This window comes from Lagenorhynchus albirostris, chromosome 1 (genome assembly GCF_949774975.1).
Source record: "Lagenorhynchus albirostris chromosome 1, mLagAlb1.1, whole genome shotgun sequence".
NCBI classification, from domain to species: Eukaryota; Metazoa; Chordata; class Mammalia; order Artiodactyla; family Delphinidae; genus Lagenorhynchus; species Lagenorhynchus albirostris.
Genome location: NC_083095.1, coordinates 16068743 through 16212921, shown reverse-complemented (window position 1 = coordinate 16212921; position 144179 = coordinate 16068743).

Genomic DNA, 144179 nt, shown 5'->3' with positions numbered 1-144179 from the left:
TTGTGGCCTCTCCCGTTGCGGAGCCCAGGCTCTGGACACGCAGGCCCAGCAGCCATGACTCACGGGCCTAGCTGCTCCGCAGCATGTGGGATCTTCCTGGACCGGGTCACGAACCCGTGTTCCCTGCATCGGCAGGCAGACTCTCAACCACTTCCCACCAGGGAAGCCTGGCATCTCTATCTTTTAATAGGTTAATATAGATAAATGATGAATAACCTACTACTGATAATCACCATCTATGTTACAGGAAAAGATTATAGAATTTCCATAGCATAGGATTTAGTGGAGGCACAATCTGTCTTGATGTGAAAGTGTAATTATGGAAGAGCTAATATTCCGCAAATAAAAATTGCATTATTACATCTGGATTTGCATTTAAGAGTACAAGAAGGGAAAAAGGGTCCATGAAAAAGCCAAATTTGTAGAAACAGAGCAGAATGATGGTTACCAACATCTGAAGTACGGGAGAAATGGTGAAATGTTGGCCAGAAATTACAAAATTCCAGTTAGAGGATGACAAAGTTCTGGGACTCTAATGCACAGCATTCGGATCATAGATAAAAGCACTTCTCCAAATACTTAAAAGTTGCTTAGAGAGTAGATCTTAAATGTTCTCACTACAAAAAAAAAAAAAAAAGTTAAATATTTGACATGATGGAGGTGTTAGCTAACACTCTGATGGTAATCATAGTGTATCAAACCCACAATTTGTACACTTTAAAGTTACACAATGTCATATGTCAGTTATATCTCAATAAAGCTGAAACAAAAAGAAGAGTCCATGAAAGAAGAAACTTTGGAAGTAAAGACTAATATATCCCTTAAGCATGGGAACAGTTGTGCCAGATTTGAAGGAAAGACAGGCCAGTCATTAAAGGGTCCCACACCACCTCAGATCCTGAAACTTTTGTTCCAGGGCAATTTGAAAGCAGATGTTACTCCAAGGATAAGTCCATTAGGAAGAGATGGCCAAAAATATCCTAATGAAAGATGATGTCATGGGGAGAAATTGTCTAAGACCTCAGACCAGGTGTCCACAATCACATCTCACCATGCACAGTCCAGTGCTAGGTTAGTGCCATTACCTTTCTTCCGTTCTAGGTTCTTTGCCTGGTCTAATAATTAAATCAACATAAGACAAAGTCAGAAGAAAGATAAATTTAATTTCATACCTATGGGAGCCCATAAAAAATATGAGACTCAAAGAAGTGACCAAAGCAGGCAGCTTTTGTACCTTTTAGATAAGGAAACAATAAATTTGTGAAGAATTGAAAAGACAAAGAGGTTGATACCTAGAAGCGACTTGCTGGGTTTCATGATAAATATATGTTTATCTTTTTAATAAACTGACAAACCGTTATCCAAAGTGATTGTACCATTTTTTTTCCCAACAGCAATGCATGAGGGTTCCAACTTCTCCAAATAATTACCAAAACATGATATTTTCAGTCTTTGGAAAGATATTATACCCATTATAGAGGGTATGTAAGTGTATGGCTCAGTAGTTTTAATGTGCATTTCCCCAATTTCTAACGATATTGAATATCTTTTCATGTGCTTATTAGAAATTTTTATATCTTTATATCATCTTTATCAAATATTTTGCCCAATTTTTAATTGGCTGTTAGTCTTCTTATTAGTGAGTTGTAAGAGTTTTTAATATATTCCAAATACAAATTGTTTTTCAAATATGCAATTTTCAAATATCTTCTGCCCATCTGTGGCTTGTCTTTTCATTTTATTAGTGGAGTCTTTTGAAAAGAAAAGGTGTTAATTTTGGTAATAAAGTTAAATTATCAAATTCTATTTCATGGGCATTTTATCTAAGAATTTTTGCCTAACCAAGGTCAGAAATGTTTCGTCCTATGTTTTATTCTAGGCATTTTATAGTTGTAGCTCTTACATATAGATTTGTATTCCATTTTGAGTTAATTTTAATAGGGTGTGATTTACAGAGATTCGTGTTTTTGCATATGAATTTCTAATCATTCCTATCCAGCACTATCCAGCACTATTACTATTTTATCATAAATATTGTATTTTGTGAAATGCTTTTTCTTCATCTATTGAGAAGATCATGTCATTTTTATCATTTGTTTTCTTAATGTGATGCATCACATTGATTGATTTGCAGATATTGAACCATCTTTGTATCCCTGGAATAAATCCTATTTGATCAGGTTGCATGATCTTTTTAATGTACTGTTGAATTTGGTTTGCTAATATTTTGTTGAGGATTTTTGCATCTATGTTCATGAGAGATATTGGCCTGTAATTTTCTTTTCTTGTGGTGTTCTTCTCTGTTTTTGTATTGGGGTAATGCTAGCCTCATAAGAATGAGTTTGGGAACATTCCCTACTCTACACTTTTTTCAAAGGATTTGAGAAGGATAGGTATTAAATCTTCTTTGAATGTTTGGTCAAATTCACCAGTGAAGCTATGTGGTCCTAGACTTTTGTTTGTTGGGATATTTTTGGTGACGGATGCAATCTCCTTATTACTAATCAATGTATTCAGATTTTCTATTTCTTCATGATGCAGTCTTGGGTACTGTATGTTTCTAGGAATTTATCCATTTCTTCTAGGTTGTCCAATGTGCTGGCATATAATTGTTCATAGTAGTCTCTTATGATCCTTTTAATTTCTTTGGTATTAATTTTAATTTCTGCTCTTTCAGTTCTATTTTATTTATATGAGTGCTCTCTTTTTTTTCTTAGTGACTCTAGCTAAAATTTTGTTAATTTTGTTTATCTTTCAAAGAACCAGCTCTTCATTTCATTGATCTTTTCTATTGTCCTTTTAGTCTCTATTTCATTTATTTTCACTCAGATCTTTATTATTTCCTTCCTTCCACTAACTTTGGACTTCTTTTGTTCTTCTCTTTCTAGTTCCTTTAGGTATAAAGTTAGGTTGTTTATTTGAGATTTTTTTGTTGTTTCTTGAGGTAGGCCTGTATCACTGTAAACTTTCCTCTTAGAACTGCTTTTGCTGTATCTCATAGATTTTGGTATGCTGTACTTCCATTTTCATTTCTCCCAGGGTGTTTCTTTCTTTCCCCTTTGAATTCTTTGTTGACCAATTTGTTTTTCAGAAGCATGTTGTTTAATCTTCATATATTTGTGATTTTACCAGTTTTCTTCTTGTAATTGATTTTTAGTTTCATACCACTATGGTTAGATAAAAGATGAGGTTTACATACATCATCATTGTTGTATGTTACATACATACAACATATATATATATATATATATATATACACACACACACACACACAGTCTAATTTAAGTTGATAGCAAGTTAAGTTTGAACACATTCTGAAACTCTATATTTTTACTACCCCCAATGTTTTATGTTTTTGATATAACATTGTACATCTCTTTTTGCTTATCCCTTAATTAATTATAATGACTATAGTTATTTTACTACTTTTGTCTTTTAATCTTTATACCAGCTTTATAAGTGATTAATCCATGACATTTACTATATATTTACCTTTACCAGTGAAATGTTTATTTTCATATGTTTTTTGTCACTAATTAGTGTTCTTTCTTTTCAACTTAAAGAATTCCCTTTAACATTTTTTGTAGGGCCAGTTTAGTATTGATGAGCTCCTTTAGCTTTTGTTTGTCTGGAAAGCTCTTTATCTCACTTTCAATTCTTGATAACCTTGCAAGGTAGCACATTCTTGGTTTGAACTTTTTTTCTTTCATCACTTTGAATATATCATGCCATTTCCTTCTGGACTGCAAGGTTTCTGCTGAGAAATCTGCTTATAGTTTTATGGGGGTTCCATTGTATTTAACAAGTTAGTTTTCTCTTGCTGTTTTTAAGATTCTCTCTTTATCAACTTTAGACATTTTAATTATAATGTGTCTTGGTGTGGGTCTTTTAATGTTCATCTTATTTGTAACTCCCTGGGGTTCCTGAATCGGGATGTCTGTTTCCTTCCCTAAGTTAGGAACACTTTTAGCCATTGTCCCCTCAAAGAAATTGTCTGCCCCTTTCTCTCTCTCTTCTTTTTCTAGAACCCCTATAATGCAAATGTTATTCTGCTTGCTGTTGTCCCATAGGTCCCTTACTCCATCTTCACTTTTTTTTAATACTATTTTTTTCTTTTTGCTGCTTTGTTTGGGTGAGTTTTACTGCCTGGTCTTACAGATCACTGATTCTTTCTTCTCCTTCATCTATTCTGCTGACAAACTCCTCTAGTGTATGTTTCACTTCAGTTTTTGTGTTCTTCGGCTCTGGGACTTCTGCTTATTACTTTTGAATATTCTCTATCTTTTTGTTTAAGTCCCACTGTATTCATCCATTCTTCTGAGTTCCATGAGCATGTTTATGACCATTACTTTAAACTCCTTATCAGTTAAATTACTTATTTCCATTTCATTAAGGGTCTCCCCCACCCTCCCCAGGATTTTATTTTGTTTTCTTGTTTGGAACATATTTCTCTGCTTCCTCATCTTTCTTGACTCTCTATGTTTTTGTTTCTATGTATTAGGTGAAACAACTCTCTCTCCCAGTCTTGAAGTAGTGGCCTTGTGAATGAGATAAACCTTATCATTTAACCTTGTCCTAGCTGTTGGTTATCTCTCAAACTTTTGGGATTGTGCCTTAGTAGCCTGATTTATTCTTGATAGAACCCAGTTGTTGAAGGTGTCCCAAGACCTGTGAATGTTCCAGAGAGAGGGATCTCAGTTAGCCCTTAGTTTCAGGCTGATGGGAAGTGAAAATCTCAGGCAGTAGTTTTAAGATGTACAACAATATACAGTCCTGTTGGATCACAATTATAAACCTTCCTGGCCTCTAGGTCAGGCAATCTGGAGATGTCTCCTTTGTAACACTTCCTGAAATTAAGGCCCCATACAAGTGTTTGGGCTCCTTTCTGGGAGTTACCAGTGAGCTGAAGCAAAGTCAAAAGAGAGTACAAAAATAGCATCCCCTGACCTACATTGCCTGAGAGCACTCCATAGTCTGTAGATGTATGGAAACCTGAAGTGTGCCCCTAGGCAGAAATAAATAAGCCTGTTTCACAGGAAGATAGGGAGTGTCTTAGTCTATCTGTGCAGTGCTATAGGAGTGGTAGCCTGAAAAGAACTATCTCTCCAATTGTTTTAGATCCAATGGGCCACCAGAGCCAAGTGCTTCAGAGACATTCTCTCTGTGAGTTTTGCACACCCGCTGGCTTTGGTGGAACTGTGTGAGTGGTAGAGGAGCAGGGTACTTGCTTGCTGGCTTTGGAAGGGCTACAGGGGTAGCATGGGGTCATACTGCTCACCCAATAGCTTTGGAGGGGCCACTGGAGTGGTGCAGCAGTGGGTGTTTCCAGTGGTGCTAGTCAGTTAGAGGGAAAGTGCAAAAATGGTGCCCACTAGCACCAGCAAGGTAGAGGGAAAAGGCAAAAATGGTGTCTGCCAATGTTTCCAATTCCAGAAAGAGTCCCAACAGATTCCTACTCCTCCAGCATATGCTTTAATAGCTGCAAATGAATCTCCTTCACATATGGTCTGGGTACTTTTCAAACTGCTGCTTTTGCACTGAGTTCTGGGGCAAATGAGTGCACACAGGGGCCCTTTAAGAGCAGGTTCTCTAATCCCTATATCTCTATGGTTCTCTTGGATATAAGCCCCATTAGCTTTCAAAGTCAAAGTGTTGGGGAGCTCATTTCATGATTGCAGGTCCCAAGGGTTGCCTGATGTGGACAACAGGGAAAAAACTGCATATTTGTGAGATCCCTCCTAATTCTGGGTAACTGCACTAGGGTGGAGTTTTTGACTAGAATGTCTCTGCCTCTCCTACCTGTCTTAAGGTTGCCCTTTTATCCTTTGTTGTGGAGGAGCTATTCGGCTAGTTTTCAGGTCTTTTTCACAGGGAATTTTTGCATATGTAGCTGTAAATATGTTGTGTCTCTGAAGAGATAAATTCAGGATCTTCCCGTGCCACCATCTTGAACTGCCTCCTCTGAGCAGTCTTGATCTAACTTTTTGTGAGTATATGTATACATTTCTGTGGGCATATTCTTATATATGGAATTTCTGAATCATAAGATATACGTATGATCAGCTTCAGTGTATACTGCTAAAAAGTTGCCCAAAGTGACTGATGCTAATTTATACTCACATCAGCCATGTATGAGTATTTCAACACTTAGTATTGTCAGATTTTTTGATTTAGCTTTTATCTGGTGCCTAGATATACAATATCATTTTGATTTTTATTTCCTCTATGATAAATAACGTTGAGAACATCTTCATATGTTTATTGGCCATTTGGATATTCCTTGTTGTAGGTTATTTTTCTTTTTTTATTGAATTTTTCAACCCTTTATAAATTCTAACAAATATTTATGTATTCCAAGGTTATGAATATATTTGCTTATGTTATTTTCTAGAAGCTCTATTGTTTTCATGTTATATTTTGATCTATAATCTACTTGGAATTGAATTTTATGTATTTTTTAATTCAATTTCATATGTATTTATATGAAAGCATTTAGCAAAAAAACTGATATAACAAATAAATAATAGTTAAATGTGAGATAAATGTAAGAAATTTATGTTAGTATAAACCTAACTCTATGAGGGTGGATAGAATAAACATAGAGATAAAACTCAAACTTTCAAAAAAAAATAATCCTCTGCATTTTTCTCATCTATAAAAGGAGAAACATCATTCACTAACTGAACAAAAAATAGGAACATTAAATTATAATGACAAAAGATTATATTATATAATCTTGATGTGGTGTCATGATTTATCCAAATCCCAAACCTATGGGAAGATGATTATTATCTATCAATATATCCTCAATCAACTTAAAATATAGCATGATCACTGTGCCTGGGAATCTGCCTTTTCCTTTTATCTCTTTTTTTTAGCTATCATTTGTATTTTTTATAATAAACATACTTTAGGGCATTGTCAATTCTTAACAAGTCACAAAAAATACAGTTTCTAGGCTCAGTAAAATATTTATTCTAAGGAAGACTTAGTTTCAAATTACAAAAAAAAAAATCAATACTTAGCTACAGTAAAACAAAGGGAGCTTAGCTTTGAAAATATAATCAAACTACTCTATCACATACAGAGAAGTCTCTTTTAAAAATAAACTGGATTCTTAGTAAATGATGTAATACAAAGAGTAGAACTCTTTTCCTTAAAAAGGAATAAAAAGAGAAACTTCCAATTAGCAGACTAAAATGTGAAGCTGGAAAAAGAAAACAAACTCAACATTTAGCCTCCTGGGAAAAGAAATGATAAACAAACAAGAAAGTTTAGAAAGATGTATTTAGCCTTTGCCTTTTAAATAATGCCTTGGTATTACACTGCATTTAGTTCTCACTGTAAAAACTTATCTAACCCAAGCTAATTACATTTCCAATGATAGTTGTTAGAGCAATTGCCAAGATTTACTACATAAATGACATATAAATTTAGTTGCAGAATAATTAAGTCAGAATTTGAGTCCATACATTAAGCAATGGAAGCGTAATTACATTCTTATGGATGCTAAAAACTTCACTTGCAATTCTTTAAAAGTGGATTCAACACAGATTCAGACTGCCTTCACTTTCATTTATGACTTCTTTTCTTTCAATTATAATAGGAAGAAAACAACAACTGTAATTTGAGTAGTGCTTTCTAGGCTATGCCACATTTTTTTTAATATATTGGGACATCTTTGTGCATTACATGCTAATGGCAGTACCAAGGGCTTGCTTTGGAGACTGGTGTAGGAGCTGGTAGGAGACTGGGGTAGGCTTGGCCACTTAGCGAGCTCCATCAGTGACTCTTCCTCTTTGCCTTCCCAAAAACCTTTTTATTTTAAAAATATGTCCTTGTCATGTTCATGTGGTTTGAAGACAAATGTCTTGAATTTCCCACCAGATTTTTGCTCTGAAATTCCACCTTCATAAATGAACATTCAGGAGTCACCTCTGGAATCAAGATCCCAATTAAGTCTATGACCTTTCATTTCCTCTCTGATCTACCCAGTTTAAAGCTTGACCCACTTTACTTTTTAAATTTTACATTTGCTACTATTATTATTATTGTTGTTATTTTCCAGATAGTAATATCCATTTTATATTCACCATTTTGATCCTGGAACAAGTAACTGAACAGTTTACATTCTGTTATCTCTGGTGTTTCATCTTTTACAGCTTCCTGGTCCCACAAGATAGTACAAGAAACAGAGGTTTCTCACCCAGAGGAGGAAATTTTAGAGTATTGGTTGGTAACCAACTGTTCTTTCATCGAAAAAAAAAATCTGCAGCTATTTAATTAGTGTATAGCAAGATTGATTAAGCAATGCAGTGTCAACTAACACATTTAATGTGGAAGAAGATGATATCTAACACTTAACTGATATCCTGTTTTTCTTAAAAGTTATATGATGAATAGGAATAAAGCTAGCTAATAATCTACTTTTCTGTTCTTTTCACTTGACTAACTAATAGCTAAATTTTCTATCTATTCTCAGTGTGAAGTCCCTTCTACTGTTTCTTCTAACAACTAATTTATACTTAATCATGTACAAAATCAGACTTATAGAGGGAAAAACTTAATGGTGATATCTGAATCACAAGGTAGGAAGACACAAAGCCCAAGACTAAATTGATGTGCTTGTTACATGTAGAACTGAGCGAATATTTGGGACTAAAATTACTCTAGCTTTCTTATTGAGAGTTGTGCCAATCCTTTTATCCATGCAAGATTCTTGTAATTTTAAGAGTGGCCTCAATCCAGCAGTACAGACATCACTTCAGAGCTTGTTAGAAATGCAAATTCTAAGACCACACCCCAGACTTACTAAAATATGGACTTTGACAAGGTCTCCAAGTGATTCAAATGTCCCTTCAATTTTTCTTAATTGAAAGAAAAGTGTTTAATAATCTATTCCTACAAATATATCATTTAAATTTAGAATTAATAAATTATATTTCAAGTTTCCAACCTCAAAAGCATTAACTAGATATGGAAAAATATGAATACAACAAACTTTATTTTTTTATTCTGCCCTCTGAATATTTCTTTTTCTCATATTCTAAGAACCTTTTTTCATAGTTTGACCTTAAAAGTAAGTTTTAGAGTGATGGCCAAGAAGAAAATAAGGTATACTTTTAATCAGACTTAAGTGTAATATTTAAAATAACTGCTGTAAACTAGAAGGAGCTACTTGAAAATTTCACTAATGTTGAATTATTTAATGATTCTAGGAAAAACATGTTATATATATTACATAAAGATATATAGATAGGTATACATTTTTCAGTTCCTTTGGCTATTACAGGGTCATAGACTGGTATACTATGCTATGCGATGCTACGTTATGTTACATTTTGTTGTATTATGGGAGAAAGCTTATCCTTAAAATGAATAGAATTCTAGTGGCTATTAGCTTTCCAACCATAGTATAAATACAACTGTCATGCTATAATGTTGGCACAATTCTCTAGACTGTTGAAAACTGGTGTATCTTCCTTTCTCCCTGGGGGAATTTAACCCATTTGCAAATATGAACATGGATATCTGTCTTTTTTAACGTTGCTTTTCCCTGGGAATCCAACTTTAGGACCTGCAATTTTGAGAAGTACTCAACTCTTCATGTCATTCTAAATGCCTTATTGATGGGTCTTTCACCACTACTTAAAGAAGCAAAAAAGCGACTGCTTGGTAGTCATTTCCCCATCAGTACATAACCCACTTTGTTCCTAAGCTTCAAATCCCCAAGTACAATATTATTCCCCCCAAATTTAGTCATCACAATGTACTTATTCTTTGTTTTGACCTTCTCTTCATATAACTGAAATAATAGACATTGAAGAGATGACTAACCCTGGAACTAAAAGTCAACGTTTGTTCTTTTCCTTCTATTTTAAAATCTCTACAAAGTCACAGGATGATTCATTTCAGTTTAATTCAATGAACAGTTTGGGGCACCTACTCTGGGCCAGACCTTGTTCTAGGGGTTGGAGACCCCACCTTCTGGAGTTTACCATCTATTGTAGTAAGCAACTTCAACCACAAAGCATCAGAATTTAGTGTGATTAATTTGCCTGAGAAGGAAGAGAAGTCTTCTGGGAAGAAATGCTATCAGAGCTAGAATTATAGGAATGCATAAGAGGGCAGATTGAGAGGGCATTTCAGAGAGAAATCACAGAAGCATGAAACAACTGGAGATGTTCTGGGAACTTCAAGTGTTATCGGGGTGGGTGAAAGAGAGAGATAACTAGAAAGATAGGCAAGGCTGGTCCATGAAGATCATGCTGACGAAAGATGCTAGATGACTTTTAGACAATCCTCTAAAATTTTAATTTTTTTCCAATGTAGAGAAGACTATAGCACAGAATTAAACTCTAAGCCCTTTAGAAATGGTTCAGAAAGTCTTCTATTTGTTATTCCCAGAAACATCCATGAAATCTTGCAGTCTTGAAACAGTAGCTTCTGACTTTTTAACCACTTAGAACTATTTTTAATATTAAAAAGTCCTACATAGACATTTTAAGTAGTTAAAAATGTTTGCATATCAAAAATATTGAATTCATTAGCCAGAGCCTTTATGACCAAATGATGGATATTTGCATTGTTTGCCTAAGAATTTTGGAAATATTGACTGCTTTTGAAGACCTCCAGGTCAGGAACCATTGACACCATCCAGTGCAATCCCCATTTGGGTACAGAATGCTCTCTTCAGCTCTCTGAGCTATTAAGAGCTTCCCTCCTACCCCCTAGCTCCCTCATTTATTTCTACTGATGTCTGCATCAGTACTTAAAGATAGCTTGAACTTAAGCATGTCTAAGGGAAGGGGTTAAAGAAGACAGTCACTTAATAAAATGGAGAGAAGTCAGGCAAGCAGAGAGATCTAACAAACATCTTAGTACCTATAGCATTTTTTTTCAGTCTTTTTTTATCTGGTCAGTCTCCTCCACAACCCTCTAAGGTGCTTTAAGGAAAGGTCTCTTAAGAGAAAGAATCTATTTCAAATCCATTTCTGTATCTGGAGCACTTAGCCCAGGGCTTGACATAGTAACCACTTAGTACACTTATAGTGAGTTATTTGAATAATAAATGCCTAACCTCACAATTCACATTGCTATTTACTTCTGCTTTTACACATTATTTGCTAGGTTTAAGTTGTTTTTTTTTTTAAGTTTGTGTCAATTTCTTGTTTCTTTGTGAGAATAGGGGAGGAAGAGATGTTTTTATCCAAGTGTGTGATTAATGATAATTCTTGGAGGAGATGTTTTTAACCAACATGTAGTCAATAAATCTACTAAAGCCCTCAGGCCCCTATGTCCTAAGAGAAGATGGAGGTTGAGACAAAAGGAGAAGAGTCTTTGGTCTCTCTCAGAGACAAAGGAATGCCAGGGGTGCTTCCCTCCCACATGTAAGAGAGTGAGTCTGAGACATAAACAAGGGTCCCCCAGGTACCAGGCAGCACAGTGCTAAGAGGAGAGATGGGCCATCCTACAGGCTAAAATCATAGAGCCCAGCTAAACAGTCCTCAGGGGTACTGCTTGGAGTTTAAGAAGAAGAATTTTAGGACAGCTAAAGGGAGGCACTCCTTTACACAGCAGAAGTGAATTTTTTTGAATTGTTAAGCCCAGGAGACAGCACCGACCAAGAATATAAATAGCTCAAGGTTTAAGATAAAGTACAGTTAATAGTACTCAAACATTGCGTCATGACTCACGATCAAAATGCTTTCATGTTCTTTATCTTACTTGGATTCTAAGACTCACAGACTATCTAGAAGATGGATATTCTTATTTTCATTTTGCAGATGAGGAAACTTAAGCTCAAAAAGGGTATAGAACTTGCCCAAAGTCACATATCTTTTAAGTGGCACAGTCAGATGAAAATTTGGATTACCATTAACCAATTAGGAATGTTGAAAGAAATGGTCAAGGAGGAGGACATGGACAGATTACAGAAATGTGAAGAGAAAAGAGACATTCTCTTCCCACTTTTCATAATTAGTTTAGGGGAAGATGACCATTCTCAAGCTTCGAGCTAGCTCCCTGAAGACCACTAGTGTCCTGGGAGATATTTGGAGGCGTTTCATTGAAAAAAGAACTCCATATCAAAAATAATAATAGGGCTTCCCTGGTGGAACAGTGGTTGAGAGTCTGCCTGCCAATGCAGGGGACACGGGTTCGTGCTCCGGTCCGCGAAGATCCCACATGCCGCGGAGTGGCTGGGCCTCTGAGCCGTGGCTGCTGAGCCTGTGTGTCCGGAGCCTGTGCTCCGCAACGGGAGAGGCCACAGCAGTGAGATGCCCGCGTACCGCAAAAACAATTAATTTAAAATAATAATAATTTAAAGAAATTAAAATGATATATTTATTAAATAACCCTGAACCTTTAATATGCAAAATACATTGCATATCTCCTGGAGGCTAGATATGTCAGCTCAGCATTTTCTAAACATTTGTTTTCATGAATGGCTATAAACATCTCACTGAAACTATGAAACCAGAGGGATGGTGAGCTAGAAGAGTGATGAATCAGAGCCTGAGTATTATGATGCTAAAGACAGAAGTAGGACACTCTTCAGTGGCTTCGCCCTTCTCTGCTGGGAACAACTGGAGGCTTGCGGGAGCGACACAGCTCCAGAGTTTCCCTTTGTAATGAGCTTTACTTGGGATGGTCTATCCCTTACTCTCCAGCCCGTGGCCACCTGAGTCCTCAGCTTGTATCAGACACTATACATTTGACCTTCAGCCGAATCCCAAATTCTCCAAGGTGAGGAACCATAACCCCATCTACTTTTATGCCCCACACATATAGTTCATGAAGAAAGTAAATTATTTAACATGTATTGTACAACTACTACCTTCTGTGCCTCTGCACAGGGTGCTCTCTCAGACACAGGAATTCAAAAGTAAATGAATGGATGAATGTCACTGTGGTTAAATAAAATCCAGAATTAAGTCCTTGGCCATTTGTGATCAATCTAAAACTGCCAAAATAATTTTTCTTTCTCTTTATTTAAAAGGGCAAAAAAGTGGTCAATGATAAGAAAGTCTATCCAATAACTTCTGGCAATTTCAATTTTAGGATTTAGTCACTACTCTATAGGGTGCCCCGTTATGATTCTATTTCAGTTTAATTTATAATTATATTTCTTGTTCATGAACATGAAATAACATCTAAAGATTGAGGACTGTGGATAAAAGCAGCATTCCAATGCGTCTGAAGGAGACTCCATACTAGTGGTAATTTACTGTCATATCAAATGCTTTAAGAATGGACTATGGAATGTTCATTACTTGCACTAATACTAATATTAGTAAAGATAACAACCACAGTTATTATTGGAATAGTCACCATTTTTGAGGATGAACTAAATCCCAGTCACTGTTCTAAGCAATATACTTCTATTAACTTGTTTAATCTTCACATCAACCCCAGTGAATTAGCTATTCATCCCTTTATGGAGTGAAGGAAACTGAGGATCAGAGTGGTTAAGTAATCCCCCAAGGTCACACAGCTAGTCAATGCAGTCCACAGGCTGATGCATCCAAAAGGCCAAATGTTAGAGCACAAAAAGCACCCATTAGACTCAGGGGCTATTTGTTTTGCCTTGACTGGACATCAACTGCTCTCAGTTTCTCCATCTGCAGCACAAAGAAGCTTACAGGAGAATAAGATCCTTTAAGATCTAAAATTCAAAGCAATATAGATTGAGGGGTCAGAGTTAAAAGAGTGAAGGTGTAGGGGCCACCCTCCCCTTGAGAACTTCTGATGGGAAAAAAATGCAAATTTCCTCTGGGGCTTCATTTTTTATGGTTATTACACTTTAAGGAGGTGGAGGTTTGTTTTCTAAGTTCTTATTTTTCCAAATAAAAACAAATGACATGTCTATTGTAACAGGTGGCCCTTTGTAGGAAAATCACCAAAACAGAAGTAGCAACAGCTGCGGAAGAGAGTGTTTCAAGCCACATATTAACACAAGGCATCATTTGTTTTTATAAAGAGATGTTTATTTTGTGATAATGGATAAAATTAATAGCAACATATGCTGCAGGGTACATACCCACCGGTAATTAATGTGGCATTAATTTAGATGCGTTTAAGAAAATGGAATAAATCCACAAAAACAGCCAAGCTCCCAGACTCCTCTCCAATGTAAGCTGGCTATGTTTAATCACTGGAGTCTCAAGCTATATTCTGATGTCTCGTACCACAGACGAATTCTTCAGCCTGAACCTGATCCTAATAATGATGATGAAGAAAAGTGCTTTGTGCTACTAAATGAATAGTGTAGGCATTGTGAACAGAGATCCAGGGGAGTGAGCAGTAATTATTTAACTTAAGAACAGCTGTGAACTGACACCATTAATGTTCACCTACCTTCATTTACACTCGCAGCCATATGGATTTTTAAAGCAAAATTTAAATGAAAGAAAACTGGATTTAAATATGAAAGTAAAGATCTTCGCATGAAAAATGATACCTTAGCTGGTGACAACAGGCACATCCCAGCTGGACTAATTGGGCTTTCAAAGTGTAACTCAGAGGCAGTGGGACACAGGATAACTAAATCAGGGCTCCGCAGAGATGTGTCTTCCTGTCAGAACCAAGGACTAGAACTTGGCCTAATAGCTGTTTGGTTTTAACACCAAAAGCAATGCCTCTTCTCTCTGCTCTTTCCCATTCAAGTTTTATTTATTTGTTTGTTTGTTTGTTTCTTGAGGTACGCAGGCCCCTCTCTGTTGTGGCCTCTCCCGTTGCGGAGCACAGGCTCCGGACGCGCAGGCTCAGCGGCCATGGCCCACGGGCCCAGCTGCTCCGCGGCATGTGGGATCCTCCCAGACCGGGTCATGAACCCGTGTCCCCTGCATCGGCAGGCGGACTCTCAACCACTGCGCCACCAGGGAAGCCCACCCCAGGGTTTTGACTTGAGCAAGCGGGTAAAACGGCAGGCCATCTATGGAGGCAAGAGACTGGAGCAGGTTGAAGGCATGATGGAGACAGGTGCCAACGCGAGTGCGTGGAGTTTGAGGGGCTTTGGGAAAACATGATGGGCGTCCAGTAGACAGTCTAACATATGATTCTATAACTCAGGAGACAGGAGATCCACACTGATGTAAGAAATTGGGGGAGAGTGAGCTTATTTATAGGTGTTTTTCAAATTTTGGTGCAGGTGAAAATGTCAGAACCTCTTCACTTCTCTTTATCCCTCTTGTTCCCACCCTAGTTCACAAGTTACTGTCTTCTCATTTCAAGGATGGCTATAACAGCTTGCTCCATGGGTCTGCCAGCCTTCAATCTTAGCCTACAAGCCCACTCAAACATAGACCTGACACTGTTTATGCTCTGCTAAAGCCCCTTCCAAGGCTTCTCACTACTTGGACAAGATTTGTCTCCTACACGTGGCCCAGACGTCACTTCTCACCACATTTTCTATTTACTCCTTCATACAGTCAAATGGAATCACTTGCAGTCCCACAAAATAAACCTGGCTCCCTCTTCCCTCTGCATCCTCTCCTGGGCTGCACCCCATCCTGGCATCCTCTTCTCCCAAATCTTCACCTGGCCCAATACTTCACAATGTTCACAATTTAGCTCAACCCTCCCCTCTTATACGATCCCTTTTCTAACTCTTCCTCCCCTATCTAACTTAATTTTAACACATGTTCTTTCTGGCTTCAGCCCTTGATTCTCCAAAGCACAGCGTCAGAAGGAGACAGAATAGGTTAAAAGTGCAGGCTATGGGGTCAGACTGCCTGCCTCCAAATATTGGCTCTGCCTTTCACCAGCTATGTGAATTCAAGCAAGTTCCACCACTGCTGGGTGCCTCAGTTTCCCTATATATAAATTTAGGACAATGACAACAGTGCCCGCTTCAGAGAGTGATTGTGAGGATGGAATGAAGTCATAGACACAAAATACTCAGATTGGTGCTTGGCACACAGGAATATTATCCATTTTATTAAACTCAATGAATATTATCCATTTTATTAAACTTTTCTTTTTTATTGTTGCCTTCCTCATGAAAGCCCATGCTCTTGGAGACCTGGAACTTGAGCAGAGGGCGGGACCAGAGCCAGACCTGTTCTCATTTCTGCCCTGGAACTACTGTCTCTGTGACAGTGGACAAGTTTCTTAACTTTTCTGAACCTCAATTTCCTCAACTGTACGAGGGTGCAGAAATAGCACCTACCCCATGGACTCATGAGAATAAATTAAGTAGAGCACTTAGAGCCTCACCTGGAATTTCATAAGAGCTTAATGGAGAAAAATTAGCTGTTAGTATTGCTTTAATGGTTGTTGGTAGATTTTTATTTGTTCTTTTTTTTTGTATCCTCGATGTCTTATAAAGTACCTAATAGATGCTCACTAAAATCTACTGAATGGATATGAACAAATGAATTAGCCAACCCATGGGATTAAGTCTAAACTGGACTTACCTTTGGTAGGTTCACCTTCCTGTCTTCTCTAGTCCCATCTGAAGTGGACAGAAGCCAATTGCTGAGTCTGAAACTGTATTTCACTGCTTCAATCCACTGTGAAGCTGAGAGCACTTGTCCCTCAGGATTCAGACGTGAAGATAAAATAACTGATTCCTGGGTCCCTGGACATGGCTGGCTCCTGTGAGACCAAGGCCAGTATGTAATCCCTAATCTCCGTAAGGACACCATGTCTTACATTTTTCTTTTTAAAGAAGCATCAGCAAAGTGAATTACCACATCCACGAAGCTTTACAGTCTGACTTGTGAAAATAAGCTCAAGGAGGCCTCGAAAATCTACTTGGAAAGCTAGGAGAATGAACCCCTCCACAGGAAAATGGTGCTATCATCCACCCGGCACAGCAGCCAATTCTGTTACCAAGTCCAAGTTTATACTGCTCACCGCACATCAGGCCAATAAATAGAGAGACAGGTTGCTGGGGCAAGGAATAGTGACTTTATTCAGAAAGTCAGCAGACCCAGAAGATGGTGAACTAGTGTCCCAAAGAACCATCTTCCTCGTGTTTGGAAGCTAGTTTCTTTTATAGAATAAAGAGGGGGGAAATGAGGAGGTAAATTACAAAGGTGATAAGTTGTTGTAAATATTTCCTCATTCTGGCCAGATTCCAGAGGGAATGTGTTAATTCTTCTTTCCTGCAGCCATTCATAGGTGGGCCTTGTCAGGAGGTTTCCTGTGAGCTAAACAAAGGTATTTTAGCTTAATGGTCAGGCACGGGAGGCAGGGCAGAGTTCCTGGAGATGGGCCATTATGTGTACTCAAAGCTACAGGCAACATCCCTTTAGTGATTAGCTTGTAGCAAAAGCAATAGAATACAAAGATTCAAGTAAAAGAAACAGACCCAATATGGAGTCAGATTTGTTCTTCTCTATTACAATTCCACATGTGGTTACCTCCAAAGGAAAACTCTGGGAATTTGTCTTAACACTGCTGTGTGCGTGTGTGTGTGTGTGTGTGTGTGTGTGTGTGTGTGTGTGTTGTGAGAATGGAGAAGGAAAAGAGTCAATGGACAGTTCATTCCCAGTGGGATGTGTATTTTCTACTTTTCTACACTTTTGTTTCCTGCAATGTAAATGCGTTAAATAAGTGGGGAACATTTTCAGTTCCACTAGCGCACCAAGCTCTTTCCCACCCCGTGGTCTCTGTGGATGACATGATACTGTCTGGAAAGTTCTCACCACCCACCCATTACTTCAGAGCAGCCTGCCCAGTCTTTCCTCCTATAACTTAGCACTGTCATGTTCTTGCCTCATACCCTTCATTTGCCCTCACAAGTGGCTCACAATTTACATATAATTGTAATTGTCATTATTGCTGTGCTTACATATGTCTTCCTCACAGGACTGTAAGTTCTGAGAGGCCGGGAGCCGCCAGTTGTCTTTCCCTGTGTGTACCACAGGCCCTGCCAAAGCATCACAGTGTGTGAATGAATGAATGAACCGGCCCACGTATCTGCTGCATGTATCTTAAAGAACACAGATGTCCATTACAGGCACCGTTGGTATGGCCATCAAGACACAGAAAGCACCTGGGCCTGAGGAGGGCCAGGCAAGCCTTCATGGAAGAGGTCATATAGGAAACAGGACTGTAGATGGGTCCAGGGATTCCACAGATTGTACAGCACTAAAACTGGGGTTTGAGAGCAGTTGGCCAGTGAGAGGTAGAGTAGATTTAGCAGATAAGGTCAGTGTCCCTTACGTTGTCATTACAGTGCACGCTGCCCAACTCTCACCTGCCCAAGTACCTGCCTCTTTTTGCTTCAGGGCTCTCTCTGGGTACCAGCTCTGCCTATATACACAAGGCAGAGTATGGGAAAGTGATGCCCAACCTTCAGGCAATGGCTGATGGGAGTTGGTTGGAAATATTCCAGCCCCCTGACTCTTGGTGAGGCAAGGCTGAGACGTTTGTTCTCTACTGGTTCTCAGATTCACTCAGCAGGGCTAAACACCGGAGAGCTGCTCTCTGCCCTGATACTAAGCAGGAGCCTGTGCCTTCTCTGGGCCAAGCGTTGTCTACACTGCTGCAGGTATAGAAAAGTATAAGACACAGGCACTGCTACCGAAGAACCCCAAATTAGTCAGGGTGATGGACACATCAACAGATCATTTTAAATGTGATACAGGGTAGCAAGGGCAATGATGAAGTTGTGTCCAGAAGGCTTGAGTTCCCAGTGGGTCTCAGGAAGAATAGGATGCTGAAACATTAGGATCCTCAGACTCATGGTGGGCACTTTACACCTGGCATCCTCATTCCCAAATGCACAAATGGCCTGGTACTCTTCCCCACCGATAATGAGACTAGGATGGGGCAAGAATGCTTGGTGAGAATTTGAAAAATTGCTACTCTTAAAACCTCACAAAACTCCCTGGGGCATGAGAGGTTCTTTGCAGGAGAAGAGAAGGACACAAGTTTTATGCTATACAATGTAAAATGTCCACCGTCGCTCTCTTGTCTACCCCACTGAGACAGCTGGCAATATGCTTTCTCAGAACCAAGGCATTTGACTCGTCTTGAAATTGCAGTTCTGTGATCAGAAATCTTTAGGGTATATAAAAGGTTTTTGGAGTTCAAAAACTCAGTGACAAAATCTAATTTGATATTGAGCAAATTAAATTTCTATTGACCCGTTTTGAAAGAAAGAAATAGTATTGTAACCTACAGCTGCACACAGCATAAGTTCTCCATAAATACAACCCAAAGGGATTTTCTTCATGATTCAAACATCATGAAGTGCTTCTAAAGTTATTTCAACACGTAGTAATTATTTCTAGATTTCATTAAGTTTCTGGCCTCCAATTTTTGTTCTCCCTTTATAGGGTTTGTCACAAAATTTGAAGGAGGCTATGGACATAAGGTGGAATGGAGCATGGGAACTGTGTTAGCTGTCTAAGGCTGCTATAACAAAGTACCATAAACTGAGTGGCCTAAACAACAGAAATGTATTCTCACAGTTCTGGAGGCTAAAAGTTCAAGACTGGTGTCTGAAGGATAGGTTACTTCTGAGGCTATAAGGGAGAATCTGTTTGCTGCCTCTCCCTCAGCTTCTAGAAGTTTCCTGGCAACATTTGACATTCCTTGGTATGTAGAAGCATCACTCTGATCTCCATCTTCATGTTCAATGGGATTTCTCCCTGTTTGCACGTCTGTCTCCAAATTTCCCTTTTTATAAGGACACCAATCATATGGATTAGGGCCTACTCTAATGACCTCATTTTAACTTGATTACCTCTGTAAAGACCCTATGTCCAGGTAAGGTTACACTCTCAGGTACTGGGGTTAGGACTTCAACATATAAAGTTTAGGGAGACACGACTCAACCCATAGCAGAAGCAAACATTTATTGAGAATCTCCTCCATAGAAGACCTGGTTCTAGTTACATTACTCACTTTATTTTTGCAATACTCTTTGAAATGCATTTCATTGTAGATTGATTCCTTCATTCCTTTAACAAATATATTTTAAGCATCTGCTCATACCAGGAACTCTGTGGTTGAATGAGAGTTGTCTCTACGATTTGCAATAAATTTTCATTTTTTGTCCTTATTCCTTAATGTACACTCTTATTAGCTAAAAGAAAAAAAGGTCAAATGCAAATTGGAACATAAAACTTTTCTCAAGATTAACACCATCAAATATATAAACTGCATATCAAATCAAATATTTATATGGCACCTTAAAGGCCTCTCGCATTATAAAACACGATGATAGAGTAGATGTAATAATTATTAAACCCTATTTGACTTTTCATTTATTAGAAATAAACCTGATCTATGCTCAAAATGTGCGCACTGGGGAAGAATGCTTGCAAACAGCCACTCATATTTTTATTTAGAAATAAAACATGAAAGTTATCTATACTGTACTTGAGTTTCTTAGCATGAAATTTAATAATTCCAAATGTCAGTTGGCCAAAGCTATTTAGGTCTTTTTTGGTGCTGGAACATATAGCTCTACTTCAACAAACATTTTAACATGCATTAGTTCTAAACATAGAACAAAATGAATGTCATTTCAAAACTGAGTCATTGACAAATCACTTGTCTACAAACATAATGACCACTAACATAAACTGCATACATTATTTCTTATGTGGCAAAATGTGTTCAAGTTTTTATAAATTGATAGTTTATAATTTAGCATATAATAAACTATAATTCAATAATTATATAATATATTGTAAAGGTTTTTCTTTAAATGAATGGAATAATACAATATTAACATACTGAGCTGAAATAAGTTTTTTAGTTAAAATTACTCATCATAAATCATCCAAAATTATGGGGGGGGAACTGATGGGTAGGGTAGAGATTCAAGAGTTTTTATATCACTTTGAAACTGTTAGTGGGTCCAAAACAGTCTGGGAAATATGAAAGAAAGAAAAATGATTTTCTAAATGGTAACTGGAAAAATCAGCCTTCCTTAAAAGTTTTCACAAGTTTCCCATCCCCTACAGGTGAAGTGCAACCTCCTTGACAAGATGAGGGGACTTGGTGTTCATGATCTTTCCCAGTTTTCTCCATCTCTCACTCCTTTCCCACCACACACACACACACACACACACACACACACACACATACACACAACCTCCCATTACTTCAACCCATTTCTACTCTTTGAACTGAGCATGCTGAGCTTTTTCACACCTCTGTGTTTCATGGCAAGATATTCTCTCTATTCGAAAACCCTCATATTCCTCATCTGCCTTTGAAATACCCCAAACCCCACTTAGGCTTGACCTTCTCTGCTAAGCTTCTATGCAACCTCCCTCCTGATCCCTAGTAAATGTACACTTTCCTCCTCCTCCAGTCAAACTCTGTGCCAATCCCATAAAGGATTCTATGGATGCAGCTGCCCTCTACTGTGAGTGTGTCAACGCTTACCTCTCCCTGTTGTCTGGGACTCCTTGAGGGCAGAAACTGAAGTCATTTGCTAGCAGGTGCTTGTATGATTGACTGAATGAATGGACGCATAAATAACCAATTGAATGTGCATCAGCTCCCTCATCTGGAAGGGAGGAATATCTTCCTGTCAAACCACATGTGGCAATACCCTCCTGTGGAGGGTATTCACAGGAATGGCCACATTCTTTTTATAAAACACAGCCCCTGTCAGGCAATGATTACTTGACGTGCCTGACTACTGATGTCCAATCTGAAAGTTTTTGTAAGAAAAATTTTGTTTGCCCCAGATTTTATTCCAATCTGCAAATGTTTTGAAATTCTCACAGTGAGACTACTTCCCATGCAATCATCCATAAATGTATTAGGGGGCAATTACTATAAGCCCTAAGTATCCTGGGTGCTGGGGATACAGTGTTCCCTCCCTCACAGAGATTGTAGTCCAGATGAAGTGAAAAAAAAAAAAAACACGTCCTTACCCACAGGTTTATTTCTCTGACTTCATTTCTCAAAGTACAGTTTTTTTCTTTCTTTGTCTGTTTTTTAAGTTTCCTAATCAGAGCCTAATTATCAGTAATGTGTTGCATGGTGGGTGATTTGTAGTATATTATGAACATCTGGTATTGTGTGCTAAATCTCAAATACTTCAGATTTTACTGACCAAACACATGGTTATATAGTACTCTTTATTCTGTTCAACATTTGAGCTTCTTTGGAGAATGGCACCAACAAAATTCCAAATTAAAACATAAAATGGGACATTTAAATAGCTGATAAAGTAAAATATGCTTTTTAAATTTCTTTTCATTGGTTTTTTTATCCATTTGCGCCATGGAAATGTTAGTGGTATGAAATAAACTATATATTTTAAGAATCTCTTAAATGGGCTCTCTCACAGATTAGATATATACCAATGTCTCCAGTAGCGTTTTATATAGATATTTAATATAAATGGCTGGGTCCTCAAGGCTGATGATTTTTTCATTTGTTTCTAATGAGAAAAACGTGCTTAACATTTCACTGCATAAAGCCCAGAGTTTCACAAAATCTGATTAAATGATTCACTTACAGTGAAATAGACTAAAGGTGCAGACCAAAATCTTCTGAATCAGCCTCCAGGTATCTAATATGAGACTGGCAGATTGTTTCAGCTCAATGTGAAGACATTCCAAGTATCAGCAAGTATGTTCAATCTGTACTTGATATTATAAAGCACATGTCTAATAATTAGCCATGTGTTAAAATCCTGGGATTTTGTTTCACCAATGGAAGAGATAATTCTTACATAATATTAATCCCAGTCTCTCTGAATGAAAGGGTCTGTCAATCAAACATCTAGATAGTAAAGACAAACTGCTGGGGCAGGGAAGCAAAAATTTCCACATAAATCCATAATTAAATTGAATCTAGAAACAAGCTTCAAATTTTCTCTCCTCATATAACTGTCTACTGTTACATATATTCTAATTAGTGTCTTACTATGTCTTTAAAACTAGAGAAACAGGGAGCAAGGGTGATAGCTCATTTTTCAAATTTTGGCTATTTTTCAATAGCCTTAAATAGTTATCTAATTGGTGAGATTACTTCTGGGGATGAAAGGTAGGCTATAAACAAAAATAATGAAGACTTTGTGGTAATTACAGGGGCCTGTGTTGGTACACATTTCTTTTCCTTCTCCTGAAATACATGGTGCAATTATTTATACATGAAGTCAAAGAAATGGTTATTAAACCTTTACTAAAGAGGTTGGAGATAGGTTATTCTCCCACTAAAAAGTTTTATGGTTTTTAAACCAAACAACCTTTAAAGTGTGGTGACAAATTGGTCGACTAATGAGACTCAGTAAGATGACTAATAGGCTGGTAACAAATGGTGTGTCCCACCAGCCTCAAATGAATAACTCTTTAGATGTAAACACCTTTCATCCTGAAGAAATCATTTTTAAATGAGACTTTTATACACACATGCTTTCATTGATTGAGTTCCTATTACATGCCCAGCATGGTTACCAAGGGTGGAGAGAACGAATTATGTACTTTGTCTTTGTACTCTATACCTTGTTTGAGAAATAAAACATCATTGGTAGACTCAGTGAGGGCATGCAAACTGTGTGATAAAGCAAGAATGGTCATCAGAGAAGAGGGAAGTAAAAGTGAAGTGCTGGTGACAGCCTTGTAAGAAAAGTGATTTTTTAATCTGAAATGAAAAGATGGGTATAATCTTGGAGAAAATTAAATGCATATTCCAGATGGGGAAAGAAATGAGAAAAGCCTGTGCTCTAAATGAGTTCAGTGTGCTTGAAGAAGCCAAAGGGGAGGGGGAGATAATTCATAGGGGGAGTAGAATATAGTAGAGCTGAATAGGTATGGTGACATCAAATTGCAGAGGACTTTAAATGACAAGCCTATTTCTAATTGTTTTCTTTTCTTTCTTTCTTTTTTCTTTTTGCTTCTATTATACAATTTTCCAGGAAAAAGAAAAAGAGCCCACTGATTCAACGATTAATCTGTATGACCATGAATAAGGACTTCACTATGTCTGGGTCTCCATGTTCATTATGTACACATTGATCTACTGGCCTAAAGGCCCTTTAATATCTCTATCTTCTAGAAGAGTCTATGATCGTAAAATTCAAAGAGGCCTACTAATAAAACATGATAGTAAAAGGACATTGGGGCCAACACAATGCAGATACTCACAGATCAACTTGATCTGGAAGAAGTTACTTACAGTGCGAAGAAAGGGTGGAACTATATAGGGGTTTTACATAGTTTATTTCCCTCCCATGGCTTCATGGTTCTCTCTCACTCTCTACCGAACACTGACTCCTATTCTGTGCCAGAAATCATGCTAGTCACTTGATGTGAAGTCAATGCTATATTCATTTTTGACATAAGTAAACCAAGGCTCAGAGAGAAGAACACCAAAGCTGTGCAACTAGTGAGAGGCCAACCTGTCATTTAAACCCAAATAAATTCCATTTAAAAGCTTACTTATTACATATCCTTTAAAAATTTCTTTGGTGAAGAAGGTCTGCAGAAGTTAAACTTCTCAGGTTTATTTTTTTAAATCTAAAAATTCCTATATTGTGCCCATGTTCCTAGCAGATTTTCTGGGTCCACAATTCCAGGCCGACAGCTATTTTTTTCTTACAACTATAAGGCATTTGTATTCTTCTGGTTTTCATGTTGCTGTTAAAGAGACTGTTATCAATGGAATTTTCTGTAGTTCTGTATTTTTGTTTGATAGTCTCTGTTTTGAGTCTTCCAATGTTTCACTACATTGTATAGGCATGAATTTCTTTTTGTTTATTCTGTGTGGTTAATATCATGCTTCTGAAACATTAATGCTTCAATTATCACCTCATCCATATTCCCAATTTTCACATTCTGGAAATCTGATTTAAAGTATTATAAACTTTCTCAAGATATCCTTCATGACACTTAGCCTCTTTTTCTTATTTTTCCATTCCCTAGTCTTCCTGTGTTGCAGTCTGGATAATTTCTTTAATCATTAATATCCTCTTAATCTGTACCTAAACTGCTTCCTTCATTCACTGTTTTACACTTCAATGATTATATTTTTGATGTCTAAAATCCTAATTAATTCTCTTTCAAACCTCCTTTGTAAATTTTAAGTAGATTTTGGGTACTTTATTTCTTTATATGTAATAAATTTAAACTTATTTAGATTTTAAAATGTTATGTCTTTACAGATTTCATGCATAGTTATTTCATATATTTGAATATTTTGAAAGTTGAAATGTTATTAATTTTTTTACTTCTGTCAGCTGTACCCCATGTAGGCTGTTTCCTTATGTGTTTGGTAAATTTTGATCATAGGTTCATAATATATTGAACTTAATTTATGGAGATATATAGGGTCTAATTGGGGATGCTCTTCTCTAGAAATGGTGATATTTTCTTCTGCCAAAGGCCAAATAATGTTCATTGACCTAGGCCATATTAACTTCTTAGTTGATCCTAGTTTAATTTGGATATATGTTTTTTTTACCTGTTCTCAGACCCAAGACTTAGTCATTTGATCTTGATTACCAAAGAGATATTTCTCTGTCCCACAGACCAGTGGTGTTCATTTACTGTCTCCTCCTCTTAGAAGTTCTTTTCACCACTTTTCCCCTCCTAGACTCACCTTTTTGGAGACATTGTTGACTCCCTCACCCTCCACATTTGGTCAGCTGCCAAATGTTATCGGTATTTCCTTCATAGTAGGTTTTTCATTTGTCTTTTCCTTTCTAGAACCTGTGCCCCTCTTGCCACCCATATTTTCTTCCATAATACTCTGAACTTCCTCAAGGGAAAAGCTTCTACTTGGTTGTCTTAATGTCACTTATCCCTCTCTTTATCATCACTGACACAACACTACTAAATCACACTTCCTGAAGCACTTATTTGTGAATTTATTGCTTTAAAGCTTTTAATTTATCACAGTCAACTATAGCAGGCTTCAGCAAAGTTTTATTGGAATATAGCATCACTTTTTCATTTACATATTTTCTATGACTTCTTTCTCACTACAACAACAAAGTTGAGTGGTTACAATAGAGATTGCATGGTCCTCGAACCCTAAAATATTTATTATACTTTAAGAAAAGGTTTTCTGGTTACTGAACTACAGAATGAAATCCAAATTCTTATCTTGCTATTCAAAGATCCCAAGTACCTTTCCAATTTTCTCTCCCAGCATTCTCTTAAAAGAACCAACAGCTCAGTAAAATTACTTTTTTAACTAGGCACATTCAATTCTAGGCCTTCTATTTGGGGTGTGCTTTCTCACCCCTCTTCTACCCTATCTATTTACCTAATATGTTTATGTACTCCAGGGCCCCACTTACCTACATATCCCCCCACAAATGTTTTTCCCAAACATCTCAGCCCATAGCTTCATTAATTGAAGCTCATAAACTATTGTCTCAAAATACTAGTCTATATTGACATTTTCCTTCTGATGTACGTGTCCCACTTCTCCAACAAGACTGTAGGTTATAACCTCAAATATTTTGAATGTTCAGCACCTAGGACAGTTCCTGAAACTTGGCAGAGTAGAAACGCTGGGGGTGAGGAGAGGAGACAGAGCTGGGTTTAAAGCTATCTCTATCACGTACTGGTTTGAACAAGGTTCTTAGCCTAACAGCCTCAGCTTCCTAATCTGTAAAATATATAAAAAATCATATTGCTTTGCTTCTTCCCTTCTCATAACACTGTCTTTACTTCACTTATTCAATGCCTGTCATCCACTCAAGATACTAAGCTCAACGAAGGAGGATCCACAACTGACTTATTCACTGAAGTATCCTCAACTCTTCACACAGAACCTGGAAACATCTGTTCAATGAATGAATTAAAGTGTCCACCTTAAAAGGTTTTCAACAAATGTTTGTCCTCTTCCACTTTTCCCTTTTATTTTCCTTACAATATATAACATGAACTCAATAACCATGGTGATTTCATGCAGATTAGGATGCACAGAAACAGCTGATATACAAATTATTTGTTAGGAAATAAATTAATAAAAATATAAGGCAAAAAAAGTTGAATGCATTACATTTGTGAAGATCATGTACTTACTTCAGAGTCTACAGAAGACAGAGTAATCTTGTTTATAATTTTTTAAAGTGCCCTAACTCTGGAAGTCATGAAAAGCTGCATATTTGACCTGAAAAAATAACTGGAGTGTCATAAATTCTTAATATGTAAAGAAAAACAAACACAAAATGATGCCTAGGGCTTTCCAATCAGGTTTCCTTGGGCTATTTCCCTGTAGTCATTCTTTTCTGTGCTGGATTCTTACATAACAAAAAAGGCATGAGAATGTATTCCATGTTTACTTTCTCTTTGTTCCTATCAGACATTTGAGTGTCAAATGCAAATTATAAAATTAGGTGGGAAGACAGTTGTGCTCGCCAATACACAACAAAAAACAAATTATCCTAAAAGAGAAATTAGGAAAACAATTCCATTTACAATAGTATCAGAAAGAATAAAATACTTAGGAATAAGTTTAACCAAGAAGGTGAAAAATCTATACGACATTGATGAAAGAAGACACAAATAAATGGAAAGCTACCCTATACTCATGGATCAGAAAAATTAATATTGTTAAAATGTCCATATTATCCAAAGTGATCACAGATTCAATGCAATCCCTATAAAAATTTCAATGGCATTTTTCACAGAAATAGAAAAAATAACACTAAAATTCATATGGAACCACAAAAGACCCTGAATAGCCAAAATAATCTTGAGAAAGAAGAACAAGACTGAAGACATCACTCTTCCTGGTTTCGAATTATATTACAAAGCTATAGTAACCAAAACATTATGGTACACATAAAAAAACAGACTCATAAACCAATGGAACAGAATAGAAAGCCCAGTAATAAACCTATACATATGGTTAACTAATATTCAACAAGGGTGCCAGTAATACACAATGGGGAAAAGATAGTCTCCTCAATGAATGATGTTGGGAAAACCAGATATTCACTTGTGAAATAAGGAAATTAGATCTTTACCTTACATCATACACAAAAGTCAACTCAGAATGGATCAAAGAGTTAAATGTAAGACTTTAAACCATAAAACGCCCAGAAGAAAACAGCGAAAAAGCTTCTTGACATTGGTCTTGGCAAAAGTTTTTGGGCATGACACCAAAAACACAGACAACAAAAACAAAAACATTTAAGTGAGATTATATCAAACTAAAAAGTTTCTGCACAACAAAGGAAATAATCAACAAAATGAAGAGATTAACTATGGAATAGTAGAAAATATTTGCAAGACATATATCTGATAAGAGGTTAATATATAAGGAACTCATACAACTCAATAGCAAAAAATAAATAAATAATAACTCAATTTTTAAAATGGGCAAAAGACCTGAATTAACATTTTTTCCAAGGAAGGCATACAAATGGTCAACAAATATATGAAAAGGGGCTCAAGATCACTAATCATCAGGGAAATGCAAATCAAAATCACAGTGAGATATCACCTTATACCTGTTAGGATGGTTATTATTTAAAACCAACAACAAAAAAGATAAGTGTTGGCAAGGATGTGGAGAAAAGAGAACCCTGGTACACTGTTGGTGGAAATGTAAATTGGTACAGCCACTATGGAAAACAAAGTTTCCTCAAAAATTTTTAAATAAATCTACTATGTGATTCAACTATTCCACCTCTGGGTATTTATTCAAAGGAATTAAAGTCATGATCCTGAAGAGATTCTTGCACTCCCATATTTACTGCAACATTTTTCAAGATAACAAAGATATGGAAACAACCCAGATGTCCATCAACATATGAATGGATAAATAAAATGTGGTATATACATACAATAGAATATTATTCAGCCTTATTAAAGAAGGAAATCCTACCATTTGCAACATATGGATGAACCTAGAGGCTATTATGCTAAATTACATAAGAAACACAGAAAGACAACTATTGATTTCACTTATATGTGGAATTTAAAACAGTCTAATTCATGGAAGCAGAGAGTAGAGTTAATAGGAGCTGAGGAGAGGAGGAAATAGGGAAATGTTGATCAAGGAGTACAAATTTTCAGTTACACAAGAGGAATAAGTTCTGAAAAATCTAATCTATGGCATGGTGACTAAAGGTAACAACACTGTACTGTATACTTGAAATTTGCCAAGAAGGTAGATGCTAAGTGTTCTCACAACATACATACAAAAGCAACTATATGAGATGATGGATGTTTTGATTAACTTGATTGTAGTGATTTTTTCACAGTGTATATATATATATACATATATATATATATATATATATATATCAAATCATGAAGTTACACACCTTAAATATATAAAAACCAACAAAGAGACAAATAAATAGTAGGGCTTTAGTAGAAGTGACTGGTTAAGAGGTTCAATTCAACATTAAAGAAACATCATACCAGAGGCCAAATGCCGAGACCTCATCCTAAGCTTAGAACCTATTGGACATAACAGTGGGTTAAGTCAACTAATATCTCTGATTTCTTCACCTAATATTTTGTATGATCTCTGATGTTTCTTCTAGCACCAGACATATCCATGAGTCTTTATGAATGCCTGAGACAATTTGGATTCAAGAGTCATATTAGCCTTATTTTTCTTTCAAAAACACTTCCTTTTTCCTTCACCAAGAAGTTAGGAAACATTTTTCAGTAGAGAAAATCAAGAGTGCAAATACTTGCTTCCAGACAGATTTATTGAAGATGGAGAATCCCAAACACACAGCAGCATCAAGAAAATCAATGCAAGACACTTCTAATGGTTTTAAGAAGCAATCTTTTCCTCCTATATTTAGGTAGGAGGAATTTGTAAAAATCTGTGTGCTAATAATATTGAACAATGAAGCAAATCCCCCTTCAGGTGACTTTTTTCCCTAATTTTCTACATTTTTTACAGTCAACCAATCTGCTATGGTCATTTTATCCAATGATAAATTCTTCCCCTGACTCTTTTTTTAGCAACTTATTCCAGATTCCCAAATGTTCAATGCATTGTGGCCACAGCTGCCTTTTGTATCCCTTTTCTTGATCTGAAGCCTTGGCAGCAGTTCTTGGGCATTATTTAAAGTAAACTAAGTAATATTATTCATAAATGCCTGTAATTGCCTCCCTTCCCCCTTCCCCCACTCTTCATATGATGATATTGGAGCTGGGATGCAGAGGAAGTCAGGTGAAGTGCAAAATAATTTATTATACTTTATAATTCCTCAAAGAACATTTTATCTCAGCTTTCCTCCCACACACATTGTATACACACCACTGCCCTGTGGGTCACTTCAAACACCCGAAGCCGAGTCAGACAAAACATATATTACCCGTAAATTATCTCTGTAAACCATGTGAATCAGTTAGCACAAAGGCCAAGGACACATCCAGCGAAAAGGCTGAGCCCTGTGATTAATGAATTGGAGAAACCAGAGGCAAATAAAGTAGACAATTTTAATGAACCTCTGACCCTCCTCTAAAATGTGTGAAGAAGATGCAGGCTTTGAAGGAGAGCAGGAGCGAAGATATACAGGAAGGGAAGGCATTTTAAGGATCCAACACTCAGCAAGGTAAAGACAATTAGAAGCAAAACAAATTTTACCCTTGGAGGCATAAATTACCTAACTAAGAATTTGGAGTTCAATTACTCTAGAGGAAAGGAGTTAATAGATTGTAGCAAGTAACCATCTGACACTTACATAGGCAAATTTATTACTCTCCTTTGACAAATGAGGAAACTACAGGGGAAGAAGAGAGAAAGAGAGAGAAATGACTTGCCCAAAGTTACACAGCTAATATGCGGCAGAGCCAGGATTTGAACCTAAGAAATCTGGGTCTCTCTTTGGCATATTGGGATAAATACATTTAAATAAATGGAAAAAAGGAAAGAGAGGAGGTTGAGTGCCTTAGTAAAGAGGAGTGGGAAACCAATGGTGACTTCCTTAATTCGTGTAGCTTCAATTTAGAAGAAATATGTTAAGAGTTAAGAAAGAAAAGTCTAATTCTGAGGGTGAAAGTCACATACCCCTCTTCTTTGAAGATTCACCTGCCACATGAAAAGACCAAAGACATGGGCAAGATTAAGATTGACAAAGAAGATAGAATGCAGTCTTCAAAGTCGTTTGGTACAGAAAGAGGAGGGTATGTGGAGAGTGGCAATTTAGCATCGCTAATTATCCAATTCTCCTCAGCATTAAAAATGAGAAAACTAACTCTTAGCTGGTCCACGAGGATCTCACCTGCTTTCTCAGTGTACTAAACAGCAAACAGAAAAGCAGACGGAACAAAGAGGGCAGAAGTTTGCCTTCAAACAAACTCACCCAGCCACAATTCTAAATTCTCACACCGCTCATACTTTTTCCAAATTATGTTTATGTTTTGTAGAAATGAGAGAGCTCAAGAGACTCCTGATTCAGGAGTGTTTATCAGTTTTCATTCTTTGATCAGTGCAAGGCTTGCCACTTTTCAAGAATGCAAGCACATCAAGATGTTCAATCAAGGACGCTGGACTGTTACTCCCAGGGGTCCAGGGGGAGGTAGGGGGAGGCAGGTGTGGGGAGCACAGACTCTGTGTGGTGGTGTGAGTGCAAAGGCTGTGGGGAAGAGGCACGTGAAAGGCAGTCACAATATAACCTCTCATTTCTCTATTTACCATGCAAGTCCTCTTTATAGCTACAAAATTAAGGAGGTGTTCTCAGTGATTTCTCCTGGAAGCTAGCAAGGGCCTGATGACAGAGTTGACAGGACTGAAACAACCCTCAAGAATACAAGGGAGCCATGAAGAAGTGAACTCAGGAATTTGCACAGATTCACGGGAAGTAGTGGTCTTGTAACTTTTGCACAGTTTCCAACCAAGAGTTTCTGAACCTCTGAGGCATAGAAAATACCCAAGTGATTTGTGGATTGCGTCAGAAAGCAAAGCACAAGGTCTATACTGATAATGAACTCAGATACTTTGACACTTGGGCACTACGGTGGATTAGTTAAGTAAGTTAGTAACTGCTAGACACTGTGTTAATAATGAAGAGAGGTTACAGGAGGAAGCAGTAAGCAGATGAAAAGGAGAGGCATGGACATATATACACTACCAAACGTAAGGTAGATAGCTAGTGGGAAGCAGCCGCATAGCACAGAGAGATCAGCTCGGTGCTTTGTGACCGCCTGGAGGGGTGGGATAGGGAGGGTGGGAGAGAGGGAGACGCAAGAGGGAAAAGATATGGGAACATATGTATATATATAACTGATTCATTTTGTTGTGAAGCTGAAGCTAACATACCATTGTAAAGCAATTATACTCCAATAAAGATGTTAAAATGAAAAAAAAATTATTGTTCACAACCAATATACCAAGCTGTGTGCATCCTATATTTTCTCTCATTTAATTCTCACAACAACCCCTCTGAGGTAGGTTGCATCCCAATGCAGAAATGTTGAAACTGAAACTCAAAGGATATAAGCATCTTTCCAAGAGTCACCTTGCTTGGAATGGAGGAGCTGCATGAGGAAGAGTAAATTTTGGCTTTTGACTCAAGGTTCCAACAGATTCTTGGAAACTCTCACTTACTCTCCAAAGCCCATGGCAGTCACCAGAGGTCAGACATTCATTCCAAATGACCAAGTCTCCATAATGGCGCCATAAATCAGAACAGTAGGATCCAGCTCACTCATAAATTGTCCTGCTTCCAGCAACTCAAGAAGATTCAGTCTTCTGGCACTAAAAATTTGAAGAAGGTGCTCAAACTCAATTGATACTTACCAGATTGGCTTCCCCTGGTTCTTTCAAAAGGGAATAAAATGTCAAGGCAAAGTAAAGAGTTTAGAGCAGCTGCAGGGTTGTGGCATCAGATCATCCATGGAGTTCTTTCAGAATACACAAGATCAGACCTTCCCTGCTGGAAATGCTGATTCATTAGGCTTGCGGTAGGGCCAGGAAATACGCATTTATAAAAAGCTTCACACGGGATGTATCGTATATTTCACTGTGATTCTGATGTAAGCAACACAGTTGAGCCCTACTGTATTAGTACAAACTAAGTGGCTGGGAAAGGCATCCAAATTAATGAAAAATCAGTTTAAAATATTTGTAATAAAATTTAGCTACGTTGCCAAGGATGCAAGATTTCCTCGCTAACTGCCAATAGACCAAAGGAAGTTTTGAGAGCAATAAGTAATAGTGCTCCTTATAAGACTGTCTCAGAAGAGGGAGTGTCGGCAAATATGATTTCCTCCCTTGCTGCTAAGCTCTTAAGTCTATACTGATAATGAACTCAAGTACTTTGACACTTGGGCACTACGATGAATTAGTTAAGCAAGTTAGTAACTGATAGACACTGTGTTAATAATGAAGAGAGGTTATAGGACCAGCACTGCTCTGGCTGTGGCTCATCACCTGGAACAGCTCCTGGAGTTCATGGCTGCACAAAGACACCCCCTCCCCAGACATGTAGTCAGTGATGCTTCATGATCAGCTGGCTGGTTCTCCACTCCCATTGCCCAGCCCCATGTATGTATCCTCTTGAACTCGAAAACTACCACATCATCACACATATCTTATCTTACATGGTGATTTGATGCCAAACCTTCCACACGTATATTCCAAAACCCTGTAAAGACACATAAGAGAAACACCCATAGAAAAATTTATTTTATTATCATTATCATTAAATCGAGTGTTTACTGTACAGAAGGTAATTTAGTTGCTTTATGTCCATTAAACTCATTTAATAATCACAGTAATCTATGAGGTAAGACGACATGTAGAGAGCAGGAGGTGCCAGGTTTGCCAGGAAGGTAGAGAGACCCTAATCTTATCCCAGGGGATGGGGGAAATGCCTGCTAAAGAAGATCCCAGCTTCTTTGCCTTTGTTCATTAGTGGCACCGACTTCATGCCAAAGTGTCACTTTATGACTGGGGAATTGAGCCTTCTCTTCCCATTCATCATTTCATTTCGTCTTGCATTTTGCATAAGATATTCCTATCTAAAAGCCTAACTATAGTATCTTTAAAGGATTCTCAGGCATCATTAGCATGTAAGTAAATTATCATCTTTCAATCCTGCATCTTTGTTCAGTCAACAATTTCTGGTTAGAGAGTAAGGAGAAACACCTTCTCAGAGTTTTACCTTGGTTATTTTAAATATAAATTATTAATTATGGAGTAAGTAATATTAAAAGCACTTAGCACAGCCATAGAGATGACAAATCCAACAGACACACTCCTAAAGACAAGTTTTCTACAAACTACCAATAAACTCTGAGAATTAGCTACTTCACAACTTCTTTTCTTTCTCATGGAGGAGAAACTGCATGAGGTTAAAGATCATAAAATAAAAGGGTCAGCTGGTTCTCCTTTGAGGTAACAGACATATTTCAAATATTTTCTCTATCCTGTCTATCAATATATCATGTGGAGGAAAACCCAACTTGTCATATCAGAGGAGAAACTGAACCACTAACAGCTCACTTGAAGGATGCCTGCCCTCTATACCAATCTAGATCTGCCTCACTCTTGTTTTTTTATTTGCGGTACGCAGGCCTCTCACCGTTGTGGTCTCTCCCGTCGCGGAGCACAGGCTCTGGACGCGCAGGCTCAGCGGCCATGGCTCACGGGCCCAGCCGCTCCACGGCATGTGGGATCTTCCCGGACCGGGAAGGAAATCCAAAAAAGAGGAGATATATGTATATGTATAGCTGATTCACTTTGCTGTACAGCAGAAGCGCATCCGGAGCCTGTGCTCCGCGACGGGAGAGGCCACAACGGTAAGAGGCCCGCGTACCGCAAAAAAAAAACAAACAACAAATCAAACAAACAAACAAAAAAACTGTGGGACAAACTATGGAAGTGAGCAAATGACTCTATACTTTATTTGTGTTAAGACAGATGACCATTGTCAGGGAAGTTGACAGTATCAACTATTTAAAGCATTTTTCTGACAATACATTGAAGGGCCAATTACTCCTTGATATGACACTACTGATTTGAACTTGTCAGTTTGATGGCAAACCATTTTTTTCTGTTTGCATTTTTGCTTTCTTGACAGATAAAATCTAGTTCTGGAACTTCTGTAAACAAGGTAATGTATGAGGTAAGCACTATCTCCTTGCCATTAATACCACTCTTGTTTGTGTTTTTACTTCTTATTTTAAAGGATGAGCTCTCTGAGAGAACATTCTTCAGAAATGACTGATAATATACACTGAAAAGAGACATTAACAACCAAACATTTTTCTTACAGTGGATGAAATAAAACATAAATATCACATAACTAGACTTGCCATCTTTGTTTCCCAAGTACGTCTTTCCTGCTTTAATGTAAGTGAAAGGAGAATAAAAAGTTTGGAGAATATTGTATTTTTATTATATAAACCTATATATAAATACATATGTATGTTTCTCTATAGACACATATTTTATATAATACACACATGTATATATACATATATGTGTGTATATACACGTGTGCCTTTTTTTGTGTGTGTGTGGTTCGCGGGCCTCTCACTGTTGTGGCCTCTCCCGTTGCGGATCACAGGCTCTGGACACGCAGGCTCAGTGGCCATGGCTCACGGGCCCAGCCACTCCGCGGCATGTGGGATCTTCCCGGACTGGGGCACGAACACGTGTCCCCTGCATCGGCAGGTGGACTCTCAACCACTGTGCCACCAGGGAAGCCCTAGAGTGTTTTTTAAAGGAGAAATATATCTCTTTTTTTTAATTTTTATGGGAGAATAGTTGCTTTACAATGTGTTAGCTTCTGCTGTACAGCAAAGTGAATCAGCTATACATATACATATATCCCCTCCTTTTTGGATTTCCTTCCCGTTTAGGTCACCACAGAGCACTGAGTAGAGTTCCCTGTGTTATACAGTAGGTTCTCATTAGTTATCTATTTTATACATAGTAGCGTATCTATGTCAATCCCAATCTCCCAATTCATTCCACCCTCTCTTCCCCCCTTGGTATCCATACGTTTGTTCTCTACATCTGTGTCTCTATTTCTGCTTTGTAAATAAGTTCATCTGTACCATTTTTCTAGATTCCACATATAAGCGATATCATATGATATTTGTTTTTCTCTTTCTGACTTACTTCACTCTGTATGACCATCTCTAGGCCCATCCACGTCTCTGCACATGACACAGTTTTGTTCCTTTTTATGGCTGAATAGTATTCCATTGTATATATGTGCCACATCTTCTTTATCCATTCCTCTGTTGATGAACATTTAGGTTGCTTCCATGTTCTGGCTATTGTAAACAGTGCTGCAATGAATACTGGGGTGCATGTGTCTTTTTGAATTACGCTTTTCTCTGGGGATGTGCCCAGGAGTGGGATTATGGTCCTCCTCATCTTTATTTGATTTTTAGTCATATATATATATATATATATATATATATATATATGAAGAGATTTCTGTGTATATAGAAGATTTGTTTTAAGGAACTGGCTCATGCAATTATGGAGGCTGACATGATCCACAGGCTGAGTCAACAAGCTAGAGACCTAGGAGAACCAGTGATGTGTTTCTGTCTAAGTCTGAAAGTCAAAGTACCAGGGGACCCAATAGTATACAGCTCCAGCCCAAAGGCCAGCAGGCTTCAGACTCAGGAAGAGCTGATGTTTCAGTTCAAGTCTAAAGGCAGGAAAGTTTATGTCCCAGTTTGAAGGCAGTTAGGCAAGAGGAATTCTCTCTTCCTCTGGGGAGGGTCTTTTTGTTTTATTCAGGCCTTCACCTGATAGGATAAGGCCCACATGGGGGAGGGCGACTTGCTTTACTCAACCCATCTATTCAAATGTTAACCTCATCCAAAACTCCCTTGCAGAACACCCAAAATAACTGAATATCTGGGCACCCACTAGCCCAGCCAAGTTGACAGATAAAATTAACCATCATATTCCTAAATCTCAGTTTTTTTGTCTGTAATACAGAAATTAATATGAGTACCTACTTCATAAAGTTGCTGAGTGGGATACATTTTTTTAAAAATGTAAAACAGTTAGCCAAACGGCTGTAACATGGTAAGATCCCAATGATTGTTGGTTGGAGTCAGAGCCAAGAATAGTGATTTTCAAGGTGGGCCCTGGCATAGAGTACCCCCAGCCCCCCAGGGAAGAATCGATTCTGTCCTTTGCTGACTATGTGATATTGAGAAAGGAACTAAATCTGCCCCCGTCTCAGTTTCCTCAACTGTAAAATGCAATGATAGCACCTTCCTTACAGGGTATGGTGAGGGTTAATTAAATTGATGCTTCTCCATCAATCCAGCACAATGCTGGCACTTAGAGCAATTGCCTATTGGGTAATCATGTTATCACAAATGCAAACATACCTTACTTCTACAAAGAGATTTTAATTTCCTCCTTATCTAAATCAGGAAGGCAGCTACTTTTATTATCACAATTTTACAGAAGAAAAAACAGAATGGGAGTGACTGAGAGCCTTGCCGGGGATCGTTCGGTGCGAGAATTCCTCCCAGATCTCGCTCAATTGCTCTCTTATTCCCTCAGCAGGTTGATTTCTTCCACAGATGATTAGCAATATTCAACACAGCTGAGTCCTAAGCGTATCCTTTTTGAAAATCCAGGTATTTACTCAGGGTGATTGACTGAAAACAACGTGCTTTATAACTCTAGATTAGGGGAAATATGACAAAGATGGTGTGGATCATAACAGTCTTTTCACCCCTTACCTTTCTCTCTCTCTCTCTCTCTCACGCACACATACACACCACCCCACCTGGCAAAGGTAGCTCTTTTTCTTTACATGTTATTTAGCACTGACTACACTAGGTACTTTACTGAGCACTTTACATACATTATCTTGTTTAGTCCTCATAGCATGCTGTGATTTAGGAACTGTTATTATTCTGTCTTTAAAAATGAAGAAATGAGGTTTAGGAAATTTGTCTGAGGTCACAAGTGTAAATCCAGAAAGCGCACCCAGCCATGCTGTCCCTAGAATGCTTTTCCCAGGCAGCCAATTCATTTATTCAATTCATTCAACACAAGTTTATTGAGCACTTACTATGTTGCAGCATCAGGCCCAGTGTTGGGTGTACAGAGGGGAAAGGAAGAAGCAATTCCCTGACTGTCGTGGAGGTTACCCTGTAGTGCATGCATTCTCTACAGGGCCAGTGTCTCCCCCTATGGGTTGAAAAATGGCTCTTGGGGCAAAATAAGCAAAACCTTACTCTTTTTATGTACATAGCACACATACACATACAGTACATAAACATATGGACAGCTTATTTGTGGTGGCAGGTGATTAGGAAAAAGTGTCGACAAAGGCTTCTTAGAGGGTGATGATAAAAAACAGGTTGAGAAATGCCGTGTTAATGTGAGATACAGCTATTAAAAAATAATTACACCAATAAATATATGATTACGAACTGTCACATCACTATGAAGCAAAGGAAAAACGTATTATAAAAGTGAATTTTTTAAAAAAGAGAGATCTCATTGTGTTCAGGTCAGGGAAAGCATTTCTGCATAAATGAAATTTAAGGTGAAACCCAAAAGATGAAGAGTTTTCCAGGGTAAGAGCAGCACATGTGAAGACCTTGGGGTGTACATTAGTCAGAGTTCCCCAGAGACACAGAACTAACAAGATTAACAGGTTGTGTGTGTGTGTGTGTGTGTGTGTGTGTGTGTGTGTGTGTGTGTGTACAGAAAGAGAGAGAGAGAGAGATGGATTTTAAGGAATTGGCCCATTCAACTGTGAAGGCTTAGTGAGTCTGAGATCTGCAGGGCATTATAGCAGGCTACAGACCCAAGGAAGAATCAGTGTTGCAGCTCAAATCTGAAGGCAGCCTGCTGGCAGAATTCCTTCTTGCTAAGGGGAGGTCAGACTTTGTTCTGTTTAAGACCTTCAACTGATTGGATGAGGCCCACCCACATTATGAAGGGTAATCTCTTTTACTCAAAGTCCACTGATTGAAATGTTAATCTCATCAAGAAAATATCCAAACACAAACATCCAGAATAATATTTGACCAAATATCTAGGCACCATGGCCCAGTCAGGTTGACACAAAAAATTGATCATTACAGGGGCTTCCCTGGTGGCGCAGTGGTTGAGAGTCCGCCTGCCGATGCAGGGGACATGGGTTCATGCCCCAGTCCGGGAAGATCCCACATGCCGCGGAGTGGCTGGGCCCGTGAGCCATGGCCGCTGAGCCTGCGTGTCCGGAGCCTGTGCTCCACAACGGGAGAGGCCACAACAGTGAGAGGCCCACGTACCGCAAAAATAAATAAATAAAAAAATTGATCATTACATTCAGTCTCCACATTTTGAAGGATGGAAAGAAAGCAGTTTGGTTGAAGGAGGAGCTAGGAGGAACATGGTGCAGCATGAGGATGCAAAGGTAGCAGAGGCGATGGAGCAGGGCTCTGGAGCCATGATGAGGACTAGAACCATAGCTTACAAGTGATGAAAACCACTGAAGAATTACATGGAGCAGGGGGACCTGATTCACATTGTTGTCACAGTAACTGTTATTAAGAACCATTGATGTCAAATGACAATAGGAGATGTGAGAGAGGAGGCTGAGCCTCCAGGGCAGAATTTGTGATGATCTGGACTAGAATAATAGACTTGGTGGAGAGAAATGCTTGGATTCCATGTATATTTGGGGACAGACTTGCTGGGATTTGTTGATAGATTGGGCGTGTGAGTGAGGCAGAAAGAATCAAAGTTTATCCCCATATTCTTGGAATTCTTCAAGAATCCCTGGAACATCACTCTCTCAATAAAGCTTTCCCTGACTCCACCAACACCTAGTTATGAATCTCTTGCAACACTTGTTTGTATTTTTATATCTTTCTCCTGTCTGTCTTCCCAACTAGTTTATTACTGCCCCAGCTTATCTACCTTTGTATAATTGATTAACACTGACACAGATTCTCATTAACTGACAAATGAATATGTGACAGTGGAAAGTACACAGAATTAGGAATCCTAATGCCATCTTTAACCTTTACCAGGGACCTAGCAATCATCTAACTTTTAGCTTGCCATCACTGAGTTTCAGTTTCTTCTTTCATTGGAAAAATTATTTCTTGTTCTGTGTACCTTTTGTGGCTGCTGTATCACATAAAATAATACATGTGAAATGTGCAAAAAGTACCACTGTGTAGAAAAAAATCAACATTTCAGCATTTTAAAAATAAACCAACATTATGGATACATAACAATCTTTCATTTCCATTTGTTACATGGATAAGACATTAATTTCACATTTTACAAAGAGCATCCTGCATTGTGCATAAAAGTCACTGAGAAAAATAAGGATCAGAGTCACTGGGCTTTTCAAAGAGTTGAAATGCACATAAACATAAAAAGGAAGAAAAGCCATCAAATATGGTCTAATATTTCTGTTCTTTAGGAACTATTCTGTTTCTGTCCAAAACAGGAAAGATACTCTAAAAACACTTAAGTAGTAGATATTTTCATTCCTATATATATGTTCTCAAGGTATTTTGTCTTGTTTGATTTAAATTACATATCATGATGTGGTCAAAAACAGACATATTTCTATTTTGAATTTTGAAAGTTACAAGGGTCAAATAATTTTCAAAAAGAAAGAGGTCAATACCAGAGTCAGGACTCATAATTAACATTACTAATTCTCTATCTCAAAATTTGATCATGAATGTTATCCATTATAAAATTTGAAAAAAACTACAATTGCCTTAGGTTGTCCTATTTAAAAGTTAGATCACAAAAATGACTTGTAAAAATTGAGCATTGAGGATGCAGTGTAAGATCATTTTATTTCTTCACATTTCTGCTCTTACAAGAGTCATCTAAAGTGAGTATTTCTACAAGTCTCCGTTCTGACCAGGGCATGTATTCTGAATAATGTCTCTATACATATATCCACTATATGGTTGTATAACCTATTATTGATTTAGCATTTATTTAAATGTAAGCAATAAAGTACTTTAAATTGTTATAGACAAAAGAAAATCAATAAGTAATCACCAAAAAAAGAATATCTGTTCTACTCCCTGAAACAATATATTATCTATAAAATGTATTTATGTTCGAAATTGAAAACTTGAGATGCTCTGTCTCTTCAAAGCTTCCTGTAGAATAAATGTATTAAATTCTTACTTATATTTCCCAACACATGTGCATACTCACATACAAATGCACATACAACATACAGATGCACATACAAACATTCAATAAGTAAAGGGAAAAATCACCTAAATAATCACATAAGAAAGTTCTTTTTAAATCACTCAGAATGTGTACTATCTCTATACAGGTTTGTGATTTGTTAAAAATAGATCTAAATTCACCAAGTAAGCAAGATAACTTCATGATCAGTCTTCAGAATAGTTCTTAGAATTTACAAATTTCTTATAAATAAAATGACTTACAGATCTCTTTGTTACTCACATCATTCTGTTATTGGTCAAATCAGTAATACAATCAACTGAGTCATTCCATCATTGGATGACTTGAATAATATATATATATATATATATATATATATATATAAATATATTTTATACAGCAGGTTCTTATTAGTCATCATTATACACATCAGTGTATACATGTCAACCCAATTGCCCAATTCATAACACCATCACTCCCACCCCCACGCCACTTTCCCCCCTTGGTGTCCATATGTTTCTTCTCTACATCTGTGTCTCTATTTCTGCCCTGCAAACCAGTTCATCTGTACCATTTTTCTAGGTTCCACATATGTGCGTTAATATATGATATTTGTTTTTCTCTTTCTGACTTACTTCATTCTGTATGACAGTCTCTAGATCCATCCAAGTCTCAACAAATGACCCAATTCCGTTCCTTTTTTATGGCTGTGTAATATTCCATTGTATATATGTACCACAACTTCTTTATCCATTCATCTGTCGATGGGCATTTAGGTTGCTTCCATGACCTGGCTATTGTAAATAGTGCTGAAATGAACATTGGGGTGCATGTGTCTTTTTGAATTATGGTTTTCTCTGGGTATATGCCCAGTGGTGGGATTGCTGGATCATATGGTAATTCTATTTTTATATTTTTAAGGAATCTCCATACTGTTCTCCATAGTGGAGATTGCAGTGTAAATTGCATCAATTTACATTCCCACCAACAGTGTAAGAGGGTTCCCTTTTCCCCCACCCTCTCCAGCATTTGTTGTTTGTAGATTTTCTGATGATGCCCATTCTAACTGGTGTGAGGTGATACCTCATTGTAGTTTGGATTTGCATTTCTCTAATAATTAGTGACGTTGAGCAGTTTTTCATGTGCTTCTTGGCCATCTGTATGTCTTCTCTGGAGAAATGTCTATTTAGGTCTTCTGCCCATTTTTTGATTGGGTTGTTTGTTTTTTAAATATTGAGCTGCATGAGCTGTTTATATATTTTGGAGATTAATCCTTTGTCCATTGATTCATTTGCAAATATTTTCTCCCATTCTGAGGGTTGTCTTTTCCTCTTGTTTATGGTTTCCTTTGCTGTGCAAAAGCTTTGAAATTTCATTGGTCCCATTTGTTTGTTTTTGTTTTTATTTCCATTACTCTAGGAGGTGGATCAAAAAAGAGCTTGCTGTGATTTATGTCAAAGAGTGTTCTTCCTATGTTTTACTCTAAGAGTTTTACAGTGTCCGGTCTTATATTTAGGTCTCTGATCCATTTTGAGTTTATTTTTGTGTATGGTGTTAGGGAGTGTTCTAATTTCATTCTTTTACATGTAGCTGTCCAGTTTTCCCAGCACCACTTATTGAAGAGACTGTCTTTTCTCCATTGTATATCCTTGCCTCCTTTGTCATAGATTAGTTCACCATAGGTGCATGGGTTTATCTCTGGGCTTTCTATCTCATTCCATTGATCTATGTTTCTGTTTTTGTGCCAGTACCATATTGTCTTGATTACTGTAGCTTTATAGCATAGTCTGAAGTCAGGGAGTCTGATTCCTCTAGCTCCGTTTTTCTACCTAAAGACTGCTTTGGCTATTCGGGGTCTTTTGTGTCTCCATACAAACTTTAGGATTTTTTGTTCTAGTTCCGTAAAAAATGCCATTGGTAATTTGATAGGGATTGCATTAAATCTGTAGATTGCTTTGGATAGTATAGTCATTTTCACAATATTGATTCTTCCAATCCAAGAACATGGTATATCTCTCTGGTATATGGTATATCATGGTATATCTCATCTGTTGGTATCATCTTTAATTTCTTTCATCAGTGTCTTATAGTTTTCTGCATACAGGTCTTTTGTCTTTCTAGGTAGGTTTATTCCTAGGTATTTTATTCTTTTTGTTTCAATGGTAAATGGTAATGTTTCCTTAATTTCCCTTTCAGATTTTTCATCATTAGTGTATAGGAATGCACCAGATTTCTGTGCATTAATTTTGTATTCTGCAGCTTTACCAAATTCATTGATTGGCCCTAGTAGTTTTCTGGTGACATCTTTAGGATTCTCTATGTATAGAATCATGTCATCTGCAAACAGTGACAGCTTTACTTCTTTTCCGATTTGTATTCCTTTTATTTCTTTTTCTTCTCAGATTGCTGTAGCTAGGACTTCCAAAACTATGTTGAATAATAGCGGCGAGAGTGGACATCCTTGTCTTGTTCCTGATCTTAGAGGAAATGCTTTCAGTTTTTCACCATTGAGAATGAGGTTTGCTGTGGGTTTGTCATATATGGCCTTTATTATGTTGAGGTAGGTTCCCTCTATGCTCACTTTCTGGAGGGTTTTTATCATAAATTGGTGTTGAATTTTGTCAAAAGCTTTTTCTGCATCTGTTGAGATGATCATATGGTTTTTATTCTTCAATTTGTTAATATGGTATATCACATTGATTGATTTGCGTATATTGAAGAATCCTTGCATCCCTGAGATAAATCCCAGTTGGTCATGGTGTATGATCCTTTTAATGTGCTGTTGGATTCTGTTTGCTAGTATTTTGTTGAGGATTTTTGCATCTATATTCATCAGTGATATTGGTCTGTAATTTTCTTTTTTTGTAGTATCTTTGTCTGGTTTTGGCATCAGGGTGATGGTGGCCTCAAAGAATGAGTTTGGGAGTGTTCCTTTCTCCACAGATTTTTGGAAGAGTTTGAGAAGGATGGGTGTTAGCTCTTCTCTAAATGTTTGATAGAATTCATCTGTGAAGCCATCTGGTCCTGGACTTTTGTTTGTTGGAAGATTTTTAATCACAGTTTCAATTTCATTGCTTGTGATTGGCCTGTTCATATTTTCTATTTCTTCCTGGTTCAGTCTTGGAAGGTTATACATTTCTAAGAATTTGTCCATTTCTTCCAGGTTGTCCATTTTATTGGCATAGAGTTGCTTGTAGTAGTCTCTCAGGATGCTTTGTATTTCTGTGGTGTCTGTTGTAACTTCTCCTTTTTCATTTCTAATTTTATTGCTTTGAGCCCTCTCCCTCTTTTTCTTGATGAGTCTGGCTAATGGTTTATCAATTTTGTTTATCTTCTCAAAGAACCAGCTCTTAGCTTTATTGATTTTTGCTATTGTTTTCTTTGTTTCTATTTCATTTATTTCTGCTCTGATCTTTAAGATTTCTTTCCTTCTGCTAACGTTGGGTTTTGTTTGTTCTTCTTTCTCTAGTTCCTTTAGGTGTAAGGTTAGATTGTTTATTTGAGATTTTTCTTGTTTCTTGAGGTAGGCTTGTATAGCTATAAACCTCTCTCTTAGAACTGCTTTTGCTGCATCCCATAGGTTTTGGATCATCATGTTTTCATTATCATTTGTCTCTACGTGTTCTTTGATTTCCTTTTTGATTTCTTCAGTGATCTCTTGGTCTCTTGGTTATTTAGTAATTTATTGTTTAGCCTCCATGTGTTTGTGTTTTTTAACTTTTTTTCTCTGTAATTAATTTATTTTCTTTTTTTTTTTTTTTTTTTTTTTTTTTTTGTGGTACACGGGCCTCTCACTGCTGTGGCCTCTCCCATTGCGGAGCACAGGCTTCGGATGTGCAGGTTCAGCGGCCATGGCTCACGGGCCCAGCCACTCCGCAGCATGTGGAATCTTCCCGGACTGGGGCACGAACCTGCGTCCCCTGCATTGGCAGGCGGACTCTCAACCATCGCGCCACCAGGGAAGCCCCTGTAATTCATTTCTAATCTCATAGTGCTGTGGTCAGAAAAGATGCTTGATATGATTTCAATTTTCTTAAATTTACTGAGGCTTAATTTTTGATCCAAGATGTGATCTATCCTGGAGAATGTTCTGTGTGCACTTGAGCAGAAAGTGTGATCTGCTGTTTTTGGATGGAATGTCCTCTAAATATCAATTAAATCTATCTGGTCTATTGTGTCATTTAAAGCGTCTGTTCCCTTATTTATTTTCATTTTGGATGATCTGTCCATTGATGTAAGTGAGGTGTTAAAGTCCCCCACTATTATTGTGTTACTGTCGATTTCCTCTTTTAGAGCTGTTAGCAGTGCCTTATGTATTGAGGTGCTCCTATGTTGGGTGAATATATATTTATAATTGTTATATCTTCTTCTTGGATTGATCGCCTGATAATTTTGTAGTGTCCTTCCTTGTTTCTTGTAACATTCTTTATTATAAAGTCTATTTTATCTGAGTATTGCTACTCCAGCTTTCTTTTGATTTCCATTTGAATGGAATATCTTTTTCCATCCCCTCACTTTCAGTCTGTATGTGTCCATAGGTCTGAAGTGGATCTCTTGTAGACAGCATATATATGGGTCTTGTTTTTTTATCCATTCAACAAGCCTGTGCCTTTTGGTTGGAGCATTTAATCCATTCACATTTAGGGTAATTATCGATATGTATGCTCCTATTACCATTTTCTTAATTGTTTTGTCTTTGCTTTTGTAGGTCCTTTTCTTCTCTTGTGTTTCCCACTTAGAGAAATTCCTTTAGCATTTGTTGTGGAGCTGGTTTCATGGTGCTGAATTCTCTTAGCTTTTGCTTGTCTGTAAAGCTTTTGATTTCTCCATCGAATCTGAATGAGATCGTTGCTGGGTAGAGTAATCTTGGTTGTAGGTTCTTCCCTTCCATCAATTTAAGTATATCATGCCACTCCCTTCTGGCTTGTAGAGTTTCTGCTGGGAAATCAGCTATTAACTTAATGGGAGTTCCCTTGTATGTTTTTTGTCATTTTTCCCTTGTTGTTTTTAATAATTTTTCTGTCTTTAATTTTTGCCAATTTGATTACTATGTGTCTCAGCATGTTTTTCCTTGGGTTTATCCTGTATGGGACTCTCTGCACTTCCTGAACTTGGGTGGCTATTTCCTTTCCCATGTTAGGGAAGTTTTCAACTATAATCTCTCCAAATATTTTCTCTGGTCCTTTCTCTCTCTCTTCTCCTTCTGGGACCCCTATAATGTGAATGTTGGTGCTTTTAATGTGTCCCAGAGGTCTCTTAGGCTGTCTTCATTTCTTTTCATTCTTTTTTCTTTATTCTGTTCTGCAGCAGTGAATTCCACCATTCTGTCTTCCAGGTCACTTATCCATTCTTCTGCCTCAGTTTTCTGCTATTGATTCCTTCTAGTGTAGTTTTCATTTCAGGTATTGTATTGTTCATCTCTGTTTGTTTGTTCTTTAATTCTTCTGAGTCTTTGTGAAACATTTCTTGCATCTTCTCAATCTTTGCCTCCATTCTTTTTACAAGGTCCTGGATCATTTTCACTATCATTATTCTGAATTCTTTTTCTGGAAGGTTGTCTATCTCCGCTTCATTTAGTTGTTTTTCTGGGGTTTTATCTTGTTCCTTCATGTGGCACATAGCCCTCTGACTTTTCATCTTGTCTATCTTTCTGTGAATGTGGTTTTTGTTCCACAGGCTGCAGGATTGTAGTTCTTCTTGCTTCTGCTGTCTGCCCTCTGGTGGATGAGGCTAGTGCAAGTTTCCTGATGGGAGGGATTGGTGGTGGGTAGAGCTGACTGTTGCTCCTGTGGGCAAAACTCATTAAAACTTTAATCTGCTTGACTGCTAATGGGTGGGGCTGGCTTCCCTCCCTGTTGGTTGTTTGGCCTGAGGCAACCCAACACTGGAGCTTACCTGGGCTCTTTGGTGGGGCTAATGGCGGACTCTGGGAGGGCTCACGCCAAGGAGTACTTCCCAGAACTTCCACTGCCAGTGTCCTTGTCCCCACGGTGAGACACAGCCACCCCCCGCCTCTGCAGAAGACCTCCCAACACTAGCAGGTAGGTCTGGTCAGTCTCCCCTGGGGTCACTGCTCCTTCTCCTGGGTCCCGATGCGCACACTACTTCGTGTGTGCCCTCCAATAGTAGAGTCTCTTGTTTCCCCCAGTTCTGTTGAAGTCCTGCAATCAAATCCCACTAACCTTCAAAGTCTGCTTCTCTAGGAATTCCTCCTCCCATTGCCAGACCCCCAGGTTGGGAAGCCTGACGTGGGGCTCAGAACCTTCACTCCAGTGGGTGGACTTCTGTGGCATAAAAGTGTTCTCCAGTCTTTGAGTCACCCACCCAGCAGTTATGGGACTTGATTTTACTGTGATTGCGCCCTTCCTACCATCTCACTGTGGCTTCTCCTTTGTCCTTGGACACGGGGTATCTTTTTTGGTGAGTTCCAGTGTCCTCCTGTCAATGATTGTCCAGCAGCTAGTTGCGATCCTGGTGCTCTCGCAAGAGGAAGTGAGAGCACGTCCTTCTACTCCACCGTCTTGGTTCCAATCCCCAGAAGTAATTTTGTTTGCCCTATTTTTTATCAAAAGCACTTTATCCTTATACCCTTCTGAACTTTTTGGACAGAATGCAACAGATTCAGTGAAGTTACCCTTGTCTTAACAGGGTCTCAATTACTTTGATTCAGGACTATGAATGGGATACTTGAATAATATTTTTCGCCTGCCAACTATCCAACTGAAGAAAGCAGTTACAGGTACACATATAAGATCAAGATTATGAAACTTTCCTATTGCTGATGTTCCTCTAAGATTTCCCCCGTATTTTTCTAGCACTTTTATTTTTATACATTTAACAAACTAGGTTACATAGAAAATAACTCTGTCATTAATGAGAAGTCCAAATTACTTTTGGTCTCTTAAAATAAGGCACTCAGAATTCCACAAGGACCTGGGGGGAAAAGTTTGACATCTGATTGAAATGAACAATAATCCAGCTATCTTTCTAACTACCCAGTAGAAATTGTACCTTGTACCAAATTAGAGTTATATCTTGTCTAATGATCAAATTATGGCACACAAAAATATATATTACACATATACATATGTATTACATATTTTTAAAAAGTACTCTGAGCAACCTGGAAGAAATTTTTAAAAACTTGAAATATTTTAGGAATAAGATGTTTGATCAGTTCCTTATCAACTATATCGCTTCATTTCACTTCTGGAAGATGTGTCTTTTCTTTTCCTTTTTCAGAATCACCATGTTGAATAGGTTTGGAGACAGTAACTGATTAAAAATCTTGAATGCCATTATCAGCTCAAGGTTTTACTTCCAATTTTAGCTTACGAAGCCAGAATCAAACTTTCATTGAGCAGTAGAATTAATTAATCCTTCCCTAGTCTCCTTAAGCACAACTATAGCACTAATAGAGAAGAAAATTTTTCTGATCATTTCCTGCAGCACAGTTTTAAAATTGCTTATAATAGACATTGCACTTTTTTCTTTGTCATACTACTATCTAGGAAATTAAATATTTTGTAGGTTTCTTTTTTTTGGGGGGGGAAAGTGGGGTCATTATTGCTGTCCTCTGGTTTGCAAAACTTTATTTATTTTACTTAGTAACTTGGAAAGCTGGTCAACAAAAAATACACGAAAATTAATTACAGGCATACTTCATTGTATTGTGCTTTGCAGATATTGTGTTCTTTACAAATTGAAGGCTTGTGGCAACCCTGTGTGAAGCAAGTCTACTGGCACCATTTTTCTAACAGCATTTGTTCACTTCATGTTTCTGTGTCACATTTTGGTAGTTCTTGCAATACTTCAACCTTTTTCATTATCATTATATTTGTTATAATGATCTACGATCAGTAATCTTTGGTGTTATATTACAAAAATCTTACAACTTGCTGAAGGCTCAGATGATGGTTAGTGTTTTTTTTAGTAATAAAGAATTTGTAATTAAGGTATGTATACTGTTCTTTCAGGCATCATGCTATTGTACACTTAAGAGACTACAGTATAGTATACACATAAGTCTTATATGCACTGGGAAACAAAAAATATTGTGTGACTCACTTTATCATGATATTTGCTTTATTGTGATGGTCAGAACTGAACCTGCACAATCTCCGACGTCTGCCTGTACACGGTTATTGAAGTCATATTCGGTAAGACAACAAAGCCAGCAAGTCCTCTTGCAAGGTAGATTTGTCTCTCATTCTATGTGAACTTTGAAACCAGCCAATTAATCCCAAACCACGATTCATAAGGGAATTGTGAAAACTAAAATAAGGAGGTGTCTGACTCTGTAAACACGTAAAAATATATATCATGTGTGTTTTATATATTTTACATATATATGTATATATATATTTGTGTTCATATACACACAGAGAAACACATATTCTGTATATAGTTTTATTCATTAATTCATTTCATAAATAGCTATTGAGTGTTTGTTAAATGTTCATACATGTGTCAATAAGTTATTACCACAAAAGTGTAAACCACACAAAATGTAGTGATTCAAAGCAATAATCATTGACTATTATATAGTGTGTGTCTGTAGATCACTGGGAGGTCTACTGACTTAAGCTGGGTCAATGCCTTGCTCCTGCATCTGTGGGCTGGTTGCCACCTTCTGCATCTGTAGATAAGCCGGAGACCTGGGACAACAACAGAGATATAAGGAGAACAGAAAGATGCAAAAACCCTTTGCTCAGAACTGGCAGCCATAACCTCTGCCTCATTCCATTGGCTGAAGCAAATCACATGGTGTTGGGAAACAGATTCTACCTCTTTAGTGAGAGGAATTGCAAAACAAAAGGTATGGATACAGAGATGGATCACGAATTAGGGCCATAGATGCCATCAACCACAACTCTTAAATGTAGGAGTTCTCTTAGATGTAGAAGTCCTCAGTAGTGACCTAAAAAAGCATAATGATAACCTGGAGGGAATAACACTTTAAAATTTTTCATTAAAAATCAAATTATCAAAAGACATAGTTCCTGATCCAACACTGCTGACAAATCCTCCTGTGTTTATGGGTAACAAGAGTTTCTCTTGGGGTACAACATCAGGAGAGAAAGGAAGGAATAATTCCCCTTTCTTGCCCTACCCATGAGCTGCAGAACAGTGCAGAAGAGTAAGATGTTTGGAAACAGGCAAAACTTATGTTCAGGGGCACCTCCCCCACCTCTTACTCATTGTTTACATCCATTTAGGAGGATACAGAAATATTTGCTGAACTTCTGTCACTGTTGTTTTCTCTAAATTTGCAAAAAAAAAAAAAAAGTCTGATCCCACACAGAGAATTCTCATAGAGTGACTGCAAAGATCTTTATCCATTTTAGGAACTTGACAGCTGAAATAACAGAATGTAAATCCACATTTTTCTAGCATGAAACCCACCACACTTTAAGTCCTCATCCTCTCCTTCTGCTTAAGCTGAGCTCCTCTAGGGGAAGCCCCTGGGAACCACCAGTCCCTGACTTCTTTGCCTTAGGTCACCAACTGCCAGATGCCACCTGGGAAACTGCATTCGGCTCCTGCCATAAAGCTTTGCTTTGTGCCAACTCGATTGCAAATGAGCCATGAACCATTATTACATCCTCGAGAAGCTGAAGAACTTTAGCTCTTGGGCGGTGCACAAGCTGAACTCCTAGAAGAAATAGCAGAAGAGGCCGTAAGGGATTCAGGGCTGTGTTTATAACTTGGAAAACAACTGTCACTTTGCGTTTGGGGAATGACTTCAGAATACTCCAGAATACGAAAGCTGGATGTTAAGGTGTTGAAGAGTCAGAGGTCTTCATAAGAATAAGCAAGTTAGTTTCTGACCAGAGTGAAAATTAGTTGCAATCAATGGATACAACCCCTCTGGGTAGAAGTGTTTAATTGATGATTCAATGTTCCATTGTGAGTCTGCCCCAAATGGGTTTTCTGTTTGGTATTTCTTTGTATTTTTCCAGGGTTGTGTGTTTGATGTGTGTTTTAACATCTAAATTTAAAGATGCAAGTGACATTCACTTGCAGTAGAAAAGGCTTCCCAGATGGCCCTCCTAGCTATCGAATGGATATATGAAAATTCAGCACAGCACACGTCTGATATTTTAATTGGCATGTGTGGAAAATGAATTCTGACTGAAGTTATCATCTGCAGCTCCAACAGAAGTTGATAAAATACTTAATACGCTTTTAGTAGAGTTTCTGAGACACAGATCACGAAAAAGCAAGCCTGCCATGCAATTCATTCCCTAACTTTCCATCAGCAGTGCGAGGCTTCCAAGAAAAAGATTCATGGTGGTTTTTTCAGTGGAGTTAATTTATAGTTTGAAGGAGAGGCTCTTGCAGCCAACAGTTTTTGCTAATAGTTCCTCAGTAGAGAGGCAGGGTTCACTAGATAGAAAGAGCCACAAGGAAAAAGCAGGCAAGATGCTAAGAAGTGGCAGAGTATAGAAACCTCTTTAATGACAAAAAAATGGACTGAGTAAATCCTCTGCATTCTGCTAGAGAAAAGGGAGCAAGGTGAATTTTAATGAAAACTTGGGCCCTAAAATTAGGAATGAAAAAAAGAAATTGTCTCTACTAAATGATTGTTCTCATTGCAATAGTGTCTTTCTCAAAATGATGCAATTAACACTTTATTTCTAAAAAAATCATTTTTGATTGGACTATGAATTCATATAATCTCAAGGCTATTTTTTTTATTGGAGTATAATTGCTTTACAATGGTGTGTTAGTTTCTGCTTTACAACAAAATGAATCAGTTATATATATACATATATTCCCATATCTCTTCCCGCTTGCGTCTCCCTCTCTCCCACCCTCCCTATCCCACCCCTCCAGGTGATCACAAAGCACTGAGCTGATCTCCCTGTGCTATGCAGCTGCTTCCCACTAGCTATCTACCTTACGTTTGGTAGTGTATATATGTCCATGCCTCTCTCTCGCTTACCCTTCCCCCTCCCTATATCCTCAAGTCCATTCTCTAGTAGGTCTGTGTCTTTATTCCTGTCTTACCCCTAGGTTCTTCATGACATTTTTTTTTTCTTAAATTCCATATATATGTGTTAGCATACGGTATTTGTCTCTCTCTTTCTGACTTACTTCACTCTGTATGACAGACTCTACGTCTATCCACCTCATTACAAATAGCTCAATTTCGTTTCTTTTTATGGCTGAGTAATATTCCATTGTATATATGTGCCACATCTTCTTTATCCATTCACCTGACGATGGACACTTAGGTTGTTTCCATCTCCAGGCTACTGTAAATAGAGCTGCAATGAACATTTTGGTACATGACTCTTTTTGAATTATGGTTTTCTCAGGGTATACGCCCAGTAGTGGAATTGCTGGGTCATATGGTAGTTCTATTTGTAGTTTTTTAAGGAACCTCCATACTGTCGTCCACAGTGGCTGTATCAATTTACATTCCCACCACCAGTGCAAGAGGGTTCCCTTCTCTCCACACCCTCTCCAGCATTTATTGTTTCTAGATATTTTGATGATGGCCATTCTGACTGGTGTGAGATGATATCTCATTGTAGTTTTGATTTGCATTTCTCTAATGATTAGTGTTGTTGAGCATTCTTTCATGTGTTTGTTGGCAGTCTGTATATCTTCTTTGGAGAAATACCGCCCTGAACGTGCCTAATCTCGTCTGATCTCGGAAGTCAAGGCTATATTTTATGCTTCTGGTCGGTAGAATAACGTCCCTCTACCCCCAAAGATGTCCATTTCCTAATCCCTGGAACTTGTGAATATGTTGCTTTACATGGTAAGCAGACTTAGTAGATGTGATTAGGGTTAAGTACCTTGAGATGGGAAGATTATCCTGGATTATCCAAATGGATTATCCTAATCTAATCATACTTGTATCAGAGAACTCACCTTTACAGCAGAAAACTTTTGCTGGCTGAAGAGATGTGATGAGGGAAAAATGGTCAAAGAGGTGCTATGCTCCTGGCCTTGAAGATTGTTTTAGTGTGCTAGGGCTGCCATAACAAAATACCACAGGCTCTGTGGTTTAAACATCAGAATTTTTTTTTCAAATTCTGGAGGATGGAAGTCCAAGATAAAGGTGTTGGTTAGTTTGGTCTCTTGTGAGGCCTCTGTTCATGGCTTGCTGACAGCTGCCTCCTCTTTGTGCCCTCACATGGCCTTTTTCTGTGCACACTCACCTTGATGTCTTATCAGGACACCTCTCCTTATAAGGACACCAGTCATATTGGACATCTTGAGATGTCTTATAGGCATTTAGTGAAGATTCATTGTGCATTGAATCTTCCCTTTGGTTCTCACACCTGTATCAATTTTGGAAAAAACTGTTTTGATTCTTCTAGATATTTGTGGTTATACTGGTCTCCCAAATGAAATATCCACAAAACCTTCGATGCTTTTGAAGAACACTGAAGTAAGTCTGTTCTGTTCTTCCACACATGCATTCACCTCCTATTTCCATTTTCTGGCTGCATATCATTTGTTAAACAATTCAAGAACTGTTTAATGTTTCTTCAGGTATTCCCATCTGCAGCAATTCTAACTCTTGGTTCAACTTGTTACCTGAAGAATAAGCAGAAAGATTGGAAGGGGCCCTAATCAGTTTAGATAATTTCTTTGATTTTTTTTCAGCACATCACTAGCCATTCCATTTTAACATTATTAACCTCATACTAATATGCTAATTACATCACTGCTGTATTTTTTTAAGCCACAACAGTAATTCTAAAATGCTACTGCTGGCCAGTAATAGAAATTTTATAGGCAACAGGGGCAAATGAAGACTTCAAGAGCAAATTCTTATCTGCATATATTGTCAGAATTGAGCTGTTGGAATTTGTCCCCCTACTCCAGATGTTTTGAAAATATATTTTTTTTCCAAACGTGTTCTCCACACACTCTGATCATTTGATCAGAGTGATGGATTGTGGATTATAAACTTGATGGATGCCTCCCCTTTTCCATTATCTCACCAGATGAACTGGCCAAAAATGACAGTTTTGAGAAATAGATATATTTTATTGTTCAGATAAAAAGGGGATCTTCTTGTCAATTTTTTTTTTTTTTTTGCAAAAGGAATTCCTTCCAGGATGAGATCATTGTCTGTATCTATCTTAATCAGTCCTCTACCTTAATAGGTAAATCTGATAGTGTATTAAACATAATGACAGGATTCCCTAGCCCAAAATGTGTCCTTTTACTCCAAAGTACTTGGGAAAATAAAGATCTAGGATATATAGTACCTCAGGGATCCTATACACCAAGTATACAGCAGACTCCCAGGGCATCATTCATTTCATTAAAAATTCTCACTGCACTCAACACACAATTAACTCTATCCTTCTGCTTGGAAATAGGCTTAAGGTTTCCCTTTCCCCTGAAGTTAATATTTCTAATCCTCAAAGCCTTCAAATGAGTCCATTCCTCTTTTTTTCCCTTCATGGTCTTTCAATAAAGAAAGAGAGAAGAAAGAAAGAAAGGAAGAAAGAAAGAAAGAAAGAGAGAGAGAGAGAGAGAGGGAGGGATGGAGGAAGGAAGGAAGGGAGAAAGAAAGGAAGGAAGGAAGGAAGGAAGGAAGGAAGAAAGAAAGAAAGAAAGAAAGAAAGAAAGAAAGAAAGAAAGAAAGAAAGAAAGAAAGAAAGAAAGAAAGAAAGAAAGAAAGAAAGAAAAGAAGAACAAGGAAGGAAGGAAGGAAAAGGAAGGAAAAAAGAAAGAAGGAAAGAAAGGGAGAGAAAGAGAGAGAGGGAGGGAGGGACGGAGGAAGGAAGGAAGGGAGAGAGAAAGGGAGGAAGAAAGGAAGAAAGAAGGAAGGAAAGAAAGAAAGAAAAAGAAAGAAAGAAAGAAAGAAAGAAAGAAAGAAAGAAAGAAAGAAAGAAAGAAGGAGGGAGGGAGGGAGGAAGGAAGAGAGAGAGAGGGAGGTAGGGAGGGAGAGGTATGTAGGGAGGGACGGAGGGAGGGAGGGAAGGAGAAAACACTCTATTTTTTAACTTCTACCCCACACCTCCTGGTTTATGTCTTCATTATTCTGATAAACCTTATTCTCAGGTGTCATCAATAGCAAATATAACAGTTTCCCTGTAGCAAATGTTTCTCCTTTAATAGAGATAGCAGTCAAATGCCAACAGGACCAGCCAGGATACACACATGAGGGCAGCAGATCTTGAAAAAACCCTAGGTCCCATCTAAAGGGATTGAGGTTCTGAACCCCAGCCTCTGTTGCAAGGTGAGCACTGGAGCCAAGTATGCAAAAATCAATATTGACTTTTATAGGAAAGACCCTGATTGTTTGGGCATCTGTTTTAAAATTTTCTGTAAGCCAGGTATATACTGCAAAATGCTTATGGTCTAAATGTGCTGTCCATGTGTGTCTTTTGCTGTAAGTCTGATTTTCTTATTATCTCTCACCCAAGTGGCTGTATTCCCTCCTTCTCCTGAACTGTCATTGCACTTTGTATCTCTCTTTTTGTGTTTCTCATATTCTGCATTATTGTTGCAATAAATTTATCCTTTAACACTTCATCCCATATCAGTAAGGAAGCATTCAGCCAGTAGCTGGTGTTAGCATCAAAGAATATTTATTACGCATCAAAATGGACAATCTATTGTAGGATAACTCTAGTTTGGGTTATTTGAACAACTGAAAGATAGCATCAAGAACCCAGGTTTTCCCCACCTTTTTTCTATCCTGGTGTCTTCTCTAAGGACAAGCTCTCCTTTGGGGAGCAAGCAAATATAGAGCTTCCAAGCATGAAATCTAAAAATGAAAATATACTTCATTCCTTTGTGTCTCTTTACATCAATGAAGAAATCTTTCCTAGAAGCCTCTGCTGTCAACTTCCCTTTATGTCTCCTTGGCCAGTGTTATATCACATGACTCCTCACAAACCAATCACTGGCTTGCCATGATGGGTTAAGACTGATTGGAATCTCATCTAAGTCAATGTGACGGAGGATGAGCCATCAGAATCAAAAATGAGGTCTCTTCCAGTAAAGAACAGAAATTATACTTGTTTGTTGTTTAACCCATAATGTCTGTAACACTCTTACCAGACTGTAAATTTCTTGGGAATGAGGATTATATTCCTGAGTGCACCAGTCCAAGATAGAGCAGGAATGGAGACTGAATTAATGCACTGCTAATGCACTTTAGTACAGAACTTGACATCTAATAAGAACTGAATAAATATTTGATTAACTGAATGGATTTGAGAAGTCCCTTAACAGAGATATATCCAGGGCATTATGAGACAAGAAAGGAAAGGAGGAGTAACTGCCTGGGAGGGTCAGAGAAGTCTTTAGCACAAAGGTAATGCAACGAGAGGAACTGTTATGTTTTTATTAAGTGAAATCTATTTGCCTTTATTAAGTGAATCTATTATTCTTTCACCACAATTGCCAGGTGGAATGACTAAGCTACATGCCAAGCCTACACAGTCACAGTTAGAATTTACTATTCTTCTGTTGTTCTTCACTAGGCTCACACAGTTGGAACGTATCTCTCTGTCTAAAAATAACTTGATAGCAACTAAAAAGACAGCAAAGCCGCCTCCCATCTGTGTTCCAAATACTAAGGTCTTGAGACCCTTGCACTGTTACAAAAAGGTAAACCAGTAAGTCTGTAACATTCTTAATATTTCCCAAATACCTGTCCTACGCATCTCTCAGTAGTAACATCTTTGAGATGAGAGCAGAGGTTTTCCTTTCCTTGCCTCCAGCTTTCCTACACTCTCCATTTTCTTACAGATTGACACGAATAAAGATTGCCATCCTACCTCAGCCTTGCATTTTTCTTCTGAATGATACGAAGATTGGGTAATCAGATCAATTTATTGTTAATCTGGAGGAATTTTCCTTCCCATGGGACTTGTCAGACACATTTATGTCCTTTGAAGTCACTGCAGTTGACCCAGCAGAGGTAAAATGTAGAAAAGCCCCTGTCTGCTCAGGTAATCAATGGCAAAACAGGAGGTGCTGAAAGCAGAAATCCTGGCTCCTTACCCCTCCAGAAGCACTCAGACTGTGATGGATAGGAGGAGAGTCCCAGAAGACTTCCCAGTTCAAGCACCAGCTAATAAAAGCATCCCCATGAAACAGATGAAAGGCAGTAGCACATAAAGAAGAACCAAAGCCCTGACAATTGGTCCCAGCTGAGCACCTAGCTGGCCGCTAGCACTAACGGCCATCCATGGGAGGGAGGACATTCTGGACCTTCCAGCCATCCCAGGGCACTAGCTGACACTACTTGATGCAGAGGAAGTGCCTGGTCAACCTACAAACTCACGAGAAATGAGATAGTCTTGTTGTTTTAAGCCAAAATGTTTTGGGGTAGTTTGTTACACAGCAATAGGTGGCTAAAACATAGAGATCCTGTGAGAGAAACCCTGAGGACCATGAAAGGCTGATACCAAGATTGTAACTGGTCCTGAGAGTTGCCTGGGTTTCCAAAGACCTTCCTCTTCTGCTTCTGAGGTTTGTTTAGCCTCACAATAAACCCTCTTTTTGTTCAAGACGGCTTCTGTTCCTTGCAACAGCTAATTAACCAACAACAAGAAGAAACAGGGCGCAGGCCAAAAAGCTCAGCTCTGGGTACTGTTTACAAGTCCCGGGACTTTGAGAGTGAAGCAGATTCTACCCTGGGAGGACCCTGGGTCCTGGGTAAAAGCCAAAAGGAGAGCTCAGGGACAGGAAAGCAGCCCACAGAGGCACCAGGGGAGGCAAGGCTGACAATGCCAAACCTAACAAGTAGGACGGCCGGTGCTCAGATCTCCCCAACCAAACTGCTGGGACCTGGAAACAGGGTGGAGGCTGTATATGGAGAAGAAGTGACCCTGTATCAGCGAGGAAGACAGAGAGACAGCTCCAAGGAAGACAAGGATGGACACTGCCCCTGCTCACTGTGGGGAATGTCACTGAAGGGAGGGCAGGAGGCTCAAGAATAGCAATGCGGCCTCTGTCCGTCAGTACCAGTCCCCAAACTCTGCCTTATCCCAGTCCCAGCCTCCCTGTAGGGCATTGCATGTGCACAACGAGCTTGAGCAGAGAGCACAGAATGAGAGGCAGGAAATGAAAGGAAAGTGGAAGAATTGAAGCTTCCCAGAGCCACCCTCCCCAGCTTCGGTTTTCTTTATTTCTATATATTACAATTCAGTTTGACTGGTGAGAGCATGTTAGAGCCCAAGTACAGTAAGTAGGAGGAGAAGACAGTCTGAACAGGCATGGGTCTGACAGAAGCATCAGCTTGTAGCCTTACTTCACCCATCTGATGGTTATTGGACAGGCAGAGCAACTTGAGAGGAAGCAAAGATCTACACGGGGTAGTGGGGCTGTTGACAGGTGAAGAGAACTGTAACTCAGAGCTAGATTTAAGGATAAGGCTTGTAGTAATTAGGATGGGCCAGGTTATAGTTTGGTATCAAATTTAAAAAGCCCTTGACTTACAGTGGAAAAGTTGACTTCTTACGCACACTATCTGTATCATGGTCATCAGTGGACCTCTGCTCATCACAATCACTCAAGGGCTTAAGCCTTGGGAAGATCCATCCAATGTGGGCTCCATGATGGCAGAGAGAGAGGAAAATGGCAACCACATGTTAGAAGCTCTGCCTGGCAGTGACACACCACTTTTGCTTACATTGTACTGCCCAAAGTAAAGCACATGGCCACACACACGCACATTCAGTAGATAGGGCTATAGGGTCCTCCCGAGAGGAGGGCCTCCAACATGGGTGAAGAATAAAAGCCTGCCACGGGGCCCAGGCTGTAAGAAAGGACCAAGGCAAGACTCCAGACATCTGGAAGCTAAGGTGCTCAGCACCTCGCCAAGTGAAGGATTTGAGCACAAAGAGAGGTCAGACATATGTGGCTGAGACTATGGGATAAGAGTCACAGAGAACAGGTGAAAGCAGGTTCATAAAGCAAGTAATACAAATAAATAATAGTGATAATAGTATTAACAACTATATCCACCGAATCCCCCTTTTTCAGAGCCAGATCCTTTACATCCTTTACATATATTATTTTATCCCCATCATACCTCATATATACATCATTCTATCCTCATCAGAATTAAATGGGTCTAGTACTTCTGCTTGTATATTACAGAGGAGAGACTGGGGTCAGAAAGATTATATCACTTGACCAGGGTCATAATGCTAGAGAATGGCAGAGCTAGGATTCGAACTTATCTCTGGTTCCCTCCAAAGCCCATACTATTTCTTCTCTTTCCACAGTACAACCCTACTTCTCTCGGTACCACTGCAAAGTAGGACCAGCAACAAGAAACATGTAATCTGACCTACCAAGTCAACAGTCTTAAATTTATAGAGGTATTAAAATTAGCAACTTGAGTGTATTGGGAACTTACAATATTGTGGAGGGTGGAGGGAGGGGGGCAGGAGGACACAGAGGAACAGGTTATCATCAAGTTTCTTCTTCCGAGTTAAACCCCACTACCCATTCCTTACACATTTATCAAGACCCTAATGCAGCAGAAATCAGCACCTAAAGAGTTATCTGTTGCAAGTCAGGGTCAAACTTTCTCTTTCATGCCTTATGGAAAGTCCAGTGAGCCTTATAACAAAAGCAAATCCCCAAGTCAAATTGCACTGTGGAGGAGCAGCTGTGAAGGCTTCTGTCAAACACAGATTACCATATTCACTGACTTCACAGATGAGCTGAGGGAATTTCACTTTGCTAGACTATTTAAGATTCACTCTGAGCATCAGTTCTGCTGAACTGCACACCCATAATGAAGGCAGTCACTGTTCTCCATCTCTCCTCCATGTCTGCTTGTACTTGTTCACTTAATGTAAGCCTCGAACCTGATAGAGTTCAAATTAAAATGCCGTTTGTCGTTAAGCATTAAAAATTCTCCCAACTACAAGATGTAGTAGTTAAATCTGGAGGCATCCGGCTCCCCAGCTAAGGAAATAAGGCACCTCGGAGCACACATATCACCTTGGCATGTGCCCCAGGCCTCCCCACACACATCTGACCTGTGCGCTTCTTTATTGCATAATACAGGTCAAATCGCTGAAAGAAGACTTTGGTCATCTCTTGAGAGTTATCCTTTGGGGAAATCAGGAGACTCAGAAAATGTATCATCTCACTGAATTATCCAAAGACATTCAGCAACGTTAAACAAGCACTTATCCAGTTCCCATTCAGTACCAGATATTTTGCTCAATGATAGGAAGATAAAGGTAGATGAGACATCGTGCCTGCTCTCAGGGACTCTATCTGGAGCGGGTTGTAGACACACAAACACTGTGCCACAGGAACAATACAAGGTACCCGAGAAACACTATGGATACATCAGCGTGTGGGAGTTACTTTTTCTTCTGTAAAATTCATAAGCCAAATTAACATGACTGCTTTCAAATAAAACGGGGTGGGTTTTTGATTACCTATATGATTCCGAATAACAAGATGGCTACTTTCCATGAATGAAGGAATAACCTGATTGCTGTGCAGATTGCGTTGCTGTATTGGATGTGCTTTTTAGATGCTGCTAAATATTTGCCTAAGGATGAGTTAACTAAAATACATATCAGTTTCAGCTCAGAAACATAGAGAGATGAAAAGAGCATCCGAACTTCTAACACAAGACAAAATGCAAATTACTAAATTTTCTTGGACCCACTAGAAAGTTTAGACCATGAAGAAAATAGACAACGTGATATCTGGCTAGAGATTGGCATCTGCAGGCAAAAACAGGAACCAAGGATTCATTTACTTGGGGCAGAGTCTGCTGGGCATCATATAAGCTAGTATGAAGAATAAAGCAAAAATGTTTTCATGAGTTGTTAAAATATAACAAATTACAATTAAATAATTGTACCAATGTGAGAGTATGACACCTCCAGGAGCCACAGATACAAGAGGATTCACATCCTGGTGCACATGTCTGTCCACGAATCCCACAGGTGTTCAGGGGGAGACAAATATCCTGAGAAGACTTCCCAGGCAGTAACGTTTTAGGAAGTGAAACAGCATCCACTTCTGAAATTCTACCTGGACCCATCTCCACCATTGTCCCTAAAGAACACGGGAAAGAGTAACTAACAAAATCTGTTACCTTAGGATGCTGGTGGAGGGAAGAGTCTAAAAAAGCTCCACCCTTGGGGTGTGGGGCAGGAATGCTTGCTGGTCCACACATTACAGCTGGAGAACATGCAAGGCCATAGACCTGAGAGCCAAGAGTGAAGTATCTGCTTAACGCTGAGGCTTCCTAAGAGTCTCAGAGAACTCCTTCACCTCCCCAGCTCTACCACCTGGCTAGCAAGTGAAAGTAACAAGAGGATATAGCTGAGAGAGCTTTAAGAGACATATTCTCTTCAGGGCAAAGCACAAAGGAGCACAAAGGAAAATCCGAACACAAGGGAAAGTAGAAATTGAGAAAATAACCTCTGCTGAACCAACCTACACCCTTAACACAAAATATCGTTAGAGGAATTTGATGCCTGTGGTGCACTCAGGGTAACTATAGCAACAACAAGCCTCAAACATAACTTAACTCCTAACTAGACTAGTTCACCTCCCCACAACTTTAAAGATCTAACAGGAGAGAATTAATGTCCATTTAAAAACATAAAAAATATTTTCCTTACTAACTACTCTCCTACGTAAGATGTCTGGGTTTTAACAACAACAACAAAAATTACAACACATACTAAAAGCAAGAGAAAAGACACTGTGAAGAGACAAAGCAATCATTGGAACCAAAATTGGACATGGCAAACATACCGGAACAATTGGACAAAGGCTTTAAATAATTATTAAGATACTAAATATTCTAATGTAAAAAGTAGACAACTCGTAAGTTTAGATGGGTAGCATCAACAAAGAGGTAGTATTTATAACAAAGGATCAAATGTAAATGCTAGAATTGAAAAACACTGTAAATGGAGAACGCCCTCTATGTGTTCCTCAGTAGATTGAACATGGCCAAGAAAAGAAGCAATAAACTTGGAACTACAAATTACCCAAACTGAAATACCAAGGGAAAAAGAGTGGAAATACAAACAGAACTGCTCTTATGAACTGTAAGAAAATATCAAATGGTCCAAGATATATTTGACTTAAATCACAGAAGAGATTTCAATGGGTATAAAGTATTTTGCCAAGAATTTTCCAAAATTAACAGCAGATATCAAACCCCAAATCCAAGAAGCTCAGAGAACACCAAGCAGGAAAAAAATTTAACCAAGGCATATCATATTCAAATTGCTATAAATCAAAAGTTTAAGGGCATCCAAAGAAAAGAGATATACTACCTATGGAAGAACAAAAGTTACAGAAAACTTCTCATCAGAAATCATACAAACCGAAGGACAGTGGAGTGATATCTTTAAAGTTCTGAAAGGAAACAAAACTGCAACATAGAATTCTACACTCAGTAAAAATATCTTTTATTAAAAACACAAAGAAATATTTTCTTAGACAAAAACTGAGGGAATTTATTGCCAATAGACCTTTTCTGAAAAAAAAAACAGTAAAGAAAGCTCTTCAGACAGAAGGAATTAATCAATCAAAAACTTGAATCTGGGCTTCCCTGGTGGCGCAGTGGTTGAGACTCCGCCTGCCGATGCAGGGGACGCGGGTTTGTGCCCCGGTCCGGGAAGATCCCACATGCCGCGGAGCGGCTGGGCCCGTGAGCCATGGCTGCTGAGCCTGCGCGTCCGGAACCTGTGCTCCGCAACGGGAGAGGCAAAATAACTTGAATCTACATAAAGTAATTAGTAATGTTGGGAAAAAATGAAGGTAAAAATGAAAGAGCTTTTTTATTTTATTTTATTTTATTTGCGGTACGCGAACCACTCACTGCCGTGACCTCTCCCGTTGCGCAGCACAGGCTCCAGACGCGCAGGCTCAGCGGCCATGGCTCACGGGCCCAGCCGCTCCGCGGCATGTGGGATCTTCCCGGACCGGGGCACAAACCCGCGTCCCCTGCATCGGCAGGCGGAGTCTCAACCACTGCGCCACCAGGGAAACCCAATGAAAGAGTTTTTTATCCTTATTTGTAATTGTTCTAAAAGATAGGCAAAAGTAGTAACAATGTTCTGTGTGTTTGTAGCACATATAAAAGTAAAATATATAGCAACAATGGCCCAAAGGATGGGAGGCACGAGGATGAGAAGTAGGCATAATTATAATTCTAAACATGACCCCATGCATGTCCCACTCCAAGATCGATGCCCTAATCCTCAAAACATGTGAATATGATGAAATATCACTCTTATGACTAGAGGAATTATCTTATATGGCACAGTTGACCTTAATCAGCCTATGCTGATTATCCAGGCGTGGCTGATATAAACACATCACCCCTTAAACACAGAACTTTCTCAGGCTGGAAATGAAAGTCGCAGACATTTGAAGCAAGAAGACTCCACATACCTGTTGCTCTTTTGGAGACTGATGGGATATGTGGGAAGGAGAGCTGGTGGTCCTGAAGAGTGGAGGACACCAGCAATGGAAGAAGGACCTCAGGTGCATAGCCACAGGGAATTGGATTCTACCAATCTGAATGAACTTGAAAGTGGGTTCTTCCACAGAGCCTCCAAGTGGGAGCCCACCCCAGGCAAGACTTGGATTGTGAAAATCTGAGGAGAAAATCCAATTAAGCCCCACCCAGGTTTCTGACTTACAGAACTGAAGATAAAAAAAAAAAAGGTGTGTAGTTTTAAGCTGCTACATTTGTGTTAATGTTCTACAGAGGGATAGAACAATAATATATGGTCAATAAGTGCAAGCAAAATAGACATAAGCTTAAAACATAAGTAGAGAAGTTTTCCAAAAACTTACCTGAGGGGGAAGAAATCTGAGCCATAGGGGGCATTGCTTCAGCAAGCTAGAAACAGCAAAAATTGTGGCCAGCTTGGCTTTACAAAAGATGAGAGAAGGTATTCCCAGGTGGCGCAGTGGTTGAGAGTCCGCCTGCCGATGCAGGGGACGCGGGTTCGTGCCCCAGTCCGGGAGGATCCCACATGCCGTGGAGCGGCTGGGCCTGTGAGCCATGGCCGCTGAGCCTACGTGTCCGGAGCCTGTGCTCCGCAACGGGAGAGGCCACAACTGTGAGAGGCCCGTGTACCGCAAAAAGAAAAAGATGAGAAAATCACCAGATATAGTGAAAAAATAAAAAACACAAGAAGGTGACCATTTTGAGTCTTCATGGCAAATAATTTCTTATGAGAAAACTTCCCTCCAAGAAGAAAAGAAAAATTTTCACAGAAAAATTTCTGATTCATTTTCTGAATGAATTTCAAGGGCAAGTTGCTTAACTGAAGTAGGGGCAAGACTTGGCTCTTGAAAAACATGACTAGCGAAATTCAAAATGCTTTGGGAGCAACGAACAGTAGATTGTATGATGAAGCAAACCAAATATGTGATTTACAATATCAACTCAAGAAATCCTCCAAGAACATAGAGGCAAAGAGAAAACATGATAATGAGAAAAAACTAAGAGAATGGTGAAGGACTGATCCAGGAGATCTAAAACTTCTAAAACCAGAATTCCAGAAGAAGATAACAAAGTAAACAGAGGATATACAATAAACAAATAATATTAGAATATTTGCTTTGTAGAAGAAATTTTCAGATTCAAAGAGCCCACTAGGATCCATGCAAAATCAAAGAAAATGTGCATATGCAACTATACACAAGTTCATATTTTTTAATTTCTAAGAAAAAAGTATTTATAAACAGCCAGGGAGACGGGGGAAAAGAAACAAAGAAAATAGTTGCTGACAAAGAAAAAAAAATGTTCTGACATCAAAACTGCAGTAGCACTGAATGTCCTTATATCTGAGTTTAAAAACTGCCAATCCAGGTTAGATTCAGTCAGAAAATCTATTTTGTGCAAAAATTCCAAGCTTTTTGAAAAATTAAAAAGTCTTACTACAACAAGCCTTAATTTCCTGTGACAATACTGGCAAAATGGGGACTGAAAATTTTTAAAAGGCCATTTATAAGTTATACTTAATTCTCTTCATAACTGTGTCAATGGTTAATCATGTTTTCATGTAACCAAAGAGAATGCAGCTATCCATAGAAGAAACTATGGGGGACAGTTAACAAAATCCTGGATTTGGAGCCATAACACTGACTTGAGTCCAAACCCTGCCTTCTCCATGCCTAGCAGTTACGCGATTTCAGGAAAATTACTTTTACCTTTGAGGACTTTGGTTTCTTCTACTATGGGCATAAGAATTTGTTCTGTAGTCCATGTCATACCCCCACCAATTCTTATTAGGATGCATTAACACAAGAAAACTGATGACATATGCAAAAAAAGTGACAAGAGATTAGAAGGATAGTTTCTAATGAAATTTGGGGGTTAATCATAAAAAACAGATATTAAAAGGAGCCACAAGATATTCTACTAAACACTGGTACAAGCAGAACCATGATATTGCCTCAGGTTCTCATTAACTTGATCAATACTGTTAATAACATGCCCATCACATGCATGAAAGCAATCTTGACTCTGCAGAGTTAAAAAACAAAACAAAGCACTGAATGGTATGACTGTTGGTCCTACAAGTGCTCATAATTCCTAATGGAAAATAAAACATACATCCCTGAATAGACAATATACAAGGATATTTGTGGACTATGTAAATGAAGAGATGGAAAAATAAGTTCTCTAGAAATGTAGAAGACATTCCCCAGCCTGAAGCAGCTGAATGATAAGTAGGGATTTAGTTGGATCCAAGAAGATGGATAAGTGAGGTGCAGACTGACTCAGTTTGCCAGGACCATTTCCTCCTCCTCCTAGGCAAAAAGATGGATGACACTTCTCAGCCTCTCTTGCAGCTAGGTGTGGCCATGTGATTGTGTTCTCACCACTGAGATGCAGGCTGAAGTGATGGACTTCCTCCAAACCTGGCCCATGTTCTGCATCTTCCTTCTCTGAAAACTCAGAATCAGGGTGTCCAGTGGAGAACTATGAAGTCCCTGGGGATAGAAAAGCCACTAGATGGAAAGAATGGCCCCCAAGTGAGTGCATGAGGAAGATTTTCCCCCAAACCCACCCACAATGGAACTTAGGTGAAAAATAGGCTTAAATTTTGTTAAGCTTCTGCGATTTGGGGTTGTTTCTTGTGAAGATGCCTACTCTGAATAATATAATACTATTTGGTGGAGTAGGGCCAAAAGGAAAACAGAGGAATAATTGGAGCCTAGAATGTTCTACACCTGTGCTTATCAAATATTAATCTTTCACATGAGTATTCATGAGTTTTTAATAAAATGCAGATTCCAACTCAGCAGGTCTATCATAGAACCTGAGATTCTCCACTAACAAGCTCCCAGCTGATGCTGATGAGCAGAAAGAAGCCCCAGAAAAAAATGGGAAGAACAGCCCCCCTCCTCAGTAAGCCACTTTAGAGCCACGTGTTGGTGTGTGCTTCATTTTGGACCTGAGCTCTAGATATTTAGTCCTGTCAGCAATGATGCAAATGGCAAAGAAGGTTTGTTGAATGACAAAATAATATACTGTATACCCACTAATTAAGTGGATGTGGACACAGAAAGTCTCATTTAAAAAAATCAGAATCATGATCAGAAAGAAGTGTCACTTTTCACTGTCATTTATCCTAATGGAACATTTATAAGGACCTTCATTTTACAGCATCTCAACCAAATAAACACCTGAATTCAGGTGCATAATGTAAGCCAGCAAAACTTTTGAAATTTGTTCATCTTTAAGAAAGGAAAGAACATTCAACAAGGCATTGGAGTGTTTTCCATTGTTTAGTTACTGTGATGAAGGACGGAGTGAGAACCCACACGCTACTGTAAACGTTCAGATCAACAAGAAATTAAGTTGCCTTTTACAGTTAACTTCCTATTATGGCTTTTCTATTTCCACTTAATCATGACATCTTTTCCTAAATGAAGAGGGGGGAAAAGTAAAAATATAAAGAGAGAGAAAATCTCCACCCCAGTCACTCCTCGAAAACAGGGTATAACAGTTTTAAATTTGCATTGTAATTACTTATAAAAGGAAATTTAATTCATTTGCCTCTCATAACTCATTTTTCAGATATAATTAAAATGACCCCAGGAAGCAGGTTAAAATAAGCAGAGTTGATTTGTACAGACTTTGTACTAGACTTTGCAGTTTTCAGTTCTTATGGCTTCTGGTTTTTGAGAGTCAGAAAGAATGTACCTGCCATTCTCTTCTAAATAAGCACAGTTTTGGTTTGCTTTTTTTCTTCTGAAGTAATCTGGTCAAAAAGCCTATCATGCATGTGAATAGGGGTTCTTGACCCTCAAAGTAGGCCAGGTTTTGTGTTACCATTTCAACTTAGGGGAAATGCTGAGTCTTTATCTCCACACATTTGCAGGTCATACTTGCAATGCTTGAATTCTACAGACAATTGTTTTCTGCTTCCCAGGGAGTTACGAGCTCCCTTTAGAAATTTAACCTGATCTTTCACTGCAAAGTGAAGGAGCTGTTACCTTGGAGGATTCCTGGACTGAATGTCAATATTATGACACAGTATGAATGTGTTTCGTGTTTGGTAATTGCAATCATTGTTGCTTTTGTTGTGGTCATCCACTTACAATGCTTGGTGTCAGTCTGTTTATCTCTTGTAAAAATAAAATACAGTGTGTGTGAAAAAAGAAATTTAACCTGATCGATAATTTCCACCTTGTCAATGAGTTTGACAGATAATTTTTCAGAGCTGGCATTGGTCAAGCAAAAGTTGTGCAAACACTGAAATTCTGGGACCTGGAGAGAAGGGACAAGACAGCAGAAAAGAGCCTGGAAAAAAATATCTGCAGTTACTTGAGCTACTCTTTATTTCATCTAAGTCTCTCCCTAACGAATCCATATCCTGAAGGTAGGGGTGATGAAAAGGAAGTTGGGACACATAGAGTTTACAGGCTGGTAAACCTGCAATTTCTCACAGGGTCACCACGGACATTATCACCTCAAAACTGTACAGGAAGCTTCAGGAATCTCTGAAAATGATAGCATCTTGTTTCTAAGGCAGCGACACAGTCAGATAAAGTGGAAGTTCACTGTTGCTATATCCACATAGCTCAGAAATGTGTCCCAAATCACTCTAGAGTTCCCTTGTGATTTTCCAGATGTTCCTGAAATTAACTGTGGTCCCCCGGAGCACCTGGCATACCTCTTGTCATGGTAGTCTTTCAAAGCAAAACTCCAGAGGAAATATGAAACGGAAAACAGTCAGTGATAATTCGCTAAGTTTAGCCCAGGGCCACAGAAGAAAAGACCTCCACTCTCCTGAGGTGTCATATCCCAGTGAGTCAAGCCAGGGACGATACAACATACCCGAATCCTCTGGATAATGCCAGAAGAAACACCATCCTCCACTCCGGCCAGTGCAGATCCCTAAGCAAAACCCCTAATCCAAAGGACAGCATAATGATGTAAGTTAGAAGTCATTGCTCCATTCTCTTAGCTAATCACACCTTACCTGGAAAGGCTTTTTATGCTCTAGCCACCACCTAAGAGGAAGTGATATAACATAAAAACTATAATGACTCCTCTCTGGTTTTAGAAAAGACACTTCTTTTGAAAAAAATATTTCTTATCATTGCATACTAGACTCTTCCCCTATCCCCTGGCATCCTATACCCTGGTTATACTGAAATGCTTTGATTTTCATAAACTTGTCTTATTGCTCTCCCATGTCTCCTACTGTGCCTCTTTTCTAAAATGTCTTTAACCCTTTTAGGTCAGGTCCATTTTCTCATTCATCAACCAATAAACATATTCTACAAACATACTGAGCATATTAATACCCAATAAATTACTCATTACTGAATATTCAAAGCACTGGAAACTCACATCCACATAAGACCTTCTGCTAGCAAGCATTTATTGTAGGGCTATGTGCTAGGCACAGTCTCTGCCCCAAAAGGACCTAGAGTTGTCAGTACTCTCCAGCCAAAGACCACCAGGCACATACCTATAAAGTTGGGTTTATCAACTTGTTGCCGCACGGAGCCCGCACACACACAGAGCCATGGCGTATCTGGCTAAAGGGTGTTAGAAAGAACTCATCATCGCATGTGGGCTTGTGCTAGGTTTGGGGGGAAGGGTCAAGGAAGCAGGGCTTGGTTCTGCTTGGATGTTGTCAGAAAGTGGGGATAATTCTATTCTTCAGCATCTCAATAATTATTTCTGGTATATTAATAATTCTTATCTAGAAAATAAGAGAAACAAAGCAAAGCTAAAGCTATATTTGGTTCCAAAAGAAAGAGCAGGAATCATATCAGTCAAGATTGGGGGATGTTTGGTCATATTTGCAGCTTGGACAAATTCTTATTTTTGTCTGACTATAGACATGATTACACAGTGGTCTTGTTTTTGTCTTGATCTATCACAGCCATGGTGACCTTGACTGATGTTGATGTTTTGTGAGATTATGTTCTGTTGGAGAAAATCAGGACCACACTGTGACTGTCACATCAGCTCTTAACAATACCAAGGTCCAGCTAAGAGTGTCAGGCCACTTCCTTGGCATTTAACTGCCAGACTAGAAAAGATGCTTTTGGTAGAAGTTTCCATAACATCAGAGATGGAACTGTAACCCATAGTCATATCACCCTTCATAAATGAAGATCCCAGCTGAGTGGGGTGCTGCTAGCAGACAGCCTTCAGCTGTTGGCCCCCTTCAGGGATTGCCTCAGCTAAAGAGGTAGCCTGATCCTAGGTCATGCCTGCTTCATGGAGAGGCCCTCATCAAATCACTGGTTACTGTAGGGATACAAAGGCCCCGCACTCTTGCTCCAACTTGGAACAGTTCTGAAGGATTATCCTGTCATTAGACCATACCATCAGGTCACCTGATGTTTCCAAAGAAAGTTGATCACAACCCAACTTCTCTCTCTTTCCATTTCTGCTTCTGTCCCGTCCCATCCTCACTAAACCTCTTGTAAGCTGTCTCTGTCTCAGAGTCAGCCTCCGGGCAAATCTAGTCTGCAATAGCATCTCATACACATCTTTATCACTAGCCTTGTAATTCCATGGAGTACTCATCTGTTACTAGCTGCAAAATCCCTAGCACCTAACATAGCATCTCTTTGACAGTGGTTCCCAATATATTATAAATAAACAAAAGCCCTGGGAAAGTGATCAGAAAGATGTACATTCAACACCATGCCATATGCAGAAGGAAAATGGGTAAGGATAGGCAGGAAAAGGGAAGACATTGGAAAGGTCAGCATGGTAAGCAGAATAATGCCCCCTAAATATGTCTATGCCTTAATATTCAGAACCTGTGAATATGTAAATTACAGGGCAAGGCAGTATTACAGTTGCAGATAGAATAAATTTGCTAATCAAGTGAGCTTAAGGTAGGAAGATTATACTAGATTACTGGAGTTGATTCAATGTAATCACAAGGATCTTTAAATGTGGAAGACAGACAGGGAGGGCCAGAGGAAGAGATGTGATGATAGAAACAGAATCAGATAGATGTCACATTGCTGGCTTTGAAGATGAAGAAATGGCCCTGGGAGCCAAGGAATGTGGGTAGACTCTAGGAACTTTAAGAGGCAAGAAAATGGATTCTCTCAGAAAGGAATGAAGCCATGCTGCATGCAGAAAGGATTTTAGCCCAGCGAGACTCCTGTTGGGCTTCTGATCTCTAGCACCACAAAATAATAAATTTGTGCTGTTTTAAGCCACCAGCTGTGTGGTAATTTGTTATGGCAGAAAGAGACAGCTGCAAATATTTGGAGCCATGGTTGCTCCAGTATTTTTATAGACCATGGGCTTAAGGGGCTGTGGTCTGATGAAGGAGACACTCCAGAAGCAGGGTTTGCAAACTTGTTCCCACCGAAACTGTGTGTTCACTTGCGATACCTTGGCACTGCTTTTGCACATCAAGCACACTTATAGTTAAACCAAGATTGTATGTTCATTTATAATATGGAGGGTTTGCACAGTAATGATGAGGAGGCTAAAGTCCTTCTCCAAGCTACACCTTAATGTCACCAAATTGCTGGCCTAAGCAGAAGGAGGATTAGATGGATTTTGTGTTGCATAAGAGCTTACATATGAGTGGTGCTTTGTTGTTTACGCAATATCCTCCCATCTGTGTGGGTCTGAAGGACACAACTGGGACGAGAAGATGAAAGTTATAACGCTGCAGATCACAAATCAATGAAAAAAGTAACAACTAACCTCTTTTCCAAATGAGAGCTACCTTTTGAGCGAGTATATTGCACATTCAAAGAGAGTTGATATCTAGTTGAAGGAGAAGGGACAAGAAATTGAAAAAAATTAATCTCGAGGTTTCTTCCAATTTTGATATTGTATAATCAGAATTGTTTCTAAACTAAGACAACCCTAATATGCTTTTCAGACACCACCTGTAATATCTTATGAAGCAAAATACAATATTCATGTATTCCTAAAAGGCAAAAAGAGCACTTTTATAGGATTCCAAGAATGGTGACAGTTAGTTAAATAAAGCAAAACTCATTTGTAGCATTTTAATGTTTCCCCAGAGTGGTGTTTAACTTTTACATCTAATGTAAACACCAGAAGTCAAATGGTAATAAAGATCCCTTTAACTGAAAATGTCAGCAAACACTCACTTGCCATACAGTTAATTCACAGGAACCCAGCTTTTTCTCCTTTTAAATTAGGTGTCCTAGTTACTAATCAGTCTCACTGCAAATTATAAAATGTATAAAATGGAATTTATGGTGTCTGTAAATGTAAAAGAGCATCTGGTCAACCCTGAAAGAATTTGTGAGGCAACACAGTCTAGTGTAAATGCCAGAGCATTTGAATTTAGAAAACCTGGCTTTGAATCTCAGTTTCTTAGGAGCTGTAACAATAGGTAAGTCAAGTCACCTTCCTCATCTCAGTTTTCTCATCTGGAGAATGGATTTAAAATATATCATGCTCTTCTTCCTTCACAGAATCTTGAACCTCAAAGGACATCATGGGTTCTATAAATATGAACCTGACTCCAGATAACCACTCACTGAGTTTCCATCCATTTTATGAAGCATCCCTGTGTCACACTCCTTAAGACTAACAGGACGAGAGCTTCCAGTCCATGTTAACAACATTCTAAGCACTGGGGACACCAGTGCTCTGACAGTTTGCAAAATGTGACGGTAATGCTTCAGCTCTGGGGAGAAAAGAAGGCTGTGCCCCATGTTTCATCAACTGAAAGCTTGCCCACCAGATATTAAACATCATGAATAGAAATGTGTGCACAGAAATGTGAAGAAACATTTCTCTACAAAATTGCTAATGAATTTAATCCTTTATGCACCTTACAGCTGACAAGATTTGCAGAGGGAATGAAGGGAAATAGGAATATTCTGGAGAATATGAAACCAGAATGAGGGCCAGAAACTGAGCTGTCATAAATGGTGCACTCTTGCATTCACAGTAAAGTGAAAAATAAGAATATCCTTCTTTTTTTATCCTACAATAGAGATGGACATATTTACCTTGCAAAACAGAATGCCTAAATTTTACAGATAAGTAAATCCCTTTGAAGGTCATCTCAATCTTGGGCTTCCTCTCAACTCTTTCTAGAGGTAGTACTATTCAATTCTATATATATCGTCTAAGACCTTTTCCTCTGCATTTGCATACATATGTCACATATATCTACTCACAGAAGTCATACTGTGAAGAGTGTTTTTTTTTAAAACATAAATGGCATCACAATGAACGTATCATTCTGAAATATAAGAATGTAGACTCCAAGTTCAGACCACCAGATTCAAATATCTTGACTTAATACATATGTGACCTTGGGAAATTACTTAGCTTCCATAATTCACATCTTCATTTATAAAACGGGGACACTAATACAACCTACCTTATGAGATCGTGATGAGGACTAAATGAGCTCATTCATGTGAAGAAGTTAGCTCAGTGCCTAGCAGGTCACAAGCATCCCATAAATGTTAGCAGCTAGTTTACCATTTTTCCTGGGCATGTGAGCAGCTCCTATGCATACCTGATTAAAGATTTGAAATGCCTGTGCTACTAGGATGTCCGGCGAATGTATTAGATGTGTTGCAAACATGGCTCAACCATATTAAATTGTTCAGACAATAGGTTTCTCTTCTCTAAAATGGGTTGTTGTGAAAAATAGCCCAGTACCTGGTACATATTAAATATTGAGTAAATATTAGCTTAAAAACGCATTTAACAAATAAAATCAGTGAATGCAACTGGAAATTTCTTAAATAAAATTGTGTGGAGAAGATATGATGACAAAATCCAAATATAATGTCAGAAAAAACACTTGAATGACAAGAGGTAGTCAGCATGAGCAGATCCGAGTATCAGATAAAAGGGGCTATTCAGCCGAGCAGGACCTGACAGGTCCTATTGTAATTAAAAAGATACACGCCCCCTAGTGTTCATAGCAGCACTTTTTACAATTGCCAAGATACGGAAGCAACCAAAGTGTCCATGTACACAATGGAATAGTACTCAGCCTTAAAAAAGAATGAAATTTTGCCATTTGCGGCAACATGGATGAACTTGGAGGGCATTATGCTAAGTGAAATAAGTCAGACAGAGAAAGACAAATACTGTATGATACACTTATATTTGAAATCTAAAAAATACAACAAACTAGTGAATATAACAAAAGAGAAGTAGGCTCACAGATATAGAGAACAAACTAGTGGTTACCAGTGCAGAGAGGGAAGTGGTGGTGGAGAGGGGATAGGAGTAAGGGATTAAGAGGTGCAGACTATTAGGTATAAAGTAAGCTACAAGGATATATTGTACAACACAGGGAATATAGCCAATATTTTATAATAACTATAAATGGAGTATAACCTTTAAAAATTGTGAATCACTATATTGTACACCTGTAATTTATTATACATCAACTACATTTCAATTAAGAAAAGAACACTATGGTATTTGTACACAAGTTTATGTGATATACACATTCACTACATCAAAAAAATTAAAAATAAAAAAATAAAGGAAAACAAATTTCCAACAGTCACAGAGCAAATGCTCCTTGAATGTTGAATAAAAAAAGAACATTATGAGAAAAAAATGATATACGGTCATAGACACCTATGTAATATGACCTTAATCTGATGTATATACTTGGGAAAATGAATTAAAGGAAGGACACAAAGTAAAACATTCAAAACAGTTAACTCCAGTGGGGGAAAAAGATGGTAATTACAATTTCTTTTCTCTTAAGAGTTATCTGTCCTTTCCAAGTTTTCCTCAGTAAGTAGATATCACTTTTATAAACAAAAAATATTAAATAAATATAATTTTAAATGTAAAGATGTAACTTTGCTTACCTCAAGCACCTTCTTTGGGCTCCACTTAGCGCCTTTCAATTCCTTCTCTTACGTGTTAATTCCACGTTTATAGCTACATTTCACCCTGGCGTTCTAGCCTGCAGCATTTCCAGGTCTTTATTCTGACTTCCCTGGGCCTCACTGTCTTTACTGTCCCATCAGCATGCCTCCTGGCGTCCCACCTCCCAGACCCCAACTTGCAGCAGACCCCCTGGGGTGCCCCAAGCCCAGAAAGGTCTTTTCTCTTAGGCTTCACCAGCCCCAATAATCAAGAGGCTCTGTCCTGGGTTTAGCAAAGCACAGAATACATTTGTAGGTACAAAGGAAGCTTTGTCCACACATCTCCTAAGTTTTTACCTAAAGTCAAGCAAACTGGCTTACCTATCATACTAAATTACAAAATTCGATCCAGTAAACTATCCTAGGTAGCACATTCAATTTAGTTACAAAACAGAGGTTATAATATGTAGGGGAACTAACTGAACATCAAAAGTCCCAACTCCAGGGAAGAAGATATGAAATTTCATATACCATCTATCCTGGGAGATTTTCTCACACTGTAGAGGTACCTTGCAGCCAACAGAAAAGTAGAAAGGATAAATTATTATCATTTTTTAATTCATCAGTATCTTTCCTATGCCATAAGTTTGCATTAAAAATGCTATTTCAAGCTCACTAAAATTCATTTTAATGGAGTATATGATTACTAATAGGCATTTTTATTTTATATTTTCACACATGTGTAGTGTCAACCAAGAAATGCAGAAGTCTGCAAAGAATAAAAGAGTTTGTTTGGGGTCTTGGAATTGCAATTCTGGAGACACATTTTCAGGTAAAACCAACAGTGTTCTGGGGATGAGAAAGATCCAGGGGCTTTTAAAGGTGAAAGCCCCAAGGTTGTTAAAGTTGTCTCACGCAGAAAAGGAAATATTTGTCCTTAATGGATAGACTGTCACAAGCTATTTTAGGGTAAGGGTCTGCTAAGTATCTTGAGCTTCTGGAAACTTGGGCAGATGTTCTGGTTGCCTGCTGCTACATGAAGACAATAAGTGGTCAAAGGTCAGATTCCATCCAGACTGAGAAGCGCAGAAGTCATGCTTCCTCGATGTCCTCCCGGCTCCATACCAACTCCATTCTGATTTTCCTTCCACAGTAGTGACAGCAGTTTTATGTTTTATTTTTGTCTTAAAATATGCCCTTGCCTTTGGTATTTATACTTTAAATTACAACCCAAAGACAAATTTGAAATATTTGGCAGCTCTGATAGAAACACCCCTTTAACACATACACACTCACAAACTGCTGTGTTTGTCATTGATCTCAGCGACAGCAATATTTTGACAAGACCCCCATCACTGGATGGCTATATCGCTATCACTCCTGACCTGAGAAAATGTGTGAGAGAAGTTTTAATTTTCTCCCACTATTTTCTACTTTAGAGGGCATAAAGTCTCCTAATCTCCCTTCCTTGGAACTTCTCCCTCTCAAATAATCCTGCCAGAAGCATATTTTTTTGAAGTGAAATAAAAAGCCTACAAAAAATTCCAGAACAAAGATGAGATAGTGATGAGAACACTTGAGAACAGAGCAATAAATCTCTACACCCTGACTGCAAATCTGATGCCTTCAAAAGGGCCACCAACAGCTGGGACAGCCTTATTTAGAATAATGTTTATAAATGATTTTATCTAATGTTAATTGTCTTGCATTCACAGCAAGCTGTTAGCTTTTAACCAGGTTAGACACTCTCACAGCTGGAGAGGACCTTCAATTCACCAGAGAACCCACAAAAAGAGCAAGCCAGAAAAATATCCTTCCCCCTGCTGGTCTCTATCCTATTGTGGGGAGAAGCACCCCTATGCAGGAGGAACTGCCGTTGGCCTCGTCACACAGGGCTAAACAGCAGGCACCCTCAGGAGCTCCACCAAACATCTCTCAGAGAATTTTGCTGGAGAAGAAAATTTTCCCTCCTACCCTTCTAGGTTCTTCTGGCTGGTCCAAGAGTTAAACTGACATGAAATAACTTAATAGGAGAAAATCAGACAAAAGTTTAGTAACACTGTACACATGTGTTGACTAAGAAAAATATCCCAACCTAAAAGTGGAGATTTATGTTTTATTCAGTGGACATGCTGAGTACTTCAAGCCTGGGAGGCAGCATCTCAAGTAACCCTGGGAAACCTGCTCCAAGGAGGCGAGGGGGGAGCTAGGATATATAAGAGTTTTGCAACAAAGGGCAAGTAGTAGGAACAAAAGATTACTGTTAATAAAAGAAAGCTAGATATCTCAAGTTAAGGAATTTAGTGCTTTTCTATGTGTGGAAAGATGCAAGAGTCTGGGCTCACTGAAATCATTCCTTTGATGTGCACCTCAGCTATCTGGGGCCAGCATCCTGTGTTTCCACATCCTGAGTTTCCTCAGGGTTCACAGTAGGGAGTGACTACAGTCTGATGGCTGCTAGATGGCAGGTATGCTTTCCCTTCCTGAGGTTCCTCAGGGCTCACCGGCTCACCAAGGCTGTGGCTGCAATCGCTGGTGACTGTGGCATCCTTTGTTTACTGATAAGGCAGGCAATATTCCATTTCTCACCTGGGAGAGGAGACCAAGAAAATAAACTCGCCAAAATGGATGAAGCCACTACCTTAAATACCATCTTCAGCTAAAGGCAAAAGATGTCAGGTAGGGAGGCCAGTTATAGGAGGTGACCAGGGAAAGCACAGTCAACAAGTTTGAGGTTGTGTGGAGGAAGAATTTTTCCTGCCATGTTAGTAAACAAAGGATGTTGAGGCCATCAAGACATCAGCCACTGCAGCCATGTCCAACCGTGCCCCCTGAGGGGATCCAGGATGGAGAAAAACAGAATACTGGCTCTAGTTAGTGAAGGTGCATATCAAAGGACTGATTTCTATGAGCCCAGACTCTTGCATCTTCCTATACATAGAAAAGCGCTAAATTCATTCATCTGAGATGTCTGGTTTTTAATTTACAGTAATCTTTTGATGTTTTGACTACCCGGTTTTTGCTGCAAACACTCCTATATGTCCGACTCCTCCCTTACCTCTTCAGAGTAGTTCCTCAGCAATCTGAGAGGCTGTCTTCCAGGCTTGAAGTCTTCAGAAAGTCCACCAAATAAAACATAATTTTCAACTTTTAGGTTGTGCTTTTTTTTTTTTTCAGTCGACGGTTGTTTTGCATATTTAAATCCTTGTCTTCTCCACTGATAAGAGTTTCTCAGGATAAGACCAACTAAAGTCTGCCTTCCTCTGTTTATCATTTTCAAATTTTCATCCTGCCTTTGTAATTCATATTTTCCCTGGGCTCCAGTTTCCTTGAAGTCTGCTCTTAAAAATGTACAACCTGAGCTTTCTCTGGACGCTCCATGAGAATTTGAATGTGCCTACTTTCTCCTATCCCCACCCAGCAAAACCTCTTATAACAGATAAAATGGGACTGGTCTTAGCATAGTGTGATACTCAAAGAAGACGCAAGTTGAACATAAAAATAGCATTAAGAAGCAATTTAAACTTTCACTGAAGTCTTGAAGAGTGAAAAACATGCTTTATATTTTTGTGATACATATAGGGAAATTTCCTAAATATCCTCTCTGTGCATCTATTTTCCCCAAAATCTTCCCAGCAGCTGCTGAACAGTCTCTCCCCCAGAAATATATTTTTCCAGATTTGGTGTGTTGCCTTTCCTAATGTGGATAAATCTAGCCCTTCTCAGCCACTTTTAATGCTGCAGCTTTACATATCTACCTTGCTCAGCCAAAAGGAGTCGTGGCCAGACAGTGGGAGCGTCAGACTCAGCCCCATTGAAAAGCAGAAGGATGGGAGATTTGACTAGTTATGTGTCAGCAGTAGATAGTGTTGTCTGTTACAGGCAGATAAGAGGGGCTCAACTAATTTGAACCTGTCCTAATTTCTTTTCATATCCTCCTTATCTCCTTCTCTTCCTTCCTTTATTCCATCTTTCCTCCCTCTCTTCCTTTCTTCTTTCTTCCTTCCTACCTCTCCCATTTCCTTTCTCCCTCTCTCTCTCCCTTCTTTCTTCCCAAGCCGTAACTTATGTATCATCAAATATTACTGCTGGAAGACACCTTAAAAATTCCCAGTAGCAACTCCTCGTTTTATTTTAGACCAACTTGAGGTCCAAGGCAGCTGTTTGTCCAAGGCCCCCAGCCAGTTATCTCTGGCAGACCAGAGACCGGAGACCCAGGCTGTGTCTCAGGATCCTGTGCTCATTGGCTTCTCTTAGACCACATTGCCTGAAAGAAAGAAATGACAGCAAGACAGGTTTGTGTCAGGAATTGTTTGTAATCTAAGTTCTCAGGGATAACCTGGGATTTGTACACATTCAGCCATTTATCCTAAACCTTCTACCACTGTATCACCAAATAATGAAAATTAAGTTCAGAACGATGGCCCTCAGGTACTATAAATTCTCAAGGACAAAACGAAGATTCATTTATGGTTCCTATAATGCCCTTGCTTTTTAAAAGGGTCTATAGTTCTCTGCTTAAATTTTCTGTAAACAGAAAGTCAACTAACCCAAAGGTCCTTTCCATAAGTATTCTGGTTTGTTGAGTGGTTTTGAGGTAATGACACTGTCATCACTTTATGAAATAGGTTTCCCTCCACAGTCACTGCTCACTTTTACAAAGAAGCCCACTTGCCTGAGCCACACCAGACCACGATTGTCTTCATCCTCTGAGCCACTTCATTCGCATTAGTTACCAAGTGTCCAATAGTGTCATTAGGACCCCAAATAGGTTGAGACCAGACCTAACCACAGCCCCAGCTCCCTCCTCTTCCCTACACACTCAAGAAAGTCTGCACAAGCATTACAGAAATTACATGTCCTCATCAAACCTTAATTCTCTGCAGCCTCCAGTGCCCAAGTCTATCTACCCCAGAATCTAGCTTGTACTGGAATGAGTGGCCATTTGAAATCAAAGCATGAACTTCAGACATTGATTTCTTTGAAAACCTTTAAGAGAATAAATTTTGGAAGAAGAGAGGAAAGAGTCAAATAGTCTGAAAGAGATGAGAAGTGTACATAAATTACTAAATATTGATCCTTGAATGATTCTCAATTGTTATCTTAGGACAATGTCCAGGATGTCCTAGTGTGACAGGCATGTTGGTCCCCATTTCTGAGTGACACGGTGCTGTCATGCCCACTAGAAGCTGGAGGGTGTCCAGTCCTGCAAACATCTCCAGGTATGGGGAGTCCTAGGTTAGTTCCACTAAATTACTTCCCTCCATCTTGATCTGCAACAAGGAAGGACTGGGTCACACTCTTCCACTCTGAGCATTGGGCGGGGGGTGGGGGGTGTTGCTACTCTCCCTTTCTGTGTGCCTCAAATACCTCACTGTAAAATAGGGACATAATGACAAAAACTACCACGAAGTGTTATTGAGAGGATTAACTATGGCCCTTAGTATATGCTATAAAAGAAGTGTGGATAATTATTTCTATTATAGTTGCCCTCAATTATTAACAGTGCCACTATGTGCTGCCCTGAACAGAGCTTTTATTCCCAAGCTTGTGAGGAGCTTAAAGAACGTTCTAGATATTTTCTTTTCTGTTTTGTGGAATTTTTTGAAATTTTAATACAATTTTTAAAGGTTACTTTCATTTACAATTATTACAAAATATTGGCTAGGGCTTCCCTGGTGGCACAGTGGTTGAGAGTCTGCCTGCCGATGCAGGGGACGCGGGTTCGTGCCCCAGTCCGGGAAGATCCCACATGCCGCGGAGTGGCTGGGCCCGTGAGCCATGGCCGCTGAGCCTGCGCGTCCGGAGCCTGTGCTCTGCAACAGGAGAGGCCACAGCAGTGAGAGTCCCGCTTACCAAAAAAAAAAAAAAAAAAAAAAAAAAATTGTCTATATTCCCCATGTTGTACAATACATCCTTGAGCCTAACTTACACCCAGTAGTTTGTACCTCCCGCTCCCCCACCCCTATGTTGACTCTCCCCATTGGTAACCACTAATTTGCTCTCTGCGAGTCTGTTTCTTCCAGATAACAAGTGAAGTCTTAGTCTCTCCCTCTCTCTCTCCCTCTCCTTTGCCCTCTTTCTCTTCTATTTTTCTCTTTCTTTTTAATGGATGTAACTGAAACAATTTCCCATTTCTTCAATGCTTTGATTCCTTAAAGATGTCCATCTATACACATGAATTGCCCTGTCTACCCTTTCAATATCAATATCCTGGGCAAATCCCTTGAAGGTGCCAGGGGAAGATGCCCTTGCAGGTCATGTAAAATTCCTTGCAACAGGATGGTTGAAGGAAGAAAGCCAAGGTCTGAGAAACATGACTCACGCCACTGAGGCTCTTGGTCCAAATCCCCTCTCACTATGGATGATTGAAACTGACACCAAGAAAGGGTTCCTAGTTGATAAAGGAAATAATAGCATACCCATTCAATAGAATACCAGATAGTCATAAACAATATGCTGTAAAATAGAATGGGTAGACGAATTAGTTGATTAATATTTAAAAGAATCTGTGCCTATTAGGTAAATATAATATATACAAATACGTAAGTAGAAAAATACTGGATTCATCAAAATAGGAATATGGATACCTCTGGATAATGGAATTATGACTACATTTATGCACTTCCTAAATTTTCTATATAAAGAATTTTGAAAATTTTTTTTAAAAACTTATCACAGTGCAGCATCTCCTTTCACCCTATTGAAGCAAACACACACACACACACACACACACACACACACACTCGGTCACAGAGATACCACCAAATTGAGGGCACAGGCACATTCTATGCTCCTCAGTTTTCTCTGCCCAGTGAGGATGAGCTCAGCCTTCCTAGCCTCCCTGAGATCAACAATAACTGAGGAAAGCAGGATCCAATCAGGTGAGATAAACTTTAACTTGCCAAACTTCAGTAAGGGCCCAAAGGGTCCCCTCCCATCCTCCCTGCATAAATCTGCAGGTTGAGTGTTGAGTGTTGAGCCATCTGTGAAAAACATCAGGTTCTCCCAAGGCAGATTCCACAGCTGGCTCCAGGCCACCAAAGTTTGAATTTGCAATGTCATTTTAAATTCTAAGAAATAAGGGGCTGGTCTTCAATTTTTTCATCAAAGAGATTCAAATCTGGCTCTTCCCTGCAAATCTGAGACGAGAAGCCCTGTTTGGACCAGGCTTCTTGAGAAGTGAGTCAGTCAGGAGCACACTAAAGGGGAATATTGGAAAGTAGGTTCATAAAGGCGTTTGAACAAAATGAAAAGAAGGAGAGGACCTTGGAGCATCAGTCACCCTGCCTGAAGGCTTTTGCTTTAAGAGGGACATGTACTGGTTGAGAACATCAGCTTTGGGGTCAGACAGTCCAGGGTTTGATTCCCTGGGCTCTCCATTGACTAGCCATGTGGCCTCTGGTATATTTGTCTGTTGTATAAAATGAAACAATAATGGGAGCTATCTCATTAAGATTATTGAGACTGTGAAAGAAAACATACTACATAAAAGTGCTTATTACCATGCCAGGCAGCGTCAGTGGCTCACACGAGTAACTGTTACCCCCGTTCTAAACTTGTACTCCCGTGCCTTTGAGAAAGGTACTGAACTAGGAATCGAATTAGGTGCTGTATAGAACATATGAAATGAGATAAGATATGGTTTCAGCCTAAAGAATATAATAATCCAGCTAGATAGTCTATTCTTTCCTCTCCTCTCCTCTTTTTCTTTCTCTGTTTTTCTGACTCTCTTTATGTATATATATAATATTATGTACACACACGTATGTGTTGAAAACCACGAGATACATAAAATTGTAAAACAATAGAGAAGCAGATAGGAAAAGCTCTGGAGAAAAGATAGTGGTAAGTCTCCTCCAAAAGCTGAATAAAGTAAACCAAAAAATAAGGTAAGGCATTAATGATATTTCTCCTGCCCTGCTTGACCATTGTCTCTCTTCCCAGCTTCTCAGCCACCAGCTTTGTTCATATGTGCATCAAGCAATCAAATGACAGAACAAGGGGGAAAAAATACCTTACTAAATATGGTTTCCAACCCTCCACGCTTGTGCCCTAAGGAAATATTTACACATTGCCCATGAAAGAAAAGAAGCAAACTGAGATACATCTAAGTACAGATTGGGGGATCAAGAGGAAGATCTGGACAGAAAGTCAACACTCAGGGGTTGAATAAATGTTTTTAAATGAAGGAGGAGACATATGCAAAACAATGTCTACAAGGACAACAACAGAAAAGAAAGAAAAAGAGGAAATAAATGACAATAAAGAAAGCAATCTTGGGAAGATTTACCTCCAAGAAAGAAAAGAAATATTTCAGCAACAATACTTAATATTTTCAAAGAAATTAAAGGAACATGTCCTCCGTAAATTCAAATTAAAGAGGAAATAACAAAACAGTTTTCAATGGAAAGGGAGATGAAATTAAAACAGAATAGCAGCAGTGAAAAGCTTAATAAGCACTGCAGAAAAAAAAAAAAGGTTCTGGCTTTAAAAAGTCACACACAATAGAAATAAAATGGAAAAATTCAAAGTGCTCAGAAGAAGATGGTCCACTTGGGGAACCCACTGTAGGGAACCAATATACAGCTTTTTGGCCCTGAAGAGAAAGAGAACAGAGTAGCTAGTGCACACACAATATTCAAAAGCATAATGGAAGAGAATGTTCCTGAAATAAAATATGAATACAGATTTAACAAGATCATCATATACTACCTAACATTTATAAACATAAGGAGTATACCTTCATTCTTGAATAAGTTATTGAATTTCAAAAGTAGCCCGATTTTTTTTTAAACAAATGCAGATACTGAAAAAATAGTGGAGCTAGTCTACCAAATTCTGAAAGAATAAAGGGACATATGATCCAAGAACTTTCCCCAATTTAGGTTCTATTCTTTATGACAACAACAGAAAGAAGTTCTCAAATATGCAGGGATTCTGGAAACATAATTAATATATACCCTTCTTTAAAATATCATAACAACATAACCCTGACAATCAAGATGAAAATCAAAATAATCACAGATGCACAAATTTGTATGTGAAAGAACTAGAAAGATCTTTGAACTATTTCAGCAGAAAATTTAGTCTAGATAGTTATCTTGACTATGGTTATAAGACTGAATATATCTTAATTCTTATAAAAAGAAACATTTTATTCTAGTTTTATATTACAGTATTATGTTATAGTTTATTTCAGCATTTTAGTTGTATTAATGTATTTACTATACTATTATAGTTTATTAAGGTTTCATTTCAGTTCATTGTAAGTATTTATCATTTTAATTACAATGAACTGTAATAAAAACTCTTGAGTCTGCTAATACAGAACAAAAGGTAGAAAGGGGTAGCAGGTATGTCATGGGCCATTGAAAGTGAACTGATTTCCTCATCTTTCATGGAGGGAGTCAATAGTCACCAATAATTTCAGAAATTGAAAAATGACAAACATTGTAAATATTCAAATCAATAATATGAAGGACAATAAATTTGACTACATGTTCCAAATTACTGGAAGGAATATTACTAAAAAAATAAGGTCCAGCTAAATGTACAAAGTAATATAATCATCAAAGAAGCAAATATGGGTTGTCTTGGGATTTCCCTGTTTAGAGATAATTGGGGCTACCATGATTGAAAGTTATCAAATAATGTTTTAAATCTCAGCTCAAGAAATAGTGATGGAGGGCTTCCCTGGTGGTGCAGTGGTTGAGAGTCCACCTGCCGATGCAGGGGACACGGGTTCGTGCCCCAGTCCAGGAAGACCCCACATGCCGCGGAGCGGCTGGACCCGTGAGCCATGGCCACTGAGCCTGTGCGTCCAGAGCCTGTGCTCCACAACGGGAGAGGCCACAACAGTGAGAGGCCTGCGTACCGCAAAAAAAAGAAATAGTGATTAAGTATATTATTTAGTAATATAGAAGTAAACATAAGAAGCAAAGGAAACCATAAACAAGACAAAAAGACAACCCTCAGAATGGGAGAAAATATTTGCAAATGAAGCAACTGACAAAGGATTAATCTCCAAAATTCACAAGCAGCTCATGCAGCTCAATATCAAAAAGACAAACAACCCAATCCAAAGATGGGCAGAAGACCTAAATAGACATTTCTCCAAAGAAGATATACAGATTGCCAACAAACACATGAAAGGATGCTCAACATCACTAATCATTAGAGAAATGCAAATCAAAACTACAATGAGGTATCACCTCACACCAGTCAGAATGGCAATCATCAAAAAATCTACAAACAATAAATGCTGGAGAGGGTGTGGAGAAAAGGGAACCCTCTCGCACTGTTAGTGGGAATGTAAATTGATACAGCCACTATGGAGAACAGTATGGAGGTTCCTTAAAAAACTAAAAATAGGACTACCATATGACCCAGCAATCCCACTACTGGGCATATACCCTGAGAAAACCATAATTCAAAAAGAGTCATGTACCACAATGTTCATTGCAGCTCTATTTACAAGAGCCCGGAGATGGAAACAACCTAAGTGTCCATCATCAGGTGAATGGATAAAGAAGATGTGGCACATATACACAATGGAATATTACTCAGTCATAAAAAGAAACGAAACTGAGTTATTTGTAGTGAGGTGGATGGACCTAGAGACTGTCACACAGAGTGAAGTAAGTCAGAAAGAGAAAAAAGGTTACAAGTAACCTAGAGATTTAAAGTTTAGAGGAGGATGTGTGTAAATTATATGTAAATGCTACACCATTTTATATAAGGGACTTGAGTATCTGTGGATTTTTGGTATCCATGGGGGGGTCCTGGAACCAATCCACCATGGACACCAAGGGATGACTATAATATCTATAGCACACTGTCTTTCCAGTAAGAAAGTACATAAAAACATAAATGTATCCATGCATCTCTTAGGAAAGAAATATAAGAATAGCTTAGAAACTAATAAGCTTAGTGCCAACAGACTGTGTGGGGGAATGAGGTAGAAAAATGGGGAACTGGAAGTGGAGTAAACACTTCTCTGGTTTACTTTTTGCATAGCCCATACTTTTAAAACAATTGTTATGTTTCACGTACCTAATAAATAAATAAACAACTAAAACCAATCAGTATGTAGAAGAACCCCAAACTCGACAGCAACAAATGAACCTAAATGTACTGCAAATGAGTAACATAACTCACTGATGGAGGTGGGGAAAGAAAATGCTCCTCTGAATGACTTTGAAAAATAGTATTGACTGCATACTCTAAGGCTGAAGACAAACAGCATTGTACATAAATTGTATTTTAGTTAGTAAATTTTTCAGAGCAGATTGGGTTAGCAATTGTAAAACCACATTATGTGTATACCTGGACTCAGCAAATAAGTAAATATATGGTGAGTGATCAGAATCTGATTTTTATAAAACTTAGGGGTGAAGTAAGAATCTGGTTTTTCACTATCAGAGGAAAGAGTTACAAATAAAAGGGAAAGATTAGAATAAAACCTGTGGAGTAGATTAAAATGAGAGGTATCAGTTTGAAATCAAATTTAGATAGATAGGTAGACAGATGATGATGATAGATAGATAGATAGATAGATAGATAGATAGATAGATAGAGAAAGATAGAAATACAGATGTTCATATGTTATATTTTCTACTACTGCCTACTGAAAGAGCCTAGAAACTATGGTACCTAGCGGCAGTGAGCACACCCAGGATCCAGATTTTACTTTCTAAATACCATACTTAAATGAAAGGAATGAGAGCTCCTTGTGAAATTGGTTAATACCAGGTCTAGGGCAAGCAGATTACAAGATAAGCGTTGGAACTTTGTGTGGTGCCAGCACGTAAGGAAATGTTCCAATAATGATAAGGAGAGTATGTTGAAAGGACATGAGGGTCAACTTGAAGGAACCCCTCAAAACCCAAAACTAGGAGAACTTGATTATCAAACTAAATAATGATAGTAATAGATTATAACCCAGAGAATAGAAATATCCATGAGTCCATACTCAAGTAAATAAGTAGATGAACAAATAAATGAATGAGAGAAATGGGGCAGCTTTTCCTTACAATAGAATTCTAACTAATGAATGTAGAAAGAGTGATGGAAACACAAAATCTCCATTAGACAAGCACAGTAATAATGTTATAGACAAGAATCAATAAAGGAGGCTAAAATTAGTGAGTGAAAGTATGTTGAGAAATGGGATCTTTGCATAGTCCCCAATTACCTCCCCATAAATTATTTATTAATTTCAAAGAGAAAAATTGTAACTTAATAGTGGAGAAACCTGGCAGAGGCCATGAGAAACAAGTTATCACAGTAATGTCATTACCACTAATAAGACTTAACATCATGTACACTTCTGACATTATACACTGAGAAGGGCACATCACTTCTGTGGTACTCTTGCCCCAAATACATAACCTCAATTATCATGAGAAAACATTGAACAAATTCAATTGAAAGAAACACTGGAAAACAACAACTTTTTTAAAAGTCTCAATGTCGTGAAAGACAAAGAACAACGGAGAAATGATTATAGAAAATGCAGTGTAGGAGCCTGGAACAAAAAAGAGGTATTTGTACAAAAACTGGTGAAATACTAATAGGGTCTATAGATTAGTTAATAGTATTGTAACAGTGTTAATTTCCTATGCTTAGGTTATGTAGCTTGTCAGTATTAGGGAATGCAGGTGAAAGATAGATGGAGACTCTCTGTACTATTTCTGTGACTTTTCTGTAAGTTTAAATTTATTTTTTACAAGGACAAATAAAATGTTTAAGATTTTGTCATGGACAAATAAAATGTTTAAGATTTTGTCATGAAACAAAAAATAGATTTATTTACTATCTCAATAACAAAGAACTATATTTTACTATTAAATGCAATCAAAATGAAACATGAAGGTGATGGGCTTCAGGACAAAGAGGACAGAATCACACACACACACTTCTGTCTGTCTGTTTATCTATCTATCTATCTATCTACCTATCTATCTACCTATCTATCTACCTACCTATCTATCTATGTATCTATCTATCTATCTAAATCACAAAGAGCCAACAGTCTGTTTACAAAGCAGACCTAAGCACAGGCATGGTATAACTAACATGTTTAGGGTACAGAAAAGGAGAGAAAATTACTTAAATGTGGAAATGGTTGCTTTTATTTCTCTTGATTAAAAACAAGGGATTTCGTGCTGTTAAGAAAAAAATGGAATTACAACTTTTGCTTTACCCTGTACATACATGAACTTTTGATCTTTCAATTATGTTTCCACCCCATTTGCCCCTCAAGGAATTGAAACAGCAAATGTCCTCCACATTACAGCTTCCTCCCACACCATCACCATCTTTGAGCCTAAGTGAGGAGAAACTGTAGTTCTGTAAAATTGATTCTCTAATGAGTGATGGATGGTCATACAAAACTGAGGAAACAGAGTGAGACAGGTCCCAAAAAGATCAATAACAAGTACAAGCTGCATTGATTATTGTGACTTAAGTTTCATTTCCTGGAAATAACCACAGTGATTGAAAATTTCCATTCAGTTAGGTATTGCCATCAGAACTGACCTTGTTGACCAAATTCCAAATTATTTCTTTTTTTCAAATGAAAATTTTCAAACAGAAAAATAAACTCCACTTAGATTTGACCAGTAACATTTTATAATACCTCTTTATTATTTGTCTATTTGTTTACTCCTATCCATCCATCACTCCATCTTATTTTTTGATGGATTTCAAAGTAAGTAGCAGACATCCATACATTTTCCCCTAAACATTTCTGCATGCATTTCACTAATCAGGAAATTCCAATGGAACCACCCTGGTTTCTGGGTCTACTGGTTACAATGTAGTTCACAGTTATTGGAGTGTACCCTCACCTCTGCTTCTGACCTTGAGTGGAAAGGAAGCCTGATCTGCAAAGTTGACCATATCAAGAGTCCCAGAATCTCAGTGGTGGTTCCCACCTGCTGGGTCAGGCATGCCCTTGACAAGGTCATTAGAGTCACTCTCCTGCATGAATCCACTCACCTACCTTACTCACAGGTGGGTTGAGAGAACAGGGAAGTAATTACTATTTCATGAGCATGGACAGTGCCCAGTCCATAGGAAATGCTGAATATGAAATTAAATATTGACAGCATATGGTGGTTAGGGAAGAACATTTACTGCATAATAGTCTACCCAAACTTTCATATGTACATGACTTCTTCTGAGAGAGTTTCATAGCTTACATATTTTCAAAGAAATCAGTGACTTTAAAAATATTGAGGACCGCTGGTCTAACACTTCCCTCCTTCCAGACACTGCATTAGTAATCTCAGATTGCATTATCTCTTTTGTCTGCCACATCTCACTGTTGACTTATATTTAGCTTAATTCAACTGAAACCCCAATTTATTCTCCCCACATTATGCTTTTAGTGTAGATCATTTTTGTTTATTTGTCTATTCTGGTGATTAGTGAGTAACTTTGTCCATTAAGCCAAGGTGGATGCACCATTAACCAGAGAAAAAGAGAAAACAGGTAGTGAAAAGTCAATACTTGGTGATATTTATGACACCCCTCAGTGGGTGAACAAAAGAAAGATGGTTCTGGCATCATGACTCTAGTCTTAACCCTATGACTCATTATTCAGGAGACGTTAAAGAATTATATCTTCCAGCTACATTTCTGTGCAGAACAATCTAGCAGGAAATCATAGGTACAGAAAAGCATATTGGATTCTCCCCATAGTTATAGCCATTGTGATGCTGGACCCTGGACTGCTTCCTCCATAGTGTCTAATCTGCCGTGGAATCTGGCACCATACTATGCCTAGACCAGGGGCTCAGGAAGCCCTTATTTTACTGGAACATTCAGAGGAAGAGCTAGTTTGGAATTCAGCTTTATTGCAATAATATTAACCTCCTTGAGAACCAACATTTTAGGAATAACAAGACCCTAAATCTCTAAATCACATATGCTTGCCCAGTTAAAGTGATCTTTAGGTTTAAAGGTAATGAAACATATTTTTAATTGTTCTATTTCAAACCAGCCTCCTGACTTTCAAGAGGAAATACCACATTTAGGAAGCTGGTTCTTTATGACGTTAATTCCTTCTCTCCTCAGGTCTACTACCATTAACTGACTATTTCATCTTGGCAGCCAGGTCCTCTCATCTGCGAAATGCTGTCTGGGAGTGACTGTCTGCAGCTTATGTACTATGGAGAGGCCATTGTGGACCTGCTTCTGAGTTCAGAGAGAAACAGTACTATGATTGGTTACAAAAATCTGTCCTGAACCAAGCATCAAAAGAAATCCTAATTAAAAGTTCTCTGAAAGAGCCCAGTCACATGGAATAATAATCATTAGTTTTGTAAGGGCCATGTTTATTGAGCAACTACTGAATGGCAGCCTTTATGTGCTTATAGCTCACAACTCTATGAATTTAGTACTGTTATTATCCCCATTTTACTGATGAGAACACTGAGACTCAGGTTTTAGAGCTAAAACTCCCTGAATGGTAACCCCACAGAATGCAGTCTGGGAGCAGAGTCTTGAGTGGAATACCTTCCTGAGACAAAAAGAGGGCCCATCTCTCTCGCACGGTGGAGTGGTTAGAGGAGGTAACCTTGGTGAGTTGTAGTCCCTGCATCAGGAGCATCTTATCCAAGAGCAGTGCTCTGCTGTCCTCCAGGGCCACTGGCCACACTCTTTTTCCTGGAATGTAGACAGCCTTCATTGCATAGCTCTGGGCAGTTAGCTGGATGCGCAATAGCTATTATTTAAATACACAACACCAAAATAGGATATAGAAATCATTTCTTCTGCCTCTCTTACCACTATTAAGTAATTTGATATGGGGGGAGGTTGTTTTGTTGTTGTTTTTAGGAAAATCAGTTCTTTGAGGAGCTGAGAAGTTTGCCTGGTCTTCATCCTTTTGACTTAAAATGACACATTCGGATGACTAAAAACATCTTGCCCCCCTTCACTCTCCATTTCCCATTAGTCTAGCCTTCAAATTTTACCTTAGTCTGTCACTCCCCTCCATCTCTTTCTTGACCCACTCACATGCTGATTTGCATACCTGCAATCTCTCAAAATGCTTTTTCAGTGGTAATATTAGACCATATCTAACAGTACCACAAAATCCCCCTGTTCTGATTTAAATATAAAGGAACACAGAAGTGTTTGATAATAAGGACTAGCTTTGATCTCTTCCAAAAAGTCCAAAAATTCTGCAGCATTAAAAGATATAAAAGGAACCATGGAGAACAGAATAGGGACCTACAGTAAATGACAAGAAGTATTAAATTGATGGATGTGTACTGGAAAAGATGGGTCACTTTCAACTCTATTCAAAGAGAGAAGGTAAGGAAATGTATCATCTATAATTTACTTCTTGCACCTAGATATGTAGTGATTTGTTTCCAACTAATGAGTAATACTAGGCTCCCTGATGGAAAATATTAACCCATTGTTATCATCATTTAATAAATATATTTCATCTTTTATGAAGACCTCTGAATATTCAGTATAGCCTTGTTAAAAGTTCTCTATTTATCCCCAGAACACCTCACAGGTATTTCTGCCTTCCTCTAAAACACAGGCATCTGTGTCATTTATCAATCCCTCTCCTCAGAGTTCTTTGAGTTGACTTGCTTTTCACTGTCTCCCTGGAAACAGCAATGCTGTCTCAGTGTAGAACTATTTCAGTAAGAGAGGAAACAAAGAAAATAAAGTGACCCAACTTTTCTGTGGAGGGAGGGGATAATGCAGAATACAGAGGGGATGGGGCTTGACTTCTCCAATGTTCAGAGCATGGATGACAGGATCATTACACCTGCACTGTAGCAGTCACAGCAGTTAAAGAAAAAATGGCTTTGGAAAGATGACATAACAGTCAGTAAACAAGCTGTTATACTCAACTCGAAAATCTGACACATAGGTGACAAGTGTGATTTTAAAAGTTCCAGAAAGTTTTCAGGTCCAAACAAAATCTATCTTCTTGCTACATACTGGTTCTTGAAGTCATATCAGAGTGCAGCTAAGCCTTTTCCAGCCCGAGACCCCTTAGGAGAAATATATCTCAAGTCCTCCTGCAATACTGTTTAAAAGTTCAAGTTAAATAACTTACCTAAAAACAATGACCCAGCTCTATAATAAATAAGTCATAATCAATATCCTAGACTCTCACTCTCTGAGATTGGTCCTCCCAGAAACAGACTCTTCTGAAGCAGAGATCTGCATATGCAGAAAGTTTATTGGAGGGTATTTCAGGGTCACCCCTTGGGTGTGGGAGGAGGGATGGTGAAAAAAGCAAGGTGGCAAAGAGAAAAGTTGGACAGCCACGCAGGTGCCACAAAGGCCTCCACCCATCTTCAGGACTGTCCTGAATTGAGGCGAGTAGCCTGGGCCTTTGTTCCTAGCATCAAAAGTCATTGGATAAAGTCTATTCCTTCGGGAAGGGGCATGACCTTGGGCAAGGCAGCTCCCTTAAGCCAGGAACAATTCCTGGGAGGCTCACAGCTGTGAGCTGTCAGTAATAAGTGCTCGCAGCAGTCGGGGTGACAAGGATCCCCTTCTGAAGCGAGGACCTGGGCCATGCATCAGAGCATCTACTAAACTCACCAATCAGGTTATTATCCTTCCCTTTGTGGCAGGAAGCAAATGGGACCGAGGTAGCAGCCCTCCTTCAAAAGGCCTGTAACTGGACTTCCCTGGTGGCACAGTGGTTAAGAATCCGCCTGCCAGTGCAGGGGACATGGGTTTGGTCTGGGAAAATCCCACATGCCACAACTACTGAGCCCGTGCACCACAACTAATGAGGCTGCATGCCACAACTACTGAAGCCCACGGACCTAGAGCCTGAGCTCTGCAACAAGGGAAGCCACCATAATGAGAAGCCCGCACACCGCAGAGAAGAGTAATCCCCGCTCGCAGCAACTAGAGAAAGCCTGTGTGCAGCAACGAAGACCCAACGCAGACAAAAATAAATAAATAAATTTTAAAAATAAAATAAACAAGAAAAAAAAACCTGTAACTATCATCATTGTATCCTCTGAAGTCCCAAAGCACAAAGGTAGTTCCCTAACCAAGCTCACACAGGCCTCAGAGGAGGAGTCAGGGCTGGAACGGAGGACACCAAATCCTCTCCCAGTTCTCTAAGCAGAAGATGAAAGCCCAGCTTTTCTTAGTCTATTGCCTTGACCTATCAATAAATCCCAATGAACTCCCATCGATCCAACACCCTAGAGGAAGTCTTGTAGTCTGCAATTACAGGAAGCCGCTTTATCTTCTGTGACCACTCTCCCACCATAATTCTTCTTTGGACTCAACATCCTGGAACTAAGAGTGATTTCAGTAAGAATGCAGATTCACTCATCGTGTAAGTCTTAAATGTTCTAGAAGATTCACTGCAAAAGAAGGCAACTCTGGAGATTAAGCTCTTCTCATAGGGCACAGTGCAGTTTCCTACAGATGCTGGAAAGTGGTTACAGCTCTCATAGCTTCACCTCCATCCTGTGCTCCGAGGGCTTGTCAGGGGCTCTGAAAGCAGACCGTCCCAGTCCTGGAGCCCAGTTTCCCACCATGAGTGGGTTTGCGCAGATATTTTTATATTCTGTAACCCACCTTATCGGTTTGACTGTTTCACACAAGGCAACTCACAGAAACATAGCTCAGCTCTCATTTTCCACCCTGTCTCTGAACCCCTCTGAATTCCGCGGTGTTTAGCACTTCATCGGAAACCCTCTGTCGGATTGTTTGACAGACATTGTATTTACGATCTCCTCCAAGAAGCATCTCTCCACATACGAATAAGAAACCAACAGGCGGACTTGGCACTTTTTTTGTGAAAATGGGAAATCTGTGAGCCAGTTAATAGGATTTTAACAGACCAGGCCTTGCTTTGCTTGTCGTGCTTTTGTGGAGAATTCTCCCCGTCATTTTGACCCTCGGTTAAAATTTTCTGTTCAGAAAAATGCAGAAACAGCTTTCTCCAGCCCTCAGCAGGGAGCAAAAATGTCTGGAACTCTGTTTACACCTCCCAGGAACAGTGATGTATCCCTAATTTAAAATCCAGGAATCAAATTTATTTAAAACTCATCAGTGGCAAGAGAAAAGAACAATGCTTTCTCCCTTTAACCATCTCCCGCTGATTATTGACCCCGTTTTGTTTTTAGTCAGAACACCTGTGGAACGAGTCAGAACAAGTTGCTTCCTGGTTCAAGTTCAGACTTTGCCAAGAGAGACAGAAAATCATTACCAGCTGGAGAAAGTTTAGTTATTTATAGAAAATGATTAGAAGCCCTCTACCCTGGTCCCGTGGTCAGCTGTCCACAGTCCCCAAATCACCCTCACAATTTACACTTTTGTCGGCAGAGAGTATTAAACTATCAGAACGAGCCTTTCACCCTGTCACAGTGGAGGTGAATGCAGAAGCTTGCAGTCCAGTGTGAGTGCAGGAGAGACCTTGAGGATTGAGAGGGCGTGCAGCAGGGATTTGAAGGTGATGCTCCCCCTGCACCCCAGTGGAAACTTAATCTTCCCTGGAGGAGAGCGTAAAACGTGGAAGGAGCACCCTGAAGCTATTTTGATGTTTTTCAAGAGGGCAATGGAGTCTGGGAAATTTGTCTTTTCTGCCCTTGCTTGGTACAGATATACTTCTTCTATTTTTCCCAAGTATAATCTTTTGGTTATGTTAGTCTTTGAATCCCCACACACAAAGCCTTCCCACTCCCACTTCCCACTTAAGGCATCCTTGGCCACTCAAGTTCTATCCACACCCAGCTCAAATCTTACCTCTTCCTTAACTGCCAAGACTGCCATGATCTTTCCCTCCTCTGATATCCCACAAGAGTTTTTGTATTTAGCATAGAAGTTGACACTTACTTGCATGCTCACATGTGTATGTTGTTTCTTGTCATCCGGGTACCCATTGCTCGGGCATCTAGCTCTCTGGCATCATGGACGTGACCTAAAGTCTATCTCTGCCTCAGCCACTCCTGCATGGCTCTACTTGCTCTCCTCTCCTCTCACTCCCTCCATGCCATTGCTTCCACCACCTCATGGCATTTGTTCTCTGCCATTCTTCGGCTTCTGCTATATCCTACTGCTCTGTTTCCTTTGCATGTTTCATATTCACACTTGGAAAAGGAAGAAACGTGTTGGGGGCAGCCAGTCATTTCCCCACAGAGAGACCTTGTTGGCCCAGCTTTCATACCAACCCTCACTTAAACCACACTGGCCCCAAATTGCATTTATTTTCATTCCCTTTAGCCGTGGCCAGGATGACAGGGTCACGTGGTGCCAAGAATGGTGGCCTATGTGTAAGGAACCACTCAGACAGGGGTGAGGGTATGGGAACCACTGGGCCCCTCTGAAAGACAAGGTCCCCAATGCCATGACCACAGTCTCCACCCCTTCTACATCCCTTCAATACACCCAACAGGGCATATAGAAATACATGTTTTAAAGTGGGTTTTTTTTGTTTGTTTTACTTTATTGCAATTCACTTTGCATAGACAACTCAAGACCTACCTCCATCACTGGTGAAATTAAATGTCTGCCCATATTTTTAAGAATCTTAAATCTCAACATTTCTCTATCCTATCATTTTTTCCCCATTCATTTCTGAAACTAGAGTCCTTAACTCATTCAAAATTTTAGCTCAAATTGAATGTCTTTAGGATAATTTTCTTGGTTAAATAGTTTGGTCGGTCATGTGGACTGTAAGTTTGGTGAAGTAAGAACCTTTTCAGTGCTTGCCTAACTTCTGGAGGGCCCAGTGAATTGGCTGCCACAGAGAAGGGGTCAAAATAGTTGTAGAAATTAATTAAGTTCATTTAATTTAACAACCTTATGGAATCTTAGCATAGGAAAGAATCATAGAAGCTGTATGATTCAGTCTTTAATTTAGTTACCATGCCTGAAAAATGGTCATTCAGGCCCAAAAAGGGCAATTCTAATGATGGGAAGATCAACTCTCAGCAGAAAGCCTTTCTGTGCATTGAGTCAAAATCCATCTTCCTGTAACTTCCACTCATTTGTCTTATTTCTAAATAAGGTTCAACATGGAGAAAGCCTGATTTTATTTTCCACATAAAAGTCTGTTAAATAGCTAAAGAGAGCAATCGAGCATTTCCCAAGTGCTTTTTCCAGGCTAAATGCGCAAAATTAGCTGACTCAGAGATTCTTCCTGGTTTGACTTTGTTTTAGCATAATAAGGTATCATCAATTACAATAGCAGTATCAATGGGAAACCCTCAATCATTCCATTAATTCTTCATGTGCCAGAGTTTTTAAAATTTTTATTATCCATAGCACCCTTTTCCGGAGGTCCCTTGCAATATTCTTTCCAAGAACCAAACATAAATCCCCATATTCAATAGGGCTGTGTAATAAGTGTATGACCTCATGATTTGAACAAAATAATGAAGGAAGTTTGTGTTCAGCTGACATCAGCATTGCCTGGACTCCTCCATCACTTCACATGGTGGGTTGTGTTGCATCTGCTGTGTTCACCACTGAATTCCCTCTACTAACACCTTCATCTTCCTCATAGCAACCAGCGTGATGACTGGCACTAAGTAGCTGGGAAGCAAAAATGCATGCTTAATGAATAACTCACAGCCAATTCTGGACCTTAACCCTTTGTCATGGCATACTCTTGTAAGCCTAGGATACTCTGTGCTGTGATTTTACTTCTAATTAACTTTATCCATATTGAATTCCATCCCACTAGAATCGGTTCATAATGGCAGTCTATCAAAATACTTTTGAATCATGCATCAGTCACCTAAAGTTTTAGCTCTTCCTTCTAACGTTGCATCAGTCACGTATTTGATTGATCATGCCTATACGTCTTCCATGAAGGCACCAAATTAAACATGAAATGGGACAGAGCCAACAGCAAAGTTCTCTGACCTCTCATTGGAATCCACTCTCTAGCCTACCATAATCCATTAATCTAAGTCTCTGAGTAGTTACTGAACTGACACAAATCTATCAGCCTTACCATCCAGCCTATATTTCTCCTTTTCCACAAAAGAACATAAAATAATAATTTGTCAGATGCTTCCCTAAAGTATTATAGGATATACTCACTGTATGCTCTTTCTTCAGATCCTTTAAAGCAAGAATTTCTCTGTGGAGATATAAAGATTGTTTCTTCTAGAAGGCCCTTCCCATCTTACAACACTAAGATAAATCATATCCATACAGAACTTGTATCTTACAGGGTATATTTACAAGTACCACATTACTACTTAACGAACACCTGTCAAATATAAAGGGATCTGCCCAGTTGGGCATGTACAGAATCTTGTGAAATGATCTTTATTACAAACCCATTCATGGATTATTCTTATCTGCATTTTAGAGCAGAGGAAATTGAGGCTCAGAAATGCTATGTCCCCAAGTTCTTAGATGTAACAATATCTGTTCTCATGTGACTTATCACTATACATAATTTATGGAGTCCAGTGAAAAATTAAAATGCAAGGTCCCTTGTTAGGGACTGAATATTTGTGCCCTGCCCCCAGATTCATACATTGAAATCCTTACCTCCAAGGTGATGGTATTAGAAGTTGGGGCCTTTGGGTGGTGATTAGATTCTGCCTACATGAATGGGATTAATACCCTTATGAAAGAGACCTCAGAGAACTCCCTTGTCCCTTCTGCCATGTGAGGACACGAAAAGAAGACCTCCATATGAACCAGGAAGGGGATCCTCACTAGACACCAAATCTGCCAGCACTTTGATTTCGGACTTCCCAGCCTCCAGAACTGTGGGAAATAAACTTCTGTTATAGTAGCCCAAATGGACTAAAACAAACCCTGTTCAAAATAGCAGGAAAGCAGGAAAAAAGTAAGTACTTAAACGTTGAATGTACTAGAATAGAAGGCTTTCTCCTTTCTTCCACAGTCTCAACCTGTAATGTTGTTTTTTATTCACTATTTAATGTCATTCTCAGTAAAGAAGAATAAAAACTTTAAATTATTAGCATGAATTTTACTGTTCATCTTTACGTTATGCAATGCCAATGTTAAATGCAAATATTTGTGCATTTAATTGTTATGTAGAATCATAGAAATTATACAATCTGTGTTCAGTAAGTCATACATGTATATGTACTTCATTCTTTTTTTAAAACAAACAACCTGATTTTATTTTATTTTATATTTTATTTTATTTTATTTTATTTTTGGTGGCGCTGCACAGCTCGCGGGATCTCAGTTCCCCAACCAGAGACTGAACCCAGGCCACAGCAGTGAAAGCACTGAATCCTAACCACTAGACCACCAGGGAACTCCCTCATTCTTACCAAAACATGCATAAAACTCACTTAACCAATTTTATTTCACTCCTAGATACCTGCACTCTCTATTTTGGGATGATAAATAAGGAAGGACTGAAAGGAAAAAACCCAAAAAAACTATGAGTTGTCCTATTTTTCCCTCTGCTTCTATGTCATAATTTTCAATATATGTGATTGGCTGATGTAGGATAAAAGCATGAGAAAGAAAGGATATGATATGTTTCCTTGATCTTTAGTGTTTCTTAGAACACCACTGCCTTCTTTCTGTCTCAAAGCAAGTTCTGGTTCAAACGAAGTGTGTGGCCACTCTGGGCCATTAGTGCCCCCGCTTACCCAGTTATTGATAACACAATTAACTTGTACTTTCTTTGAGTCTTGCTGAACTGTCACATATCCTGGATCCACTGGAATTCTGCATTCATGGGCCATCGTGATGCCATATGCAGATGGATCTGTAAGGAACAGCAGACAGACGTATTGCGTATGGCCTCTGCTCACACATGTGCTCCATTGTCTCATCAGACTTCATTTACAAAACACAAGTTCAAAGATAAAACCATGAAGAATTTCAAGATAGCAACAGCAGAGCATTAAACCACATGAAGCTGGCCCTGGTTGTCGCCACCCATCCCTGGTCCCCTGCCCACCTCTGAGACCTCTCCTCCTCTTCATCCCCTTGCTCCCTACTCTGCAGACTCTTCGATTTTTTTTTTCATTAAAAAATTTCAAGCAATTTTTTGCCTCAGTTTCTTTGCACTTGCTGTTCCCTCTGCCTGAAAAGCCTTTCCCCATGATGTTCACACGCTCCAGTCCTCAGTTCCAATGTCAGCTCTGCAGGCTTTCCCTGAGCGCCCTGTCCGGTGCTCCCACATCACTCCATCATAGTACTCTATTTGAAACAGCACATAAACCATTGGCCAGCTTAAACTGGTTCTGCTTCCTTAAAACATGTTGCTGATGAATCAAACCTGGAGTTATTTTACAGAGACGGCACTGCACACATGTAAGCCGGGAATCCGTGACTACAGAATGACCCCGAAACCAAAAATCTTCAGTCTACGGAACCCAAAGAATAGAAATGTTGCCACTGGAGCCCTGAAGGAAGCAAAGCATCCTTCAACAAGGAAAATCCAGCTTCCAGCAGCACAAGTAGCTTGATGGACTAATTCAAGACTAGCCAATCAGCTTCCAAGATTGAAGTTTCCCTAACACCTTAAATTTCACCCCAAATCCTGGATCAGGGAGATGGATTTGAGCCCTGTCTCCTGTCTCCTTGCTGGTAGACCTCACAATAAAGCTCTTTCTTTTCTCAAAAGCTGATGCCCTACTATTGGCTTCTATGCAAGTCTTTTGCTCAGTAACATATTATCTTCTTTGTACCACATATAATCACCTGAATTCATCTCATGCATGAATTTACTTGTTCACTGCTTGACTCTTCACCAGACTGTAAGCTCCAGGACAGCCATGCCATCATCTGGTACATTCACTGCTGGGTTCAGCTCCTGAAACCTTCCCTGGCATGAAACAGTCAATACATATTTATGGATCTACTGACATTAATGAACTACTGTGCCTATGCTAGACCATGCTTCATGGTTCCCTCTCAACAAATATTAATTAAATGGTAAATGTGCATAAGATGACATACTTAGTAGAACTCAGGGTCCTTGAAAGGAGAGAATTATGCAAAAGAATTAACTACAACAGTGGTGATAAGATAAATTACTTAAAAATAGATATGTGGAAATGACCACAAGTTCTCCTATACCCCCAACCCGGAGCTCATTCCTCTTCTCCTTTTCTTGCAGTAAAACCATAATTTAGAGCTGGTAACAGCCCAGCTGTTGCCATAACAACAGACTTTATGGACACACACTTTGAGCTGAGATGAAACCACACGATGGAGAAAGAACTGTTTGGCCAAGGCCTAACGGAAATAATTACAAAGATGACAGAGGAAAGAATTAGCCAAGTAAATTGGTTTTGAACAACTACATCTTCTTAGGCAGATAGGAAAATAGAAGGTAAAGCTGAATGGCACCTAAGAATATATATCTGTGGTGGAAAGTCACACAAAGTTAAATTTTTTTTTTGTTTCCATTCTGTAAGGAAATAAGTATAAGCTGATCTGGAAGAAAGAGTACTCTTTAGACACTATGGTCACTTCCAATTTAAGTTGAAACTGAACTGACCTGGCTTTGCCTGCATTTCAACATGTTTTTATGCAATTGAAGGGTTCTTGAAAAATTGTGGGTAAATCAAATATCTAAAAATCAAATCGGAATTCAAATGCACTGGCTGGCTTCGTTTTTAAAGAACTTTGGAAAAATCCTTCTGTAAACCAAGCAAGTCCTTTGCTGCTGGACTAGACATTCCTTCATGTATAGATCTCACAAGTTTTTATATGATAAGTATTCTTGAAGATAAATTCTCCCAGTGATGATACCAGCATTATTTAACTGGTTATTTTCATATGGCATCATCTTTCTGGGCCTCAGTTTGCCCTCATGAAAAATGGAAAATGATGGTTTGCCAGCCACCAACCTCACCATTTGAAAGTCTTTGTTTTTTAAAGTTCTCAGGATTTATTTCTTAAAAAGCACACACACACATCAAACACCCTGATGGTGGCCAAATCAGCTGTTTGTTTTCTCTTACATTCCTTCTCCCCTGCATTTCTTCTTTATCACTGTCAAACATGGATCACACCTTTGTGACTCTTGGATTAATGTAGGGCTTTTGATTTCTGCTCTCTAGGGGTTCTATCTTCTTGCTTCAACCTGGAAAATTAAACCACAATAAAAACCTCATTTAAACTAAAATGAAGTCTTCTCTAGGCACCGTTTCAGGATTTTTGGGAGAAATGAGATTATAGAAACCAAAAAAATACATAACCACCTAAAGCAACTGTATTAATACGTGAAAGTCTCTTTGGACGAGACTTCAGTTAAAGAAAGAGCAACTCATACATAGGTGTGTCCAAACGGGGACTTGTTTACTCCTTTACCTGCTCCCAGGAAGGGTCATTCCTTAGCTTAGCAGTAGAAATGTTACAAATTCCTGTACGTATTTACATTATATTAAGTTAATTTTGCCAAATTCTTCAAAGGTACTGCAGGATGATTCCCACTTTCCTGGAAAATTCAAGGTTTATTTGTGTACATCTCCCATTTCTTAACACCTCTTCAATCTTACCCTACCCTAATAGTTTTATGCCAGTCATCCTGCAAGGTATACCCTGAAACCCAACTTGGTTCCAATCTCATAGCTATTTATTTGTTTTCACAGTATGCTTGGCCCTGAGGATAAAAGAGAAAAAGTAGCAGAGCACCTGCCTTCAAGGAGCTTACAATCTAATTGGAAAAAAGAGTCGGGCTCAGAACCTAACAAAGACAGCTAGGAATGAAGATGGTAGAACAGAAATGTAAATTTCAGAAATGATGGAGTTGAGTGCTGGAGAGGCTGAGGAAGTGGAAGACCTGAGTTGGATCTTGAAGAATGAGAAGAACGTGGCCTGTCAGAGAGGAATGGAAAACGTATCCTGGATTGGGAGACTCATAAGAGGCAAGACCCAATTCTATTCACCATCTGCCCATTCAGGGGATTGCTGGATGTGCTTGAGAATTTCAGTGCCTAATAAGTGAGCATCACCTCTCTGGTTTAATCTAGTCTGGTCTGGACTATGCTTCTGATATCCCACCTCCCCCCAGGCCCCTTTCCCCAGCACATCTTCCACCCTGCCTTGTAATGATGGTAAAACAAAGCCATGGCCGTGTCATTTCCACGCCCCAAACTCTTCAGTGGCTCCAACATCCAAAAGAATTGAACAACTCCAGAAGGTTGATTTATAACCCACAGCAAAGCTTTTATTATTTTTCTTTTTTTTTCCCCATCCTCTTGCTCTGCTTTGCATCTCTCATGGCAGAGCACAGGATATGTCTACCACTCCCTTCTCTTCCCAAATTACCAAATGCTTTCTCAAACATGCAATCCATTCTGGCCCCCTGCCTCTTCCTCTCATCTGTCTATTCCTTCCAGGAATAGATCTCTGCCCTTCCCAATTCCAAATGGTTTTCCAGAACTTTCCAAACTGCCCTCCTGTTACCCTGATCTGCACAACCAGAACAGACAAGAAGACTCAAAATTTCCCTTAGGCAATGGGTGAGGAGAAAGCCTAGGAAAACACTTAAAATTTTTCCTGTTGTTGATATTATTCAGTTAAAGATGCCCAGGAGCCTTTTGACTTAGACTCAGTTATTACAGATAAGGATGTAGCCTAAGGCCCAAGCTAAGAAGGGACTTAGGGTTTATCATCCAATTCTGTTTGACCTTAAAGCTTAGAGTTCCATCCATTCTAGTGCATGGTCTCCTTCTGTGCCTTGCATAAAACAGGTGGCCAAAAATGCTTCCAGAGATATGGCAGAGGCAGTTCTGAGACTGTGGAGCATCGCATGAACTCAACAGTTAAGTGGATTTTTCTGCACGGTTGTAAGGCTGTCAGACAAGCCAGGAGGAAGCCTATGAGTCCTGCCTTTGCAGGTTCCTCAGACAATCTGAACAGCTTTAGAAATGTTTCACTTAAGGAAATTAGAGGCTTAATACCAGCAGCACTGAATGTTTCTCAGGAGCTTGTCTCCCTAGAATCTGTAGCAGCTGTGTGCAAATTAATCAGTGATTTGCAAGCCACACAGAGCCGAGATTGGGGAAACAGCTGGGCGTATTTATGAAAGTTTGTCAGGGATGTACCAGCGTGTTCGGAGGTGCCTTTTTCATGAAGTGTCATTTTGCTGGCAAAGAAAAGGAGAAAGCAAGACAGATCCCACCGATGTCTAGAGGATTAATGAAAGCCTGGTGGAAATCTGAAGCTGAATATCTCTTCTCGTTCTAATTTAGGCAGAGATTTACGTGAGTGGGTCTGGAGAGCCAAAATGCATCAGGCACGGTGATGATGGGGGACTTGTCTGATCACGACAGTGGCGTTCAATTTTCAATAAGAGTTGACAGCTGTCCTATAGAAGAGCTGTGACATCGGCCAGGGGTCTGGTTTGAAGGACCAGGGCCTGGCCAACCCATCTCTGCCTTCCCTTCTCTCTGTTTCCAGACCCCACCCACATTTATAGAAAGGATATAGAAAACACTCAGAGAATCCACAGGGGGTCTAAGTGAGTCATGTCACTTTTTTACCCTGAAATACATATGGAGTTAGCACAGAGGATGAAAAGGAATCAAGAGAGAGAAAAATGAACAAACTCTTCCGGAAACACTAATTGACCAGCAGGGATAACTACTTTTGGAGACCAAAAGTCCTGTTTTACATTTGTTTTATTCACTGAATTTGATGTATTTGTGTATCTTTGTCACGACAGTACCCTGGAGGTTTCCAGAGCCCTTCCCATTACCTAACTAGATAGTTTATGAAACTTGAACCAGCTCACATGTGTGGAATATTTCCTTACATTTGCCTAGAACGCAATTGTAGAACCCTGTACATTGTTTTACATTTTGTTTTGCTGTTGAACTCAACATTTTGCATGTATCAATTATTGAACCATCTAATTTAGCATCCAGTGGGATGTTAGAAAGTAACTAGCCTACACTGAGGTGAAGAAACCTAAGGCATGAAAGATGGAGTAACTTCCAAGGTCTCACCACATAAGAGATAAGAGAAAAGCCACCCATAGGGTTTGAGCTCTTCCAGTCCAGGGTGCAAGATGGAGAAGAATTTTTTTGTAAGACAAGAAACTGAAGAAGAGAATAATTTGTTAACTGTCTCAACTAGAGGGAGATCAAGGCATATACATAGTGTTGCTAAATTAACTACAAGATGCCAGTTACATTTGAATGCCACATAAACAATGGATAATTTTTGTGTATAAGTATGTCCTATGCAATATTCGGCATATAACTTGTGCTCAAAAATCATTCGTTGTATTTCTGACATTCAAATGTAAGTGACCATCATCTATTTTTATAATTCTGACAACTCTACCTGTAAAGAAGGAAAATGGAAACTATTTGGCAATCATGCCAAGTCCAACACAGTGGATGGCCCCTCTGTGTCCCTTGTCCACAGCCTGGTTCCACCACATGGTTCTGTGCATGGAACCAGCATTTTTCCTAACCAGCATTTTTCCTAGTGCCATATCTAGGTCTCTGGCATTATGTCTTTCTGTTTCCCAACTTCCTAACAGAGACATCCTCCAGACTTAGGTTTCACATTAGTATTCTACAAAAGTTGGCCAGAGTTCTTTGGGGGATTGCTTAGGTAAAGTGGGGTTTAAATGTGTTGTGCAATTAGTATTTTCTTAAATCATATGCAAGTGTGTATACAGATATTTTGAATGTATTCCTATATCAGTTAGGAATGTATGCAGCTGCAATCAACAGACAATCCATCTCAAACAAACAGTTGTTTACTTTCTCACATGATAAGAACTTTGGAATGTTGATGACATTGATTCAGTGGTTCAACAACATTAAGGCCAACACTTCTGCTGTTCTCTGGACCTTTCTTTTGTGATAGCAAGATGGCTGCTGCAGCTCCAGCCTTCACATATATAGTCTCACAGAGATAAGGGGAAGGAAAGGTGCCAGCTTTGTTTGTGCTTTGGTTCAGGAAAGCAAAAGCTTCTCTAGAAACTATCTGGCCAGTCCAGGTCACATGGATACTCCTAGCTACCAGGGGGACAAGAAAAGAAACCACACGATTTCATGAAAGGCCAATCATGATCCACCATCTGAGTCTGGGCACATTACTGCCTGAATAAAATCAAGGTCTTCTTTATAAGAAAGGAAGTGAAATGGATACTGAGTAGGTCCCCAAGAGAGTCTGCACAATTCTTTATTTTTAAATATAATTTTATCTTTATCCTGTTGGGGATCCTCACTCCCCTTACAATCCAGGGTTTCACCAGAACTTAAACATTGTAAATGATGCCAACAACAGAGAGAACATTTCATTATATTTGCGGGGAGGCCCAGTGCCTAGCACAGTGTATAACTTCCAAGTACTGAAGAAGTATTTGTTGCTGGCTGACTGAGATGAATGAAAAAATGTGACGAAGATAAATAATAAAAGAAGAGTTTTAGTGTCAAGACAACATTTTGACCATAGTCCCCTAATGGTAAATTTTTTTAACTTAAAAAGGTTTTATTTGGTTTTATTTTATACCTTAGTAATAGAAAAGTACTATATTACCACTACTAACAGTAAATATAATAACACAGAAAACATGCTTGTTATATAATATGGGAGTACAATATTCAAGTCTCCCCTCAACCTCCTCCTGGCCATTCCTTCCCTACAGGTAACCACATCTGCTATCTGGGCATCGCCATAGTTCTGTGCACACCCTTCCCATCTTTTTTCTACATACTGACATTCATCTGTGGACACAGATACACCCACTTTTCTTATGGTTTTGTTTTGACTGTATACAAATTCACATAAGTGCAAATCACACCATACAGAATATTTTTTGGTCTTGTTTTGTTTCATTTGTTTTACTAACAAGTCCTGTAATTCTTTCAAGGTCACTACCTAGAGATCCTTTGTATTTTATTTTAGACACTCTTAGTAGCAATATCTCACATAAATCTAGCACTTTACAGTTTGAAAAGTCCTTTCATATGTATTCCTTAATCTAATCTTCACTACATGGATCATTGTACATATGTTTCATAGTTAAAGAATCTAAAGGTCAGAGAGGTTGTCAAAGTCAGAAGAAAATCCAGATCCAGCTACTCCCTTCCCAGGGCCTTATTCCAACAATGTGTCTTTGCCCACAAACACATACCACGTGTGCCTTATGGCCACCTGATGTATGCTCCTTATTAGAATGTTATTGCTTGGATAAAGTTCTGTAATTTTTAATACCCATGACTCCCAAAATGTATAACCTCCTGATCTCAGTGAATTGAAAGAGAGAAGAGAAGAGAAAAAGGAAAGAAAAGAGAAAAGAAGGGAAGAGGTGTCTGGCAGTGGCTTAGGGCGACTTGAAACCATACGGGACCGTTTCTGGTGAATTTTTCATATGCAAAACTGTAAAATGGTGTTGTGAGCAAATGTATGCAGGTTTTCACAGAGCTGGGATTCAGTCCTTTAGTCAGCATGGAAAACTCAGTACTTGAATCTGACCTGTAGTCAGATACATGCACTTTGCAGAAGGGAAAAGCTGTCTCATCTCCTTCTGCTTCCAGATCCTAACACACTGCTTTACGTTAACACAGAGCCAGACCTCAATGTCAAGTTAGCTAAACGCTCATCCAGCAGATCTGGATTTCCTCAAGTACTTTAAAAGGCACTGTCACGTGTGCTTCAAAACATCATAACTTGGAATGCCTCTTCCAAGGGACAGAAGAGGAAATCAATACATTCTGATTTTCTCCTCCATTAAACTCTCAATGACTGAAACAGTAGTGTAGCTGGGGAGAGTTTAATAGCTCAACAACCACATACTAAATTCTTCTTCTTCAAGATTATAGGGCTTTATTTAGGTGCCTATTGGTAGAGCTTTAGGGCTTTAATTGGTTCAAAAAATGCACCAGTGACCGGCAAAAATAAATAGAACACTCATGTAAGTATGAAGATAATTATTTGTGGGACCATCTTGTATAATAGCTTCCCTCATAGCTTGGTAACTAAATGCTATAGCACTATTAAATTAATAAACAAGAGATTGTTAAGGGAAATGATGCCAAGAAATTGGTGAGCAAGGATTTCGGAGGCACTATGAATATTGCTCAGCTAGAAGACAGACCACATTATAGGTAAGATGGAGAGAAACTCTCAAGGACTGGGTGATCCTTGAACCTTCTCTTTCCCTATTCTGTGCATCCAATCCACCAGCAAATCCCATTGGGTCAATTTCCAAAATTCTTCCATGACCCATCTCTTCTGTCCCTCTCCATAGCCATGACCACAGTCCTTGCCAACACCACCTAAGAAACAGCTCCCTTCTAATCCGTTTTGTGTGTGTGTGGTATGCGGACCTCTCAGTGTTGTGGCCTCCCCTGTTGTGGAGCACAGGCTCCGGATGCGCAGGCTCAGCAGCCATGGCTCACGGGCCCAGCCGCCCCGTGGCATGTGGGATCTTCCCGGACCGGGGCATGAACCCATGTCCCCTGCGTCGGCAGGCGGACTCTCAACCACTGCGCCGCCAGGGAATCCCTCCCTTCTAATCTTGATTTCTAGTCTCCCTCATCCTGCTTCCTTTCAAAGTACTCTTTACAAAGCGGAAGTCATCTTATTAAAATGTCAGTCTTGTCCCTCACTGGCTTAAAACCCTCCGCTGGCTTCCCATCTACTATATTTGTTTCTTAGGGCTGCCTGAACAAATTGCCGCAAATTGAGTGGCTTAAGATGAGAGAAATGTACTGTCTCACAGTTCTGGAGTCTAGAAGTCTGAAATCAAGGTGTCAACAGGGCCATGCATACTCCCCCTAAAACCTGTAGGGAATCCCTTCCTTGCCTCTTGTAGCTTCTGAGGGTTTGCCAGCAGTTTTTGGTGTTCCATGGCTTGTAGATGCATCACTCCAATCCTCCAGCTTCATGTGGTGACCTCCCTCTGTCGTCTCTCATCTTCCATCCATGCATTCCTGTCTCTGTGTCCCAATTTCCCCTTTTTATAAGGATGCAAGTCATTTTGGCTTCTGGCCTACCTAGTATCCTCATTTTAACTCAATCATCTCTGCAAAGACTCTACTTCCAAATGAGGGCACATTCTTAGGTACTGAGGGTTAAGACTTCAACATATCTTTGGGGCAGGGAGGGAGGCACAATTCAACCCATAATCCCAACCCAGAGTGAATTCAAAGGCCTTATTTAGGTGACAAGTCCCTACAGGACCCGACCCCTACCCACCTCACTAGGCCCTGGCCCCCCTGACCTCTTTGACACCCCTTGAGTCTGTTGAGCTCTTTGCACATGTGACCCCCTCTACCTGGAAGGCACTTCCCCTGAGTCTGTACATGGCCGACCCCTTCTTACTGTAATAAGGTGTTTCCTCATTTATCACCTCCTCTGTAGAGGTATAGCTGGGATTTGTGAAACATACACAGCTTATGAGGAACCACCTCAAAAAGAAGAGTACACAACTTCACATTGAATTTCTAAGGCCTTGGAAGGGACCCGAGCAGCACCTTGATCCAAAGAAAACCTCACCACTTACTCTATAATTATCCAGTTTTACCTCCTTCTCATCATACCTATAGCATCACTGGCACTTATAATGATCTGAAGGTATCTTAAAAATAGATTCACTTTTTTATACATCGTCTCCTCACACCAAATTAGAATCTCTGTAGAACCGAGATTCTACCATAGTGCCTTGAACATTGCTGGCACTCTGAATATTTATTGATTTTAGAAATGGATGAATGAATGCATAATAGTAATATCAGTGACTATCAGTCATGTAGTGTTTGCTCTGTTCCAGATACACCTATTATCAGCTCTCATCTTGCAGGTGCTCCTGGTTGGCTGCCAGGAAAGGACAAAGCCAGGGATTTGGAGCCAGCACTCTGGCTGTAGACTTCATGCTCCTAAGCCCTATGCTATACTGTGGAGTAAAGGAAGCTTGTTTGACTGACTCAGTGTGCCCTAGAGACAGGGATTTTTTTTCACAGGGACAAGGATTTGGCAGAGAAGAGTGAAGTATATTGCCCTTCACACCATGTACATGGAAAAGAAAGGAAACACACAAAATCTTTTGACCCAGGGTTTCTATAGAGCAATGGAGGCCTTCCACGGAACCCAATTGCACAGAATCATCCTCTCCTCTGCCAGACTTTTGTCTTGCTTAAGATGTATATATATATGGTGAATTAGGAAAAATATGGGTGATCATCTTCAGGTCAAATATACAACCCCATAGGAGCTTTCTGTGACCTAACCAAGGGTTCAGAATTATTATGAGAGTGCTTGCTGTCATGACTTACATGCTTCTCTCTCTGAGTGGGTATGTGTGCACACACATATAAAAATGATAATAGCTGGTCCAGCGTATCAATATTCTTCAGATGTGCTCACCTCTACTGACCCACTGAATTCACATCACTTCTTATCCACTGAGTTTTAAAATAAGGAAATATTTAGTTCTTAAATTTAAAAAAAAAAAGACTTTTGCATTCTTCCTGGCTTAAAATAAACTCTTCTTGACTTCTCACTGATAAATCTGACAGCCTCTTTCTGTCTAGGCTCCTGCTATCATAAATAAGGCAAAAGGAGAAGTCTACAGGGGTCTCTAGCTTTTTCTAAAGCGTAGAAGCAGCAGGCAATCAACTTGATTGGAAATGAGCAGATGAGGTAACAGGGCAAAGTTGATGGGAGGGAAGAGGAAAGTGCATATTTTTAAGCGGAATTCTCCTGTGTAAAGAAAGGTCCCGGGCTTGCCTGGTGGCGCAGTGGTTGGGAGTCCGCCTGCCGATGTAGGGGACACGGGCTCGTGCCCCGGTCCGGGAAGATCCCACATGCCGCAGAGCGGCTGGGCCCGTGAGCCATGGCCACTGGGCCTGCGCATCCCGAGCCTGTGCTCCGCAACGGGAGAAGCCATGACAGTGAGAGGCCCGCGTACCGCAAAAAAAAAGAAGAAAAAAGAAAGGTCCCCGTGGAGCCCTTCTTTGAAATAAACCGGCAGAAAACCATCTCATCCAGTACTACCTTCCCTGCTTGTTTAGCTCTGCTCTGTTTTGTAATGTTTCCTTAATCCACGATAACAACCGAGGATCTCAATCAAACAGCTGAATGGAGCATTCTCTCCCACCACCATCTGGGCCAAAGGATGAATTTTATTCTCAGCATAACCACACTCCCAGAAGTGATATCAGAAAGACGAAGTGAAAAGTGTGGGGCCCTGAGACCCAGTCCACCTCTGTTTTGTATTTCCTGATGCTGATAATGAGAAGAAAATACCATTGGCCAATAAGAAATATCTGTTTTTTTATTTAACTACAAGGGGCAGGTGGAGTGAGAAAGACAACATATGTCTTTCTCTTTTGGCTTCAGTTAGAATTTCCTTCATTTGTTAAGAGTTTTTAACTATCAACCACCTTGTAGAAATATTTACTGCCTACCCACACTTATATTCTGTCCTAACTTAGAATCTGTCATCAAAGAAGGTACAGAAAGGGGGAAACACTTTCTTTTCCAATTGTCGTAATAAATTCCTGGTGATATAGAAGGTTTTGCTTCCTGTGGTAGCTCATTTCTTTAGCTCACTGGAGTCACAGTTGAGACATGTGAACTGCCCGCACTCAACAACTTCTTTTTGCCTGGTCCAGAATCCACACAGATTATCACCAAGGCCCTGGTCTGGGTTTGGAATACCGTTGACCCTTGAACAACACTGGTTTGAACCGCGCGGGTCCAATTATACACGGATTTTCTTTTTTTTTCAGTAGCAAATACTACAGTACTGCATGATCTGCAGTTGGTTGAATCTGCCAGTGTGGAACCACAAATATGGAGGAACCACAGAGCTGGACAGCCAACTGGAAAATTATATGTGGATTTTCCACCATGCAGAGGGTTGGCGCACCTAACTCCTGCGTTGTTCAGGGGTCAGCTGTACATTAACTAGATGGACACACACCAGGGACTGTAGTTACTGGAGTTGCAGTGAATTCGATAGAAAACTTTCAGTTCTGAGACCAAGGTTCAGATTCTGTATCCCCTAGTAGGGTCATTTTTATGGTCCCTCATGCCACTTGCCAGGTTTTGATGGAGATGGCTAACACAATGTCTGTCTTTAGATGGAGGCAGCAAATTCTCTCCACTATCAATAGAACTTCATAGAGCAGTGGTTTCCCATAAATTTAAGATGGTAGCGTCATCCTGCCTAACATGGTTGAATCAGGCCCCAAGAATGGTCAACGCATCCCGGGGCCATTAGGTCAAAAATGTTGTCCCCAGACTCTCTGGTATGTCTTATATGAAGTCATGTCACTGCCTGTTAAGCACCAAAGCAAAACAGAAAACCATGCTTTGATTAGCAGCACTTTTCTTTTTAAATTCACAAATTGATGGAATATCCTATCTTCTAAAGAGTAGGTTCCTTGAAAGCAGGTGCTCTTTTCTTCTTCTTATATTTCCAAACTCTCAAATGCAAGATTTCAATAAATGCTCGTTCCTTCCTTCCTTCAAACAACATTCCTTAAACTCCTATTATTTTCTAGGATACAATGGTGATCAAAACAGGTTAAAATTTTGCTCTGCTGGAATTTTTGGAATGAATCTCAGTATCAGCTGAAAATGTATATAAACCAGCCATTACAATCTGTCACAAGAATTATGAAATAAGATACATAGGGCAGTGAATGAATGACTGACTAAAGGTGCAAACTCTTACTTCCTAGGGTGGACCAGTCAGTTCAGAGTGTGAACTGAGATCTCAGACAGAAGAGTCTATGTTTTCACAAGTTCAATACTCCATTTCCCAGGCACCAGAATACACGTGGAGGATCCTCTTACTAAATTAAATGCACATGCACTGCTCTTGCTTGAAAACTCTCCCAAACATAAATCGTGCTCTAAGACCTAATTGATGTGATTCCTTGCACATATGAGGGGAGAATAGGTATTAAATTTCCTATCAAACTATTTTCTGACTATTATATCTATATATATCTTGAAGAAGCTTCCTCCAGTGTAACTTTTTTGCCAAACGACTAAGAATGAAATACATTTGGGGGCATTTAATATGAAATGGACAGTTTCAAATAGCTTTACATATGTTGAAAGTTTAAAAAGTTGTTTGTTAACTACTCTAGTTATAATTCATTTAAAAATCCCATTATGTTTGGTTACACAAGACTGACTTTAATACATTTAAAGCTGCAGTACTCCTTAGTTGTGACATATTTATAGTCTGAACATTAAAAGGTTTATAAAATCAGGCTATATTTTCTCAGTGTCAAACATCCCTCGATGAAGACAATTATTCAGTCTGCTTATTTGTAACTAGGTATGAAATAATTTATGATTATGAAGATAAGTGAGTAAAAATTTTTAGAATGGCTGCATATTGTGTTTTATTATTAAAAGATTTCTGTAATCTTTCTAGGGTTTGAGGAGTCATAAATTGCCCAGATCTCATTTCCACTGGATTTCTCTTGGAATTTTAATAAACATATGGATTTCATCTTAAGAGTGTGTGTCAAAAATAATGAAGGGAATGGCTTCACACAAAGCTGAAAATGAAATGGGATCGACATGAGCTGACTTTGGTTTGGACAACTACCACAAGCTGCCTAAAGTCAACCCACAAAGACAGAGCCTGGCAGTGCAGAGGGTGAAAGAACACCCCACTGGAGTCAGAGATGCAGCACAGGTCCAAATATCCCAGGACTGCAGAGCTTTTCCTTTGACACACTTCCTTCTTCTTGACAGGGACCAAGGACACTTCCAACGTGTGATCCCACACGGCAACTATGGCTTCCTGGGGTATGCAGGCGGCTGAAAGGAGTGGAAAGGGCAGAGTCAGCCTTTCTCCTCACTCCCTCTCCCAACGGAATGACCAGACACAAGAGACACCAACCTATTTCTCTTGGTTCTCTTCTCTCCCATTCAAAAGCAGTTGTAGGAATATGGGGTTACAATTCGTTTCTTTCATGCTTTCTTTCTGTCCAAGTTAGTTCTCCTACATAACTCCTCAATTAATATCCATTTCTTTCTTCTGAAACCTGACCAGGGATTGTCTAATTTGTACTAATATTTTGTAGTCCCTCAATCTCCCAAAATGTTCTGTGTAAAATACATCGTTTTTTTTCAAAGTTGAAATGAATTTAAGAAAATGTTGTAGAATAATTTTTGTGATGCCCCTAGAAAGTCTGGCAATTTTCAATAGTTAGCCAAAAAAATGAGAACTGTAACACAAAGTTAGACACAATACAATCCCATTTTCTAATTGCCATGTCATTCCAGAGAGAGAGCCTCCATGGAGGCCAAATAGAAAAATTACTAAGTCAGTTATATGTCAGTGAATCTGAACATGCTACGGAAGTAGCCTCTGAACAAACCATTTCTACCAACTTACGTTCTGTGAGTCCAGTGAGTATTCACAGAGCACTTGGCCTGAGGCCACAGATGGAGATTCCACCAAATGTGAAGCTGTAGTTACTAAACAACAAATCTCTTCATCGTCAGAACAGAGCTGCTTGATTCCACCAACTTCTTTCACAAGTGACCCCTGACACTTTCAATTATGGAAGCTCAGCAGGAACTGCACTTTCCTGCTGGAAAAGTCAGCAGGACTTGCTGATTAAGACAAATCTGCCCCTAAAATCCCCCAAAGTTTGAAATTAGGCTACCAGAACTAAAAGGATGCATTCTGAAATACTTCACAACCACAATTTTTAAAAGATTGTGTAGCGTACGTTGTCAACCAGGTGCACCAAACTAAACCCAAGTGGGAGTCATAAAACAGAGCTGGTGACTCCTGGCTGCAGCTAATAACCAATCCATACTACATGGCAGGAAGCAAAAGCCCTCCCAGCCTGAACCACTCCAAGAAACCATTTGGTATCATCCTAATTTATTCTTTATTTGATCTCTCTTCCATCAGGCAATGCACAAACACAACCTCCGGTATCATGTTGTACAGCCAGACTAGAAACACAGGCATCTGGGGCCTTCATGCGTTCCTCCCACATGGAGGTGGCTTGCACATGTCAGACACACAATCATGACTGCTGAATGAATGAAGTGTTATTGTCATTCCCTCTCTATTTCTTTGCTCGAAGTTTCTCCCATGAAAGGATATAAAGCAAAAGTAAAACAACAGAGACATGGGGGAAACCAGGTGAATCCTGAGATAGAAGAAACTCAAGATATCATCTAGTCCAAGTCACCCTGCTACACCACAGACCAGTTTACAACCACATTCACCAGGGTTTGTTTGAACATTTCAAACAAATCAAGTAGATGATTTCCTTGTTGGACAGCTCTAATTATTTTAAAGCTCCTTCTTGTATGGGACCTGAACACCAGTAATTTCTAACCATGGCTCTCATTAGGACCCCTTAAAACAAAATGTCACCTCCTCTCCACAAGCCTTCATATATTTGAAGACAGCTATTGTCTTCCCCAAATGTCCCTTTCTCCAAGCAAAATCATCCCATTCCCTTCAATCACTCATTCAGTTATTAAATATGGTTTCCACAACCTTCACTATCCTGGTCACCATCCAGATAGTAAATGACTGTCAAAAAATGCAGCACCCAAAACTGAAATCCACACTCTACACATATTCCCACGGTACCATGGCAATTGGTAGGAATCTCTCCACACAGGGTTAATGTTATGAAACCCCTTTTAAATTTGCCAAAGCAGGGTTCCACATTTTCTGCTTGTTCTATGTTTTCTACTTAATTTACAGTGTCGGCCACCAGCCATTAGGGAGGTGTGGGGAAAGCGATTGTTGCCCATAATTGACCATTCCCTGGTTCAGGAGATACATAAAACCCTAATGGAACCATTATTCTTAAACCCACAGGATATATAACAAGAACAATAAAGGAATGCATTTGCAATATCGGCTTTCTTTTTCTTTAAAAAAAAAGACGCACAATGAAAATGTCTATGTTTATTTTATCTCAGATGATGATGTACAAAGTAACTACCTTAAAGTGAGATTCTTATGCTAAGTGTTAAGAGAACATACAGAGCCTTGCATTCCACACACACTCCCGGAGCACGCTAGCTGCTGAAACATTTCATTAATGCATCAGTGTCATAGAGCTAGATGACTTTGGGCATTGTGATATTGGCTTCCATGGCAACCCATTGTCCTTGCACACTTATTTGTTGAATTGTATGTCTGCATGTGGAGCTGTGCCATACCTAGAAAAATGTGTTCAATCACCAAGCAGCTTCAGTAATGAGATCACAAAAGCCTCTTGAAATTGAAGTGGCTTGGCCTCACTTCCAGAGTGTTCTACCTGCAAGTCTTTTATCTGTGAAAATAAGAGGATGGGAACCTTGCTGAGGTAATATGAACCCAATACTGCTACAAAACTCCTGGGTTAATTGTGGCTTAGAAATGGAACGTGGATACACTGGTACAGAATGGAAGAGGTTAGCACTGAGGATTAGCAAGGCTGAGGCAAGCTGAGAAATAACAATAATAGCCATGACAATAGTGATAGTTTTAGATAAAAATAGCTAGTTATAGACAATAACTGACATCACTGAGGATCTATTATGTTTCTCCTCTGTCATGCAATTTATAGCCATCACTTTATTGTAACTTTGTAGAAAAGATTTGGGGGAAAAATGTTCATCTTCGAAACTTTTTAAAAGGTGTTCAGTACTTTTGATAACCCAAGGTCATCATTATGATTACTTGTGAAGCGTGTAGAGTTTATAAAGATGGTTATAGTGACACATGTTATTTGGCCTCATAATTCTTTGCATTTTGAACTTCTGGTTCTCTTTTGCCTTTGTTCTGTCGTACTATAAGAGGTCATCTCTTGGCACTCTTTGGGGTTCCACCTCTGGTGGTCCATTTCTTCCCATTACTTCTCTCCTAAGGCCAAAACAACAAAAAACAAAACCAGATAACCAAGACTAATAGAATTATAAAGCAAAGGGGAAAGCCTCTTAGAAAGTTTCTCCATTGATTAAGCACACGAGCATTAATATCCAAACTTTTAAATATCTATATTCACAACTCAGGTACATTTTACTTTTCTTTATTACATGTTCTTGTTGAGTAGAGACATGAATCAGGATACCTGTGGGTATATGTTTTACTTATTTTCTAGTACATATCACTATTTATCCTAATGACTGACTTATTTCTTCAGATATAGTAATTGTATTAAATAATCATCTTTAAATGAAATAGTTATTAAAGACTTCCTTTGCTGAAAAGAGTTGGACTCCTACCCACCCTAACTTCTACTGAAGAATCCATCTGTATTGTAAAGGTTAGAGTTTCTTAAATCCTTTTGACATTGAGGAACATTTCTAATTATAATTTTTTGATGGAATGATGAATTAGCACTTATATAATGTGTACTTAGATTAAGCAAAATACTTTTTAATTTCATTATGAAGTAATAAACTAGAAAAAGTAAACCATTTTATAAAATACTACAAACTTGAAAGTATCAGATACATTACTACCTTGAATAAATGATATACATAAGTTTAACTGGCAGTTGCTAAATTTTGCTTAGGCAGCAATGAGTTGCTGAAACACCTTGCATAAATACATCAGGTAATTTCTCCAGCAATTCTTTTTTGTGTCTGACATGCCATTATTTAATGGAAGATTGTAGCAGAAAAAGAACAATCATATACAAGTACGTAGCAAATTCCACTAGTTGCATATCTGTGGTAGACACATCCTAGGGTGATCCCCAGTGAGTCAGTCCATGTATAATCCTTCTCCTTGAGTGCAGACAAGACCTGTGACTTGCTTCTAATCAACAGAATATGGCAGAGAGAAAGGAATTTTTCAGATCACTAAGTCCCTAATCGGTGATTTTGAGTTAGTCAAAGGGGAGATTATCTTGGGTGGGCCTGAACTAATCAGATGAGGCCTTGAAAAGAGCATCATCTTCCCTGAAGTTAGAAACTCAAAGCAGCAGAGACTCTTTCTGTGTTACCAGCTTGAAAAGGCAAACAGCCATGAATCTGTAGTTGTAAAGAAATAATTCTGCTGACAACCTGAGAGAGGTTGAAGCAGATCCTTCCCTAGTTGAGACTCCAGATGAGAATGAAGTCCAGCCAACACCTTGATTTCAGCCCTGTGGGACCCCAGATACAGAACCCAGCTAAGCCATGCCTGGACTCCTGACCCACAGAAACTGTGCAATAATAAATGGGTATTTGTTTAGGCTACTAAATTTGTGGTAATATGTTACACAGCAATAGAAAAATGAATGCATTACACAATAATGTTTCTCTTTTGTAGTGCAATCTGTATTTCTAGCTAAGAAAACTGCTGCACAGCTGAAAACACATTTCCCAGACTTATCTGAAGCATGGTGTGGACATCAGTTAATTTGGTGGTGTATGACTGAGCTCTGATCAATGAGACTTAATTGTAAATCATGTTGGGACACTCCAGAAGTATTCTTAAGTGAGAACTTGCACCGTTCTTCCACCCTTCATTCTGCTGCATAGAATAAATTTGTGATGGCTGGATCTATAGCAGCCATCTTAAACCATGAGTATGGGAGCTTCATGCTAGGTAGAACAGTGAGCTAACACAAGTCTGGATCATAGGTGATTTCATGGAGATACAAAAGTAGCTCTGTAATACTATCTCTAGGCCTCTTTTATGTAAGAGAGAAACAAACTTTTATTTAAGCCATTCTTCTAGGAATCTGTATTACTCATGGCAGAATCTAATTCTAAGATATTTTTTATTTAAAAATATACAGTACATATATTCAAAATAAATTACTACAAATATAAAAATGGTAGCATAGTTTATCTTGGTACAAACATTAGTAACATCTACAGAGAATTATTAAATGCTTCATGCTGTCCAAATACTAACATGGACTAACATTATTATTATTATTATTTAACATCTTTATTGGGGTATAATTGCTTTACAATGGTGTGTTAGTTTCTGCTTTATAACAAAGTGAATCAGTTATACATATACATATGTTCCCATATCTCTTCCCTCTTGCATCTCCCTCCCTCCCACCCTCCCTATCCCACCCCTCCAGGCAGTAACAAAGCACCGAGCCGATATCCCTGTGCCATGCGGCTGCTTCCCACTGGCTATCTACCTTACGTTTGGTAGTGTATATATGTCCATGCCTCTCTCTCGCCTTGTCACAGCTCACCCTTGCCCCTCCCCATATCCTCAAGTCCATTCTCTAGTAGGTCTGTGTCTTTATTCCTGTCTTACCCCTAGGTTCTTCATGACATTTTTTTTCTTAAATTCCATATATATGTGTTAGCATATGGTATTTGTCTTTTTCTTTCTGACTTACTTGAGTCTGTATGACAGACTCTAGGTCTATCCACCTCATTACAAATAGCTCAATTTCGTTTCTTTTTATGGCTGAGTAATATTCCATTGTATATATGTGCCACATCTTCTTTATCCATTCATCCGATGATGGACACTTAGGATGTTTCCATCTCTGGGCTACTGTAAATAGAGCGGCAATGAACATTTTGGTACATGACTCTTTTTGAATTTTGGTTTTCTCAGGGTGTATGTCCAGTAGTGGGATTGCTGGGTCTTATGGTAGTTCTATTTGTAATTTTTTAAGGAACCTCCATACTGTTCTCCATAGTGGCTGAACCAACCCACATTCCCACCAGCAATGGAAGAGTGTTCCCTTTTCTCCACACCCTCTCCAGCATTTATTGTTTCTAGATATTTTGTTGATGGCCATTCTGACTGGTGTGAGATGACATCTCGTTGTAGTTTTGATTTGCATTTCTCTAATGATTAATGATGTTGAGCATTATTTCATGTGTTTGTTGGCAGTCTGTATATCTTCTTTGGAGAAATGTCTATTTAGGTCTTCTGCCCATTTTGTGATTGGGTTGTTTGTTTTTTTGATATTGAGCTGCTTGTAAATTTTGGAGATTAATCCTTTATCAGTTGCTTCATTTGCAAGTATTTTCTCCCATTCTGAGTGTTGTCTTTTGGTCTTGTTTATGGTTTCCTTTGCTGTGCAAAAGCTTTGAAGTTTCATTAGGTCCCATTTGTTTATTTTTGTTTTTATTTCCATTTCTCTAGGAGGTGGGTCAGAAAGGATCTTGCTGTGATTTATATCATAGAGTGTTCTGCCTATGTTTTCCTATAAGAGTTTGATAGTTTCTGGCCTTACATTTAGGTCTTTAATCCATTTTGAGCTTATTTTTGTGTATGGTGTTAGGGAGTGATCTAATCTCATACTTTCACATGTACCTGTCCAGTTTTCCCAGCACCACTTATTGAAGAGGCTGTCCTTTCTCCACTGTACATTCCTGCCACCTTTGTCAAAGATAAGATGTCCACATGTGCATGGGTTTATCTCTGGGCTTTCTATCCTGTTCCATTGATCTATCTTTCTGTTTTTGTGCCAGTACCATACTGTCTTGATTACTGTAGCTTTGTAGTATAGTCTGAAGTCAGGGAGTCTGATTCCTCCAGCTCCGTTTTTCGTTCTCAAGATTGCTTTGGCTATTCGGGGTCTTTTGTGTTTCCATACAAATTGTGAAATTTTTTGTTCTACTTCTGTGAAAAATGCCAGTGGTAGTTTGATAGGGATTGCATTGAATCTATAGATTGCTTTGGGTAGTAGAGTCATTTTCACAATGTTGATTCTTCCAATCCACGAACATGGTATATCTCTCCACCTATTTGTATCATCTTTAATTTCTTTCATCAGTGTCTTATAATTTTCTGCATACAGGTCTTTTGTCTCCTTAGGTAGGTTTATTCCTAGATATTTTATTCTTTTTGTTGCAATGGTAAATGGGAGTGTTTTCTTGATTTCACTTTCAGATTTTTCATCATTAGTATATAGGAATGCCAGAGATTTCTGTGCATTAATTTTGTATCCTGCTACTTTACCAAATTCATTGATTAGCTCTAGTAGTTTTCTGGTAGCATCTCATGTCATCTGCAAACAGCGACAGCTTTACTTCTTCTTTTCCAATTTGGATTCCTTTTATTTCCTTTTCTTCTCTGATTGCTGTGGCTAACACTTCCAAAACTATGTTGAATAAGAGTGGTGAGAGTGGGCAACCTTGTCTTTTTCCTGATCTTAGTGGAAATGCTTTCAGTTTTTCACCATTGAGGATGATGTTGGCTGTGGGCTTGTCATATATGGCCTTTATTATGTTGAGGAAAGTTCCCTCTATGCCTACTTTCTGCAGGGTTTTTATCATAAATGGGTGTTGAATTTTGTCAAAAGCTTTCTTTGCATCTATTTAGATGATCATATGGTTTTTCTCCTTCAATTTGTTAATATGGTTTATCACATTGATAGATTTGCGTATATTGAAGAATCCTTGCATTCCTGGAATAAACCCCACTTGATCATGGTGTATGATCCTTTTAATGTGCTGTTGGATTCTGTTTGCTAGTATTTTGTTGAGGATTTTTGCATCTATGTTCATCAGTGATATTGGCCTGTAGTTTTCTTTCTTTGTGACATCCTTGTCTGGTTTTGGTATCAAGGTGATGGTGGCCTCATAGAAGGAATTTGGGAGTGTTCCTCCCTCTCCTATATTTTGGAAGAGTTTGAGAAGGATAGGTGTTAGCTCTTATCTAAATGTTTGATAGAATTCGCCTGTGAAGCCGTCTGGTCCTGGGCTTTTGTTTGTTGGAAGATTTTAAATCACAGTTTCAATTTCAGTGCTTGTGATTGGTGTGTTCATATTTCCTATTTCTTCCTGATTCAGTCTTGGCAGTTTGTGCATTTCTAAGAATTTGTCCATTTCTTCCAGGTTGTCCATTTTATTGGCATAGAATTGTTTGTAGTAATCTCTCACGATCTTTTTTTATTTCTGCAGTGTCAGTTGTTACTTCTCCTTTTTCATTTCTAATTCTATTGATTTGAGTCTTCTCCCTTTTTTTCTTGATGTGTCTGGCTAGTGGTTTATCTATTTTGTTTATCTTCTCAAAGAACCAGCTTTTAGTTTTATTGATCTTTGCTATTGTTTCCTTCATTTCTTTTTCATTTATTTCTGATCTGATTTTTATGATTTCTTTTCTTCTGCTAGCTTTGGGGTTTTTTTTGTTCTTCTTTCTCTAACTGCTTGAGGTGCAAGGTTAGGTTGTTTATTTGAGATGTTTCCTGCTTCTTAAGGTGGGCTTGTATTGCTATAAACTTCCCCCTTAGAACTGCTTTTGCTGCATCCCATAAGTTTTGGGTCGTTGTGTCTCCATTGTCATTTGTTTCTAGGTATTTTTTTATTTCCTCTTTGATTTCTTCAGTGATTACTTCGTTATTAAGTAGTGTATTGTTTAGCCTCCACATGTTTGTATTTTTTACAGATCTTTTCCTGTAATTGATATCTAGTCTCATGGCGTTGTGGTCGGAAAAGATACTTGATACAATTTCAATTTTCTTATATTTACCAAGGCTTGATTTGTGACCCAAGATACGATCTATCCTGGAGAATGTTCCATGAGCACTTGAGAAAAATGTGTATTCTGTTGTTTTGGGATGGAGTGTCCTATAAATATCAATTAAGTCCATCTTGTTTAATGTATCATTTAAAGCTTGTGTTTCCTTATTTATTTTCATTTTGGATGATCTGTCCATTGGTGAAAGTGGGGTGTTTAAGTCCCCTACTATGAATGTGTTACTGTCGATTTCCCCTTTTATGGCTGTTAGTATTTACCTTATGTATTGAGGTGCTCCTATGTTGGGTGCATAAATATTTACAATTGTTATATCTTCTCCTTGGATTGATCCCTTGATCATTATGTAGTGTCCTTCTTTGTCTCTTCTAATAGTCTTTATTTTAAAGTCTATTTTGTCTGATATGAGAATTGCTACTCCAGATTTCTTTTGGTTTCCATTTGCATGGAATATCTTTTTCCATCCCCTTACTTTCAGTCTGTATGTGTCTCTAGGTCTGAAGTGGGTCTCTTGTAGACAGCATATATAAGTGTCTTGGTTTTGTATCCATTCAGCCAATCTGTGTCTTTTGGTGGGAGCATTTAGTCCATTTACATTTAAGGTAATTATCAATATGTATGTTCCTATTCCCATTTTCTAAATTGTTTTGGGTTTGTTATTATAGGTCTTTTCCTTCTCTTGTGTTTCTTGTCTAGAGAAGTTCCTTTAGCATTTGTTGTAAAGCTGGTTTGGTGGTGCTGAACTCTCTCAGCTTTTGCTTGTCTGTAAAGGTTTTAATTTCTCCATCAAATCTGAATGAGATCCTTGCTGGGTAGAGTAATCTTGGTTGCAGGTTTTTCTCCTTCATCACTTTCAGTATGTCCTGCCACTCCCTCTGGCTTGCAGGGTTTCTGCTGAGAGATCAGCTGTTAACCTTATGGGGATTCCCTTGTGTGTTATTTGTTGTTTTTCCCTTGCTGCTTTTAATATGCTTTCTTTGTATTTAATTTTTGACAGTTTGATTAATATGTGTCTTGGCGTATTTCTCCTTGGATTTATCCTGTATGGGACTCTCTGTGCTTCCTGGACTTGATTAACTATTTCCTTTCCCATATTAGGGAAATTTTCAACTATAATCTCTTCAGATATTTTCTCAGTCCCTTTCTTTTTCTCTTCTTCTTCTGGAAACCCTATAATTTGAATGTTGGTGCGTTTAATGTTGTCCCAGAGGTCTCTAAGACTGTCCTCAGTTTTTTTCATTCTTTTTTCTTTATTCTGCTCTGCAGTAGTTATTTGCACTATTTTATCTTCCAGGTCACTTATCCGTTCTTCTGCCTCAGTTATTCTGCTACTGATCCCATCTAGAGTGCTTTTAATTTCATTTATTGTGTTGTTCATTGTTTCTTGTTTCATCTTTATTTCTTCTAGGTCCTTGTTAAATGTTTCTTGCATTTTGTCCATTCTATTTCCAAGATTTTGGATCATCCTTACTATCCTTATTCTGAATTATTTTTCAGGTAGACTGCCTATTTCCTCTTCATTTGTTAGGTCTGGTGCATTTTTATCTTGCTCCTTCATCTGCTGTGTGTTTTTCTGTCTTCTCATTTTGCTTATCTTACTGTGTTTGTGGTCCCCTTTTTGCAGGCTGCAGGTTCGTTGTTCTCGTTGTTTTTGATGTCTGTCTCCAGTGGCTAAGGTTGGTTCAATGGGTTGTGTAGGCTTCCTGGTGGAGGGGACTAGTGCCTGTGTTGTGGTGGATGAGGCTGGATCTTGTCTCTCTAGTGGGCAGGTCCACGTCTGGTGGTCTGTTTTGGGGTGTCTGTGGACTTATTATGATTTTAGGCAGCCTCTCTGCTAATGGATGGGGTTGTGTTCCTGTTTTGCTAGTTGTTTGGCATAGGTTGTCCAGCACCGTAGCTTGCTGATCGTTGAGTGAAGCTGGGTGCTGGTGTTAAGATGGAGGTCTCTGGGAGATTTTCACCGTTTGATATTATGTGGAGCTGGGAGGTCTCTTGTTGACCAGTGTCCTGAAGTTGGCTCTCCCACCTCAGAGGCAGAGACCTGACTTCTGGCTGAAGTACCAAGAGCCTTTCATTCACACGGCTCAGAATAAAAGGGAGAAAAAGTAGAGAGAATTAGTAGAAGTATGAAGAAAGAAAGAAAGAAAGAAAGAAAGAAAGAAAGAAAGAAAGAAAGAAAGAAAGAAAGAAAGAAAGAAAGAAAGAAAGAAAGAAAGAAAGAAAGAAAAGTATAATAAAGTTATTAAAATTAATTATTAAGAAAAAAAATTTTAAAAGAAACAATGGACGGATAGAACCCTAGGACAAATGGTGGAAGCAAAGTTATACAGACAAGATCTCACACAGAAACATACACATTCACAAAAAGAGGAAAAGGGGAGAAAATCATAGATTTTGCTCTCGAAGGCCACCTCCTCAATTTGGGATTATTCGTTGTCTATTCATGTATTCCACAGAGGCAGGGTACATCAAGTTGATTGTGGAGCTTTAATCCGCTGCTTCTGAGGCTGCTGGGAGAGATTTCCCTCTCTCTTCTTTGTTCTCTCAGCTCCCGGAGCTCATCTTTGGGTTTGGCCCTGCCTCTGCGTGTAGGTCGCTGGAGGGCGTCTGTTTTTTGCTCAGACAGGACGGGGTTAAAGGAGCCGCTGATTCGGGGGCTCTGGCGCACTCAGGCCGGGGGGAAGGGAGGGGCACGGCGTGCGGGGCGGGCCTGCGGTGTCAGAGGCCAGCGTGATGTCGCACCAGCCTGAGGCCCGCCGTGCGTTCTCCCGAGGAAGTTGTCCCTGGATCCCGGGAACCTGGCAGTGACGGGCTGCACAGGCTCCCCGGAAGAGGGGTGTGGATAGCGACCTGTGCTCGCACACAGGCCCCTTGGTGGCGGCAGCAGCAGCCTTAGCGTCTCCCGCCCGTCTCTGGGGTCCGTGCTTTTAGCCGCGGCTTCCGCCTGTCTCTGGGATCCGCGCTTTTAGCTGCAGCTCGCGCCCGTCCCTGGGGTCCGCGCTTTTAGCCGCGGCTTGTGCCCGTCCCTGGGGTCCGCCCTTTTAGCCGCGGCTCGTGCCCGTCTCTGGGGTTCGCGCTTTTAGCCGGGGTTCGCTCTTTTAGCCGCGGCTCGCACCCGTCTCTGGAGCTCCTTTAAGCAGCGCTCTTAATCCCCTCTCCTCGCGCACCAGGAAACAAAGAGGGAAGAAAAAGTCTCTTGCCTCTTCGGCAGGTGCAGACTTTTCCCCGGACTCCCTCCCGGCTAGCCGTGGTGCACTAACCCCTTCAGGCTATGTTCAAGCCGCCAACCCCAGTCCTCTCCCTGCGCTCCGACCGAAACCCGAGCCTCAGCTCGCAGCCCCGCCCGCCCCGGCGGGTGAGCAGACAAGCCTCTCGGGCTGGTGAGTGCCGGTCGGCACCGATCCTCTGTGCGGGAATTTCCCCGCTTTGCCCTCCGCACCCGTTGCTGTGCTCTCCTCCGCGGCTTCGAAGCTCCCCCCTCCGCCTCCCGCAGTCTCCGCCCGCGAAGGGGCTTCCTAGTGTGTGGAAACTTTTCCTCCTTCACAGCTCCCTCCCACTGGTGCAGGTGCCGTCCCTATTCTTTTGTCTCTGTTTTTCTTTTATTCCTTTTGCCCTATCCAGGTACGTGGGGAGTTTCTTGCCTTTTGGGAGGTCTGAGGTCTTCTGCCAGCGTTCAGTAGGTGTTCTGTAGGAGTTGTTCCACGTGTAGATGTATTTCTGGTGTATCTGTGGAGAGGAAGGTGATCTCCGCGTCGTACTCTTCCGCCATCTTCCCAGCACCCCCCTGGACTAACATTGTTAATAGAAATGAGACCCTTCATTGAGAAGCAACCTAGATTTAGATATGTAAAAGAGGTTGTACATAAGAATATGCAGGTCAGCTCATGCCTCCATAACATCAAAACATCCAATTCTGTCCATAATTGAAAATAGTTATTTGAAAGTGGTAGTGCATTTGGGCAGTTTAATTCATCTGTTTTGTGAACAGAACTGGGCAATCTTAGGCATATAGTGACTGGGTGATCACAAATGTGTGTGATTTTAGGGCTCTAGGAAGGTACCAATGCCCAAAACCATTATCAGGTACCTACATATCAGGCTGGCTGGTGCTTGAAATTTTACCAATCAGATTTTCATCCTTTCATCTTAAGGTCTCTGCTCCGTGTTAATTGCAAATCTCCATGGCACAGGCACCTTGGTGAGTGTGATGCTATAAATAGATGGGAACAGCTGAGTAAAGGTGAGGGAGTGGCACAGTGATACTTGTCAGGGAACCTCAAGCTCATGGGCTCATGGTGGTGAGTTCGGGAGGTACGGGAGGGGAAAGAAAGATAATCAGAGATAAGCAGCACTTACTACAACATGTTCACTAAGCCATGAATCCTTTCAATGAGTGGTTAATTAAAAAGTCCCAGGCACGGAAGATGCAACAGTGAACAAGACAGAACCCACCTTCACAGTAATTTCGGCTGTGTGAGGGATGAGACATCACCCAAAATTGCTAGGCTGACGCTCTTTAGGATTACTGACTTTGAGAGCAAGATGCCAGTGAGTGCCTCTTTAGATGTCAAAAATCTAGATTTGAAAAGGAAGTTCTCAGATTGTTACTCAGTTGATCAGTTAATTCAGTCAAAAATATCCAAATTATTTTCTATTTGAATAGGTACAATTTTTAAAGTGTAAATGCATAAAGTATATGAATACTAGTAGGGAAAATGGCTTAGACTGTCCACAAGTGCCAGCAAAAGCGTCTCTTTCTGACTCTAGATCAAGTCGAAGAAAGTTTATCCTGACAATATTTGGGGGAAATTATTATACCTGCTTAAAAGATCATTCAACCATAAAAAGATCATTCAACCGTATCTGTTACATTACTATAGGATACTGTAATATTCTGCACCCCAGTCTACTGCATGGTCCTACTTGGCTGGTAGCATATTTCACAATTATACACACGCGTGACAGAGATGAGCATTTATATGCTAATCACTGCAATATGGGCAGATGCGGCCTTTCGCTACAAGCCATGAGCCTTTTAATCGGGAAAAGCCACTGGGGCACAATACACCACCAAAAAATGTGTTTGGCTGGCTTAGATATTAGAAAAATATTTTTCTTGCCCATATTTTAAGTAGTAGCAGGAGTGCTCATTATGCCTTTACATCAAAAAACATAACAAAACAAGTGAGTATTTGGGTAGTGAGAAAATAAATATACAAACAAAAGGGAATTCTCAAGCTTCCTCCCATATGCCCATTGCCCTCACCAGGAGACACAGAGCCCCATGTGAAGTGGAGCAAATGTCGCCGTAAATAGTCAGTACCTATAGAAAAAGACTGAGGTGTTTAGGAGAAAAATTATCATCGTGGGATTGATTATAATAACTCTAGGGACATCAATAGCTGTGCATAATAATTTTCATGGCTAATATTTATTGAATGCTGATCACATGGGCCCGTCATCCTGCTAAATGCTCTACATAAGTTTCTCATTTAGTTCTCATATACACACTACCTCTCCAGGGCTACTACTGACCCATTTTTACAGCTGGGTAAACTGAGGCTTAAAGAGATACAGTAACCTGCCCCAAATCACTAAGTAGCAGATTTGAGTTTTGGACCCACTTCTGTCTGATTCTAACGTGGGCTCGTCTCATTGAGGTGGAGAGAAGGCCATTCCCTCCCTCCCAGAGACCACCAGGCAATGGAGCCACCCCGTGGGCCCAGGCTGGTCACCAGGGGGTGAGTGCGGCACCTGCTAGAAGAGTGAGGGGTGTTGGCATCCTGGGGAGTGGGATTTTGAGAGACATGACTGCCTCAAATGGCAATAAGTGAACACATGCTGAGAAGCTCCCGGGAAACATGACTGGCAGGTGGTGGGTGAGGGAGTTTAGGGAGAGGATCTCCCTAAATGGGCCGACAAAATGGAGAGCATAGAGCCTCAGATTTCCCAATACGGGGGCCTTTGCTTTATACCCATCAAGTGATTCAGTAAAACTGTATGGAACCTTGACTGTATGCTCTTCGTGCTGAAGAAATCACTAAAGCAGGGGTCCCCAATCCCCCTGTTAGGAACCGGGCTGCACAGCAGGAGGTGAGCAGTGGGCAAGCAAGCAAAGCTTCATCTGCTGCTTCCCATCGCTCCCCTTAGCTTGCAGTACTTCCTGAACCACCAGCCCCCCCCCACAACCCCCGCCCGCCCACCCATCTGTGGAAAAATTGTCTTCCACGAAACCAGTCCCTGGTGACCAAAAGACTGGGGACTGCTACACTAGAGCACTATTTTATTCCTACCTTCCAGGAGGTTCCAGTGTGTAGGGATATATAATATCTCGTGATGCAAGATTATATATCTTGATGCAAGATTGACCATAAAGCCTGACAACAGAGATAGAACCATCATACAATTTCCTCTGCACATTTAGCAATCCATCTAGAGACCCCTGGAGCATCGCCAAACATGAGGGTGACTCTGTGCATCATTTAGGGGGAAAATGTGCTATGCAAAGGAATTGTTTCATTTTTACCTCTATTTTAAAGCTCTTAGCCTTGGGTTTTCCTCTTATTTTCATCTGGTGTGTGTTCTGCTTCCTGACATTTAATGCCAGGCAGGGAGAGAAACTGCTTTCTGGCAGGAATGGGGTAAGCATTTGTGGACCTATAATCTGCTTTTTAAATCAACATCAGCCAAATCCCCTTCTGCTTAAGTTAGCCACAGCTAAATTCTTTGTCTAAGAATACAGTTTAGTTAAAATCGTCAAGTGATACTGAAATTAACATAGGAGACTGGGAGGGAGAGAGAGAGAGAGAGGAGAGAGAATAAAAGAATAATAGAATAACATCTGGCTAGGAAGATTCATTGAATAAGTACATTATGACTCATTTAATTTGACTCAGAAGTGACATTTCAACAAAGTTAGTCCTCTAAGGTCAAGGGCTATCCTTTACCTCAAAATAAAATCAGTCTTAAAATGAACACTATCATTTATATATCTTGCTAAACAAATCAGTTGCATTGATTGTGCAAAAAGATGTAAATTGCTTTTGACATGCAAAAATAGGAAAGAATGTCTGAAAGGCAAATTATTTCATCCAAACTAAGGTTTTTGCATAATTTATGCTAGTGACATACTTTGCCAGAAGGACAGCTTCAGGGCTCATATTTTGATAAGCTGAGTTTTATGGAATTGTCAAAAGTATTTGAGAGAAATTAGCTTCAAGGACTCATGATCACCAGGGCAGGGATGTGTCCAGGTCCTCTGGCAATAATCCTGCTTTCCGTGTGCCCAGAAGCATGGCGGGACGTTCCACATTCGGAGTTTGGTTCAAAAATCAGAAGAGTTCGCTGTCTTTAAAAAAATGCCTCAAATCAGAAATTATAATATTTCAGTGGCAATTCTTCCAAAATGGTGACATAAACCTAGACTATAACGAGGCAGTGGCATAGGAAGAAGAGATTTTCCAGAGTGAAGAGCCCCAGTCTCACATGTTGCAGGTTAGGTCGACAGCAGTCGCAAGCCCACCGCTAAATGATGTTTCAGCTTGGTCCACCCTCACCTTGACATGTGAAGCCCCTATTCTGGGCAGAGGGCACTTTAGTCTGGTGGGTTCTTTGTCTTTTTGAAACACTCCCCAGACCTCTTCGAAAATATTGTCGCTTTCACACAATATTCTGAAATTTCTGTGTACTGCTTACTTCCCCTGCTTTACAATCTAGTGATGACTTCACCACTCAAATCTCTGGTTCTGTGTGTAGAGAATCCTGCAAGGAACAATCGTCTGGTGCTAGAAGGGCACGTTGGATGTCTTCATGAACTGAGTGATATCAGAGGCAACTAGGCCAATCTTCATATTTGAGGAAAGAGCCTTTTCAAGGACTGTGTTCATGTTGTTGTCTCCTAATTACATCCACTGAGTTCTTTCTTAGTGGTTTCAATATAAGAGACTTTTCATATATCCCTCTTCCATTTGGGCTACTAGACTTTACATCTCCATTGGCTGAGTATAAGAGGTTGCAAACTGGAGGCCAGCAGGTAGCATTTCCAGGATGTGTTCTGTTTGGTTTACACAATGTTTCCTTAAAAGTGTCACTTAGATGCCAATGTTTTTAAACTGAGAAGATTGGCATAAATAAGTGATTTGTGAAATCGCTGGTGCATGGGCAGCACCGGGCTTGAATTCTCGTTGTTTGTCTCACGTCGTTGAGCTTTGATCAGCCGGAATCTAAAAGAAGCTGCCCTCTTCCCCGAGTCAAGCACGTTTCAGTTTTCCAAAACGTTCTTTCTCCTGACCCAGGAGACTCGGTCAGTTATGTTACATGCTGGGCCCTGTAGACAATTGAGTTTGCAGACCCCGGTGACTGCACAAATATAAAGGTGTAATCCAAATGTATGTAATACAAACTGGCATAACTGAGGGTATCCACCAAGAGTCCAGATGTCGGTTACCAGTACCGATGAGGGTTAAGCCTGGATGAGAGTCCAAGAAGGCAGGTATTGGGTGAGAGCCAAGGTAACTGCAGAGAAGGAAGTAGGAAAGGGAAGCCTGGCACAGTTCCAGGAACTTCCATGAGGATGTTGTCCTTTTGACCAGGCAGCCTTTTGTGTGATTCCCATGATACTGTGAATAAAATCCCCAGCACTACTTAGCCATGCCAATCATCTGCTAATTAATATCATGGTCTTGTACTATTAGCTTTTCCATATATAGATCTTATTATCCCAGTGAGTTTATAAGCAGTGTTGTGTGCATTTGTGTGTGTGTGTGTGTGAGAGAGAGAGAGACAGAGACAGACAGACAGCATGTTAAAAGATAACATATACTGTTAAGAATGTTTTCCTCCCCCCCAAATTGGGGAAGTTTAATAAAAATTCAAGAGGCCAATTTCCAGACCCACTCAGTGATATGATCTCAACACACACACACACACACACACACACACACCAAATTCCTCCTCTTCAGGATCATATCACCATTAGGAATTTGGAAAACAAAGTTAACTCTGCATTATAATACAGTGATTTCTTAATGAATGGAGAAAAAATTGTTTCTCTCATCCATGACGTGAAAAGTCCAGGTCACCACAGCATAATTATTCTACGACTTTTTGACTGCTTTGTGTTTTTCTGGGCTAGTTTCCAAGCATTTCTCATTTAGGGAACTGGTGGAGTAGAAAAAGAGTCGGGCTGGATACATTTAGAAGGCAGAGGAAAACGTCACATGAGGCCTGAAGTTACTTCCCTCCTAATAAAGTCCTCAATAATAAAGACAGACATTGATGTGTTCTTCTCCCAACTCGGAAAATGGCAAATCAAACAAGGAAACAGCAATATTTCCTCTGTCCTTCCTTGAGGGTGAGATTCCAAGCCATTCCTTGTCCCTGAATCTGTAGGAAGACAGCTGTCTTGGCCGAGGAATGCTCCTCTGCAGGTGCTCTGTGGAACGCATCCCTTATGTTGCCTTCCAGCATCTCCTCAGCCCAAATTATTCAATCCAGGAGTGCACATCGGGTAAATCTGTTCCAGGCCCAACTGCCACATCAGACACAGAAAGTAAGCCATAGGCACATGGCAGATAAAATAATGTTAATAATTAAGACTCATACAATTCTTTGTACATATTAACTAATGATGTCTTACAATGCCCCAGAGGCAAGCAGTTACGACCTCCGCTTGAATATTCATTCATTTATCCCAGAGACACTAAGCACTCATTGCGTAGCTGGTACTGGAGAGGGTGGGGGGACCCAGAGATGAGTAAGGCGTGTCTTAGCTTGAAGTGCTTTCCAGTCCAATGGCAGAGGAGGGGAAAGGACTCATCTGGGAACACTGGTCCCGAGAGGGGTGAAGTGGACACTCAGCCTCACATGTGTGACACATCCTTCCCCCACACCCACATGCATTCACGCAGGTCCCTAAGCACCACTGAGAACTTGATGTTATATTAAGTTGGGCAGGAAGGGGAAACTGAATCCTGGCATGTTCCCTTGTGTAGGGTTAGGGACTAGATAGTTCCTATACTCAACTCTGCCGTGCTCGATGGAGTCTCCTCTTTATGGACCATTCTTTCCTACCCCTCCACCCCTCAACTTCCCCATTACGCTGTGGACTAATACCTCTCCTCCACAGCTCTGCTCAAGTGGAGTAAGGACCCTCCTGTGTGCTCCCCTTGCACTCTTAAACACATCTCTCTACTACTGGTCATGCCGAACTGCATAACAATGATGTACCATATCTCTCTCTCCTATTAGACTTCTTGAAGTCTGCATCTCATTCACAACATAGGACTTGGCATGTGGGAAACACTCAAGCAATACCACTGAATGAACGAGCTCACATCTTCACACACTGAATCTGAATGGCTGACAGGACTTCATGGGAAGATGGGCAGCAGGCTGGTGGGACGCATAACTCAAGTTCAGCACTGGAAATCAAACTTGAGAAAGTTCTCCAGGCTGAGGTGATGGCTGCATCCTCGGGGGATGGTGAAGTTAAGAAAAGAGATAGAAAAGATCCATGAGAGGAGAGAAAGCCAATCGTGGAACTGACTAACCAGAAGGAGGAGAGCTAAAAGATTGCAGTATTCTGGAAAGACAAACAGGAAAAGGCTCCAAGATGGAATGTGTGACCCAACATGGGGGCATTCTGAAAGGTGGAAACTTTTTTGCATAAACTAGATTGTAGCAAGCTAAGGAACGGAGTAAAGAAATGACAATTATGGACTATTCTTCCAAGGAATATGGGGAAGTCAAAGACTGACAACAGGTGAAACAAAGAAAAAGCAGGAGTGCTTTTGGAGAAGATATTTTTTGGATGAGCACATTTGTAAGTTGAAGACGATGAGATCAAGGTGATTAGGAAATCAATGACAACGACAATAAAGAATGATGGTCCAAGGTCCCAGAGGAGGTGCAAACAGATGAAATCCAGAGCCAGGGGTTAATGCTGAATGGAGTTGGGATATCTCTTACTCTAGGACAAAGGCTACGAACATTTTTGAGGCAGTGGAAGTAACTCTAATCGACAGAGAGGCAGTATCCTCAGCAGTTAAAGCACAGACTCTTGGCTTCAAATCCCAACTCTATCACTAACCAGTTGTGAGGTTCCAAGTAAGGGTCTTTGTGTATAACTTTCATTACACATAAAATGAGTATTATAGTAGTACTTACCATGTTGTGTTGTCATGACAACTGATAAAACAACTACTCTTTCCTCTGCCAAGATAAACTAGTCAAAGAAGAAAATGGGCAGTTGGGGAGTTTGAAGTTACAGAGGGATAAGTGTCTGCTAGAGGACAAATCTTCAGCAATCCCAAATAAGAGCGGTGAATCAGAGAGACACAGAAGTGAGATCTAAGTGCATCCAGTGGCCCTGGACTGGAGGTATGGTAGGAAGAATAAGGTCCCATCCCCAAAGATGTCCACATCCTAGTCCCTAGAACATGTAAATATGTTACCTTAATAGCAAAAGAGACTTTGCAGTTGTGACAAATAAAGATCATGAGATGAGGAGATTATCCTGAATTATCTGGTAGGGCCTGATATAATTATAAGGGTCTTTATAAAAGGGAGGCAGGAGGGTAAGAGTGAGAAAAGGATGCATGACGAAGGAAACAGAGGTTGGAGTGATGCTCTTTGACGATAGAGAAAGGGGCCATGAGTCAAGGAATGCAGGCAGCTTCTAGAAGCTGAAAAAAGAAGGAGTGGAGCCCTGCTGACTTTGATTTTAGCCTCATAAGACTCATTTTGGATTTCTAACCTCCATATACGTAAAATAATACATTTGTGTTGTTTTAAGCCACTAAGTCTATAATATTTTGTTATGGCATCCACAGGAAACTAATACACATAGGGAACCCAAGGCGCTGACTCAGCTGAAGAATCAGAGGCACAGAGTTAAGTCAGGGAAGCATATGGCCCAGGAACTGACTCTGGTGTAGATGGAGACCTGTATTTTTACACCACTCATCTCTCACACTATGTCCCCGTTCAAACCCCAGTGGTGAGAATGAAGCTAAATGGAAAAACTCACAAGGAAATAAGCTTTGAAATCCAAGGCAAGACAGTAGCAGACATTTTCCACTCAGTTTACTTGGGCAACACCCAGCAACTTACCAGTCAGGAAGGATATTGTAATTAAACGCTAAATTAAACGGTGGCATTGCTTTATTCCTGAAAGCTTGATAAAGCCACTCTTATCTCATTGCTAAATATACCAGGGAGCTACAGAGGATAAAAATTTGGCCCAGTCTTCTAACCAGAAGATAGGCAGCACAGGCAGATGCTACAATGTGGATTTCATAGAACTTATGCATAAATATGAGCAGGTTCAGAGTCTGAAATGTCAAAAGTTCTGAAAAATCTGCCAAGTAACTTTATGTTTTCAGAAATAAAAGACCTCTTGCCTATAGGCTGGCCTGGGAGCAGAACACCACCATCATCCCATGGTAGAGCACATATTACAATGGACATGAATGGGCCTCAGGGAGGTTGCCAGGTTGGAACCCATTTGGTAGATGAGGAAACTGAGGCTCTGAGGGTAAATCAATGAACCCAAGGCTACAAGGCTAATAAGAGGCAGACTGATTTCCTGACTCACTCAGGTATGTTTTCTTCCACATCATGTGGAAGAGATGTCTGTCTTCCTGGAAGAGATGTCAGAATGACATCTAGCAGCCCGATAGAAAGAAACAATTCTCCTACAACAAATTCCTGAAGAACTCTCTCTGATTTGTTTCCCTCCTGCCTTGCTGGGCAGGACCTACCACACCTTGCTGTGTATTGTGTTAACGGATCAAGGAAGGAAAGGGAGACCTGCCGCCATCCCTTGAGGTTCCCTGGCCCCCTGAGCAAACTTGTAAAAGTCTGAGGAACCGGTTTGGTTAGGAAGAACCAATGCTCATCCGTAGAAGAATAAGCCAGAAGGACTAGATTCCTCTCTGTCATTTTACAGAGCAGGGAAGTGTAGTGACAGCTCCCATGCTTATGGCTTCCAAGGTCGTGCTTTTAGATGCTGGAACTTGGAGCTGGTTGGGAGTGAGACAAACATGGTTCAAGATTGGAGTGCTTTGCTGTTGCCCATAAAGGTGGTAGTGGGGAACAAGGTTGAGTCAGAAAGTGTTTTTGAAAATAATAGGAAATCCAAACACAGTTAATAGGCCTGCCATCAATTCATCAACCCACCCCTCTGTGGTCTAACTGGATTCATCCACAATATAACATAGATAGTGATTAAGAGCACAAGCTTTGGAGCCAATTATATTTGGGATTAAATCCTGACCCTGTCATTTAGTACTGCTGTGACCATGGACAAATCACTTAATCTTTCTGTGTCTTCATTTCCTAGTCTATAAAATGGGAATAAGAATGCTTATTTATCAGAGTTGTTGTTAGGATTTGAAATAACAGATCTAAAGTATTTATGCATACTTGGCATTAAATAAATGTTGGGAATATTATTATTACCTTCATGTTTCATGAAACTTTTAAGTATAAACACATCCATACATTTGGAACTCCGTAATCTCTATATGCAAGTACACATTTAACAAAGATAAAATAGAGTTAAAGAAATATATACTTGAGATGAATGAAATCATAATTTCTTCGGAGGGAATGAGTCACAGTATTCCTCCTTTGGTAGTGTATTATTAATGATGATTTCCTTGAGATACATTAAGAGTGGATTCAGGACAGAGAGAGAGAATGAGAATTTACCCAGGGCTGGCGCTTCAATTAATCAACTTCTGTTTCTGTAAATAGCCCTAAGTGAAAGAATCAAACTATTATGTTCTGTAGATGAATGATCAGAAAATGCTCAGAAACTCATCTGTCGTGGTCTAGTTTTGCCACCTGACAAGAATAAGGAGCCAGCATATTTTGAATTCATAAAAAGTCTGGATTACGGTTTACATAAAGTCCGCATTTAATTAGGGGGGAAGCAGCAGAGATTGAATGCTTCCCTAGCTTGGCAGTGGGTTGGAAGTTTTTATCATCTGTCCTTCTCAGATGTGAGGGGTGAAAACTGCGTGCAGAGAGGTTTCCAAGTGGAGGCTAACTGTGCCATTCCTATTTGGATGGAGACGTTTTTTCACCAGTAGACTGTGTCAGAGGAGTCTGTTCTTGTTGTTCACTATGCCACATGTACCTCAAAAAAGACAGGGTTTTAGGGCTGCTGGAGTTTCTTTTGGTTTCCCTATATTTCACTGAAGACCACAAGCTAAAAAGCAGCCTACTGTATAAAGTAGGGTGAGCTAATTCCATACAATAAACACAAAGTAAATAGATCAGGAAAAACTGGTATATGAGAAATAGCAAAACCCAGTGAATTTGAGTGAATATTTGTGCAGACAGACAGTGTACTTAGGAAATGCCACTCATGGCTCTGACATTGAGGGTGGCCACACTTCGCACACTAGCACTATCGTCTTCCACTCTAGTAAATTCCACTTGTCAACCGAGTTTCTATTACCATGTCTGTATTTCTTTTCTTTAAAAGGACTTTTACATTTTGATAGTGCTTCAATGTGCTTTAGACTTGGGAAATAAATCTCATATGAGTTTTGATTCCTGGAAGTTCACGAAAAATAAAGTGAACAGAAACAAATATCCTGCTGCCATTGGGTGAGTGGTCATTTGTCTTTACGGGGATTCAACTTTGGCAATGCGCTGGCAAAGTTGAGCTAAGTGGACTTTTCTAGAGCTCTTTCTCCATAAGATTCTAGAGCAGCCTTACCAGCAGCAGAACATGAAGCTATGAAAGAAGGAAAAAGAAGTAAAACCCTTCTTACTGTGTATTTCTTTATTACTCAGGCACAAACAGGAACCATGTGAAATTTCATCTCCTATGTCCCGCTATGTAGGGATTAGAGTTGTGAAAAACGTGCTTTGTCTCTTCCTCTCTCAACTCCCTCCTGACTTTTCTGTGAAAGAGCCAGAACACTCACGTTAAGCCCTCTGAATCTGATTAGCAGAAGCTGCCACGTGGCACGGCCCCAGGTGGCATCTCTGTGAACAGTGCCCCTAGAGTTGCAAGGCAGGGAGCTAACACTTGACATCAGAAGAGCTTTAGGGAAATCCAGATGGACAATACAGCAGTGCTGGCCAGCTTTATTCTGCCTCTGTTTGATTTCTATGGATATATGAGGAAGCCCTTTCTGTTTTTGCTTAAGCCATTGCTGATCTTCAGTTTAGCAGACTCTGCTTCCGTAAACTGAAATGAAATATTTTTAAATGGTGTTCGATCCTTACTGGCCCCTCAAAATTCAGAAACCCGAACTTTTACCAAGTCTTTCTGCTTTTCATGGCAATACAGTTATTTGCATACATTCAATATGAATCCATCCTCCTTTTTCCAGGATATAATTGGACAAATAGACTGTAGAACCAGGCCTTAGGTAAAGTGTCATACTTGTGCCTGACGCTTTTTAAATGAGGTATAGCAAGCTTATATTAAGGAACAAGGATTGACTTCCTATGTGGAGCCCATGCCTTCATAATCCTCCCCAGAAAACTGTCCCAGAACCTGCATAGAGGGCCCTAACCACGGAGGTGTAAGGAAAGTCACTGCCAGGGAAGCCAGGGACCTTAGCAAATTTGGGAGAGCTCAAAGAGAGGAATTCATCCAAATTTATAGTGACTGCAAGTGAAATCTGATGGAGGGTCTTGGTTTTCTAGCCGTTGGATAGAAAACTAAATAATATGGGCCTTTAATAGACCAATCTGAAATTCATTAGGGAGATTTCCAGTCAGAGTTAATTCTCAGGCATTAGTAGATGCTCAATACCATATAGCTCTGGATTTGCAAAGCAAACTGGAACAGGCCTGTATGGTTAATTAACATGCTTGCTGTATCTTTGTAAATAATCAGGCCAAACATAAGAGACCAGCCTCTGTGTGATCAAGAATATTCTTTGAAGACGGAAGAGAGATGCTCAGAAAAAAATATCCTAAACTTGGAAGTAAGCAAAAGAGATTACTGGCCATTGTTTCTGTTCAGTCCTAAGCTTAACTTTCTATTAACTCGTTACTTTATATCTCCATGGGGCCAAAGTTAGCTTGTAGATTTTTGCAAATAGATATGCAAATAATTTTTGGTCAGTGAAACAGAAAACCTCAATGGTCTTGTTAATTGCTCTGTGAGATTTTGACTCTAACTTAGCAATAGTATCCTTTTGAGTGTGTATATACTTATATATAATAAGATATATCATATTTTATATATATATATATAACATATATATATATGACTTCTCAAATGCCCTTGGAACCACTTTTAGCATCCATTGGTTCACTCATCAATTTAAATGAGTTAAATAAAATGTTGACACGTGTTCATTTTACATTTTCATGAGATTCATGCTTTTGTCCTTTTGAAATCATAATTTAACATCTAAATACATTTAAAATTGAATTTCAACAAACAGAAGTCTATAAACTGCAGAAAGGATCTGGGCTCTCGATATGAAGACTTAGGTATGAATACTGGCACCAGCAATGCGTTTTATTTTGTAATAAGTTTTTATTTTAGAAAAATTTTAGATTTACAGAAAAGTTGCAAAGATAGCACAAAGAGTTGCCATATACTCCTCACACAATTTTCCCTGTAGTTAATCCCTTATATTGTCATGGTACATTTGCTACAACTAAGGAACCAACATTGATGTATCACCATTAATTAAACTTTATACTATTCAGGTTTCACTAGTTTTTTCCCATTGTCCTCCTGCTGTTACAGGATTCCATCCAGGACACCTCATGACATTTAGTCCTCAGGTCTCATTAGCCTCCACTGCTCTGTGACAGTTTCTCAGACTTTCCTTGTTTTTGGTGACCTTGAACGTTTCATCAGGTGTTTTGCAGAATGCCTTTTAATCTGAGCATGTTTGATATTTTTCTCATGATTATGCTAGAACTATGAATTTTGAGGTGAATGATCACGGAAGTGAAGTGCTGTTCTCATCCCATCACATCAAGGGCGCTTGCTTTCAACATGACTTACCAGTGATAATGTTAAAAGCTGGACCCCCTGGCTGAAACAGTGTTTTTCTGGTTTCTCCACTATCCCGTCACTTTCCCCCTCTTTCCATACTCTTACTGTTTGGAAACCAGTCATCAGGAAAAGTCCACAGCTGGTGGGGGAGAGGGAAGATTTAGCTGTACCTCCTACAGGGGAGACTATCTACATAAATTCTTTGGAATTCTTCTGTACAGGAGATTTGTCTCTTCTCTCTCATTTGTTTACGTATTCAATCATTTATTTATATCAGTATGGATTCGTGGATGTTTATTTTGCTCTTTGGGTTAAATCCAAAACTACATTATTTATCTCATTGCTCAAGTTGTCCCACCTTTGTCCATAGGGATTTCTTTCCAGTTGGTGCCTGTGTCCTTTTGACAGGCCCCCGTCTTTTGTTTTCTGAGTGCAGCAAGTTTTTAACCCTGAACCTCAGATTTCTCATCAGCAGAAGAGAGAATAGTAAAGCTGATCTTTCAATACTGTTATAAGAAATGATAAAAAACTAGAATGATAATAATCACAGCTCCATTCCCAGAGGGCTTGTTATGCCTCAGGCACTATTCTAAGCACTTAACAATATCAACTCATTTAAAAGAATTAGTGTCTATCAAGTGCCAAACTCACTGCCTGGCACTTAACATACATTCAAAAACTGAGACTTCTCATCTGGAGTGACCCAGATTCCAAATAGGCACCTTCTAGTGTCGCACATAGAGGAGCCTTCATCCGTGGTTCATACCAGACGGCCAACTGTAAATGATAGTGGAAACAAAAGCCCGGGTCCCACACTCCTGATTATTCCGCCTCCACTCAGAGTTCTGCCCTCTCATTGACAGTTTCATTAGGTGAGATGTCACTATTGGTGTAGTCAGCATCCTCCAAGTACCAAAGCAACTAACCTTGGCCACCCTGAAGCTTTGGTCCTGATTAAGGATTTTATGTTTAACAGCAAGCTCAGCCTGGCACCCAGAAACATTTGGAAATAGAATCGAATCTCTGAGAAGGCAGCTAGACTGAGTCAGGTGGCTTCTTCCTGCATTTTCTCAAGAGTTTTTTTTTACAAGATATTTTTCTTTGAGGCTTTTTCTAAGGGATTTTTAAATATATATATATATATATATATATATATATATATATATATATATATTAGATGGTTAGCAGTCAGAAATAGTGTAAAAAAGAAACTTTCCTCTCAACATGAAAATTTTGTTCAACGGTGAAACTGTTTCCACCGATCTAGAGCTAACACTCTCATTAACATCATCCATCATTTTTATAAGGGATAAAATTAGGAGACTCAGGCCTAATAGGTACAGTTATAGCCTCATTATTTAAGTACCAAATATTAACAAGGGTGTTTATACCACCTAGTGTCTGAGGTGAATAAAATGAAAAATAAACAGGTTTGCTAAGGCCTACAAAATTCACCTAAAGCAACATGCACCTTTGGCCGAAAACTTAAAACCAACGTACAGAAAGAGATAAAATGAAATAATTTGCTGTATTCCAATACAGAAGAAACGGCAAGGAAGCTGCCAAATAAGAAATGCCAGAGGCTCCCTTTGCTCTGGGGAAGTCTGCAAAATTACACAGGGGATTTCAAAAGAAAACTCAAAGGTAACTTGCAGACCAAAAATGATTTAACCTTTACAATAAGCCCTCTGGAGGCGAGGAAACAGGATTCGGGCCTGGTTTGGCACAAGAGGCTAAGAAAACTCACACCTTAGGTCTGCAAAATGAGGAAAGTAATCTTGTGAGAATGAGAAACTGAGAAGGCGTGGAATAGTCGAGAGACAGGAAGATACAGAAAGCACCCTTAGGATAAGTTTCCTTCCGCCTTCTTCCATCCTCACCTCTGCTACTGGCTGCTCCCTGCTCTGCTCAGGGCAACAGGTGCACCTGTATAGACAGGTCTGTAACAAAGTAAAAGACTAACTAGCATTGGCATCCTTTTCTGCTGCCACATTCTGAAAAATAGAAAGCCCCATCGTGGGCTCCTGGAATCCATCAGAGGAGGATTTTGCTGAGTCATTCCAGAGCAGCTAGGAGGCGATTAAGAAAGGAAGTGCTTTCTTAGGACAGGGGTGGAGCTTTCAGACCAGTGGGAGAGTTGGAGCATCAAGCAGTAGGACTGGGAATGAGGATTTCCCTGACAGTGGGGAGCCATGCCTCTCCTGCACGGATCACCGTTGCCCATGGAGTGCTTACAAGGGCTGGAATGGAAGGATAAAAACGCTCGTGCAAATCTATAGAGCAAAGTATCTCTGCCTGGGTCTCACTCTCAACATCAGAAACCAGAAATACAAGGAACACTAGCAAATTGAGGAGCAATCTAGACAAAGGATCTGGTGCTTCCTCTGTTCTCAACATCTTTAGAAGTCTGAGATTACCGTAGATCTCCCAGAGAAGGAAAGGGAATCCCAGTAATGACCGAGATTGAATTTCCCACCAGCCGGGTGATAAGGACTCAAGAGCAGAATGAAACTGATTTAGAGAAATAAAGAAGGTGACATTTCTTGCACTTTAGAGTTATGGACTAAAAATCATGATTTTTTTTAATACAGTATACAATTTTTCATTAGAATTATACAATATATGGCCCTCATTTTCCTGAAACAGCCACCAACACAACAGGGGAAGGAGAAGAGGGGCTCAGGACTCATTCATAGCTCCATCTTCCTGCCCTGCTTTCTTGTGGTCTCACTCTCACCTGGGATGCACATGCTCGAACTGAAGCAACTCAACTGTATTTCTGATGGAAATGTGCTCCCAGCATCAACCTGTGATGGCCACTCCCAATGCATAAATACATACTAATGATGCTTATTCAATCACTCGTTGTACATCTCCTGTATACTGGATGCTACGCTAGACACTGACATTGTAGAAACAAACACTCCTCCAAGTGTCCAGTCCAATACAGGAGGCAGATAGTCAAAGAGCTCGGCTCCAACCATAATGTACTAACTATACGATGGCAGTTCTGTACACAGGCAGAAGCTCAGGTTTCCAGAGTCTGACAGAATTGGCTTCAAACCTTGGCTCCACCACTTACCAGGTATGTACCTTTGATCAAGTCCTTTGACTTTTCTGGCCCTTAATTTCTGCACCTGTAAAATAATGATAACAATGCCTGCCTTATAAGGGGGTTGTAATGATTAAATAAAACAAAAGTGATAGCTAATATTTGCTGAATGATCACTAGACACTGTTCTAAGAATTATACATTTCTGCAATGCATTTAAACTGCACAATATCCTATGTGGCACTTATTACTATTATCCTCATTAGACAGATGAGGAAACTGAGACACAGAGAGATTAAGTAATTTCTCCAAAGTCAAACAATTTGGTAAAAAAATAAAGCCATGAATATTAAGATTTAATATACTTTCAAAAAATTAATTCAAATGAATACTAAGTGGTTTCATAGACATACAAACAAAATTTTGTAGTAGACCAAAGAAGAGGGTAACTAGTCTACTAGCTGATTAGGAAAGCGATAACATTTGATCTGTGTCTTGCAGAGTGAAGAGGAATTTGCCAAATGAAGATAAAGAGGAAAAACATTTCAAATAGAGATAGGAGTATTTGTCAGTCGAGGGATATGAAATAGCCTGAAATAGTTATAGATGGGGAGAAAGAAGACCAATGGGGCTCCAGTAGAGACTTTTGGGGATAATGAAGCAGAAATGGAGATCCAGGATTTTTTTTAGCCTAAGTCAGTCTTATCTTACATACACAGTCCAGGCTCTGTATGCACAATGAGAGTTCTAACATCATCCTCTAGGTCGTGGGTGGCCATTGGAGTCTTTGAGCAAAAGAGGGACATGAGTACATTGTTTTGCAGGTGGATAACTAAGAAGAGGTTGGCAGGGCAGGCAGAGGTAAGGAGACATAAGTAGTGACAGGAAGACCAGTTAGGAGATTGTCATGATAATCAAAGTGGGGAGTGATGATGTCTTCATGAATAGAGCAGCAGTGGAAATGCAAAGAAGTGATGGGGGAAAGAGCTCTCACTGAGGTAGAATTTGAGGTAGTTGGTAACCAATTGGATACATCTATTTATTTACTCCACAAATAGTAGAAGAGTTCCTACTAAATGCCAGGTGCCATGGATAGACCAAGGAACAGCATAGAAACCGATAATGGATGTGCTTGGATAGATGGAGGAACGAATATGCCTTCTCACAAGTGAGATCATGCAAAAGTTTTCAACGGAGAATGTAAAAATTGAAGGGAAGCAGAGTTGGGAATGGAAGAGCTTGTTTGGGGACATGTTTGACATGTCAGGTTGAGCCAAGACTGGAAATATGAGGCTAAAACTGGGAAAATAGCTCAAACTCAATAATATAAGTCATGTTATTTTATAAGTCATAGCATTTTCACAAAGAGTACCTCATTTGACTAGGACATCCACTCGGTAATTTAGATTAGGCCAAGACGTATTATCTCTATTTCACAGGCTGTGCAGACTTTTCATGGCAATGCATCATCTGGGCAAAGACAGGACCCAGGATGTTCTGCATCCACAGGGATTCTGCCAGGGAGAGCTGGAATCTCTTGTTTTGTCCTCCTTCCACCCTCAGAGTACACGATAAGCTCTGGAGTAAACACATCTCAAATGGATGCTCACATAAAAATTTTTTCTTCCAAATTTAACAATTGACTGTTTTCGCTATGGGTTTTGACATTTCAGACTTGTTTAGTGGGCTTCCCTGACCCCTCTCTATATAACTTGAGCTATGATTATTACAATGGTGTTCTCTGAAAAAATACACTGTAAATCTTGCTCTCCAGAATCCTGCAAGGGAATCTGAGCCTTAGCAGTCGACAGATTTCCCAGGAAATCAAATGTCATTTACACGGAGAGCTGAGAATTATGTTTGAATCTGACTCCCCCTCACCGTGCAGACCCAGTGGTTCACTTCACTTGTGAAAACGTATTTCCCTGCCAAATATTGCCCAAGCCAAGTCAGCTGGTAACTGATGCATCTGTAAAAGTGTTTGCTCACCCAAACTCTTTGCTGAGGGCCCCAAATATACTTGTCAGCATCTTGTCACACATTTTGGGTCCTGGAGTAGACTCCTTCAATCACACAACAAAAATGTATAAAACACCACTTTCATAGCACTCCTCTATGGGTTGGAAGGAATAGTAATAATCATCTCTAATATTTGTTGAGCCCCTGTACCTGAGTACCGAATACCATGCCACATGATTTACTTGTATTATTTCCTTCGATCCTCACCATGCCTTTCAGTACCTTTTATTTTCCAGTGTTTAATAGTTTCATTTCTTTATCCCCTTACATAATATCTGATCTACACTAAAATACTTGATAAATGATTTTGGAATACATATGTAAGTAAAGGAGTGGAGTGAAGGATAAGTCTCTTTTTCAACAGGATATTTGTTGGTAGATAGCATTCATTAGTCCTCAGCTCAGGAAGAAGTTTACAATCAGATTGTAAATACAAAATAAGCACAAATGAAGCTGAAAAAACTCTTGCAAAGCAATATAATATATAAATGAGCATTGATGGCAAAGGGCAGATAAGTTATCTAAGCGCCCAGGATACCAGGAGGGAATGAGAGCTGGGAGCCTGATAAGGACAGTCAGCAAAGGGTGCATGGAGAAGAGATTCAAGAGCAGTCAGATTTGCACAAAGCCTCATGGAAGTGGGAAGAATGACCAGTGACCACAGGTGTCTTGTTTCCTGGCTAACGCTTTACATCCCTGTGCATGCGCGCTTGTGATCAATAACTCCTTAACTGTTGCTCTCACATAATTGGAAAACTGCAGGAGAACTCTGGGCCCACCTTTAAGGATGAGTCATGATGTGACAGCTCTATAGAAAGAGGACTTGAATTTCCTCCAAAAAACACTAGTGCTGACATTCAGCTGCCCAGCGTCAGCCTTTCAGTAAAAAACTCAATAACCTCTTGGGTATACTTCATGAAAGAGGAAACGTGAAGACTTTTTCTGACAGTTACTTAACCTCTTCAAGCCAGAGCTGCCTCATCAGTAAAACAGGAATGTCCTCTGTCTCTCAGAGGTGTTGTGAGGAGAAACTAAAATTACCAAAGCTTCGTACCTCCTCAGTGGGGAGTATTTCTGATTCTTTATTATCAGTTTCTAGAGAGATTTAAGATTTTTGAGATTAAAACATCAGTCTCTGTGTAATCCTATGAGTTATCAGGGGTTCTTGACCTCAGCACTGTTGACTTTTGGGGCTAGATCATTCTTTGCGATGGCAGCTGTCCTGTGCATTGTAGGCCTGTTAGCAGCATCCCGGGCCTCCACCCACTAGATGCCAGTAGCACCTCCTTAGTCGTGGCAATCCAATGTGTCCAGATATTTCCAGTTGTCCCCTGAGAGGGGCAAAGTTGTTCCCAGTGGAGAACCACTCATCTATATTACTATAAAATGAGATACGTGTTACTCAGTCCCTTTCTTAGCCTTCATTGTAAAGGGTAATGTAGGGCATTTGTCATGTCTCCATAAATAGAGAC